Genomic DNA, 144,179 nt, shown 5'->3' with positions numbered 1-144,179 from the left:
TGAATCAAACATAGTCAGTAAGAAGAGTCAGTCCTCTTGTACTTAAGTCGGCATTGTGTCTTTTCTATTTAATTCCGAAGCAATTTCTGTGTTTCATCGTCAATAAGAAGTTCCAAGAGATATAGTAAACCTGGAGTGAAGCATCGGAATATATAACTAGTGTCACAGGAATGGTTCAAAACATAGACAGAAAGGAGAGTCTTTCTTCTTGTACGTAAGTCGGCATTGTGCATTTTTTATTTAATTACCATGCAAATTCTGTGTTACATCGTCAATAGGAAGGTCCAAGGGATACAGTAAACCTGAAGTGAAGCATCGGAATCTATAACTAGTGTCACAGGAATGGTTAAAACATAGTCAGTAAGAACAGTCAGTCTTCTTGTACTTAAGTCGGCATTGTGCCTTTTGTATTTAATTCCGATGCAATTACTGTGTTTCATCGTCAATAAGAATGTCCAAGGGATACAGTAAACATGAAGTGAAGCATCAGAATCTATAACTAGTGTCACAGGAATGTTTCGAAACATAGACAGTAAGAAGAGTCAGTCTTCTTGTACTTAAGTCGGCATTGTGCCTTATGTATTTAATTCCGATGCAATTTCTGTGTTTCATCGTCAATAAAAAGGTCTAACGGATACAGTAAACCGGAAGTGAAGCACCGGAATCTATAACTAGTGTCAAAGGAATGGCTCAAAACATAGACAGTAGGAAGAGTCAGTCTTCTTGTACTTAAGTCGGCATTGTGCCTTATGTATTTAATTCCGATGCAATTTCTGTGTTTCATCGTCAATAAGAAGGTCTAACGGATACAGTAAACCGGAAGTGAAGCTCCGGAATCTATAACTAGTGTCACATGAATGGTTCAAAACATAGTCTGTAAGAAGAGTCAGTCTTCTTGTACTTAAGTCGCCAATGTGCCTTTTGTATTTAATTGCAATGCAATTTCTGTGATTCATCGTCAATAAGAATGTCAAGGGGATACAGTAAACATGAAGTGAAGCATCAGAATCCTTAACTAGTGTCACAGGAATGTTTCAAAACATAGTCAGTAAGAAGAGTCAGCCTTCTTGTACTTAAGTCTTCATTGTGCTTTTTGTAATTAATTCCGATGCAATTTCTGTGTTTCATCGTCAATAAGAAGGTCTAACAGATACATTAAACCGGAAGTGAAGCACCGGAATCTATAACTAGTGTCACATGAATGGTTCAAAACATAGTCAGTAAGAAGAGTCAGTCTTCTTGTACTTAAGTCGCCAATGTGCATTTTGTATTTAATTGCGATGCAATTTCTGTGTTTCATCGTCAATAAGAAGGTCCAAGGGATACAGTAATACTGGAGTGAAGCATCGGAATCTATAACTAGTGTCACATGAATGTTTCAAAACATAGACAGTAAGAAGAGTCAGTCTTCTTGTACTTAATTCGGCATTGTGCCCTTTGTATTTAATTCCGATGCAATTTCTGTGTTTCATCGTCAATAAGAAGGTTAGAGGGATACAGTAAACCTGAAGTGAAGCACCGGAATCTATAACTAGTGTGACAGGAATGGTTCAAAACATAGTCAGTAAGAAGAGTCAGTCTTCTTGTACTTAAATCGACATTGTTCCTTAAGTATTTAATTCCGATGCAATTTCTGTGTTTCATCGGCAATAAGAAGGTCCAAGGGATACAGTAAACCTGAAGTGGAGCATCGGAATCTATAAGTAGTGTCACAGGAATGGTTCAAAATATACACAGTAGGAAGAGTCAGTATTGTTGTACTTAAGTTGGCATTGTGCCTTTTTATTTAATTCCAATGCAATTTCTGTGTTTCATCGTCAATAAGAAGGGCAGAGGGATACTGTAAACCTGTAGTGATGCATCGGAATCTATAACTAGTGTCACAGGAATGGTTCAAAACATAGACAGTAGGAAGAGTCAGTCTTCTAGTTCTTAAGTCGGCATTGTGCCTTTTCTATTTAATTCCGATGAAATTTCTGTGCTTCATCGTCAATAAGAATGTCCAAGGGATACAGTAAACCTGAAGTGAAGCATCGGAATCTATAACTAGTGTCACAGGAATGGTTGAAAACATAGTCAGTAAGAAGAGTCAGTCTTCTTGTACTTAAGTCGTCATTATGCCTTTTCCATTTAATTCCGATGCAATTTCTGTGTTTCATCATCAATAAGAAAGTCCAAGGGATACAGTAAACCTGGAGTGAAGCATCGGAATCTATAACTAGTGTCACAGGAATGGTTCAAAGCATAGACAGTAAGAAGAGTCAGTCTTCTTCTGCTTAAGTCGGTATTGTGCCTTTTGTATTTAATTCCGATGTAATTTCTGTGTTTGATCGTCAATAAGGAGGTCCAAGGGATACAGTAAACCTGGAGTGAAGCATCGGAATCTATAACTAGTGTCACAGGAATGGTGCAATACATAGTCAGTAAGAAGAGTCAATCTTCTTGTACTTAAGTCGGCATTTTGCCTTTTGTATATGATTCCGATGCAATTTCTGTGTTTCATCGTCAAAACGAAGGTCCAAGGGAAAGAGTAAACCTGGAGTGAAGCATCGGAATCTATAACTAGTGTCACAGGAATGAATCAAACATAGTCAGTAAGAAGAGTCAGTCTTCTTGTACTTAAGTCGGCATTGTGCCTTTTGTATTTAATTCCGATGCAATATCTGTGTTTTATTGTCAACAAGAAGGTCCAAGGGATACAGTAAACCTTAAGTGAAGCCTCGGAATCTATAACTAGTGTCACAGGAATGGTTCAAAACATAGACAGTAAGAAGAGTCAGTCTTCTTGTACTTAAGTCGGCATTGTGCCTTTTTTATTTAATTCCGATGCAATTTCTGTGTTTCATCGTCTATAGGAAGGTCCAAGGGATACAGTAAACTTGGAGTGATGCATCGTAATCTATAACTAGTGTCACAGGAATGAATCAAACATAGTCAGTAAGAAGAGTCAGACCTCTTGCACTTAAGTCGGCATTGTGCCTTTTCTATTTAATTCCGATGCAATTTCTGTGGTTCATCGTCAATAAGAAGGTCAAAGAGATATAGTAAACCTGGAGTGAAGCATCGGAATCTATAACTAGTGTCACAGGAATGGTTCAAAACATAGACAGTTAGAAGAGTCTGTCTTCTTGTACTTAAGTCGGCATTGTGCCTTTTTTATTTAATTACGATGCAAATTCTGTATTACATCGTCTATAGGAAGGTCCAAGGGATACAGTAAACCTGAAGTGAAGCATCGGAATCTATAACTAGTGTCACAGGAATGGTTGAAAACATAGTCAGTAAGAAGAGTCAGTCTTCTTGTACATAAGTCGGCATTGTGCCTTTTGTATTTAATTCCGATGCAATTACTGTGTTTCATCGTCTATAAGAATGTCCAAGGGATACAGTAAACCTGAAGTGAAGCATCATAATCTATAACTAGTGTCACAGGAATGTTTCAAAACATAGTCAGTAAGAAGAGTCAGTCTTCTTGTACTTACGTCGGCATTGTGCCTTTTGTATTTAATTCCGATGCAATTTCTGTGTTTCATCGTCAATAAGAAGGTCCAACGGATACAGTAAACCTGAAGTGAAGCACCGGAATCTATAACTAGTGTCACATGAATGGTTCAAAACATAGTCAGTAAGAAGAGTCAGTCTTCTTGTACTTTAGTCGGCATTGTGCCTTTTGTATTTAATTCCGATGCAATTTCTGTGTTTCATCGTCAATAAGAAGGTCCAAGGGATACAGTAAACCTGGAGTGAAGCATCGGAACCTATAACTTGTGTCACATGACTGTTTCAAGACATAGACAGTAAAAAGAGTCAGTCTTCTTGTACTTAATTCTACATTGTGCCTTTTGTATTTAATTCCGATGCAATTTCTGTGTTTCATCGTCAATAAGAAGGTCAGAGGGATACAGTAAACCTGAAGTAAAGCATCGGAATCTATAACTAGTGTCACAGGAATGGTTCAAAACATAGTCAGTAAGAAGCGTCAGTCTTCTTGTACTTAAGTCGGCATTGTGCATTTTGTGTGTAAATGCGATGCAAATTCTGTGTTTCATCGTCAATAAGAAGGTCCAAGGGTTACAGTAAACCTGGAGTGAAGCATCGGAATCTATAACTAGTGTCACAGGAATGAATCAAACATAGTCAGTAAGAAGAGTCAGTCTTCTTGTACTTAAGTCGGCATTGTGCCTTTTGTATTTAGTTCCGATGCAGTTTCTGTGTTTCATCGTCAACAAGAAGGTCCAAGGGATACAGTAAACCTGAAATGAAGCATTGGAATGTGTAACTAGTGTCACAGGAATGGTTCAAAACATAGACTGTAAGAACTGTCAGATATCTTGTAATTAAGTCTGCATTGTGCCTTTTCTATTTAATTCCGATGCAATTTCTGTGTTTCATCGTCAATAAGAAGGTCCAAAGGATACAGTAAACCTGGAGTGAAGCACCGGATCTATAACTAGGATCAAAGGAATGGTTCAAATCATAGACAGTAGGAAGAGTCACTCTTCTTGTACTTAAGTCGGCATTGTGCCTTTTGTATTTAATTCCGATGCAATTTCTGTGTTTCATCGTCAATAAGAAGGTCAGAGGGATACAGTAAACCTGAAGTGAAGCATCGGATTCTATAACTAGTGTCACAGGAATGGTTCAAAACATAGTCAGTAAGAAGAGTCAGTCTTCTTGTACTTAACTCGGCATTGTGCCTTTTATATTTAATTCCGATGCAATTTCTGTGTTTCATCGTCAATAAGAAGGTCAAAGGGATACAGTAAACCTGAAGTGAAGCATCGGAATCTAAAACTAGTGTCACAGGAATGGTTCAAATCATAGACAGTAGGAAGAGTCAGTCCCCTTGTACTTAAGTCGGCATTGTGCCTTTTGTATTTAATTCCGATGCAATTTCTGTGATCCATCTTCAATAAGTATGTCCAAGGGATCAAGTAAACCTAAAGTGAAGCACCGGAATCTGTAACTAGTGTCACAGGAATGGTTCAAATCATAGTCAGTAAGAAGAGTCAGTCTTCTTGTACTTAAGTCGCCATTGTGCCTTTTGTAATAAATTCCGATGCAATTTCTGGTTTTCATCGTCAATAAGCAGGTCCAAGGGATGCAGTGAACCTGGAGTGAAGCATCGGAATTGTAACTAGTGTCACAGGAATGTTTCAAAACATAGACCGTGAGAAGAGTCAGTCTAGTTGTACTTCATTCGGCACTGTGCTTTTGGATTTAATTCCGATGAAATTTCTGTGTTTCATCGACAATAAAAAGGTCAGAGTTATACAGTAAACCTGAAGTGAATCATCGGAATCTATAACTATTGTGTTAGGATTGGTTCATAACATAGTAAGAAGAGTCAGTGTTCTTGTACTTAAGTCGGCACTGTGCCTTTTGTATTTAATTCCGACGCAATTTCTGTGTTTCATCGTCAATAACAACGTCCAACGGATACAGTAAATCTGAAGTGAAGCATCGGAATCTATAACTAGTGTCACAGGAATGGTTCAAAACATAGTCAGTAAGAAGAGTCAGTCATCTTGTACTAAAGCCGGCATTGTGCCTTTTGTATTTAATTCCGATGGAATTTCAGTGTTTCATCGTCAATAAGAATGTCAAAGGGATACAGTAAACATGGAGTGAAGCTTAGGAATCTATAACAAGTGTCTTAGGAATGGTTCAAAACATAGACAGCAGGAAGAGTCAGTCTTCTAGTACTTAAGTCGGCATTGTGCCTTTTGTATTTAATTCCGATGCAATTTCTGTGTTTCATCCTCAATACGAAGGTCCAGGGTATACAGTAAACCTGAAGTGAAGCATCGGAATCCATAACTAGTGTCACAGGAATGGTTCAAAACATAGACAGTAGAAAGAGGCAGTCTTCTTGTACTTAATTCGGCATTGTGCCTTTTCTATTCAATTCCGATGCAATTTCTGTATTTCATCGTCAATAAGAAGGTCCAAGGGATACATTAAACATGGAGTGAAGCATCGGAATCTATAACTAGTGTCACAGGAGTGGTTCAAAAAATCGGCAGTAAGAAGAGTCAGTCTTCTTGTACTTAATTCGGCATTGTGCCTTTAGTATTTAATTCCGATGCAATTTCTGTGTTTCATCGGCAATATGAAGGTCAGAGGGAAACAGCAAATCTGAAGTAATGCATCGGAATCTATAACTAATGTCAGAGGAATGGTTCAAAACATAGTCAGTAAGAAGAGTCAGTCTTCTTGTACTTAAGTTGGCATTGTGCCTTTTCAATTAAATTCCGATGCAATTGCTGAGTTTCATCGTCCATAAGAAGGTCCAAGGGATACAGTAAACCTGAAGTGAAGCATCGGAATCTATAACTAGTGTCACAGGAATGGTTCAAAACATAGTCAGTAAGAAGAGTCAGTCTTCTTGTACTTAAGTCGGCATTGTGCCTTTTGTATTTAATTCGGATGCAATTTCTGTGTTTCATCGTCAATAAGAAGGTCCAAGGGATACAGTAAACGTGGAGTGAAGCATCGGAATCTATAACTAATGTCACAGGATTGGTTCAAAACATAGTCAGTAAGAAGAGTCGATCTTCTTGTACTAAAGTCGGCATTGTGCCTTTTGTATTTAATTCCGATGCAATTTCTGTGTTTCATCGTCAATAAGAATGTCCAAGGGATACAGTAAACCTGGAGTGTAGCATCGGAATCTATAACAAGTGTCACAGGGATGGTTCAAAACATAGACAGTAAGAAGAGCCAGTATTCTTGTACATAAGTCGGCATTGTGCCTTTTCAATTTACTTCCGATGCAATTTCTGTGTTTCGTCGTCAATAAGAAGGTCAGAGGGATACAGTAAACCTGAAGTGAAGCATCGGAATCTATAACTAGTGTCACAGGAATGGTTCAAAACATACACAGCAAGAAGAGTCAGTCTTCTTGTACTTAAGTCGGCATTGTGCCTTTTGTATTTAATTCTGATGCAATTTCTGTTTTTCATAGTCAATAGGAAGGTCCAAGGGATACAGTAAACCAGAAGTGATGCATCGGAATTTATAACTAGTGTCTCAGGAATGGTTCAAAACATAGACAGTAGGAAGAGTCAGTCTTCTTATACTTAAGTCGGCATTGTGCCTTTTGTATTTAATTACGATGCAATTTCTGTGTTTCATCGTATATAACAGGGTCCAAGGGATACAGTAAACCTGAAGTGAATCATCGGAATCTATTACTAGTGTCACAGGAATGGTTCAGAACATAGACAGTAAGAAGGGTCACTCATCTTGTACTTAAGTCGGAATTGTGCATTTGCATTTAATTCCGATGCAATTTCTGTGTTTCGTCGTCAATAAGAAGGTCCAAGGGATACAGTAAACCTGAAGTGAAGCATCGGAATCTATATCTAGTGTCACAGGAATGGTTCAAAACAATGACACGGAAGAGTCAGTTTTCTTGTACTTAAGTCGGCATTGTGCCTTTTCTATTTAATTCCGATGCAATTTCTGTGTTTCGTCGTCAACAAGAAGGTCCAAGCGATACAGTAAACCTGAAGTGAAGCATCGGAATCTATATCTAGTGTCAGAGGTATGGTTCAAAACATAGACACGGAAGAGTCAGTCTTCTTGTACTTAAGTCGGCATTGTGCCTATTCTATTTAATTCCGATACAATTTCTGTGTTTCGTCGTCAATAACAAGGCCCAAGCGATACCGTATACCTGAAGTGAAGCATCAGAATCTATAACTAGTGTCACAGAAAAGGTTCAAAACATAGACAGTAGGAAGAGTCAGTCTTCTTGTACTTATGTCGGCATTGTGCATTTTGTATTTAATTGCGATGCAATTTCTGTGTTTCGTCGTCAATAAGAAGGTCCAGGCGATACAGTAAACCTGAAGTGAAGCAACAGAATCTATAACTAGTGTCACAGATAAGGTTCAAAACATAGACAGTAAGAAGAGTCAGTCTTCTTGTACTAAAGTCGGCATTGTGCCTTTTGCATTTAATTTCGGTGCAATTTCTGTGTTTTATCGACAATAAGAAGGTCAGAGGGATACAGTTAACCTGAAGTGAAGCATCGGAATCTATAACTAGAGACACAGGAATGGTTCAAAACATAGGCAGTACTAAGAGTCAGTCTTCTTGTACTTAAGTCGGCATTGTGCCTTTTGTATTTAATTCCGATGCAATTTCTGTTTTTCATAGTCAATAGGAAGGTCCAAGGGATACAGTAAATCAGAAGTGATGCATCGGAATTTATAACTAGTGTCTCAGGAATGGTTCAAAACATAGACAGTAGGAAGAGTCAGTCTTCTTATACTTAAGTCGGCATTGTGCCTTTTGTATTTAATTACGATGCAATTTCTGTGTTTCATCGTATATAACAGGGTCCAAGGGATACAGTAAACCTGAAGTGAATCATCGGAATCTATTACTAGTGTCACAGGAATGGTTCAGAACATAGACAGTAAGAAGGGTCACTCATCTTGTACTTAAGTCGGAATTGTGCATTTGCATTTAATTCCGATGATATTTCTGTGTTTCGTCGTCAATAAGAAGGTCCAAGCGATACAGTAAACCTGAAGTGAAGCATCGGAATCTAAAACTAGTGTCACAGGAATGGTTCAAATCATAGACAGTAGGAGGATTCAGTCTTCTTGTACTTAAGTCGGCATTGTGCCTTTTGTATTTAATTCCGATGCAATTTCTGTGTTTCATCGTCAATAACAAAGTCCAAGGGATTCAGTAAACCTGAAGTGAAGCATCGGAATCTATATCTAGTGTCACAGGATTGGTTCAAAACATAGTCAGTAAGAAGAGTCAGTCTTCTTGTACTTAAGTCGGCATGGTGCCTTTTGTACTTAATTCCGATGCAATTTCTGTGTTTCATCGTCAATAAGAAGGTCCAAACGAAGCATCAGAATCTATAACTAGTGTCACAGGAATGGTTCAAAAGTTAGACAGTAAGTAGAGTCAGTCTTCTAGTACTTAAGTCGTCATTGTGCCTTTTCAATTTACCTCCGATGCAATTTCTGTGTTTCGTCGACAATAAGAAGGTCAGAGGGATACAGTAAACCTGAAGTGATGCATCGGAATCTATAACTAGTGTCACAGGAATGGTTCAAAACATACACAGCAAGAAGAGTCAGTCTTCTTACACTTAAGTCGGCATTGTGCCTTTTGTATTTAATGCCGATGCAATTTCTTTGTTTCATCATCAATAAGAAGGTCCAAGGGATACAGTAAACCTGAAGTGATGCATCGGAATCTATAACTAGTGTCACAGGAATGGTTCAAACAATAGACAGTAGGAAGAGTCAGTCTTCTTGTACTTAAGACGGAATGTGCCTTTTTTATTTAATTACGATGCAATTTCTGTGTTTCATCTTCAATAACAAGGTCCAAGGGATACAGTAAACCTGAAGTGAATCATCGGAATCTATAACTAGTGTCACAGGAATGGTTCAGAACATATACAGTAAGAAGAGTCACTCATCTTGTACTTAAGTCGGAATTGTGTATTTGTATTTAATTCCGATGCAATTTCTGTGTTTCGTCGTCAATAAGAAGGCCCAAGCGATACCGTATACCTGAAGTGAAGCATCAGAATCTATTACTAGTGTCACAGAAAAGGTTCAAAACATAGACAGTAGGAAGAGTCAGTCTTCTTGTACTTAAGTCGGCATCGTGCCTTTTGTATTTAATTCCGATGCAATTTCTGTGGTTCGTCGTCAATAAGAAGGTCCTAGCGATACAGTAAACCTGAAGTGAAGCATCAGAATCTATAACTAGTGTCACAGATAAGGTTCAAAACATAGACAGTAAGAAGAGTCAGTCTTCTTGTACTTAAGTCGGCATTGTGCCTTTTGCATTTAATTTCGATGCAATTTCTGTGTTTTATCGTCAATAAGATGGTCAGAGGGATACAGTTAACCTGAAGTGAAGCATCGGAATATATAACTAGAGTCACAGGAATGGTTCAAAGCATAGGCAGTAGTAAGAGTCAGTCTTCTTGTACTTAAGTCGGCATTGTGCCTTTTCTATTTAATTCCGATGCAATTTCTGTGTTTCATCGTCAATAAGAAGGTCTGAGAAATACAGCAAACCTGAAGTGAAGCATCGAAATTTATAACTAGTGTCACAGGAATGGTTCAAACATAGACAGTAAGAAGAGTCAGTCTTCTTGTACTTAAGTCGGCATTGTGCCTTTTGTATTCAATTCCAATGCAATTTCTGTTTTTCATCGTCAATAAGAAGGTCCAAGGGATACAGTAAACCTGAAGTGAAGCATCGGAATCTATAACTAGTGTCACAGGAATGTTTCAAAACATAGTCAGTAAGAAGAGTCAGTCTTCTTGTACTTAAGTCGGCATTGTGCCTTTTATATTTAATTCCGATGCAATTTCTGTGTTTCATCGTCAATAAGAAGGTCAGAGTGATACAGTAAACCTGAAGAGAAGCATCGGAATCTAAAACTAGTGTCACAGGAATGGTTAAAATCATACACAGTTGGAAGATTCAGTCTTCTTGTACTTAAGTCGGCATTGTGCCTTTTGTATTTAATTCCGATGCAATTTCTGTGTTTCATCGTCAACAACAAGGTCCAAGGGATACAGTAAACCCTAAGTGAAGCATCGGAATCCATATTTAGTGTGACAGGATTGCCTCAAAACATAGTCAGTAAGAAGAGTCAGTCTTCTTCTACTTAAGTCGGCACTGTGCCTTTTGTATTTAATTCCAATGCAATTTCAGTGTTTCATCGTCAATAAGAATGTCCAAGGGATACAGTGAACCTGGAGTGAAGCATCGGAATCTATAACAAGTGTCACAGGGATGGTTCAAAACATAGACAGTAAGAAGAGTCAGTATTCTTGACTTAATTCGGCATTGTGCCTTTTGTATTTAATTCCGATGCAATTTCTGTGTTTCATCTTCAATACGAACGTCCAAGGGATACAGTAAACCTGAAGTGAAGCATCAGAATCTATAACTAGTGTCACAGGAATGTTTCAAATCAGAGTCAGTAAGAATAGTCAGTCTTCTTGTACTTAGGTCGGCATTGTGCCTTTTGTATTCAATTCCGATGCAATTTCTGTGTTTGGTCGTCAATAAGAAGGTCCAAGCGATACAGTAAACCTGAAGTGAAGCATCAGAATCTATAACTAGTGTCACAGATAAGGTTCAAAACATAGACAGTAAGAAGAGTCAGTCTTCTTGTACTTAAGTCGGCATTGTGCCTTTTGCATTTAATTTCGATGCAATTTCTGTGTTTTATCGTCAATAAGAAGGTCAGAGGGATACAGTTAACCTGAAGTGAAGCATCGGAATCTATAACTAGAGTCACAGGAATGGTTCAAAACATAGGCAGTAGTAAGAGTCAGACTTCTTGTACTTAAGTCGGCATTGTGCCTTTTGTATTTAATTCCGATGCAATTTCTGTGTTTCATCGACAATAAGAAGGTCTGAGGGATTCAGCAAACCTGAAGTGAAGCATCGAAATCTATAACTAGTGTCACAGGAATGGTTCAAACATAGACAGTAAGAAGAGGCTGTCTTCTTGTACTTAAGTCGGCATTGTGCCTTTTGTATTTAATTCCAAAGCAATTTCTGTATTTCATCGTCAATAAGAAGGTCCAAGGGATACAGTAAACCTGAAGTGAAGCATCGGAATCTATAACTAGTGTCACAGGAATGGTTCAAATCATACACAGTAGGAAGATTCAGTCTTCTTGTACTTAAGTCGGCATTGTGCCTTTTGTATTTAATTCCGATGCAATTTCTGTGTTTCAACGTCAATAACAAAGTCCAAGGAATACAGTAAACCTGAAGTGAATCATCGGAATCTATAACTAGTGTCACAGGAATGGTTCAAAACATACACAGCAAGAAGAGTCAGTCTTCTTGTACTTAAGTCGGCATTGTGCCTTTTGTATTTAATGCCGATGCAATTTCTTTGTTTCATCATCAATAAGAAGGTCCAAGGGATACAGTAAACCTGAAGTGATGCATCGGAATCTATAACTAGTGTCACAGGAATGGTTCAAATCATAGACAGTAGGAAGAGTCAGTCTTCTTGTACTTAAGTCGGAATGTGCCTTTTGTATTTAATTACGATGCAATTTCTGTGTTTCATCTTCAATAACAAGGTCCAAGGGATACAGTAAACCTGAAGTGAATCATCGGAATCTATAACTAGTGTCACAGGAATGGTTCAGAACATATACAGTAAGAAGAGTCACTCATCTTGTACTTAAGTCGGAATTGTGTATTTGTATTTAATTCCGATGCAATTTCTGTGTTTCGTCGTCAATAAGAAGGCCCAAGCGATACCGTATACCTGAAGTGAAGCATCAGAATCTATTACTAGTGTCACAGAAAAGGTTCAAAACATAGACAGTAGGAAGAGTCAGTCTTCTTGTACTTAAGTCGGCATCGTGCCTTTTGTATTTAATTCCGATGCAATTTCTGTGTTTCGTCGTCAATAAGAAGGTCCTAGCGATACAGTAAACCTGAAGTGAAGCATCAGAATCTATAACTAGTGTCACAGATAAGGTTCAAAACATAGACAGTAAGAAGAGTCAGTCTTCTTGTACTTAAGTCGGCATTGTGCCTTTTGCATTTAATTTCGATGCAATTTCTGTGTTTTATCGTCAATAAGATGGTCAGAGGGATACAGTTAACCTGAAGTGAAGCATCGGAATATATAACTAGAGTCACAGGAATGGTTCAAAACATAGGCAGTAGTAAGAGTCAGTCTTCTTGTACTTAAGTCGGCATTGTGCCTTTTCTATTTAATTCCGATGCAATTTCTGTCTTTCATCGTCAATAAGAAGGTCTGAGAAATACAGCAAACCTGAAGTGAAGCATCGAAATTTATAACTAGTGTCACAGGAATGGTTCAAACATAGACAGTAAGAAGAGTCAGTCTTCTTGCACTTAAGTCGGCATTGTGCCTTTTGTATTCAATTCCAATGCAATTTCTGTTTTTCATCGTCAATAAGAAGGTCCAAGGGATACAGTAAACCTGAAGTGAAGCATCGGAATCTATAGCTAGTGTCACAGGAATGGTTCAAAACATAGTCAGTAAGAAGAGTCAGTCTTCTTGTACTTAAGTCGGCATTGTGCCTTTTATATTTAATTCCGATGCATTTCCTGTGTTTCATCGTCAATAAGAAGGTCAGAGTGATTCAGTAAACCTGAAGAGAAGCATCGGAATCTAAAACTAGTGTCACAGGAATGGTTCAAATCATACACAGTAGGAAGATTCAGTCTTCTTGTACTTAAGTCGGCATTGTGCCTTTTGTATTTAATTCCGATGCAATATCTGTGTTTCATCGTCAACAACAAGGTCCAAGGGATACAGTAAACCTGAAGTGAAGCATCGGAATCTATATTTAGTGTGACAGGATTGGTTCAAAACATAGTCAGTAAGAAGAGTCAGTCTTCTTCTACTTAAGTCGGCACTGTGCCTTTTGTATTTAATTCCAATGCAATTTCAGTGTTTCATCGTCAATAAGAATGTCCAAGGGATACAGTGAACCTGGAGTGAAGCATCGGAATCCATAACAAGTGTCACAGGGATGGTTCAAAACATAGACAGTAAGAAGAGTCAGTATTCTTGTACTTAATTCGGCATTGTGCCTTTTGTATTTAATTCCGATGCAATTTCTGTGTTTCATCCTCAATACGAAGGTCCAAGGGATACAGTAAACCTGAAGTGTAGCATCAGAATCTATAACTAGTGTCACAGGAATGTTTCAAAACAGAGTCAGTAAGAATAGTCAGTCTTCTTGTACTTAGGTCGGCATTGTGCCTTTTGTATTCAATTCCGATGCAATTTCTGTGTTTGGTCGTCAATAAGAAGGTCCAAGCGATACAGTAAACCTGAAGTGAAGCATCAGAATCTATAACTAGTGTCACAGATAAGGTTCAAAACATAGACAGTAAGAAGAGTCAGTCTCCTTGTACTTAAGTCGGCATTGTGCCTTTTGCATTTAATTTCGATGCAATTTCTGTGTTTTATCGTCAATAAGAAGGTCAGAGGGATACAGTTAACCTGAAGTGAAGCATCGGAATCTATAACTAGAGTCACAGGAATGGGCCAAAACATAGGTAGTAGTAAGAGTCAGACTTCTTGTACTTAAGTCGGCATTGTGCCTTTTGTATTTAATTCCGATGCAATTTCTGTGTTTCATCGACAATAAGAAGGTCTGAGGGATTCAGCAAACCTGAAGTGAAGCATCGTAATCTATAACTAGTGTCACAGGAATGGTTCAAACATAGACAGTAAGAAGAGGCTGTCTTCTTGTACTTAAGTCGGCATTGTGCCTTTTGTATTTAATTCCAATGCAATTTCTGTTTTTCATCGTCAATAAGAAGGTCCAAGGGATACAGTAAACCTCAAGTGAAGCATCGGAATCTATAACTAGTGTCACAGGAATGGTTCAAAACATAGTCAGTAAGAAGAGTCAGTCTTCTTGTACTTAAGACGGCATTGTGCCTTTTATATTTAATTCCGATGCAATTTCTGTCTTTCATCGTCAACAAGAAGGTCAGAGTGATACAGTAAACCTGAAGTGAAGCATCGGAATCTAAAACTTGTGTCACAGGAATGGTTCAAATCATACACAGTAGGAAGATTCAGTCTTCTTGTACTTAAGTCGGCATTGTGCCTTTTGTATTTAATTCCGATGCAATTTCTGTGTTTCAACGTCAATAACAAAGTCCAAGGAATACAGTAAACCTGAAGTGAATCATCCGAATCTATAACTAGTGTCACAGGAATGGTTCAAAACATAGAAATTAAGAAGAGTCAGTCATCTTGTACTTAAGTCGGCATTGTGCTTTCTGTATTTAATTTCGATGCAATTTCTGTGTTTTATCGTCAATAAGACGGTCAGAGGGATACAGTAATCCTGATTTGAAGCATCGGAATCTATAACTAGTGTCACAGAAATGGTTCAAAACATACACAGCAAGAAGAGTCAGTCTTCTTGTACTTAAGTCGGCATTGTGCCTTTTGTATTTAATTCCGATGCAATTTCTGCGTTTCATCCTCAATAAGAAGGGCAGAGGTATGCAGTAAACCTGAAGTGAAGCATCGGAATCTGTACCTAGTGTCGCAGGAATGGTTCAAAACATAGACAGTAAGAAGAGTCAGTATTCTTGTACATAAGTCGGCATTGTGCCTTTTCTATTTAATTCCGATGCAATTTCTGTGTTTCGTCGTCAATAAGAAGGTCCAAGCGATACAGTAAACCTGTAGTGAAGCATCAGAATCTATAACTAGAGACACAGATAGGGTTCAATACATAGACAGTAAGAAGAGTCAGTCTTCTTGTACTTAAGTCGGCATTGTGCCTTTTCTATTTAATTCCGATGCAATTTCTGTGTTTCGTCGTCAATAAGAAGGTCCAAGCGACACAGTAAACCTGAAGTGATGCATCAGAATGTATTACTAGAGTCACAGGAATGGTTCAAAACATAGACAGTAAGAAGAGTCAGTCTTCTTGTACTTAAGTCGGCATTGTGCCTTTTGTATTTAATTTCGATGCAATTTCTGTGTTTTATCGTCAATAAGACGGTCAGAGGGATACAGTAATCCTGATTTGAAGCATCGGAATCTATAACTAGTGTCACAGAAATGGTTCAAAACATACACAGCAAGAAGAGTCAGTCTTCTTGTACTTAAGTCGGCATTGTGCCTTTTGTATTTAATTCCGATGCAATTTCTGTGTTTCATCGTCAATAAGAAGGTACAAGGGATACAGTAAACCTGAAGTGATGCATCGGAATCTATAAGTAGTGTCACAGGAATGGTTGAAAACATAGACAGTAGGAAGAGTCGGTCTTCTTGTACTTAAGTCGGCATTGTGCATTTTGTATTTAATTCCGATGCAATTTCTGTGTTTCATCGTCAATAACAAGGTCCAAGGGATACAGTAAACCTGAAGTGAATCATCGGAATCTATATCTAGTGTCACAGGAATGGTTCAAAACATAGACAGTAAGAAGAGTCAGTCTTCTTGTACTTAAGTCGGCATTGTGCCTTTTCTATTTAATTCCGATGCAATTACTGTGTTTCATCGTCAATAAGAAGGTCAGAGGGATACAGTAAATTTGAAGTGAAGAAACGGAATCTATAACTAGTCTTACAGGAATGGTTCAAAGCATAGACTGTAAGAAGGTTCAGTCTTCTTGTACTTAAGTCGGCATTGTGCCTTTTCTATTTAATTCCGATGCAATTTCTGCGTTTCGTCGTCAACACGAAGGTCCAAGGGATACAGTAAATCTGAAGTGAAGCATCGGAATCTATAACTAGTGTCACAGAAAAGGTTCAAAACATAGACAGGAAGAAGAGTCTGTCTTCTTGTACTTGAGTCGACATTGTGCCTTTTGTATTTAATTCCGATGCAATTTCTGTGTTTCATCGCCAATAAGAAGGTCAGAGGGATACAGTAAACCTGAAGTGAAGCATTGGAAATTATAACTAGTGTCACAGGAATGGTTCAAAACATAGACAGTAAGAAGAGTCAGTTTTCTTGTACTTGATTCCGCCTTGTGCCTTTTGTATTTCATTCCGATACAATTTCTGTGTTTCATCGTCAACAAGAAAGTCAGAGGAATACAGTAAACCTGAAGTGAAGCATCGGAATCTATATTTAGTGTGACAGGATTGGTTCAAAACATAGTCAGTAAGAAGAGTCAGTCTTCTTCTACTTAAGTCGGCACTGTGCCTTTTGTATTTAATTCCAATGCAATTTCAATGTTTCATCGTCAATAAGAATGTCCAAGGGATACAGTGAGCCTGGAGTGAAGCATCGGAATCTATAACAAGTGTCACAGGGATGGTTCAAAACATAGACAGTAAGAAGAGTCAGTATTCTTGTACTTAATTCGGCATTGTGCCTTTTGTATTTAATTCCGATGCAATTTCTGTGTTTCATCCTCAATACGAAGGTACATGGGATACAGTAAACCTGAAGTGAAGCATCAGAATCTATAACTAGTGTCACAGGAATGTTTCAAAAGAGAGTCAGTAAGAATAGTCAGTCTTCTTGTACTTATGTCGGCATTGTGCCTTTTGTATTCAATTCCGATGCAATTTCTGTGTTTGGTCGTCAATAAGAAGGTCCAAGCGATACAGTAAACCTGAAGTGAAGCATCAGAATCTATAACTAGTGTCACAGATAAGGTTCAAAACATAGACAGTAATAAGAGTCAGTCTTCTTGTACTTAAGTCGGCATTGTGCCTTTTGCATTTAATTTCGATGCAATTTCTGTGTTTTATCGTCAATAAGAAGGTCAGAGGGATACAGTTAAACTGAAGTGAAGCATCGGAATCTATAACTAGAGTCACAGGAATGGTTCAAAACATAGGCAGTAGTAAGAGTCAGACTTCTTGTACTTAAGTCGGCATTGTGCCTTTTGTATTTAATTCCGATGCAATATCTGTGTTTCATCGACAATAAGAGGGTCTGAGGGATTCAGCAAACCTGAAGTGAAGCATCGAAATCTATAACTAGTGTCACAGGAATGGTTCAAACATAGACAGTAAGAAGAGGCTGTCTTCTTGTACTTAAGTCGGCATTGTGCCTTTTGTATCTAATTCCAATGCAATTTCTGTTTTTCATCGTCAATAAGAAGGTCCAAGGGATACAGTAAACCTGAAGTGAAGCATCGGAATCTATAACTAGTGTCACAGGAATGGTTCAAAACATAGTCAGTAAGAAGAGTCAGTCTTCTTGTACTTAAGACGGCATTGTGCCTTTTATATTTAATTCCGATGCAATTTCTGTCTTTCATCGTCAACAAGAAGGTCAGAGTGATACAGTAAACCTGAAGTGAAGCATCGGAATCTAAAACTAGTGTCACAGGAATGGTTCAAATCATACACAGTACTAAGATTCAGTCTTCTTGTACGTGATTCGGCATTGTGCCTTTTGTATTTAATTCCGATGCAATTTCTGTCTTTCGTAGTCAATAAGAAGGTCCAAGGGATACAGTAAGCCTGAAGTGAAGCCCCGGAATCTAAAACCGGTCTCTCAGGAAAGGTTCGAAACATAGAGAGTAAGAAGAGCCAGTCATCTTGTATTTGAGTCGGCATTGTGCATTTTGTATTTAATTCCGATGCAGTTTCTGTGTTTCATCGTCAATAAGTAGGTCAGAGGGAATCAGTAAACCCGAAGTGAACCATCGGAATCTATAACTAGTGTCACAGGAATGGTTAAAACATAGACAGTGGGAAGAGTCAGTCATTTTGTACTTGAGTCGGCATTGCGCCTATGCATTTAATTCCGATGCAATATCTGTGTTTCATCGTCAATAAGAAGGTAAGAGGGATACAGTAATCCTGAAGTGAAGCATCGGAATCTATAACTAGTGTCACAGGAATGGTTCAAAGCATAGACAGTAAGAAGAACCAGTCTTCTTGTACGTGATTCGGCATTGTGCCTTTTGTATTTAACTCCGATGCAATTTCTGTGTTTCATCGCAAATAAGAAGGTCAGTGGGATACAGTAAACCCGAAGTGAAGCATGGGAATCTATTACTAGTGTTACTGGAATGGTTAAAAACATAGACAGTAAGAAGAGCCAGTCTTCTTGTACTTGAGTCGGCATTGTGCTTTTGTATTTAATTCCAATGCAATTTCTGTGTTTCATCGTCAATGAGAAGGTCAGAGGGATACAGTAAACCAGAAGTGAAGCATCGGAATCTATAACTAGTGTGACAGGAATGGTTGAAAACTTAGGCAGTAGGAAGAGCCAGTCTTCTTGTACTTGATTCGGCATTGTGCCTTTTGTATTTTGTTCCGATGCAATTTCTGTGTTTCATCGTCAACAAGAAGGTCAGAGGGATACAGTAAACCTGAAGTGAAGCATCGGAATCTATAACTAGTGTCACAGGAATAGTTCAAAGCATAGACAGTAAGACGAGTCAGTCTTGTTGTACTTAAGTCGGCATTGTGCCTTTTGTATTTAATTCCGAAGCAATTTCTGTGTTTCATCGCGAATAAGAAGGTCAGAAGGATTCCGTAAACCTGAAGTGAAGCATTGGAAATTATAACTAGTGTCACATTAATGGTTCAAAACATAGACTGTAAGAAGAGTCAGTTTTTTTGTACTTGATTCGGCATGTGCCTTTTGTATTTAATTCCGATGCAATTTCTGTGTTTCATCGTCAACAAGAAGGTCAGAGGGATACAGTAAACCTGAAGTGAAGCATCGGAATCTATAACTAGTGTCACAGGAATGGTTCAAATCAAAGACAGTAAGAAGTGTCAGTTTTCTTGTACTTAAGTCGTCATTTTGCTTTTTGTAGTTAATTCCACTGCAATTTCTGTGTTTCATCGTCAATACGAAGGTCAGAGGGATACAGTAAACGTGAAGTGAAGCATCGGAATGTGTAACTAGTGTCACAGGAATGGTTCAAAATCATAGACAGTAAGAAGAGTCAGTTATCTTGTACTGAAGTCAGCATTGTGGCTCTACTATTTAATTCCGATGCAATTTCTGTGTTTCGTCGTCAATAAGAAGATCAATGGGATACAGTGAACCGGAAGTGAAGCATCGGAATCTAAAACCAGTCTCACAGGAAAGTTTCAAAACATAGACAGTAAGAAGAGCCAGTCGACTTTTACTTGAGTCGGCATTGTGCCTTTTGTATTTAAGTCCGTTGCAATTTCTGTGTTTCATCGTCAATAAGAAAGTCAGAGAGATACAGTGTACCTGAAGTGAAGCATCGGACTCTATAACTAGTGTCACAGGAATGGTTGAAAGCATACACAGTAAGAAGAGTCAGTTTTCTTGTACTTAAGTCGGCATTGTGCCTTTTGTATTTAATTCCAATTCAATATCTGTGTTTCATCGTCAATAAGAAAGTCCATGGGATACAGTAAACATATAGTGAAGCATCGGAATCTAAAACTGGTCTCACAGGAAATGTTGAAATCATAGTCAGTAGGAAGAGTCAGTCTTCTTGTACTTAAGTCAGCATTGTGCCTTTTGTATTTAATTCTGATGCAATTTCTGTGTTTCATCGTCAATAAGAAGGTCCAAGGGATACAGTAAAACATATAGTCAAGCATCGGAATGTAAAACTGGTCTCACAGGAAATGTTCAAAACATAGTCAGTAAGAAGAGTCAGTCTTCTTGTACTTAAGTCGGCGTTGTGCCTTTTGTATTTAATTCCGATGCAATTTCTGTGTTTCATCGTCAATAAGAAGGTCCAAAGGATACAGTAAACCTGAAGTGAAGCATCGGAATCTAAAACTGGTCGCACAGGTAAGGTTCAGAACATAGACTGTAAGAAGAGTAGTTTTTTAGTACTTAAATCAGCATTGTGCCTTTTCTATATAATTCTGTTTCAATTGCTGTGTCTCGTCGTCAGTAAGAAGGCCCAAGGGATACAGTAAACCTGAAGTGAAGCATCTGAATCTAAAACCGGTCTCACAGGAAAGCTTCAAAACATAGACAGTAAGAAGAGCCAGTCTTCTAGTACTTAAGTCGTCATTGTGCCTTTTCTATTTAATTCCGATGCTATTTGTGTGTTTCATCGTTAATAAGAAGGTCAGAGGCATACAGTTAACCTGAAGTGAAGCTTCGGAATCTATAACTAGTGTCACAGGAATGGTTCAAAGCATAGACAGTAAGAAGAGCCAGTCTTCATGTACATGAGTCGGCATTGTGCCTTGTGTTTTTAATTCCGATGCAATTTCTGTGTTTCATCGTCAATAAGAAGGTCAGTGGGATACAGTAAACCCGAAGTGAAGCATCGGAATCTACAACTAGTGTCACAGGAATTGTTCAAAACATAGACAGTAGGAAGAGTAGATCTCTTGTACTTAATTCGGCATAGTGCTTTTGTATTTAAGTCCGATGCAAATTCTGTGTTTCATCGTCAATAAGAAGGTCAGAGGGATGCAGTAAACCTGAAGTGAAGCATCTGAATCTATAACTAGTGTCACAGGAATGGTTCAAAACATAGACGGTAGGAAGAGTCAGCCTTCATGTACTTAAGTCGGAATTGTGCCTTTTGTATTTAATTCCGATGCCATTTCTGTGTTTCATCGTCAATAAGAAGGTCCAAGGGATACAGTATACCTGAAGTGAAGCATCGGAATCTAAAACTGGTCGCACAGGTAAGGTTCAGAACATAGACTGTAAAAAGAGTTAGTTTTTTTGTACTTAAATCTGCATTGTGCCTTTTCTATATTATTCAGATTCAATTTCTGTGTTTCGTCGTCAATAAGAAGGCCCAAGGGATACAGTAAACCTGAAGTGAAGCATCTGAATCTAAAACCGGTCTCACAGGAAAGCTTCAAAACATAGACAGTATGAAGAGCCAGTCTTCTAGTACTTAAGTCGGCATTGTGCCTTTTCTATTTATATCCGATGCTATTTCTGTGTTTCATCGTCAATAAGAAGGTCAGAGGCCATCAGTTAACCTGAAGTGAAGCTTCGGAATCTATAACTAGTGTCACAGGAATGGTTCAAAGCATAGACAGTAAGAAGAGCCAGTCTTCTTGTACTTGAGTTGGAATTGTGCCTATGTATTTAATTCCGATGCAATTTCTGTGTTTCATCGTCAATAAGAAGGTCAGTGGGATACAGTAAACCCGAAGTGAAGCATCGGAATCTACAACTAGTGTCACAGGAATTGTTCAAAACATAGACGGTAGGAAGAGTCAGCCTTCTTGTACTTAAGTCGGAATTGTGCCTTTTCTATCTAATTCTGATGCAATTTCTGTGTTTCATCGTCAATAAGAAGGTCAGAGGGATACAGTAAACCTGAAGTGAAACATCGGAATCTATGACTAGTGTCACAGGAATGGTTCAAAGCATAGACAGTAAGAAGAGCCAGTCTTCTTGTACTTGAGTCGGCATTGTGCCTATGTATTTAATTCCGATGCAATTTCTGTGTTTCATCGTCAATAAGAAGGGCAGTGGGATACAGTAAACCTGAAGTGAAGCATATGAATCTATAACTAGTGTCACAGGAATGGTTCAAAACATAGACGGTAGGAAGAGTCAGTCTTCTTGCACTTAAGTCGGAATTGTGCCTTTTGTATTTAATTCCGATGCCATTTCTGTGTTTCATCGTCAATAAGAAGGTCCAAGGGATACAGTAAACCTCAGGTGAAGCATCGGAATCTAAAACTAGTGTCACAGGAATGGTTCAATACATAGACAGTAAAAAGACCCAGTCTTCTTGTACTTGAGTCGGCATTATGCCTAAGTATTTAATTCCGATGCAATTTCTGTGTTTCATCGTCAATAAGACGGTCAGAGGGATACAGTAAACCTGAACTGAAGCATCGGAATCTATAACTAGTGTCACAGGAATGGTTCAAAACATAGACAGTAGGAAGAGCCAGTCTTCTTGTACTTGATTCGGCATTGTGCCTTTTGTATTTAATTCCGATGCAATTTCTGTGTTTCATCGTCAACAAGATGGTCAGAGGGATACAGTAAACCTGAAGTGAAGCATCGGAATCTATAACTAGTGTCACAGGAATAGTTCAAAGCATAGACAGTAAGACGAGTCAGTCTTCTTGTACTTAAGTCGGCATTGTGCCTTTTGTATTTAATTCTGATGCAATTTTTGTGTTTCATCGTCAATAAGAAGGTCCAAGGGATACAGTAAACATATAGTCAAGCATCGGATTCTAGAACTGATCTCACAGGAAATGTTCAAAACATAGTCAGTAAGAAGAGTCAGTCTTCTTGTACTTAAGTCGGCATTGTGCCTTTTGTATTTAATTCTGATGCAATTTCTGTGTTTCATCGTCAATAAGTAGGTCAGAGGGAATCAGTAAACCTGAAGTGAACCATCGGAATCTATAACTAGTGTCACAGGAATGGTTAAAACATAGACAGTGGGAAGAGTCAGTCTTTTTGTACTTGAGTCGGCATTGTGCCTATGCATTTAATTCCGATGCAATTTCTGTGTTTCATCGTCAATAAGAAGGTAAGAGGGATACAGTAATCCTGAAGTGAAGCATCGGAATCTATAACTAGTGTCACAGGAATGGTTAAAAACATAGACAGTAAGAAGAGCCATTCTTCTTGTACTTGAGTCGGCATTGTGCTTTTGTATTTAATTCCAATGCAATTTCTGTGTTTCATCGTCAATGAGAAGGTCAGAGGGATACAGTAAACCAGAAGTGAAGCATCGGAATCTATAACTAGTGTCACAGGAATGGTTGAAAACTTAGGCAGTAGGAAGAGCCAGTCTTCTTGTACTTGATTCGGCATTGTGCCTTTTGTATTTAGTTCCGATGCAATTTCTGTGTTTCATCGTCAACAAGAAGGTCAGAGGGATACAGTAAACCTGAAGTGAAGCATCGGAATCTACAACTAGTGTCACAGGAATTGTTCAAAACATAGACGGTAGGAAGAGTCAGCCTTCTTGTACCTAAGTCGGAATTGTGCCTTTTCTATCTAATTCTGATGCAATTTCTGTGTTTCATCGTCAATAAGAAGGTCAGAGAGATACAGTAAACCTGAAGTAAAACATCGGAATCTATAACTAGTGTCACGGGAATGCTTCAAAACATAGACAGTAAGAAGAGTCAGTTTTCTTGTACTTAAGTCGGCATTGTGCCTTTTCTATTTAATTCTGATGCAATTTCTGTGTTTCATCGTCAATAAGAAGGTCAGAGGGATACAGTAAACCTGAAGTGAAACATCGGAATCTATGACTAGTGTCACAGGAATGGTTCAAAGCATAGACAGTAAGAAGAGCCAGTCTTCTTGTACTTGAGTCGGCATTGTGCCTATGTATTTAATTCCGATGCAATTTCTGTGTTTCATCGTCAATAAGAAGGTCAGTAGGATACAGTAAACCTGAAGTGAAGCATCTGAATCTATAACTAGTGTCACAGGAATGGTTCAAAACATAAACGGTAGGAAGAGTCAGTCTTCTTGCACTTAAGTCGGAATTGTGCCTTTTGTATTTAATTCCGATGCCATTTCTGTGTTTCATCTTCAATAAGAAGGTCCAAGGGATACAGTAAACCTCAGGTGAAGCATCGGAATCTAAAACTAGTGTCACAGGAGTAGTTCAATACATAGACAGTAAAAAGAGCCAGTCTTCTTGTACTTGAGTCGGCATTGTGCCTAAGTATTTAATTCCGATGCAATTTCTGTGTTTCATCGTCAATAAGACGGTCAGAGGGATACAGTAAAACTGAACTGAAGCATCGGAATCTATAACTAGTGTCACAGGAATAGTTCAAAGCATAGACAGTAAGACGAGTAAGTCTTCTTGTACTTAAATCGGCATTGTGCCTTTTGTATTTAATTCCGATGCAATTTCTGTGTTTCATCGCCAATAAGAAGGTCAGAGGGATACAGTAAACCTGAAGTGAAGCATTGGAAATTATAACTAGTGTCACAGGAATGGTTCAAAACATAGACAGTAAGAAGAGTCAGTTTTCTTGTAGTTGATTCGGCCTTGTGCCTTTTGAATTTAATTCCGATGCAATTTCTGTGTTTCATCGTCAACAAGAAGGTCAGAGGGATACAGTAAACCTGAAGTGAAGCATCGGAATCTATAACTCGTGTCACAGGAATGGTTCAAATCAAAGACAGTAAGAAGAGTCAGTTTTCTTGTACTTACGTCGGCATTTTGCCTTTTGTATTTAATTCCGCTGCAATTTCTGTGTTTCATCGTCAATACGCAGGTCAGAGGGATACAGTAAACGTGAAGTGAAGCATCGGAATGTGTAACTAGTGTCACAGGAATGGTTCAAAACATAGACAGTAAGAAGAGTCAATTATCTTGTACTTAAGTCGGCATTGTGCCTCTTCTATTTAATTCCGATGCAATTTCTGTGTTTCGTCGTCAATAAGAAGATCAAAGGGACACAGTAAACCCGAAGTGCAGCATCGGAATCTAAAACCAGTCTCACAGGAAAGTTTCAAAACATAGACAGTAAGAAGCGCCAGTCTACTTGTACTTGAGTCGGCATTGTGCATTTTGTATTTAATTCCGATGCAATTTCTGTGTTACATTGCAAATAAGAAGGTCAGAGAGATACAGTGTACCTGAAGTGAAGCATCGGAATCTATAACTAGTGTCACAGGAATGGTTCAAAGCATACACAGTAAGAAGAGTCAGTTTTCTTGTACTTAAGTTGGCATTGTGCCTTTTGTATTTATTTCCAATTCAATTTCTGTGTTTCATCGTCAATAAGAAAGTCCATGGGATACAGTAAACATATAGTGAAGCATCGGAATCTAAAGCTGGTCGCACAGGAAATGTTGAAATCATAGTCAGTAGGAAGGGTCAGTCTTCCTGTACTTAAGTCAGCATTATGCGTTTTGTATTTAATTCTGATGCAATTTCTGTGTATCATCGTCAATAAGAAGGTCCAAGGGATACAGTAAACATATAGTCAAGCATCGGAATCTAAAACTGGTCTCACAGGAAATGTTCAAAACATAGTCAGTAAGAAGAGTCAGTCTTCTAGTACTTAAGTCGGCGTTGTGCCTTTTGTATTAAATTCCTATGCAATTTCTGTGTTTCATCGTCAATAAGAAGGTCCAAAGGATACAGTAAACCTGAAGTGAAGCATCGGAATCTAAAACTGGTCGCACAGGTAAGGTTCAGAACATAGACTGTAAGAAGAGTTAGTTTTCTTGTACTTGAGTCGCAATTGTGCCTTTTCTATTTAATTCCGATGCTATTTCTGTGTTTCATCGTCATTAAGAAGGTCAGAGGCATACAGTTAACCTGAAGTGATGCTTCGGAATCTATAACTAGTGTCACAGGAATGGTTCAAAGCATAGACAGTAAGAAGAATCAGTCTTCTTGTACTTGAGTCGGAATTGTGCCTATGTATTTAATTCCGATGCAATTTCTGTGTTTCTTCGTCAATAAGAAGGTCAGTGGGATACAGTAAACCTGAAGTGAAGCTTCGGAATCTATAACAAGTGTCACAGGAATGGTTCAAAGCATAGACAGTAAGAAGAGCCAGTCTTCATGTACATGAGTCGGCATTGTGCCTTTTGTTTTTAATTCCGATGCAATTTCTGTGTTTCATCGTTAATAAGAAGGTCAGTGGGATACAGTAAACCCGAAGTGAAGCATCGGAATCTACAACTAGTGTCACAGGAATTGTTCAAAACATAGACAGTAGGAAGAGTAGATCCCTTGTACTTAATTCGGCATTCTGCTTTTGTATTTAAGTCCGATGCAAATTCTGTGTTTCATCGTCAATAAGAAGGTCAGAGGGATGCAGTAAACCTGAAGTGAAGCATCTGAATCTATAACTAGTGTCACAGGAATGGTTCAAAACATAGACGGTAGGAAGAGTCAGCCTTCTTGTACTTAAGTCGGAATTGTGCCTTTTGTATTTAATTCCGATGCCATTTCTGTGTTTCATCGTCAATAAGAAGGTCCAAGGGATACAGTATTCCTGAAGTGAAGCATCGGAATCTAAAACTGGTCGCACAGGTAAGGTTCAGAACATAGACTGTAAAAAGAGTTAGTTTTTTGTACTTAAATCTGCATTGTGCCTTTTCTATATAATTCAGTTTCAATTTCTGTGTTTCGTCGTCAATAAGAAGGCCCAAGGGATACAGTAAACCTGAAGTGAAGCATCTGAATCTAAAACCGGTCTCACAGGAAAGCTTCAAAACATAGACAGTAAGAAGAGCCAGTCTTCTAGTACTTAAGTCGGCATTGTTCCTTTTCTATTTAATTCCGATGCTATTTCTGTGTTTCATCGTCAATAAGAAGGTCAGAGGCATTCAGTTAACCTGAAGTGAAGCTTCGGAATCTATAACTAGTGTCACAGGAATGGTTCAAAGCATAGACAGTAAGAAGACCCAGTCTTCCTGTACTTGAGTTGGAATTGCGCCTATGTATTTAATTCCGATGCAATTTCTGTGTTTCATCGTCAATAAGAAGGTCAGAGGGTTACAGTAAACCTGAAGTGAAGCATCGGAATCTATAACTAGTGTCACAGGAATGGTTCAAAGCATAGACAGTAAGAAGAGCCAGTCTTCATGTACATGAGTCGGCATTGTGCCTTTTGTTTTTAATTCCGATGCAATTTCTGTGTTTCATCGTCAATAAGAAGGTCAGTGGGATACAGTAAACCCGAAGTGAAGCATCGGAATCTATATCTAGTGTCACAGGAATTGTTCAAAACATAGACGGTAGGAAGAGTCAGCCTTCTTGTACTTAAGTCGGAATTGTGCCTTTTCTATCTAATTCTGATGCAATTTCTGTGTTTCATCGTCAATAAGAAGGTCAGAGAGATACAGTAAACCTGAAGTGAAGCATCGGAATCTATAACTAGTGTCACGGGAATGCTTCAAAACATAGACAGTAAGAAGAGTCAGTTTTCTTGTACTTAAGTCGGCATTGTGCCTTTTCTATTTAATTCTGATGCAATTTCTGTGTTTCATCGTCAATAAGAAGGTCAGAGGGATACAGTAAACCTGAAGTGAAACATCGGAATCTATGACTAGTGTCACAGGAATGGTTCAAAGCATAGACAGTAAGAAGAGCCAGTCATCTTGTACTTGAGTCGGCATTGTGCCTATGTATTTAATTCCGATGCAATTTCTGTGTTTCATCGTCAATAAGAAGGTCAGTGGGATACAGTAAACCTGAAGTGAAGCATCTGAATCTATAACTAGTGTCACAGGAATGGTTCAAAACATAGACGGTAGGAAGAGTCAGTCTTCTTGCACTTAAGTCGGAATTGTGCCTTTTGTATTTAATTCCGATGCCATTTCTGTGTTTCATCTTCAATAAGAAGGTCCAAGGGATACAGTAAACCTCAGGTGAAGCATCGGAATCTAAAACTAGTGTCACAGGAATGGTTCAATACATAGACAGTAAAAAGAGCCAGTCTTCTTGTACTTGAGTCGGCATTGTGCCTAAGTATTTAATTCCGATGCAATTTCTGTGTTTCATCGTCAATAAGACGGTCAGAGGGATACAGTAAACCTGAACTCAAGCATCGGAATCTATAACTAGTGTCACAGGAATAGTTCAAAGCATAGACAGTAAGACGAGTCAGTCTTCTTGTACTTAAGTCGGCATTGTGCCTTTTGTATTTAATTCCGATGCAATTTCTGTGTTTCATCGCCAATAAGAAGGTCAGAGGGATACAGTAAACCTGAAGTGAAGCATTGGAAATTATAACTAGTGTCACAGGAATGGTTCAAAACATAGACAGTAAGAAGAGTCAGTTTTCTTGTAGTTGATTCGGCCTTGTGCCTTTTGAATTTAATTCCGATGCAATTTCTGTGTTTCATCGTCAACAAGAAGGTCAGAGGGATACAGTAAACCTGAAGTGAAGCATCGGAATCTATAACTAGTGTCACAGGAATGGTTCAAATCAAAGACAGTAAGAAGAGTCAGTTTTCTTGTACTTAAGTCGGCATTCTGCCTTTTGTATTTAATTCCGCTGCAATTTCTGTGTTTCATCGTCAATACGAAGGTCAGAGGGATACAGTAAACATGAAGTAAAGCATCGGAATGTGTAACTAGTGTCACAGGAATGGTTCAAAACATAGACAGTAAGAAGAGTCAATTATCTTGTACTTAAGTCGGCATTGTGCCTCTTCTATTTAATTCCGATGCAATTTCTGTGTTTCGTCGTCAATAAGAAGATCAAAGGGATACAGTAAACCCGAAGTGCAGCATCGGAATCTAAAACCAGTCTCACAGGAAAGTTTCAAAACATAGACAGTAAGAAGCGCCAGTCTACTTGTACTTGAGTCGGCATTGTGCATTTTGTATTTAATTCCGATGCAATTTCTGTGTTTCATCGCAAATAAGAAGGTCAGAGACATACAGTTAACCTGAAGTGAAGCTTTGGAATCTTTAACTAGTGTCACAGGAATGGTTCAAAGCATAGACAGTAAGAAGAATCAGTCTTCTTGTACTTGAGTCGGAATTGTGCCTATGTATTTAATTCCGATGCAATTTCTGTGTTTCATCGTCAATAAGAAGGTCAGAGAGATACAGTAAACCTGAAGTGAAGCCACGGAATCTATAACTAGTGTCACAGGAATGGTTCAATACATAGACAGTAAAAAGACCCAGTCTTCTTGTACTTGAGTCGGCATTATGCCTAAGTATTTAATTCCGATGCAATTTCTGTGTTTCATCGTCAATAAGACGGTCAGAGGGATACAGTAAACCTGAACTGAAGCATCGGAATCTATAACTAGTGTCACAGGAATGGTTCAAAACATAGACAGTAGGAAGAGCCAGTCTTCTTGTACTTGATTCGGCATTGTGCCTTTTGTATTTAATTCCGATGCAATTTCTGTGTTTCATCGTCAACAAGATGGTCAGAGGGATACAGTAAACCTGAAGTGAAGCATCGGAATCTATAACTAGTGTCACAGGAATAGTTCAAAGCATAGACAGTAAGACGAGTCAGTCTTCTTGTACTTAAGTCGGCATTGTGCCTTTTGTATTTAATTCTGATGCAATTTTTGTGTTTCATCGTCAATAAGAAGGTCCAAGGGATACAGTAAACATATAGTCAAGCATCGGATTCTAGAACTGATCTCACAGGAAATGTTCAAAACATAGTCATTAAGAAGAGTCAGTCTTCTTGTACTTAAGTCGCCATTGTGCCTTTTGTATTTAATTCTGATGCAATTTCTGTGTTTCATCGTCAATACGTAGGTCAGAGGGAATCAGTAAACCTGAAGTGAACCATCGGAATCTATAACTAGTGTCACAGGAATGGTTAAAACATAGACAGTGGGAAGAGTCAGTCTTTTTGTACTTGAGTCGGCATTGTGCCTATGCATTTAATTCCGATGCAATTTCTGTGTTTCATCGTCAATAAGAAGGTAAGAGGGATACAGTAATCCTGAAGTGAAGCATCGGAATCTATAACTAGTGTCACAGGAATGGTTAAAAACATAGACAGTAAGAAGAGCCATTCTTCTTGTACTTGAGTCGGCATTGTGCTTTTGTATTTAATTCCAATGCAATTTCTGTGTTTCATCGTCAATGAGAAGGTCAGAGGGATACAGTAAACCAGAAGTGAAGCATCGGAATCTATAACTAGTGTCACAGGAATGGTTGAAAACTTAGGCAGTAGGAAGAGCCAGTCTTCTTGTACTTGATTCGGCATTGTGCCTTTTGTATTTAGTTCCGATGCAATTTCTGTGTTTCATCGTCAACAAGAAGGTCAGAGGGATACAGTAAACCTGAAGTGAAGCATCGGAATCTACAACTAGTGTCACAGGAATTGTTCAAAACATAGACGGTAGGAAGAGTCAGCCTTCTTGTACCTAAGTCGGAATTGTGCCTTTTCTATCTAATTCTGATGCAATTTCTGTGTTTCATCGTCAATAAGAAGGTCAGAGAGATACAGTAAACCTGAAGTGAAACATCGGAATCTATAACTAGTGTCACGGGAATGCTTCAAAACATAGACAGTAAGAAGAGTCAGTTTTCTTGTACTTAAGTCGGCATTGTGCCTTTTCTATTTAATTCTGATGCAATTTCTGTGTTTCATCGTCAATAAGAAGGTCAGAGGGATACAGTAAACCTGAAGTGAAACATCGGAATCTATGACTAGTGTCACAGGAATGGTTCAAAGCATAGACAGTAAGAAGAGCCAGTCTTCTTGTACTTGAGTCGGCATTGTGCCTATGTATTTAATTCCGATGCAATTTCTGTGTTTCATCGTCAATAAGAAGGTCAGTAGGATACAGTAAACCTGAAGTGAAGCATCTGAATCTATAACTAGTGTCACAGGAATGGTTCAAAACATAAACGGTAGGAAGAGTCAGTCTTCTTGCACTTAAGTCGGAATTGTGCCTTTTGTATTTAATTCCGATGCCATTTCTGTGTTTCATCTTCAATAAGAAGGTCCAAGGGATACAGTAAACCTCAGGTGAAGCATCGGAATCTAAAACTAGTGTCACAGGAGTAGTTCAATACATAGACAGTAAAAAGAGCCAGTCTTCTTGTACTTGAGTCGGCATTGTGCCTAAGTATTTAATTCCGATGCAATTTCTGTGTTTCATCGTCAATAAGACGGTCAGAGGGATACAGTAAAACTGAACTGAAGCATCGGAATCTATAACTAGTGTCACAGGAATAGTTCAAAGCATAGACAGTAAGACGAGTAAGTCTTCTTGTACTTAAATCGGCATTGTGCCTTTTGTATTTAATTCCGATGCAATTTCTGTGTTTCATCGCCAATAAGAAGGTCAGAGGGATACAGTAAACCTGAAGTGAAGCATTGGAAATTATAACTAGTGTCACAGGAATGGTTCAAAACATAGACAGTAAGAAGAGTCAGTTTTCTTGTAGTTGATTCGGCCTTGTGCCTTTTGAATTTAATTCCGATGCAATTTCTGTGTTTCATCGTCAACAAGAAGGTCAGAGGGATACAGTAAACCTGAAGTGAAGCATCGGAATCTATAACTCGTGTCACAGGAATGGTTCAAATCAAAGACAGTAAGAAGAGTCAGTTTTCTTGTACTTACGTCGGCATTTTGCCTTTTGTATTTAATTCCGCTGCAATTTCTGTGTTTCATCGTCAATACGCAGGTCAGAGGGATACAGTAAACGTGAAGTGAAGCATCGGAATGTGTAACTAGTGTCACAGGAATGGTTCAAAACATAGACAGTAAGAAGAGTCAATTATCTTGTACTTAAGTCGGCATTGTGCCTCTTCTATTTAATTCCGATGCAATTTCTGTGTTTCGTCGTCAATAAGAAGATCAAAGGGACACAGTAAACCCGAAGTGCAGCATCGGAATCTAAAACCAGTCTCACAGGAAAGTTTCAAAACATAGACAGTAAGAAGCGCCAGTCTACTTGTACTTGAGTCGGCATTGTGCATTTTGTATTTAATTCCGATGCAATTTCTGTGTTACATTGCAAATAAGAAGGTCAGAGAGATACAGTGTACCTGAAGTGAAGCATCGGAATCTATAACTAGTGTCACAGGAATGGTTCAAAGCATACACAGTAAGAAGAGTCAGTTTTCTTGTACTTAAGTCGGCATTGTGCCTTTTGTATTTATTTCCAATTCAATTTCTGTGTTTCATCGTCAATAAGAAAGTCCATGGGATACAGTAAACATATAGTGAAGCATCGGAATCTAAAGCTGGTCGCACAGGAAATGTTGAAATCATAGTCAGTAGGAAGGGTCAGTCTTCCTGTACTTAAGTCAGCATTATGCGTTTTGTATTTAATTCTGATGCAATTTCTGTGTATCATCGTCAATAAGAAGGTCCAAGGGATACAGTAAACATATAGTCAAGCATCGGAATCTAAAACTGGTCTCACAGGAAATGTTCAAAACATAGTCAGTAAGAAGAGTCAGTCTTCTTGTACTTAAGTCGGCGTTGTGCCTTTTGTATTAAATTCCTATGCAATTTCTGTGTTTCATCGTCAATAAGAAGGTCCAAAGGATACAGTAAACCTGAAGTGAAGCATCGGAATCTAAAACTGGTCGCACAGGTAAGGTTCAGAACATAGACTGTAAGAAGAGTTAGTTTTCTTGTACTTGAGTCGCAATTGTGCCTTTTCTATTTAATTCCGATGCTATTTCTGTGTTTCATCGTCATTAAGAAGGTCAGAGGCATACAGTTAACCTGAAGTGATGCTTCGGAATCTATAACTAGTGTCACAGGAATGGTTCAAAGCATAGACAGTAAGAAGAATCAGTCTTCTTGTACTTGAGTCGGAATTGTGCCTATGTATTTAATTCCGATGCAATTTCTGTGTTTCTTCGTCAATAAGAAGGTCAGTGGGATACAGTAAACCTGAAGTGAAGCTTCGGAATCTATAACAAGTGTCACAGGAATGGTTCAAAGCATAGACAGTAAGAAGAGCCAGTCTTCATGTACATGAGTCGGCATTGTGCCTTTTGTTTTTAATTCCGATGCAATTTCTGTGTTTCATCGTTAATAAGAAGGTCAGTGGGATACAGTAAACCCGAAGTGAAGCATCGGAATCTACAACTAGTGTCACAGGAATTGTTCAAAACATAGACAGTAGGAAGAGTAGATCCCTTGTACTTAATTCGGCATTCTGCTTTTGTATTTAAGTCCGATGCAAATTCTGTGTTTCATCGTCAATAAGAAGGTCAGAGGGATGCAGTAAACCTGAAGTGAAGCATCTGAATCTATAACTAGTGTCACAGGAATGGTTCAAAACATAGACGGTAGGAAGAGTCAGCCTTCTTGTACTTAAGTCGGAATTGTGCCTTTTGTATTTAATTCCGATGCCATTTCTGTGTTTCATCGTCAATAAGAAGGTCCAAGGGATACAGTATTCCTGAAGTGAAGCATCGGAATCTAAAACTGGTCGCACAGGTAAGGTTCAGAACATAGACTGAAAAAAGAGTTAGTTTTTTGTACTTAAATCTGCATTGTGCTTTTTCTATATAATTCAGTTTCAATTTCTGTGTTTCGTCGTCAATAAGAAGGCCCAAGGGATACAGTAAACCTGAAGTGAAGCATCTGAATCTAAAACCGGTCTCACAGGAAAGCTTCAAAACATAGACAGTAAGAAGAGCCAGTCTTCTAGTACTTAAGTCGGCATTGTTCCTTTTCTATTTAATTCCGATGCTATTTCTGTGTTTCATCGTCAATAAGAAGGTCAGAGGCATTCAGTTAACCTGAAGTGAAGCTTCGGAATCTATAACTAGTGTCACAGGAATGGTTCAAAGCATAGACAGTAAGAAGACCCAGTCTTCCTGTACTTGAGTTGGAATTGCGCCTATGTATTTAATTCCGATGCAATTTCTGTGTTTCATCGTCAATAAGAAGGTCAGAGGGTTACAGTAAACCTGAAGTGAAGCATCGGAATCTATAACTAGTGTCACAGGAATGGTTCAAAGCATAGACAGTAAGAAGAGCCAGTCTTCATGTACATGAGTCGGCATTGTGCCTTTTGTTTTTAATTCCGATGCAATTTCTGTGTTTCATCGTCAATAAGAAGGTCAGTGGGATACAGTAAACCCGAAGTGAAGCATCGGAATCTATATCTAGTGTCACAGGAATTGTTCAAAACATAGACGGTAGGAAGAGTCAGCCTTCTTGTACTTAAGTCGGAATTGTGCCTTTTCTATCTAATTCTGATGCAATTTCTGTGTTTCATCGTCAATAAGAAGGTCAGAGAGATACAGTAAACCTGAAGTGAAGCATCGGAATCTATAACTAGTGTCACGGGAATGCTTCAAAACATAGACAGTAAGAAGAGTCAGTTTTCTTGTACTTAAGTCGGCATTGTGCCTTTTCTATTTAATTCTGATGCAATTTCTGTGTTTCATCGTCAATAAGAAGGTCAGAGGGATACAGTAAACCTGAAGTGAAACATCGGAATCTATGACTAGTGTCACAGGAATGGTTCAAAGCATAGACAGTAAGAAGAGCCAGTCATCTTGTACTTGAGTCGGCATTGTGCCTATGTATTTAATTCCGACGCAATTTCTGTGTTTCATCGTCAATAAGAAGGTCAGTGGGATACAGTAAACCTGAAGTGAAGCATCTGAATCTATAACTAGTGTCACAGGAATGGTTCAAAACATAGACGGTAGGAAGAGTCAGTCTTCTTGCACTTAAGTCGGAATTGTGCCTTTTGTATTTAATTCCGATGCCATTTCTGTGTTTCATCTTCAATAAGAAGGTCCAAGGGATACAGTAAACCTCAGGTGAAGCATCGGAATCTAAAACTAGTGTCACAGGAATGGTTCAATACATAGACAGTAAAAAGAGCCAGTCTTCTTGTACTTGAGTCGGCATTGTGCCTAAGTATTTAATTCCGATGCAATTTCTGTGTTTCATCGTCAATAAGACGGTCAGAGGGATACAGTAAACCTGAACTCAAGCATCGGAATCTATAACTAGTGTCACAGGAATAGTTCAAAGCATAGACAGTAAGACGAGTCAGTCTTCTTGTACTTAAGTCGGCATTGTGCCTTTTGTATTTAATTCCGATGCAATTTCTGTGTTTCATCGCCAATAAGAAGGTCAGAGGGATACAGTAAACCTGAAGTGAAGCATTGGAAATTATAACTAGTGTCACAGGAATGGTTCAAAACATAGACAGTAAGAAGAGTCAGTTTTCTTGTAGTTGATTCGGCCTTGTGCCTTTTGAATTTAATTCCGATGCAATTTCTGTGTTTCATCGTCAACAAGAAGGTCAGAGGGATACAGTAAACCTGAAGTGAAGCATCGGAATCTATAACTAGTGTCACAGGAATGGTTCAAATCAAAGACAGTAAGAAGAGTCAGTTTTCTTGTACTTAAGTCGGCATTCTGCCTTTTGTATTTAATTCCGCTGCAATTTCTGTGTTTCATCGTCAATACGAAGGTCAGAGGGATACAGTAAACGTGAAGTAAAGCATCGGAATGTGTAACTAGTGTCACAGTAATGGTTCAAAACATAGACAGTAAGAAGAGTCAATTATCTTGTACTTAAGTCGGCATTGTGCCTCTTCTATTTAATTCCGATGCAATTTCTGTGTTTCGTCGTCAATAAGAAGATCAAAGGGATACAGTAAACCCGAAGTGCAGCATCGGAATCTAAAACCAGTCTCACAGGAAAGTTTCAAAACATAGACAGTAAGAAGCGCCAGTCTACTTGTACTTGAGTCGGCATTGTGCATTTTGTATTTAATTCCGATGCAATTTCTGTGTTTCATCGCAAATAAGAAGGTCAGAGACATACAGTTAACCTGAAGTGAAGCTTTGGAATCTTTAACTAGTGTCACAGGAATGGTTCAAAGCATAGACAGTAAGAAGAATCAGTCTTCTTGTACTTGAGTCGGAATTGTGCCTATGTATTTAATTCCGATGCAATTTCTGTGTTTCTTCGTCAATAAGAAGGTCAGTGGGATACAGTAAACCTGAAGTGAAGCATCTGAATCTATAACTAGTGTCACAGGAATGGTTCAAAACACAGACGGTAGGAAGAGCCAGTCTTCTTGCACTTAAGTCGGAATTGTGCCATTTGTATTTAATTCCGATGCCATTTCTGTGTTTCGTCGTCAATAAGAAGGTCCAAGGGATACAGTAAACCTCAGGTGAAGCATCGGAATCTAAAACTAGTGTCACAGGAATGGTTCAATACATAGACAGTAAAAAGAGCCAGTCTTCTTGTACTTGAGTCGGCATTGTGCCTAAGTATTTAATTCCGATGCAATTTCTGTGTTTCATCGTCAATAAGAAGGTCCAAAGGATACAGTAAACCTGAAGTGAAGCATCGGAATCTAAAACTGGTCGCACAGGTAAGGTTCAGAACATAGACTGTAAGAAGAGTTAGTTTTCTTGTACTTGTGTCGGCATTGTGCCTTTTCTATTTAATTCCGATGCTATTTCTGTGTTTCATCGTCAATAAGAAGGTCAGAGACATACAGTTAACCTGAAGTGAAGCTTCGGAATCTTTAACTAGTGTCACAGGAATGGTTCAAAGCATAGACAGTAAGAAGAATCAGTCTTCTTGTACTTGAGTCGGAATTGTGCCTATGTATTTAATTCCGATGCAATTTCTGTGTTTCTTCGTCAATAAGAAGGTCAGTGGGATACAGTAAACCTGAAGTGAAGCATCTGAATCTATAACTAGTGTCACAGGAATGGTTCAAAACATAGACGGTAGGAAGAGCCAGTCTTCTTGCACTTAAGTCGGAATTGTGCCTATGTATTTAATTCCGAAGCCATTTCTGTGTTTCGTCGTCAATAAGAAGGTCCAAGGGATAGAGTAAACCTCAGGTGAAGCATCGGAATCTAAAACTAGTGTCACAGGAATGGTTCAATACATAGACAGTAAAAAGAGCCAGTCTTCTTGTACTTGAGTCGGCATTGTGCCTAAGTATTTAATTCCGATGCAATTTCTGTGTTTCATCGTCAATAAGACGGTCAGAGGGATACAGTAAACCTGAAGTGAAGCATCGGAATCTATAACTAGTGTCACAGGAATAGTTCAAAGCATAGAGAGTAAGACGAGTCAGTCTTCTTGTACTTAAGTCGGCATTGTGCCTTTTGTATTTAATTCCGATGCAATTTCTGTGTTTCATCGCCAATAAGAAGGTCAGAGGGACACAGTAAAACTGAAGTGAAGCATTGGAAATTATAAGTAGTGTCATAGGAATGGTTCAAAACATTGACAGTAAGAAGAGTCAGTTTTCTTGTAGTTGATTCGGCCTTGTGCCTTTTGTATTTTATTCCGATGCAATTGCTGTGTTTCATCGTCAACAAGAAGGTCAGAGGGATACAGTAAACCTGAAGTGAAGCATCGGAATCTATAACTAGTGTCACAGGAATGGTTCAAATCAAAGACAGTAAGAAGAGTCAGTTTTCTTGTACTTAAGTCGGCATTTTGCCTTTTGAATTTAATTCCGCTGCAATTTCTGTGTTTCATCGTCAATACGAAGGTCAGAGGGATACAGTAAACGTGAAGTGAAGCATCGGAATGTGTAACTAGTGTCACAGGAATGGTTCAAAACATAGACAGTAAGCAGGGTCAGTTATCTTGTACTTAAGTCGGCATTGTGCTTCTTCTATTTAATTCCGATGCAATTTCTGTGTTTCGTCGTCAATAAGAAGATCAAAGGGAATATAGTAAACCGGAAGTGAAGCATCGGAATCTAAAACCAGGCCCACAGGAAAGTTTCAAACATAGACAGTAAGAAGAGCCAGTCTACTTGTACTTGAGTCGGCATTGTACCTTTTGTATTTAATTCCGATGCAATTTCTGTGTTTCATCGTCAATAAGAAGGTCAGAGAGATACAGTGTACCTGAAGTGAAGCATCGGAATCTATAACTAGTGTCACAGGAATGGTTCAAAGCCTACACAGTAAGAAGAGTCAGTTTTGTTGTACTTAAGTCGGCATTGTGCCTTTTGTATTTAATTCCAATTCACTTTCTGTGTTTCATCGTCAATAAGAAAGTCCATGGGATACAGTAGACATATAGTGAAGCATCGGAATCTTAAACTGGTCTCACAGGAAATGTTGAAATCATAGTCAGTAGGAAGAGTCAGTCTTCTTGTCCTTAAGTCAGCATTGTGCCTTTTGTATTTAATTCTGATGCAATTTCTGTGTTTCATCGTCAATAAGAAGGTCCAAGGGATACAGGAAACATATAGTCATCCATCGGATTCGCAAAACTGGTCTCACAGGAAATGTTCAAAACATAGTCAGTAAGAAGAGTCAGTCTTCTTGTACTTAAGTCGGCGTTGTGCCTTTTGTATTTAATTCCGATGCAATTTCTGTCTTTCGTAGTCAATAAGAAGGTCCAAGGGATACAGTAAGCCTGAAATGAAGCCCCGGAATCTAAAACCGGTCTCTCAGGAAAGGTTTGAAACATAGAGAGTAAGAAGAGCCTGTCATCTTGTATTTGAGTCGGCATTGTGCATTTTGTATTTAATTCCGATGCAGTTTCAGTGTTTCATCGTCAATAAGTAGGTCAGAGGGAATCAGTAAACCTGAAGTGAACCATCGGAATCTATAACTAGTGTCACAGGAATGGTTAAAACATAGACAGTAGGAAGAGTCAGTCTTTTTGTACTTGAGTCGGCATTGTGCCTATGCATTTAATTCCGATGCAATTTCTGAGTTTCATCGTCAATAAGAAGGTCAGAGGCATACAGTTAACCTGAAGTGAAGCTTCGGAATCTATAACTAGTGTCACAGGAATGGTTCAAAGCATAGACAGTAAGAAGAATCAGTCTTCTTGTACTTGAGTCGGAATTGTGCCTATGTATTTAATTCCGATGCAATTTCTGTTTTTCTTCGTCAATAAGAAGGTCAGTGGGATACAGTAAACCTGAAGTGAAGCTTCTGAATCTATAACTAGTGTGACAGGAATGGTTCAAAACATAGACGGTAGGAAGAGTCAGTCTTCTTGCACTTAAGTCGGAATTGTGCCTTTTGTATTTAATTCCGATGCCATTTCTGTGTTTCGTCGTCAATAAGAAGGTCCAAGGGATATAGTAAACCTCAGGTGAAGCATCGGAATCTAAAACTAGTGTCACAGGAATGGTTCAATACATAGACAGTAAAAAGAGCCAGTCTTCTTGTACTTGAGTCGGCATTGTGCCTAAGTATTTAATTTCGATGCAATTTCTGTGTTTCATCGTCAATAAGACGGTCAGAGGGATACAGTAAACCTGAACTGAAGCATCGGAATCTATAACTAGTGTCACAGGAATAGTTCAAAGCATAGAGAGTAAGACGAGTCAGTCTTCTTGTACTTAAGTCGGCATAGTGCCTTTTGTATTTAATTCCGATGCAATTTCTGTGTTTCATCGCCAATAAGACGGTCAGAGGGACACAGTAAAACTGAATTGAAGCATTGGAAATTATAAGTAGTGTCATAGGAATGGTTCAAAACATAGACAGTAAGAAGAGTCAGTTTTCTTGTAGTTGATTCGGCCTTGTGCCTTTTGTATTTTATTCCGATGCAATTTCTGTGTTTCATCGTCAACAAGAAGGTCAAGGGATACAGTAAACCAGAGGTGAAGCATCGGAATCTATAACTAGTGTCACAGGAATGGTTGATAACTTAGGCAGTAGGAAGAGCCTGTCTTCTTGTACTTGATTCGGCATTGTGCCTTTTGTATTTAGTTCCGATGCAATTTCTGTGTTTCATCGTCAACAAGAAGGTCAGAGGGATACAGTAAACCTGAAGTGAAGCATCGGAATCTATAACTAGTGTCACAGGAATAGTTCAAAACATAGACAGTAAGACGAGTCAGTCTTCTTGTACTTAAGTCGGCATTGTGCCTTTTGGGTTTAATTCCGAAGCAATTTCTGTGTTTCATCGCGAATAAGAAGGTCAGAGGGATTCAGTAAACCTGAAGTGAAGCATTGGAAATTATAACAAGTGTCACAGGAATGGTTCAAAACATAGACAGTAAGAAGAGTCAGTTTTTTTGTACTTGAGTCGGCATTGTGCCTTTTGTATTTAATTCCGATGCAATTTCTGTGTTCCATCGTCAATAAGAAGGTCAGAGAGATACAGTGTACCTGAAGTGAAGCATCGGAATCTATAACTAGTGTCACAGGAATGGTTCAAAGCTTACACAGTAAGAAGAGTCAGTTTTGTTGTACTTAAGTCGGCATTGTGCCTTTTGTATTTAATTCCAATTCACTTTCTGTGTTTCATCGTCAATAAGAAAGTCCATGGGATACAGTTAACATATAGTGAAGCATCGGAATCTTAAACTGGTCTCACAGGAAATGTTGAAATCATAGTCAGAAGGAAGAGTCAGTCTTCTTGTACTTAAGTAATCATTGTGCCTTTTGTATTTAATTCTGATGCAATTTCTGTGTTTCATCGTCAATAAGAAGGTCCAAGGGATACAGTAAACATATAGTCATGCATCGGATTCTAAAACTGGTCTCACAGGAAATGTTCAAAACATAGTCAGTAAGAAGAGTCAGTCTTCTTGTACTTAAGTCGGCGTTGTGCCTTTTGTATTTAATTCCGATGCAATTTCTGTCTTTCGTAGTCAATAAGAAGGTCCAAGGGATACAGTAAGCCTGAAGTGAAGCCCCGGAATCTAAAACCGGTCTCTCAGGAAAGGTTCGAAACATAGAGAGTAAGAGGAGCCAGTCATCTTGTATTTGAGTCGGCATTGTGCATTTTGTATTTAATTCCGATGCAGTTTCTGTGTTTCATCGTCAATACGTAGGTCAGAGGGAATCAGTAAACCTGAAGTGAAACATCGGAATCTATAACTAGTGTCACAGGAATGGTTACAACATAGACAGTAAGAAGAGCCAGTCTTCTTGTACTTGAGTCGGCATTGTGCTTTTGTATTTAATTCCAATGCAATTTCTGTGTTTCATCGTCAATGAGAAGGTCAGAGGGATACAGTAAACCAGAAGTGAAGCATCGGAATCTATAACTAGTGTCACAGGAATGGTTGAAAACTTAGGCAGTAGGAAGAGCCAGTCTTCTTGTACTTGATTCGGCATGTGCCTTTTGTATTTAATTCCGATGCAATTTCTGTGTTTCATCGTCAACAAGAAGGTCAGAGGGATACAGTAAACCTGAAGTGAAGCATCGGAATCTATAACTAGTGTCACAGGAATGGTTCAAATCAAAGACAGTAAGAAGAGTCAGTCTTCTTGTACTTAAGTCGGCATTGTGCCTTTTGTATTTAATTCCGCTGCAATTTCTGTGTTTCATCGTCAATACGAAGGTCAGAGGGATACAGTGAACGTGAAGTGAAGCATCGGAATGTGTAACTAGTGTCACAGGAATAATTCAAAAACATAGACAGTAAGAAGAGTCAGTTATCTTGTACTTAAGTCAGCATTGTTGCTCTTCTATTTAATTCCGATGCAATTTCTGTGTTTCGTCGTCAATAAGAAGATCAAAGGTATACAGTAAACCGGAAGTGAAGCATCGGAATCTAAAACCAGACTCACAGGAAAGTTTCAAAACATAGACAGTAAGAAGAGCCAGTCGACTTTTACTTGAGTCGGCATTGTGCCTTTTGTATTTAATTCCGATGCAATTTCTGTGTTTCATCGTCAATAAGAAGGTCAGAGAGATACAGTGTTCCTGAAATGAAGCATCGGAATCTATAACTAGTGTCACAGGAATGGTTGAAAGCATACACAGTAAGAAGAGTCAGTTTTCTTGTACTTAAGTCGGCATTGTGCCTTTTGTATTTAATTCCAATTCAATTTCTGTGTTTCATCGTCAATAAGAAAGTCCATGGGATACAGTAAACATATAGTGAAGCATCGGAATCTAAAACTGGTCTCACAGGAAATGTTGAAATCATAGTCAGTAGGAAGAGTCAGTCTTCTTGTACTTAAGTCAGCATTGTGCCTTTTGAATTTAATTCTGATGCAATTTCTGTGTTTCATCGTCAATAAGAAGGTCCAAGGGATACAGTAAAACATATAGTCAAGCATCGGAATCTAAAACTGGTCTCACAGGAAATGTTCAAAACATAGTCAGTAAGAAGAGTCAGTCTTCTTGTACTTAAGTCGGCGTTGTGCCTTTTGTATTTAATTCCGATGCAATTTCTGTCTTTCATCGTCAATAAGAAGGTCCAAAGGATACAGTAAACCTGAAGTGAAGCATCGGAATCTAAAACTGGTCGCACAGGTAAGGTTCAGAACATAGACTGTAAGAAGAGTAGTTTTTTTGTACTTAAATCAGCATTGTGCCTTTTCTATATAATTCTGTTTCAATTTCTGTGTCTCGTCGTCAGTAAGAAGGCCCAAGGGATACAGTAAACCTGAAGTGAAGCATCTGAATCTAAAACCGGTCTCACAGGAAAGCTTCAAAACATAGACAGTAAGAAGAGCCAGTCTTCTAGTACTTAAGTCGGCACTGTGCCTTTTCTATTTAATTCCGATGCTATTTCTGTGTTTCATCGTCAATAAGAAGGTCAGAGGCATACAGTTAACCTGAAGTGAAGCTTCGGAATCTATAACTAATGTCACAGGAATGGTTCAAAGCATAGACAGTAAGAAGAGCCAGTCTTCTTGTACTTGAGTTGGAATTGTGCCTATGTATTTAATTCCGATGCAATTTCTGTGTTTCATCGTCTATAAGAAGGTCAGAGTTATACAGTAAACCTGAAGTGAAGCATCGGAATCTATAACTAGTGTCACAGGAATGGTTCAAACATATACAGTAAGAAGAGCCAGTCTTCATGTACATGAGTCGGCATTGTGCCTTTTGTTTATAATTCCGATACAATTTCTGTGTTTCATCGTCAATAAGAAGGTCAGTGGAATACAGTAAACCCGAAGTGAAGCATCGGAATCTACAACTAGTGTCACAGGAATTGTTCAAAACATAGACGGTAGGAAGAGTCAGCCTTCTTGTACTTAAGTCGGAATTGTGCCTTTTCTATCTAATTCTGATGCAATTTCTGTGTTTCATCGTCAATAAGAAGGTCAGAGAGATACAGTAAACCTGAAGTGAAGCATCGGAATCTATAACTAGTGTCACGGGAATGCTTCAAAACATAGACAGTAAGAAGAGTCAGTTTTCTTGTACTTAAGTCGGCATTGTGCCTTTTCTATTTAATTCTGATGCAATTTCTGTGTTTCATTGTCAATAAGAAGGTCAGAGGGATACAGTAAACCTGAAGTGAAACATCGGAATCTATGACTAGTGTCACAGGAATGGTTCAAAGCATAGACAGTAAGAAGAGCCAGTCTTCTTGTACTTGAGTCGGCATTGTGCCTATGTATTTTATTCCGATGCAATTTCTGTGTTTCATCGTCAATAAGAAGGTCAGTGGGATACAGTAAACCTGAAGTGAAGCATCTGAATCTATAACTAGTGTCACAGGAATGGTTCCAAACATAGACGGTAGGAAGAGTCAGTCTTCTTGCACTTAAGTCGGAATTGTGCCTTTTGTATTTAATTCCGATGCCATTTCTGTGTTTCATCGTCAATAAGAAGGTCCAAGGGATACAGTAAACCTCAAGTGAAGCATCGGAATCTAAAACTAGTTTCACAGGAATGGTGCAATACATACACAGTAAAAAGAGCCAGTCTTCTTGTACGTGAATCGGCATTGTGCCTAACTATTTAATTCCGATGCAATTTCTGTGTTTCATCGTCAATAAGACGGTCAGAGGGATACAGTAAACCTGAACTGAAGCATCGGAATCTATAACTAGTGTCACAGGAATGGTTCAAAACATAGACAGCAGGAAGAGCCAGTCTTCTTGTACTTGATTCGGCATTGTGCCTTTTGTATTTAATTCCGATGCAATTTGTGTGTTTCATCGTCAACAAGAAGGTCAGAGGGATACAGTAAACCTGAAGTGAAGCATCGGAATCTATAACTAGTGTCACAGGAATGGTTCAAAGCATAGACAGTAAGAAGAGCCAGTCTTCTTGTACTTGAGTTGGAATTGTGCCGATGTATTTAATTCCGATGCAATTTCTGTGTTTCATCGTCAATAAGAAGGTCAGAGGGATACAGTAAACCTGAAGTGAAGCATCGGAATCTATAACTAGTGTCACAGGAATGGTTCAAAGCATAGACAGTAAGAAGAGCCAGTCTTCATGTACATGAGTCGGCATTGTGCCTTTTGTTTTTAATTCCGATGCAATTTCTGTGTTTCATCGTCAATAAGAAGGTCAGTGGGATACAGTAAACCCGAAGTGAAGCATCGGAATCTACAACTAGTGTCACAGGAATTGTTCAAAACATAGACAGCAGGACGAGTAGATCTCTTGTACTTAATTCGGCATTGTGCTTTTGTATTTAAGTCCGATGCAAATTCTGTGTTTCATCGTCAATAAGAAGCTCAGAGGGATGCAGTAAACCTGAAGTGAAGCATCTGAATCTATAACTAGTGTCACAGGAATGGTTCAAAACATAGACGGTAGGAAGAGTCAGCCTTCTTGTACTTAAGTCGGAATTGTGCCTTTTGTATTTAATTCCGACCCCATTTCTGTGTTTCATCGTCAATAAGAAGGTCCAAGGGATACAGTATAAATGAAGTGAAGCATCGGAATCTAAAACTGGTCGCACAGGTAGGGTTCAGAACATAGACTGTAAAAAGAGTTAGTTTTTTTGTACTTAAATCTGCATTGTGCCTTTTCTATATAATTCAGGTTCAATTTCTGTGTTTCGTCGTCAAAAAAAAGGCCCAAGGCATACAGTAAACCTGAAGTGAAGCATCTGAATCTAAAACCGGTCTCACAGGAAAGCTTCAAAACATAGACAGTAAGAAGAGCCAGTCTTCTAGTACTTAAGTCGGCATTGTGCATTTTCTATTTAATTCCGATGCTATTTCTGTGTTTCATCGTCAATAAGAAGGTCAGAGGCATTCAGTTAACCTGAAGTGAAGCTTCGGAATCTATAACTAGTGTCACAGGAATGGTTCAAAGCATAGACAGTAAGAAGAGCCAGTCTTCTTGTACTTGAGTTGGAATTGTGCCTATGTATTTAATTCCGATGCAATTTCTGTGTTTCATCGTCAATTAGAAGGTCAGAGGCATTCAGTTAACCTGAAGTGAAGCTTCGGAATCTATAACTAGTGTCACAGGAATGGTTCAAAGCATAGACAGTAAGAAGAGCCAGTCTTCTTGTACTTGAGTTGTAATTGTGCCTATGTATTTAATTCCGATGCAATTTCTGTGTTTCATCGTCAATAAGAAGGTCAGTGGGATACAGTAAACCCGAAGTGAAGCATCGGAATCTAAAACTAGTGTCACAGGAATTGTTCAAAGCATAGACAGTAGGAAGAGTAGATCTCTTGTACTTAATTCGGCATTGTGCCTTTTGTTTTTAATTCCGATGCAATTTCTGTGTTTCATCGTCAATAAGAAGGTCAGTGGGATACAGTAAACCCGAAGTGAAGTATCTGAATCTATGACTAGTGTCACAGGAATGGTTCAAAACATAGACGGTAGGAAGAGTCAGCCTTCTTGTACTTAAGTCGGAATTGTGCCTTTTCTATCTAATTCTGATGCAATTTCTGTGTTTCATCGTCAATAAGAAGGTCAGAGAGATACAGTAAACCTGAAGTGAAACATCGGAATCTATGACTAGTGTCACAGGAATGGTTCAAAGCATAGACAGTAAGAAGAGCCAGTCTTCTTGTACTTGAGTCAGCATTGTGCCTATGTATTTAATTCCGATGCAATTTCTGTGTTTCATCGTCAATAAGAAGGTCAGTGGGATACAGTAAACCTGAAGTGAAGTATCTGAATCTATGACTAGTGTCACAGGAATGGTTCAAAACATGGACGGTAGGAAGAGTCAGTCTTCTTGCACTTAAGTCGGAATTGTGCCTTTTGTATTTAATTCCGGAGCCATTTCTGTGTTTCATCGTCAATAAGAAGGTCCAAGGGATACAGTAAACCTCAGGTGAAGCATCGGAATCTAAAACTAGTGTCACAGGAATGGTTCAATACATAGACAGTAAAAAGAGCCAGTCTTCTTGTACTTGAGTCGGCATTGTGCCTAAGTATTTAATTCCGATGCAATTTCTGTGTTTCATCGTCAATACGACGGTCAGAGGGATACAGTAAACCTGAACTGAAGCATCGGAATCTATAACTAGTGTCACAGGAATAGTTCAAAGCGTAGAGAGTAAGACGAGTCAGTCTTCTTGTACTTAAGTCGGCATTGTGCCTTTTGTATTTAATTCCGATGCAATTTCTGTGTTTCATCGCCAACAAGAAGGTCAGAGGGATACAGTAAACCTGAAGTGAAGCATCGGAATCTATAACTAGTGTCACAGGAATGGTTCAAATCAAAGACAGTAAGAAGAGTCAGTTTTCTTGTACTTAAGTCGGCATTTTGCCTTTTGTATTTAATTCCGCTGCAATTTCTGTGTTTCATCGTCAATACGAAGGTCAGAGGGATACAGTAAACGTGAAGTGAAGCATCGGAATGTGTAACTAGTGTCACAGGAATAATTCAAAACATAGACAGTAAGCAGGGTCAGTTATCTTGTACTTAAGTCGGCATTGTGCTTCTTCTATTTAATTCCGATGCAATTTCTGTGTTTCGTCGTCAATAAGAAGATCAAAGGGATACAGTAAACCGGAAGTGAAGCATCGGAATCTAAAACCAGTCTCACAGGAAAGTTTCAAAACATAGACAGTAAGAAGAGCCAGTCTACTTGTACTTGAGTCGGCATTGTGCCTTTTGTATTTAATTCCGATGCAATTTCTGTGTTTCATCGTCAATAAGAATGTCAGAGAGATACAGTGTACCTGAAGTGAAGCATCGGAATCTATAACTAGTGTCACAGGAATGGTTCAAAGCATACACAGTAAGAAGAGTCAGTTTTGTTGTACATAAGTCGGAATTGTGCCTTTTGTATTTAATTCCAATTCACTTTCTGTGTTTCATCGTCAATAAGAAAGTCCATGGGATACAGTTAACATATAGTGAAGCATCGGAATCTTAAACTGGTCTCACAGGAAATGTTGAAATCATAGTCAGTAGGAAGAGTCAGTCTTCTTGTACTTAAGTCAGCATTGTGCCTTTTGTATTTAATTCCGATGCAATTTATGAGTTTAATCGTCAATAAGAAGGTCCAAGGGATACAGTAAACATATAGTCAAGCATCGGATTCTAAAACTGTTCTCACAGGAAATGTTCAAAACATAGTCAGTAAGAAGAGTCAGTCTTCTTGTACTTAAGTCGGCGTTGTGCCTTTTGTATTTAATTCCGATCTAATTTCTGTCTTTCGTAGTCAATAAGAAGGTCCAAGGGATACAGTAAGTCTGAAGTGAAGCCCCAGAATCTAAAACCGGTCTCTCAGGAAAGGTTCGAAACATAGAGAGTAAGAAGAGCCAGTCATCTTGTATTTGAGTCGGCATTGTGAATTTTGTATTTAATTCCGATGCAGTTTCTGTGTTTCATCGTCAATAAGGAGGTCAGAGGGAATCAGTAAACCTGAAGTGAACCATCGGAATCTATAACTAGTGTCACAGGAATGGTTAAAACATAGACAGTAGGAAGAGTCAGTCTTTTTGTACTTGAGTCGGCATTGTGCCTATGCATTTAATTCCGATGCAATTTCTGTGTTTCTTCGTCAATAAGAAGGTAAGAGGGATACAGTAATCCTGAAGTGAAGCATCGGAATCTATAACTAGTGTCACAGGAATGGTTGAAAACTTAGGCAGTAGGAAGAGCCAGTCTTCTTGTACTTGATTCGGCATTGTGCCTTTTGTATTTAGTTCCGATGCAATTTCTGTGTTTCATCGTCAACAAGAAGGTCAGAGGGATACAGTAAACCTGAAGTGAAGCATCGGAATCTATAACTAGTGTCACAGGAATAGTTCAAAGCATAGACAGTAAGACGAGTCAGTCTTCATGTACTTAAGTCGGCATTGTGCCTTTTGTATTTAATTCCGAAGCAATTTCTGTGTTTCATCGCGAATAAGAAGGTCAGAGGGACTCAGTAAACCTGAAGTGAAGCATCGGAATCTATAACTAGTGTCACAGGAATGGTTCAAATCAAAGACAGTAAGAAGAGTCAGTTTCTTGTACTTAAGTCGTGTTTTTGCCTTTTGTATTTAATTCCGCTGCAATTTCTGTGTTTCATCGTCAATACGAAGGTCAGAGGGATACAGTAAACGTGAAGTGAAGCATCGGAATGTCTAACTAGAGTCACAGGAATGGTTCAAAAACATAGACAGTAAGAAGAGTCAGTTATCTTGTACTTAAGTCAGCATTGTGGCTCTTCTATTTAATTCCGATGCAATTTCTGTGTTTCGTCGTCAATAAGAAGATCAAAGGGATACAGTAAACCGGAAGTGAAGCATCGGAATCTAAAACCAGTCTCGCAGGAAAGTTTCAAAACATAGACAGTAAGAAGAGCCAGTCGACTTGTACTTGAGTCGGCATTGTGCCTTTTGTATTTAATTCCGATGCAATTTCTGTGTTTCATCGTCAACAAGAAGGTCAGAGGGATACAGTGTACCTGAAGTGAAGCATCGGAATCTATAACTAGTGTCACAGGAATGGTTCAAAGCATACACAGTAAGAAGAGTCAGTTTTCTTGTACTTAAGTCGGCATTGTGCCTTTTGTATTTAATTCCAATTCACTTTCTGTGTTTCATCGTCAATAAGAAAGTCCATGGGATACAGTAAACATATAGTGAAGCATCGGAATCTTAAACTGGTCTCACAGGAAATGTTGAAATCATAGTCAGTACGAAGAGTCAGTCTTCTTGTACTTAAGTCAGCATTGTGCCTTTTGTATTTAATTCTGATGCAATTTCTGTGTTTCATCGTCAATAAGAAGGTCCAAGGGATACAGTAAACATATAGTCATGCATCGGATTCCAAAACTGGTCTCACAGGAAATGTTCAAATCATAGTCAGTAAGAAGAGTCAGTCTTCTTGTACTTAAGTCGGCGTTGTGCGTTTTGTATTTAATTCCGATGCAATTTCTGTCTTTCGTAGTCAATAAGAAGGTCCAAGGGATACAGTAAGCCTGAAGTGAAGCCCCGGAATCTAAAACCGGTCTCTCAGGAAAGGTTCGAAACATAGAGAGTAAGAAGAGCCAGTCATCTTGTATTTGAGTCGGCATTGTGCATTTTGTATTTAATTCCGATGCAGTTTCTGTGTTTCATCGTCAATACGTAGGTCAGAGGGAATCTGTAAACCTGAAGAGAACCATCGGAATCTATAACTAGTGTCACAGGAATGGTTCAAACATAGACAGTAAGAAGAGCCAGTCTTCATGTACATGAGTCGGCATTGTGCCTTTTGTTTTTAATTCCGATGCAATTTCTGTGTTTCATCGTCAATAAGAAGGTCAGTGGGATACAGTAAACCCGAAGTGAAGCATCGGAATCTGCAACTAGTGTCACAGGAATTGTTCAAAACATAGACGGTAGGAAGAGTCAGCCTTCTTGTACTTAAGTCGGAATTGTGCCTTTTCTATCTAATTCTGATGCAATTTCTGTGTTTCATCGTCAATAAGAAGGTCAGAGAGATACAGTAAACCTGAAGTGAAGCATCGGAATCTATAACTAGTGTCACGGGAATGCTTCAAAACATAGACAGTAAGAAGAGTCAGTTTTCTTGTACTTAAGTCGGCATTGTGCCTTTTCTATTTAATTCTGAAGCAATTTCTGTGTTTCGTTGTCAATAAGAAGGTCAGAGGGATACAGTAAACCTGAAGTGAAACATCGGAATCTATGACTAGTGTGACAGGAATGGTTCAAAGCATAGACAGTAAGAAGAGCCAGTCTTCTTGGACTTGAGTCGGCATTGTGCCTATGTATTTAATTCCGATGCAATTTCTGTGTTTCATCGTCAATAAGAAGGTCAGTGGGATACAGTAAACCTGAAGTGAAGCATCTGAATCTATAACTAGTGTCACAGGAATGGTTCCAAACATAGACGGTAGGAAGAGTCAGTCTTCTTGCACTTAAGTCGGAATTGTGTCTTTTGTATTTAATTCCGATGCCATTTCTGTGTTTCATCGTCAATAAGAAGGTCCAAGGGATACAGTAAACCTCAAGTGAAGCATCGGAATCTAAAACTAGTTTCACAGGAATGGTTCAATACATAGACAGTAAAAAGAGCCAGTCTTCTTGTACTTGAGTCGGCATTGTGCCTAACTATTTAATTCCGATGCAATTTCTGTGTTTCATCGTCAATAAGACGGTCAGAGGGATACAGTAAACCTGAACTGAAGCATCGGAATCTATAACTAGTGTCACAGGAATGGTTCAAATCATAGACAGTAGGAAGAGACAGTCTTCTTGTACTTGATTCGGCATTGTGCCTTTTGTATTTAATTCCGATGCAATATCTGTGTTTCATCGTCAACAAGAAGGTCAGAGGGATACAGTAAACCTGAAGTGAAGCATCGGAATCTATAACTAGTGTCACAGGAATGGTTCAAAGCATAGACAGTAAGAAGAGCCAGTCTTCTTGTACTTGAGTTGGAATTGTGCCTATGTATTTAATTCCGATGCAATTTCTGTGTTTCATCGTCAATAAGAAGGTCAGAGGGATACAGTAAACCTGAAGTGAAGCATCGGAATCTATAACTAGTGTCACCGGAATGGTTCAAAGCATAGACAGTAAGAAGAGCCAGTCTTCATGTACATGAGTCGGCATTGTGCCTTTTGTTTTTAATTCCGATGCAATTTCTGTGTTTCATCGTCAATAAGAAGGTCAGTGGGATACAGTAAACCCGAAGTGAAGCATCGGAATCTACAACTAGTGTCACAGGAATTGTTCAAAACATGGACAGTGGGATGAGTAGATCTCTTGTACTTAATTCGGCATTGTGCTTTTGTATTTAAGTCCGATGCAAATTCTGTGTTTCATCGTCAATAAGAAGGTCAGAGGGATGCAGTAAACCTGAAGTGAAGCATCTGAATCTATAACTAGTGTCACAGGAATGGTTCAAAACATAGACGGGAGGAAGAGTCAGCCTTCTTGTACTTAAGTCGGAATTGTGCCTTTTGTATTTAATTCCGACCCCATTTCTGTGTTTCATCGTCAGTAAGAAGGTCCAAGGGATACAGTATAAATTAAGTGAAGCATCGGAATCTAAAACTTGTCGCACAGGTAAGGTTCAGAACATAGACTGTAAAAAGAGTAATTTTTTTTGTAGTTAAATCTGCATTGTGCCTTTTCTATATAATTCAGGTTCAATTTCTGTGTTTCGTCGTCAAAAAGAAGGCCCAAGGCATACAGTAAACCTGAAGTGAAGCATCTGAATCTAAATCCGGTCTCACAGGAAAGCTTCAAAACATAGACAGTAAGAAGAGCCAGTCTTCTAGTACTTAAGTCGGCATTGTGCATTTTCTATATAATTCCGATGCTATTTCTGTGTTTCATCGTCAATAAGAAGGTCAGAGGCATTCAGTTAACCTGAAGTGAAGCTTCGGAATCTAAAACTAGTGTCACAGGAATGGTTCAAAGCATAGACAGTAAGAAGAGCCAGTCTTCTTGTACTTGAGTTGGAATTGTGCCTATGTATTTAATTCCGATGCAATTTCTGTGTTTCATCGTCAATAAGAAGGTCAGAGGCATTCAGTTAACCTGAAGTGAAGCTTCAGAATCTATAACTAGTGTCACAGGAATGGTTCAAAGCATAGACAGTAAGAAGAGCCAGTCTTCTTGTACTTGAGTTGGAATTGTGCCTATGTATTTAATTCCGATGCAATTTCTGTGTTTCATCGTCAATAAGAAGGTCAGTGGGATACAGTAAGCCCGAAGTGAAGCATCGGAATCTACAACTAGTGTCACAGGAATTGTTCAAAACATAGACAGTAGGAAGAGTAGAGCTCTTGTACTTAATTCGGCATTGTGCCTTTTGTTTTTAATTCCGATGCAATTTCTGTGTTTCATCGTCAATAAGATGGTCAGTGGGATACAGTAAACCCGAAGTGAAGCATCGGAATCTACAATTAGTGTCACAGGAATTGTTCAAAACATAGACGGTAGGAAGAGTCAGCCTTCTTGTACTTAAGTCGGAATTGTGCCTTTTCTATCTAATTCTGATGCAATTTCTGTGTTTCATCGTCAATAAGAAGGTCAGAGGGATACAGTAAACCTGAAGTGAAACATCGGAATCTATGACTAGTGTCACAGGAATGGTTCAAAGCATAGACAGTAAGAAGAGCCAGTCTTCTTGTACTTGAGTCAGCATTGTGCCTATGTATTTAATTCCGATGCAATTTCTGTGTTTTATCGTCAATAAGAAGGTCAGTGGGATACAGTAAACCTGAAGTGAAGCATCTGAATCTATGACTAGTGTCACAGGAATGGTTCAAAACATAGACGGTAGGAAGAGTCAGTCTTCTTGCACTTAAGTCGGAATTGTGCGTTTTGTATTTAATTCCGAAGCCATTTCTGTGTTTCATCGTCAATAAGAAGGTCCAAGGGACACAGTAAACCTCAGGTGAAGCATCGGAATCTAAAACTAGTGTCACAGGAATGGTTCAATACATAGACAGTAAAAAGAGCCAGTCTTCTTGTACTTGAGTCGGCATTGTGCCTAAGTGTTTAATTCCGATGCAATTTCTGTGTTTCATCGTCAATAAGACGGTCAGAGGGATACAGTAAACCTGAACTGAAGCATCGGAATCTATAACTAGTGTCACAGGAATGGTTCAAAACATAGACAGTAGGAAGAACCAGTCTTCTTGTACTTGATTCGGCATTGTGCCTTTTGTATATAATTCCGATGCAATTTCTGTGTTTCATCGTCAACAAGAAGGTCAGAGAGATACAGTAAACCTGAAGTGAAGCATCGGAATCTATAACTAGTGTCACAGGAATGGTTCAAATCAAAGACAGTAAGAAGAGTCAGTTTTCTTGTACTTAAGTCGGCATTTTGCCTTTTGTATTTAATTCCGCTGCAATTTCTGTGTTTCATCGTCAATAAGAAATTCCATGGGATACAGTAAACATATAGTGAAGCATCGGAATCTTAAACTGGTCTCACAGGAAATGTTGAAATCATAGTCAGTAGGAAGAGTCAGTCTTCTTGTACTTAAGTCGGCATTGTGCCTTTTGTATTTAATTCCGATGCAATTTCTGAGTTTAATCGTCAATAAGAAGGTCCAAGGGATACAGTAAACATATAGTCAAGCATCGGATTCTAAAACTGGTCTCACAGGAAATGTTCAAAACATAGTCAGTAAGAAGAGTCAGTCTGTTTTCCTGTACTTAAGTCGGCGTTGTGCCTTTCGTATTTAATTCCGATCTAATTTCTGTCTTTCGTAGTCAATAAGAAGGTCCAAGGGATACAGTAAGCCTGAAGTGAAGCCCCAGAATCTAAAACCGGTCTCTCAGGAAAGGTTCGAAACATAGAGAGTAAGAAGAGCCAGTCATCTTATATTTGAGTCGGCATTGTGCATTTTGTATTTAATTCCGATGCAGTTTCTGTGTTTCATCGTCAATAAGTAGGTCAGAGGGAATCAGTAAACCTGAAGTGAACCATCGGAATCTATAACTAGTGTCACAGGAATGGTTAAAACATAGACAGTAGGAAGAGTCAGTCTTTTTGTACTTGAGTCGGCATTGTGCCTATGCATTTAATTCCGATGCAATTTCTGTGTTTCATCGTCAATAAGAAGGTAAGAGGGATACAGTAATCCTGAAGTGAAGCATCGGAATCTATAACTAGTGTCACAGGAATGGTTCAAAGCATAGACAGTAAGAAGAACCAGTCTTCTTGTACTTGATTCGGCATTGTGCCTTTTGTATTTAACTCCGATGCAATTTCTGTGTTTCATCGCAAATAAGAAGGTCAGTGGGATACAGTAAACCTGAAGTGAAGCATCGGAATCTATAACTAGTGTCACAGGAATGGTTAAAAACATAGACAGTAAGAAGAGCCAGTCTTCTTGTACTTGAGTCGGCATTGTGCTTTTGTATTTAATTCCAATGCAATTTCTGTGTTTCATCGTCAATGAGAAGGTCAGAGGGATACTGTAAACCAGAAGTGAAGCATCGGAATCTATAACTAGTGTCACAGGAATGGTTGAAAACTTAGGCAGTAGGAAGAGCCAGTCTTCTTGTACTTGATTCGGCATTGTGCCTTTTGTATTTAGTTCCGATGCAATTTCTGTGTTTCATCGTCAACAAGAAGGTCAGAGGGATACAGTAAACCTGAAGTGAAGCATCGGAATCTATAACTAGTGTCACAGGAATAGTTCAAAGCATAGACAGTAAGACGAGTCAGTCTTCTTGTACTTAAGTCGGCATTGTGCCTTTTGTATTTAATTCCGAAGCAATTTCTGTGTTTCATCGCGAATAAGAAGGTCAGAGGGACTCAGTAAACCTGAAGTGAAGCATTGGAAATTATAACTAGTGTGACAGGAATGGTTCAAAACATAGACAGTAAGAAGAGTCAGTTTTTTTGTACTTGATTCGGCATGTGCCTTTTGTATTTAATTCCGATGCAATTTCTGTGTTTCATCGTCAACAAGAAGGTCAGAGGGATACAGTAAACCTGAAGTGAAGCATCGGAATCTATAACTAGTGTCACAGGAATGGTTCAAATAAAAGACAGTAAGAAGAGTCAGTTTTCTTGTACTTAAGTCGTGTTTTTGCCTTTTGTATTTAATTCCGCTGCAATTTCTGTGTTTCATCGTCAATACGAAGGTCAGAGGGATACAGTAAACGTGAAGTGTAGCATCGGAATGAGTAACTAGTGTCACAGGAATGGTTCAAAAACATAGACAGTAAGAAGAGTCAGTTATCTTGTACTTAAGTCAGCATTTTGCCTTTTGTATTTAATTCCATTTCAATTTCTGTGTTTCATCCTCAATAAGAAGGTCCAAGGGATACAGTAAAACATATAGTCAAGCATCGGAATCTAAAACTGGTCTCACAGGAAATGTTCAAAACATAGTCAGTAAGAAGAGTCAGTCTTCTTGTACTTAAGTCGGCGGTGTGCCTTTTGTATTTAATTCCGATGCAATTTCTGTGTTTCATCGTCAATAAGAAGGTCCAAAGGATACAGTAAACCTGAAGTGGAGCATCGGAATCTAAAACTGGTCGCACAGGTAAGGTTCAGAACATAGACTGTAAGAAGAGTAGTTTTTTTGTACTTAAATCAGCATTGTGCCTTTTCTATATAATTCTGTTTCAATTTCTGTGTCTCGTCGTCAGTAAGAAGGCCCAAGGGATACAGTAAACCTGAAGTGAAGCATCTGAATCTAAAACCGGTCTCACAAGAAAGCTTCAAAACATAGACAGTAAGAAGAGCCAGTCTTCTAGTACTTAAGTCGGTATTGTGCCTTTTCTATTTAATTCCGATGCTATTTCTGTGTTTCATCGTCAATAAGAAGGTCAGAGGCATACAGTTAACCTGAAGTGAAGCTTCGGAATCTATAACTAGTGTCACAGGAATGGTTCAAAGCATAGACAGTAAGAAGAGCCAGTCTTCTTGTACTTGAGTTGGAATTGTGCCTATGTATTTAATTCCGATGCAATTTCTGTGTTTCATCGTCAATGAGAAGGTCAGAGGGATACAGTAAACCTGAAGTGAAGCATTGGAATCTATAACTAGTGTCACAGGAATGGTTCAAAGCATAGACAGTAAGAAGAGCCAGTCTTCATGTACATGAGTCGGCATTGTGCCTTTTGTTTTTAATTCCGATGCAATTTCTGTGTTTCATCGTCAATAAGAAGGTCAGTGGGATACAGTAAACCCGAAGTGAAGCATCGGAATCTACAACTAGTGTCACAGGAATTGTTCAAAACATAGACAGTAGGAAGAGTAGATCTCTTGTACTTAATTCGGCATTGTGCTTTTGTATTTAAGTCCGATGCAAATTCTGTGTTTCATCGTCAATAAGAAGGTCAGAATGATTCAGTAAACCTGAACTGAAGCATCTGAATCTATAACTAGTGTCACAGGAATGGTTCAAAACACAGACGGTAGGAAGAGTCAGCCTTCTTGTACTTAAGTCGGAATTGTGCCTTTTGTATCTAATTCCGATGCCATTTCTGTGTTTCATCGTCAATACGAAGGTCCAAGGGATACAGTATACCTGAACTGAAGCATCGGAATCTAAAACTGGTCGCACAGTTAAGGTTCAGAACATAGACTGTGAAAAGAGTTAGTTTTTTTGTACTTAAATCTCCATTGTGCCTATTCTATATAATTCAGTTTCAATTTCTGTGTTTCGTCGTCAATAAGAAGGCCCAAGGGATACAAAAAACCTGAAGTGAAGCATCTGAATCTAAAACCGGTCTCACAGGAAAGCTTCAAAACATAGACAGTAAGAAGAGCCAGTCTTCTAGTACTTTAGTCGGCATTGTGCCTTTTCTATTTAATTCCGATGCTATTTCTGTGTTTCATCGTCAATAAGAAGGTCAGAGGCATTCAGTTAACCTGAAGTGAAGCTTCGGAATCTATAACTAGTGTCACAGGAATGGTTCAAAGCATAGATAGTAAGAAGAGCCAGTCTTCTTGTACTTGAGTTGGAATTGTGCCTATGTATTTAATTCCGATGCAAATTCTGTGTTTCATCGTCAATAAGAAGGTCAGAGGGTTACAGTAAACCTGAAGTGAAGCATCGGAATCTATAACTAGTGTCACAGGAATGGTTCAAAGCATAGACAGTAAGAAGAGCCAGTCTTCATGTACATGAGTCGGCATTGTGCCTTTTGTTTTTAATTCCGATGCAATTTCTGTGTTTCATCGTCAATAAGAAGGTCAGTGGGATACAGTAAACCCGAAGTGAAGCATCGGAATCTACAACTAGTGTCACAGGAATTGTTCAAAACATAGACGGTAGGAAGAGTCAGCCTTCTTGTACTTAAGTCGGAATTGTGCCTTTTCTATCTAATTCTGATGCAATTTCTGTGTTTCATCGTCAATAAGAAGGTCAGAGAGATACAGTAAACCTGAAGTGAAGCATCGGAATCTATAACTAGTGTCACGGGAATGCTTCAAAACATAGACAGTAAGAAGAGTCAGTTTTCTTGTACTTAAGTCGGCATTGTGCCTTTTCTATATGATTCTGATGAAATTTCTGTGTTTCATCGTCAATAAGAAGGTCAGAGGGATACAGTAAACCTGAAGTGAAACATCGGAATCTATGACTAGTGTCACAGGAATGGTTCAAAGCATAGACAGTAAGAAGAGCCAGTCTCCTTGTACTTGAGTCGGCATTGTGCCTATGTATTTAATTCCGATGCAATTTCTGTGTTTCATCGTCAATAAGACGGTCAGAGGGGTACAGTATACAAGAAGTGAAGCATCGGAATCTATAACTAGTGTCACAGGAAAGGTTCAAAACATAGACAGTAGGAAGAGCCAGTTTTCTTGTACTTGATTCGGCATTGTGCCTTTTGTATTTAATTCCTCTGCAATTTCTGTGTTTCATCGTCAATACGAAGGTCAGAAGGATACAGTAAACGTGAAGTGAAGCATCGGAATGTGTAACTAGTGTCACAGGAATGGTTCAAAACATAGACAGTAAGAAGAGTCAGTTATCTTGTACTTAAGTCGGCATTGTGCTTCTTCTATTTAATTCCGATGCGATTTCTGTGTTTCATCGTCAATAAGAAGGTCAGAGAGATACAGTAAACCTGAAGTGAAGCCACGGAATCTATAACTAGTGTCACGGGAATGCTTCAAAACATAGACAGTAAAAAGAGTCAGTTTTCATGTACTTCAGTCGGCATTGTGCCTTTTCTATTTAATTTCGATGCAATTTGTGTGTTTCGTCGTCAATAAGAAGGTCAGAGGGATACAGTAGACCTAAAGTGAAGCATCGGAATCTATAACTAGTGTCACAGGAATGGTTCAAAACATAGACAGTAAGAAGAGTCAGTCTTCATGTACTTAAGTCTGCATTGTGCCTTTTGTATTTAATTCCGATGCAATTTTTGTGTTTCATCGTCAATAAGAAGGTCAGAGGGATACAGTAAACCTGATGTGAAGCATCGGAATCAATAACTTGTGTCACAGGAATGGTTCAAAACATAGACAGTAAGAAGAGTCAGTTTTCTTGTACTTAAATCGGCATTGTGCCTTTTGTATTTGATTCCGATGCAATTTCTGTGTTTCATCGTCAATAAGAATGTCAGAGCGATACAGTAAACCTGAAGTGAAGTATCGGAATCGATAACTGGAGTCACAGGAATGGTTCAAAACACAGACAGTAAGAAAAGGCAGATGTCTTGTACTTAAGTCGGCATTTTGCCTTTTGTATTTAATTCCGATGCAATTTCTGAATTTAATCGTCAATAAGAAGGTCAGAGGCATTCAGTAATCATATAGTAAAGCACCGGAATCTAAAACTTGTATCACAGGAAATGTCAAAACGTAGTCAGAAAGAAGAGTCAGTCTTCTTGTACTTAAGTCGGCATTCTCCCTTTTCTATTTCATTCCGATGCAATTTCTGTGTTTCATCGTCAATAAGAAGGTCAGAGGGATACAGTAAACCCGAAGTGAAGCATCGGAATCTATAACTAGTGTCACAGGAATGGTTCAAATCATAGACAGTAGGAAGAGTCAGTTTTCTTGTACTTAAGTCGGCATTGTGTCTTTTGTATTTAATTCCGATGCAATTTCTGTGTTTCATCGTCAATAAGAAGGTCCAAGGGATACATTAAACCTAAAGTGAAGCATCGGAATCTGAAACCGGTCTCACAAGAAAGGTTCAAAACACAGGCAGTAAGAAGAGCCAGTCTTCTTATACTTGAGTCGGCATTGTGCCTTTTTTATTTAATTCCGTTATAATTTCTGAGTTTAATCGTCAATAAGAAGATCAGAGGCATTCAGTAATCATATAGTGAAGCACCGGAATCTAAAACTGGTCTCACAGGAAATGTCAAAACGTAGTCAGTAAGAAGTCAGTCTTCTTGTACTTAAGTCGGCATTCTCTCTTTTCTATTTCATTCCGATGCAATTTCTGTGTTTTGTCGTCAACAAGAAGGTCCAAGGGATACAGTAAACCTGAAGTGAAGCATCGGAATCTAAAACCGGTCTCACAGGAAAGGTTCAAAACATTGACAGTAAGAAGAGCCAGTCTTCTGGAACTTGAGTCGCCATTGTGCCTCTTGTAATTAATTCCGATGCAATTTCTGTGTTTCATCGTCAATAAGGAGGTCAGAGGGATACAATAAACCTGAGGTGAAACATCGGAATCTATAACTAGTGTCACAGGAATGGTTCAGAACATTGACAGTAAGAAGAGTCAGTCTTCTTGTACTTAAGTCGGCAATGTGACATTTACATTTAATACCGATGCAATTTCCGTGTTTCATCGGCAATAAGAAGGTCCAAGGGATACAGTAAATCTGAAGTGAAGCATCGGAATCTATAACTAGTGTCACAGGAATGGTTCAAAACATAGACAGTAGGAAGAGCCAGTGTTCTTGTACTTATGTCGGCATTGTGACTATTGTGTTTAATTCCGATGTAATTTCTGGGATTCATCGTCAATAAGAAGGCCAGAGAGATACAGTAAACCTGAAGTGAAGCATCGGAATCTATAACTAGTGTCACGGGAATGCTTCAAAACATAGACAGTAAGAAGAGTCAGTTTTCTTGTACTTAAGTCGGCATTGTGCCTTTTCTATTTAATTCTGATGCAATTTCTGTGTTTCATCGTCAATAAGAAGGTCAGAGGGATACAGTAAACCTGAAGTGAAACATCGTAATCTATGACTAGTGTCACAGGAATGGTTCAAAGCATAGACAGTAAGAAGAGCCAGTCTTCTTGTACTTGAGTCGGCATTGTGCTTATGTATTTAATTCCGATGCAATTTCTGTGTTTCATCGTCAATAAGACGGTCAGAGGGGTACAGTAAACAAGAAGTGAAGCATCGGAATCTATAACTAGTGTCACAGGAATGGTTCAAAACATAGACAGTAAGAAGAGCCAGTCTTCATGTACATGAGTCGGCATTGTGCCTTTTGTTATTAATTCCGATGCAATTTCTGTGTTTCATCGTCAATAAGAAGGTCAGTGGGATACAGTAAACCCGAAGTGAAGCATCGGAATCTATAACTAGTGTCACAGGAATGGTTCAAAGCATAGACAGTAAGAAGAGCCAGTCTTCATGTACATGAGTCGGCATTGTGCTTATGTATTTAATTCCGATGCAATTTCTGTGTTTCATCGTCAATAAGACGGTCAGAGGGGTACAGTAAACAAGAAGTGAAGCATCGGAATCTATAACTAGTGTCACAGGAATGGTTCAAAACATAGACAGTAAGAAGAGCCAGTCTTCTTGTACTTGAGTCGGCATTGTGCTTATGTATTTAATTCCGATGCAATTTCTGTGTTTCATCGTCAATAAGACGGTCAGAGGGGTACAGTAAACAAGAAGTGAAGCATCGGAATCTACAACTAGTGTCACAGGAATTGTTCAAACCATAGACAGTAGGAAGAGTAGATCTCTTGTACTTAATTCGGCATTGTGCTTTTGTATTTAAGTCCGATGCAAATTCTGTGTTTCATCGCCAATAAGAAGGTCAGAGGGATGTAGTAAACCTAAAGTGAAGCATCTGAATCTATAACTAGTGTCACAGGAATGGTTCAAAACATAGACGGTAGGAAGAGTCAGCCTTCTTGTACTTAAGTCGGAATTGTGCCTTTTGTATCTAATTCCGATGCCATTTCTGTGTTTCATCGTCAATAAGAAGGTCCAAGGGATACAGTATACCTGAACTGAAGCATCGGAATCTAAAACTGGTCGCACTGGTAAGGTTCAGAACATAGACTGTAAAAAGAGTTAGTTTTTTTGTACTTAAATCTCCATTGTGCCTTTTCTATATAATTCAGTTTCAATTTCTGTGTTTCGTCGTCAATAAGAAGGCCCAAGGGATACAGTAAACCTGAAGTGAAGCATCTGAATCTAAAACCGGTCTCACAGGAAAGCTTCAAAACATAGACAGTAAGAAGAGCCAGTCTTCTAGTACTTAAGTCGGCATTGTGCCTTTTCTATTTAATTCCGATGGTATTTCTGTGTTTCATCGTCAATAAGAAGGTCAGAGGCATTCAGTTAACCTGAAGTGAAGCTTCGGAATCTATAACTAGTGTCACAGGAATGGTTCAAAGCATAGATAGTAAGAAGAGCCAGTCTTCTTGTAATGGAGTTGGAATTGTGCCTATGTATTTAATTCCGATGCAATTTCTGTGTTTCATCGTCAATAAGAAGGTCAGAGGGTTACAGTAAACCTGAAGTGAAGCATCGGAATCTATAACTAGTGTCACAGGAATGGTTCAAAGCATAGACAGTAAGAAGAGCCAGTCTTCATGTACATGAGTCGGCATTGTGCCTTTTGTTTTTAATTCCGATGCAATTTCTTCGTTTCATCGTCAATAAGAAGGTCAGTGGGATACAGTAAACCCGAAGTGAGGCATCGGAATCTACAACTAGTGTCACAGGAATTGTTCAAAACATAGACGGTAGGAAGAGTCAGCCTTCTTGTACTTAAGTCGGAATTGTGCCTTTTCTATCTAATTCTGATGCAATTTCTGTGTTTCATCGTCAATAAGAAGGTCAGAGAGATACAGTAAACCTGAAGTGAAGCATCGGAATCTATAACTAGTGTCACGGGAATGCTTCAAAACATAGACAGTAAGGAGAGTCAGTTTTCTTGTACTTAAATCGGCATTGTGCCTTTTCTATTTGATTCTGATGAAATTTCTGTGTTTCATCGTCAATAAGAAGGTCAGAGGGATACAGTAAACCTGAAGTGAAACATCGGAATCTATGACTAGTGTCACAGGAATGGATCAAAGCATAGACAGTAAGAAGAGCCAGTCTCCTTGTACTTGAGTCGGCATTGTGCCTATGTATTTAATTCCGATGCAATTTCTGTGTTTCATCGTCAATAAGACGGTCAGAGGGGTACAGTAAACAAGAAGTGAAGCATCGGAATCTATAACTAGTGTCACAGGAATGGTTCAAAACCTAGACAGTAGGAAGAGCCAGTTTTCTTGTACTTGATTCGGCATTGTGCCTTTTGTATTTAATTCCGCTGCAATTTCTGTGTTTCATCGTCAATACGAAGGTCAGAGGGATACAGTAAACGTGAAGTGAAGCATCGGAATGTGTAACTAGTGTCACAGGAATGGTTCAAAACATAGACAGTAAGAAGAGTCAGTTATCTTGTACTTAAGTCGGCATTGTGCTTCTTCCATTTAATTCCGATGCGATTTCTGTGTTTCATCGTCAATAAGAAGGTCAGAGAGATACAGTAAACCTGAAGTGAAGCCACGGAATCTATAACTAGTGTCACGGGAATGCTTCAAAACATAGACAGTAAGAAGAGTCAGTTTTCTTGTACTTAAGTCGGCATTGTGCCTTTTCTATCTAATTCTGATGCAATTTCTGTGTTTCATCGTCAATAAGAATGTCAGAGGGATACAGTAAACCTGAAGTGAAGCATCGGAATCTATGACTAGTGTCACAGGAATGGTTCAAAGCATAGACAGTAAGAAGAGCCAGTCTTCTTGTACTTGAGTCGGCATTGTGCCTATGTATTTAATTCCGATGCAATTTCTGTGTTTCATCGTCAATAAGACGGTCAGAGGGGTACAGTAAACCAGAAGTGAAGCATCGGAATCTATAACTAGTGTCACAGGAATGGTTCAAAACATAGACAGTAGGAAGAGCCAGTCTTCTTGTACTTGATTCGGCATTGTGCCTTTTGTATTTAATTCCGATGCAATTTCTGTGTTTCATCGCCAATAAGAAGGTCAGAGGGATACAGTAAACCTGAAGTGAAGCATTGGAAATTATAACTAGTGTCACAGGAATGGTTCAAAACATAGACAGTAAGAAGAGTCAGTTTTCTTGTACTTGATTAGGCATTGGGCCTTTTGTATTTAATTCCGATGCAATTTCTGTGTTTCATCGTCAACAAGAAGGTCAGGGGGATACAGTAAACCTGAAGTGAAGCATCGGAATCTATAACTAGTGTCAAAGGAATGGTTCAAATCAAAGACAGAAAGAAGAGTCAGTTTTCTTGTACTTAAGTCGGCATTTTGCCTTTTGTATTTAATTCCGCTGCAATATCTGTGTTTCATCGTCAATACGAAGGTCAGAGGGATACAGTAAACGTGAAGTGAAGCATCGGAATGTGTAACTAGTGTCACAGGAATGGTTCAAAACATAGACGGTAAGAAGAGTAAGTTATCTTGTACTTAAGTCGGCATTGTGCCTCTTCTAGTTAATTCCGATGCAATTTCTGTGTTTCGTCGTCAATAAGAGGATCAAAGGGATACAGTAAACCTTAAGTGAGGCATCGGAATCTATAACTAGTGTCACAGGAATGGTTCAAAACATAGACAGTAAGAAGAGTAAGTCTTCTTGTACTCAAGTCGTCATTCTGCCTTTTGTATTTAATTCCGATGCCATTTCTGTGTTTCATCGTCAATAAGAAGGTCAGAGGGATACAGTAAACCTGAAGTGAAGCATCGGAATCTATAACTAGTGTCACAGGAATGGTTCAAAACATAGCCAGTAAGAAGAGTCAGTCTTCATGTACTTAAGTCTGCATTGTGCCTTTTGTATTTAATTCCGATGCAATTTTTGTGTTTCATCGTCAATAAGAAGGTCAGAGGGATACAGTAAACCTGATGTGAAGCATCGGAATCTATAACTAGTGTCACAGGTATGGTTCAAAACATAGACGGTAGGAAGAGTCAGCCTTCTTGTACTTAAGTCGGAATTGTGCCTTTTGTATTTAATTCCTATGTCATTTCTGTGTTTCATCGTCAATACGAAGGTCAGAGGGATACAGTAAACGTGAAGTGAAGCATCGGAATGTGTAACTAGTGTCACAGGATTGGTTCAAAACATAGACGGTAAGAAGAGTCAGTTATCTTGTACTTAAGTCGGCATTGTGCCTCTTCTAGTTAATTCCGATGCAATTTCTGTGTTTCGTCGTCAATAAGAAGATCAAAGGGATACAGTAAACCTTAAGTGAGGCATCGGAATCTATAACTAGTGTCGCAGGAATGGTTCAAAACATAGACAGTAAGAAGAGTAAGTCTTCTTGTACTCAAGTCGTCATTCTGCCTTTTGTATTTAATTCCGATGCAATTTCTGTGTTCCATCGTCAATAAGAAGGTCAGAGGGATACAGTAAACCTGAAGTGAAGCATCGGAATCTATAACTAGTGTCACAGGAATGGTTCAAAACATAGACAGTAAGAAGAGTCAGTCTTCATGTTCTTAAGTCTGCATTGTGCCTTTTGTATTTAATTCCGATGCAATTTTTGTGTTTCATCGTCAATAAGAAGGTCAGAGGGATACAGTAAACCTGATGTGAAGCATCGGAATCTATAACTAGTGTCACAGGAATGGTTCAAAACATAGACAGTAAGAAGAGTCAGTTTTCTTGTACTTAAATCGGCATTGTGCCTTTTGTATTTGATTCCGATGCAATTTCTGTGTTTCATCGTCAATAAGAATGTCAGAGCGATACAGTAAACCTGAAGTGAAGTATCGGAATCGATAACTGGAGTCACAGGAATGGTTCAAAACACAGACAGTAAGAAAAGGCAGATGTCTTGTACTTAGGTCGGCATTTTGCCTTTTGTATTTAATTCCGATGCAATTTCTGAATTTAATCGTCAATAAGAAGGTCAGAGGCATTCAGTAATCATATAGTGAAGCACCGGAATCTAAAACTTGTATCACAGGAAATGTCAAAAAGTAGTCAGTAAGAAGAGTCAGTCTTCTTGTACTTAAGTCGGCATTCTCCCTTTTCTATTTCATTCCGATGCAATTACTGTGTTTCATCGTCAATAAGAAGGTCAGAGGGATACAGTAAACCCGAAGTGAAGCATCGGAATCTATAACTAGTGTCACAGGAATGGTTCAGAACATTGACAGTAAGAAGAGTCAGTCTTCTTGTACTTAAGTCGGCAATGTGACATTTACATTTAATACCGATGCAATTTCCCTGTTTCATCGGCAATAAGAAGGTCCAAGGGATACAGTAAATCTGAAGTGAAGCATCGGAATCTATAACTAGTGTCACAGGAATGGTTCAAAACATAGACAGTAGGAAGAGCCAGTGTTCTTGTACTTATGTCGGCATTGTGACTATTGTGTTTAATTCCGATGTAATTTCTGGGATTCATCGTCAATAAGAAGGTCAGAGAGATACAGTAAACCTGAAGTGAAGCATCGGAATCTATAACTAGTGTCACGGGAATGCTTCAAAACATAGACAGTAAGAAGAGTCAGTTTTCTTGTACTTAAGTCGGCATTGTGCCTTTTCTATTTAATTCTGATGCAATTTCTGTGTTTCATCGTCAATAAGAAGGTCAGAGGGATACAGTAAACCTGAAGTGAAACATCGGAATCTATGACTAGTGTCACAGGAATGGTTCAAAGCATAGACAGTAAGAAGAGCCAGTCTTCTTGTACTTGAGTCGGCATTGTGCTTATGTATTTAATTCCGATGCAATTTCTGTGTTTCATCGTCAATAAGACGGTCAGAGGGGTACAGTAAACAAGAAGTGAAGCATCGGAATCTATAACTAGTGTCACAGGAATGGTTCAAAACATAGACAGTAAGAAGAGCCAGTCTTCATGTACATGAGTCGGCATTGTGCCTTTTGTTTTTAATTCCGATGCAATTTCTGTGTTTCATCGTCAATAAGAAGGTCAGTGGGATACAGTAAACCCGAAGTGAAGCATCGGAATCTACAACAAGTGTCACAGGAATTGTTCAAAGCATAGCCGGTAGGAAGAGTCAGCCTTCTTGTACTTAAGTCGGAATTGTGCCTTTTCTATCTAATTCTGATGCAATTTCTGTGTATCATCGTCAATAAGAAGGTCAGAGAGATACAGTAAACCCGAAGTGAAGCATCGGAATCTACAACTAGTGTCACAGGAATGGTTCAAAGCATAGACAGTAAGAAGAGCCAGTCTTCTTGTACTTGAGTAGGCATTGTGCTTATGTATTTAATTCCGATGCAATTTCTGTGTTTCATCGTCAATAAGACGGTCAGAGGGGTACAGTAAACCAGAAGTGAAGCATCGGAATCTATAACTAGTGTCACAGGAATGGTTCAAAACATAGACAGTAGGAAGAGCCAGTTTTCTTGTACTTGATTCGGCATTGTGCCTTTTGTATTTAATTCCGCTGCAATATCTGTGTTTCATCGTCAATACGAAGGTCAGAGGGATACAGTAAACGTGAAGTGAAGCATCGGAATGTGTAACTAGTGTCACAGGAATGGTTCAAAACATAGACGGTAAGAAGAGTCAGTTATCTTGTACTTAAGTCGGCATTGTGCCTCTTCTAGTTAATTCCGATGCAATTTCTGTGTTTCGTCGTCAATAAGAAGATCAAAGGGATACAGTAAACCTTAAGTGAGGCATCGGAATCTATAACTAGTGTCACAGGAATGGTTCAAAACATAGACAGTAAGAAGAGTCAGTTTTCTTGTACTTGATTAGGCATTGGGCCTTTTGTATTTAATTCCGATGCAATTTCTGTGTTTCATCGTCAACAAGAAGGTCAGGGGGATACAGTAAACCTGAAGTGAAGCATCGGAATCTATAACTAGTGTCAAAGGAATGGTTCAAATCAAAGACAGAAAGAAGAGTCAGTTTTCTTGTACTTAAGTCGGCATTTTGCCTTTTGTATTTAATTCCGCTGCAATATCTGTGTTTCATCGTCAATACGAAGGTCAGAGGGATACAGTAAACGTGAAGTGAAGCATCGGAATGTGTAACTAGTGTCACAGGAATGGTTCAAAACATAGACGGTAAGAAGAGTAAGTTATCTTGTACTTAAGTCGGCATTGTGCCTCTTCTAGTTAATTCCGATGCAATTTCTGTGTTTCGTCGTCAATAAGAGGATCAAAGGGATACAGTAAACCTTAAGTGAGGCATCGGAATCTATAACTAGTGTCACAGGAATGGTTCAAAACATAGACAGTAAGAAGAGTAAGTCTTCTTGTACTCAAGTCGTCATTCTGCCTTTTGTATTTAATTCCGATGCCATTTCTGTGTTTCATCGTCAATAAGAAGGTCAGAGGGATACAGTAAACCTGAAGTGAAGCATCGGAATCTATAACTAGTGTCACAGGAATGGTTCAAAACATAGCCAGTAAGAAGAGTCAGTCTTCATGTACTTAAGTCTGCATTGTGCCTTTTGTATTTAATTCCGATGCAATTTTTGTGTTTCATCGTCAATAAGAAGGTCAGAGGGATACAGTAAACCTGATGTGAAGCATCGGAATCTATAACTAGTGTCACAGGTATGGTTCAAAACATAGACGGTAGGAAGAGTCAGCCTTCTTGTACTTAAGTCGGAATTGTGCCTTTTGTATTTAATTCCTATGTCATTTCTGTGTTTCATCGTCAATACGAAGGTCAGAGGGATACAGTAAACGTGAAGTGAAGCATCGGAATGTGTAACTAGTGTCACAGGATTGGTTCAAAACATAGACGGTAAGAAGAGTCAGTTATCTTGTACTTAAGTCGGCATTGTGCCTCTTCTAGTTAATTCCGATGCAATTTCTGTGTTTCGTCGTCAATAAGAAGATCAAAGGGATACAGTAAACCTTAAGTGAGGCATCGGAATCTATAACTAGTGTCGCAGGAATGGTTCAAAACATAGACAGTAAGAAGAGTAAGTCTTCTTGTACTCAAGTCGTCATTCTGCCTTTTGTATTTAATTCCGATGCAATTTCTGTGTTCCATCGTCAATAAGAAGGTCAGAGGGATACAGTAAACCTGAAGTGAAGCATCGGAATCTATAACTAGTGTCACAGGAATGGTTCAAAACATAGACAGTAAGAAGAGTCAGTCTTCATGTTCTTAAGTCTGCATTGTGCCTTTTGTATTTAATTCCGATGCAATTTTTGTGTTTCATCGTCAATAAGAAGGTCAGAGGGATACAGTAAACCTGATGTGAAGCATCGGAATCTATAACTAGTGTCACAGGAATGGTTCAAAACATAGACAGTAAGAAGAGTCAGTTTTCTTGTACTTAAATCGGCATTGTGCCTTTTGTATTTGATTCCGATGCAATTTCTGTGTTTCATCGTCAATAAGAATGTCAGAGCGATACAGTAAACCTGAAGTGAAGTATCGGAATCGATAACTGGAGTCACAGGAATGGTTCAAAACACAGACAGTAAGAAAAGGCAGATGTCTTGTACTTAGGTCGGCATTTTGCCTTTTGTATTTAATTCCGATGCAATTTCTGAATTTAATCGTCAATAAGAAGGTCAGAGGCATTCAGTAATCATATAGTGAAGCACCGGAATCTAAAACTTGTATCACAGGAAATGTCAAAAAGTAGTCAGTAAGAAGAGTCAGTCTTCTTGTACTTAAGTCGGCATTCTCCCTTTTCTATTTCATTCCGATGCAATTACTGTGTTTCATCGTCAATAAGAAGGTCAGAGGGATACAGTAAACCCGAAGTGAAGCATCGGAATCTATAACTAGTGTCACAGGAATGGTTCAGAACATTGACAGTTAGAAGAGTCAGTCTTCTTGTACTTAAGTCGGCAATGTGACATTTACATTTAATACCGATGCAATTTCCCTGTTTCATCGGCAATAAGAAGGTCCAAGGGATACAGTAAATCTGAAGTGAAGCATCGGAATCTATAACTAGTGTCACAGGAATGGTTCAAAACATAGACAGTAGGAAGAGCCAGTGTTCTTGTACTTATGTCGGCATTGTGACTATTGTGTTTAATTCCGATGTAATTTCTGGGATTCATCGTCAATAAGAAGGTCAGAGAGATACAGTAAACCTGAAGTGAAGCATCGGAATCTATAACTAGTGTCACGGGAATGCTTCAAAACATAGACAGTAAGAAGAGTCAGTTTTCTTGTACTTAAGTCGGCATTGTGCCTTTTCTATTTAATTCTGATGCAATTTCTGTGTTTCATCGTCAATAAGAAGGTCAGAGGGATACAGTAAACCTGAAGTGAAACATCGGAATCTATGACTAGTGTCACAGGAATGGTTCAAAGCATAGACAGTAAGAAGAGCCAGTCTTCTTGTACTTGAGTCGGCATTGTGCTTATGTATTTAATTCCGATGCAATTTCTGTGTTTCATCGTCAATAAGACGGTCAGAGGGGTACAGTAAACAAGAAGTGAAGCATCGGAATCTATAACTAGTGTCACAGGAATGGTTCAAAACATAGACAGTAAGAAGAGCCAGTCTTCATGTACATGAGTCGGCATTGTGCCTTTTGTTTTTAATTCCGATGCAATTTCTGTGTTTCATCGTCAATAAGAAGGTCAGTGGGATACAGTAAACCCGAAGTGAAGCATCGGAATCTACAACAAGTGTCACAGGAATTGTTCAAAGCATAGCCGGTAGGAAGAGTCAGCCTTCTTGTACTTAAGTCGGAATTGTGCCTTTTCTATCTAATTCTGATGCAATTTCTGTGTATCATCGTCAATAAGAAGGTCAGAGAGATACAGTAAACCCGAAGTGAAGCATCGGAATCTACAACTAGTGTCACAGGAATGGTTCAAAGCATAGACAGTAAGAAGAGCCAGTCTTCTTGTACTTGAGTAGGCATTGTGCTTATGTATTTAATTCCGATGCAATTTCTGTGTTTCATCGTCAATAAGACGGTCAGAGGGGTACAGTAAACCAGAAGTGAAGCATCGGAATCTATAACTAGTGTCACAGGAATGGTTCAAAACATAGACAGTAGGAAGAGCCAGTTTTCTTGTACTTGATTCGGCATTGTGCCTTTTGTATTTAATTCCGCTGCAATATCTGTGTTTCATCGTCAATACGAAGGTCAGAGGGATACAGTAAACGTGAAGTGAAGCATCGGAATGTGTAACTAGTGTCACAGGAATGGTTCAAAACATAGACGGTAAGAAGAGTCAGTTATCTTGTACTTAAGTCGGCATTGTGCCTCTTCTAGTTAATTCCGATGCAATTTCTGTGTTTCGTCGTCAATAAGAAGATCAAAGGGATACAGTAAACCTTAAGTGAGGCATCGGAATCTATAACTAGTGTCACAGGAATGGTTCAAAACATAGACAGTAAGAAGAGTAAGTCTTCTTGTACTCAAGTCGTCATTCTGCCTTTTGTATTTAATTCCGATGCAATCTCTGTGTTTCATCGTCAATAAGAAGGTCAGAGGGATACAGTAAACCTGAAGTGAAGCATCGGAATCTATAACTAGTGTCACAGGAATGGTTCAAAACATAGACAGAAAGAAGAGTCAGTCTTCGTGTACTTAAGTCTGCATTGTGCCCTTTGTATTTAATTCCGATGCAATTTTTGTGTTTCATCGTCAATAAGATGGTCAGAGGGATACAGTAAACCTGATGTGAAGCATCGGAATCTATAACTAGTGTCACAGGTATGGTTCAAAACATAGACGGTAGGAAGAGTCCGCCTTCTTGTACTTAAGTCGAAATTGTGCCTTTTGTATTTAATTCCTATGTCATTTCTGTGTTTCATCGTCAATACGAAGGTCAGAGGGATACAGTAAACGTGAAGTGAAGCATCGGAATGTGTAACGAGTGTCACAGGAATGGTTCAAAACATAGACGGTAAGAAGAGTCAGTTATCTTGTACTTAAGTCGGCATTGTGCCTCTTCTATTTAATTCCGATGCAATTTCTGTGTTTCGTCGTCAATAATAAGGTCCAAGGGATACAGTAAACCTGAAGTGAAGCATCGGAATCTATATCTAGTGTCACAGGAAAGATTCAAATCATACACAGTAAGAAGAGTCAGTCTTCTTGTACATGAGTCGGCATTGTGCCTTTTGTATTTAATTCCGATGCAATTACTGTGGTTCATTGACAATAAGAAGGTCAGAGGGATGCAGTAAACCTGAAGAGAACCATCGGAATCTATAACTAGTGTCACAGGAATGGTTCAAAACATACACAGCAAGAAGATTCAGTCCTCTTGTACTTATGTCGGCATTGTGCCTTTTGTATTTAATTCCGATGCAATCTCTGTGTTTCGTCGACAATAAGAAGGTCGAAGGGATACAGTAAACCTGAATTGAAGGATCGGAATCTATAACTAGTGTCATAGGAATGGTTAAAACATAGACAGTGGGAAGGGTCAGTCTTCTTGTACTTAAGTCGGCATTGTGCCTTTTGTATTTAATTCCGATGCAATTTCTGTGTTTCATCATCAATAAGAAGGTCCAAAGGATACAGTAAACCTGAAGTGAAGCTTCGGAATCTATAACTAGTGGCACAGGAATGGTGCAGAACATAGAAAGTAAGAAGAATCAGTCATCTTGTTCTTAAGTCAGCATTGTGACTTTTGTATTTAATTCCGATTCTATTTCTGTGTTTCACGTCAATAAGAGTGTTAGAGGGATACAGTAAACCAGAAGTGAAGCATCGGAATCTATAACTAGTGTCACAGGAATGGTTCAAATCATAGACAGTTGGAAGAGTCAGTCTTCTTGTACTTAAGTCGGCATTGCTCCTTTTCTACTTAATTCCGATGCAATTTCTGTGTTTCATCGTCAATAAGAACGTCCAAGGGATGCAGTAAACCTGAAGTGAAGCATCGGAATCTATAACTAGTGTGACAGGAATGGTTCAAAACATAGGCAGTAATAAGAGTCAGTCTTCTTGTACTTAAGTCGGCATTGTGCCTTTTGTATTTAATTCCGATGCAATTTCTGTGTTTCATCGTCAATAAGAAGGTCCAAGGGATACATTAAACCTGAAGTGATGCATCGGAATCTATAACTAGTGTCACAGGAATGGTTCAAAACATAGACAGTAAGACGAGTCAGTCTTCTTGTACTTAAGTCGGCATTGTGCCTTTTGTATTTAATTCCGATGCAATTTCTGTGTTTCATCGTCAATATGAACGTCAGAGGGATACAGTAAACCTGAAGTGAAGCATCGTAATCTATAACTAGAGTCACAGGAATGGTACAAAGCATAGACAGTAGGAAGAGTCAGTCTTCTTGTACATAATTCGACATTAAGCCATTTCTAGTTAATTCCGATGCAATTTCTGTGTTTCGTCGTCAATAAGAAGGTCCAAGGGATACAGTAAACCTGAAGTGAAGCATCGGAATCTATAACTGGTGTCACAGAAAAGGTTCAAAACATAGACGGTTAGAAGAGTCAGTCTTCTTGTACTTAAGTCGACATTGTGCCTTTTGTATTTAATTCCGATGCATTTTCTGTGTGTCATCGTGAATATGAACGTCAGAGGGATACAGTAAACCTGAAGTGAAGCATCGTAATCTATAACTAGAGTCACAGGAATGGTTCAAAGCATAGACAGTAGGAAGAGTCAGTCTTCTTGAACATAATTCGACGTTGTGCCTTTTCTATTTAATTCCGATGCAATTTCTGTGTTTCGTCGTCAATAAGAGGGTCAGAGGGATACAGTAAACCTAAAGTGAAGCATCAGAATCTATAACTAGTGTCACAGGAATGGTTGAAAACATACACAGCAAGAAGAGTCAGTCTTCTTGTACTTAAGTCAGCATTGTGCCTTTTGTATTTAATTCCAATGCAATTTCTGTGTTTCATCGTCAATAAGAAGATCCAAGGGATACAGTAAACCTGAAGTGGAAGTGATGCATCGGAATCTATAACTAGTGTCACAGGATTGGTTCAAAACATAGACAGTAGGAAGGGTCAGTCTTCTTGTACTTAAGTCGGCATTGTGCCTTTTGTATTTAATTCCGATGCAATTTCTGTGTTTCATCGTCATTAAGAAGGTCCAAGGGATACAGTAAACCTGAAGTGAAGCATCGGAATCTATAACTAGTGTCACAGGAATGGTTCAAAACGTAGACACTAAGAAGAGTCAGTCTTCTTGTACTTAAGTCGGCATTGTGCCTTTTGTATTTACTTCCGATGCAATTTCTGTGTTTCATCGTCAATAAGAATGTCCAAGGAATACAGTAAACATATAGTGAAGCATCGGAAGCTAAAACTGGTCTCACAGGAAATGTTCAAATCACAGTCAGTAACAAGAGTCAGTCTCCTTATACTTAAGTCGGCTTTGTGCCTTTTGTGTTTAATTCCGATGCAATTTCTGTGTTTCATCTTCAATTAGCAGGTCCAAAGGATACAGTAAACATATAGTGAAGCATCGGAATCTTAAACTGGTCTCACAGGAAATGTTCACAACATAGTCAGTAAGAAGGGTCATTCTTCTTGTACTTAAGTCGGCACTGTGCCGTTTGTATTTAATTCCGATGCAATTTCTGTGTTTCATCGTCAATAAGAATGTGAGAGGGATACAGTGAACCTGAAGTGAAGCATCGGAATCTAGAACTAGTGTCACAGGAATGGTTCAAAACATAGACAGTAGCAAGAGTCACTCTTCTTGTACTTAAGTCGGCATTGTGCATTTCTATTTAATTCCGATGCAATTTCTGTGTTTCGTCGTCAATAATAAGGTCCAAGGGATACAGTAAACCTGAAGTGAAGCATCGGAATCTATATCTAGTGTCACAGGAAAGGTTCAAATCATAGACAGTAAGAAGAGTCAGTCTTCTTGTACATGAGTCGGCATTGTGCCATTTTAGTTTAATTCCGATGCAATTACTGTGGTTCATTGACAATAAGAAGGTCAGAGGGATACAGTAAACCGGAAGAGAACCATCGGAATCTATAACTAGTGTCACAGGAATGGTTCAAAACATACACAGCAAGAAGAGTCAGTCTTCTTGTACTTATGTCGGCATTGTGCCTTTTGTATTTAATTCCGATGCAATTTCTGTGTTTCGTCGTCAATAAGAAGGTCGAAGGGATACAGTAAACCTGAGGTGAAGCATCGGAATCTAAAACCGGTCTCACAGGAAAGGTTCAAAACATCGAGAGTGAGAAGAGCCAGTCATCTAGTATTTGAGTCGGCGTGTGCCTTTTGTATTTAATTCCGATGCAATTTCTGTGTTTCATCGTCAATAAGAAGGTCAGAGGGATACAGTAAACCTGAAGTGAAGCATCGGAATCTATAACTAGTGTCACAGGAATGGTTAAAACATAGACAGTGGGAAGGGTCAGTCTTCTTGTACTTAAGTCGGCATTGTGCATTTTGTATTTAATTCTGATGCAAATTCTGTGTTTCATCATCAATAAGAGGGTCCAAAGGATACAGTAAACCTGAAGTGAAGCTTCGGAATCTATAACTTGTGGCACCGGAATGGTTCAAATCATAGACAGTAAGAAGAATCAGTCTTCTTGTTCTTAAGTCAGCATTGTGCCTATTGTATTTAATTCCGATGCTATTTCTGTGTTTCATCGTCAATAAGAGTGTCAGAGGGATACAGTAAACCAGAAGTGAAGCATCGGAATCTATAACTAGTGTCACAGGAATGGATCAAATCATAGACAGTTGGAAGAGTCAGTCTTCTTGTACTTAAGTCGGCATTGTGCCTTTTCTACTTAATTCCGATGCTATTTATGTGTTTCGTCGTCAACAAGAAGGTCCAAGGGATACAGTAAACCTGAAGTGAAGCGTCGGAATCCAAAACCGGTCTCACAGGAAAGGTTCAAAACATAGAGAGTAAGATGAGCCAGTCATCTTGTATTTGAGTCGGCATTGTGCATTTTGAATTTAATTCCGATGCAATTTCTGCGTTTCATCGTCAATAAGAAGGTCAGAGGGATACAGTAAACCTGAAGTGAAGCATCGGAATCTATAACTAGTGTCACAGGAATGTTTAAAACATAGACAGTAGGAAGAATCAGTCTTCTTGTACTTAAGTCGGCATTGTGCCTTTTCTATTTAATCCCGATTCAATTTCTGTGTTTCGTCGGCAATAAGAAGGTCCAAGGGATACAGTAAACGTGAAGTGAAGCATCGGAATCTATAACTAGTGTCACAGGAATGGTGAAAACATAGACAGTAGGAAGGGTCAGTCTTCTTGTACTTAAGTCGGCATTGTGCCTTTTGTCTTTAATCCTGATTCAATTTCTGTGTTTCGTCGTCAATAAGAAAGTCCAAGGGATACAGTAAACCTGAAGTGAAGCATCGGAATCTATAACTAGTGTCACAGGAATGGTTCAAAACACAGACAATAAGATGAGTCAGTCTTCTTGTACTTAAGTCGGCATTGCACCTTTTGTATTTAATTCCGATGCAATTTCTGTGTTTCATCGTCAACAAGAATGTCCCAGGGATACAGTAAACATTTAGTGAAGCATCGGAATGTAAAACTGGTCTCACAGGAAATGTTCAAATCATAGTCAGTAAGAAGAGTCAGTCTTCTTATACTTATGTCGGCATTGTGCCTTTTCTACTTAATTCCGATGCAATTCCTGTGTTTCGTCGGCAATAAGAAGGTCCAAGGGATTCAGTAAACCTGATGTGAATCATCGGAATCTAAAACCGGTCTCACAGGAAAGGTTCAAAGCATAGAGAGTAAGAAGAGCCAGTCATCTTGTATTTGTGTCGGCATTGTGCCTCTTGTAATTAATTCCGATGCAATTTCTGTGTTTCATCGTCAATATGAACGTCAGAGGGATACGGTAAACCTGAAGTGAAGTATCGGAATCTATAACTAGAGTCTCAGGAATGGATCAAAGCATAGACAGTAGGAAGAGTCAGTCTTCCTGTACTTAAGACGGCATTGTGCCTTTTGTATTTAATTCCGATGCAATTTCTGTGTTTCATCGTCAATATGAACGTCAGAGGGATACGGTAAACATGAAGTGAAGCATCGGAATCTATATCTAGTGTCACAGGAATGGTTCAAAGCATAGACATGGAAGAGGCTATCTTCTTGTACTTAAGTCGGCATTGTGCCTTTTCTATTTAATTCCGATGCAATTTCTGTGTTTCGTCGTCAATAAGAAGGTCCAAGGGAAACAGTAAACCTGAAGTGAAGCATCGGAATCTATAATTAGTGTCACAGAAAAGGTTCAAAACATAGACAGTAAGAAGAGTCAGTCTTCTTGTACTTAAGTCGGCATTGTGTCTTTTGTATTTAATTCCGATGCAATTTCTGTGTTTCATCGTCAATATGAACGTCAGAGGGATACGGTAAACCTGAAGTGAAGTATCGGAATCTATAACTAGAGTCTCAGGAATGGTACAAAGCATAGACAGTAGGAAGAGTCAGTCTTCTTGTACTTAATTCGGCATTGTGCCTTTTCTATTTAACTCCGATGCAATTTCTGTGTTTCGTCGTCAATAAGAGGGTCAGAGGGATACAGTAAACCTGAAGTGTAGCATCGGAATCTATAACTAGTGTCACAGGAATGGTTCAAAACATAGACAGTAAGAAGAGTCAGTCTTCTTGTACTTAATTCGGCATTGTGTCTTTTCTATTTAATTCCGATGCAATTTCTGTGTTTCGTCGTCAATAAGAGGGTCCGAGGGATACAGTAAACCTGAAGTGAAACATCGGAATCTATAACTAGTGTCACAGGAATGGTTCAAAACATACACAGCAAGAAGAGTAAGTCTTCTTGTACTTATGTCGGCATTGTGCTTTTGTATTTAATTCCGATGCAATTTCTGTGTTTCGTCGTCAATAAGAAGGTCGAAGGGATACAGTAAACCTGAAGTGAAGCACCGGAATCTAAAACCGGTCTCACAGGAAAGGTTCAAAGCATCGAGAGTGAAAAGAGCCAGTCATCTTGTATTTGAGTCGGCAGTGTGCCTTTTGTATTTAATTCCGATGCAATTTCTGTGTTTCATCGTCAATAAGAAGGTCAGAGGGATACAGTAAACCTGAAGTGAAGCATCGGAATCTATAACTAGTGTCACAGGAATGGTTAAAACATAGACAGTGGGAAGGGTCAGTCTTCTTGTACTTAAGTCGGCATTGTGCCTTTTGTATTTAATTCCGATGCAAATCCTGTGTTTCATCATCAATAAGAAGGTCCAAAGGATACAGTAAACCTGAAGTGAAGGCTCGGAATCTATAACTAGTGGCACAGGAGTGGTTCAAAACATAGACAGTAAGAAGAATCAGTCTTCATGTTCTTAATTCAGCATTGTGCCTTTTGTATTTAATTCCGATGCTATTTCTGTGTTTCATCGTCAATAAGAGTGTCAGAGGGATACAGTAAACCTGACGTGAAGCATCGGAATCTATAACTAGTGTCACAGGAATGGTTCAAATCATAGAGAGTTGGAAGATCAGTCTTTTTGTACTGAAGTCGGCATTGTGCCTTTTCTACTTAATTCCGATGCAAATTCTGTGTTTCGTCGTCAACAAGAAGGTCCAAGGGATACAGTGAACCTGAAGTGAACCATCCGAATCTAAAACCGGTCTCACAGGAAAGGTTCAAAATATAGAGAGTAAGATGAGCCAGTCATTTTGTATTTGAGTCGGCATTGTGCATTTTGTATTTAAATCCGATGCAATTTTTGTGTTTGATCGTCAATAAGAAGGTCAGAGGGATACAGTAAACCTGAAGTGAAGCATCGGAATCTATAACTAGAGTCACAGGAATGGTTAAAACATAGATAGTAGGAAGAATCAGTCTTCTTGTACTTAAGTCGGCATTATGCCTTTTCTATTTAATTCCGATTCAATTTCTGTGTTTCGTCGGCAATAAGAAGGTCCAAGGGATACAGTAAACGTGAAGTGAAGCATCGGAATCTATAACTAGTGTCACAGGAATGGTGAAAACATAGACAGTAGGAAGGGTCAGTCTTCTTGTACTTAAGTCGGCATTGTGCCTTTTCTATTTAATCCCGATTCAATTTCTGTGTTTCGTCGGCAATAAGAAGGTCCAAGGGATACAGTAAACGTGTAGTGAAGCATCGGAAACTATAACTAGTGTCACAGGTATCGTGAAAACATAGATAGTAGGAAGGGTCAGCCTTCTTGTACTTAAGTCGGCATTGCGCCTTTTCTATTTAATCCCGATTCAATTCCTGTGTTTCGTCGGCAATAAGAAGGTCTAAGGGATACAGTAAACCTGGAGTGAAGCATCGGAATCTAAAACCGGTCTCACAGGAAAGGTTCAAAGCATAGAGAGTAAGAAGAGCCAGTCATTTTGTATTTGAGTCGGCATTGTGCATTTTGTATTTAAATCCGATGCAATTTCTGTGTTTCATCGTCAATAAGAAGGTCCAAGGGATACAGTAAACGTGAAGTGAAGCATCGGAATCTATAACTAGTGTCACAGGAATGGTGAAAACATAGACAGTAGGAAGGGTCAGTCTTCTTGTACTTAAGTCGGCATTGTGCCTTTTCTATTTAATCCCGATTCAATTTCTGTGTTTCATCGTCAATATGAAGGTCAGAGGGATACAGTAAACCTGAAGTGAAGCAACTGAATCTATAACTAGTGTCACAGGAATGGTTCAAAGCATAGACACGGAAGAGTCAGTCTTGTTGTACTTAATTCGGCATTGTGCCTTTTCTATTTAACTCCGATGCAATTTCTGTGTTTCGTCGTCAATAAGAGGGTCAGAGGGATACAGTAAACCTGAAGTGAAGCATCGGAATCTATAACCATTGTCACAAGATTGGTTCAAAACATAGACAGTAGGAAGAGTCAGTCTTCTTGTACTTAAGTCGGCTTTGTGCATTTTGTATTTAATTCCGATGCAATTTCTGCTTTTCATCGTCAATAAGAAGGTCCAAGGGATACAGTAAACATATAGTGAAGCATCAGAATCTTAAACTGGTCTCACAGGAAATGTTCTCAACATAGTCAGTGAGAAGAGTCAGTCTTCTTGTACTTAAGTCGGCACTGTGCCGTTTGTATTTAATTCCGATGCAATTTCTGTGTTTCATCGTCAATAAGAATGTGAGAGGGATACAGTGAACCTTGAAGTGACGCATCGGAATCTAGAACTAGTGTCACAGGAATGGTACAAAACATAGACAGTAGCAAGAGTCATTCTTCTTGTACTTAAGTCGGCATTGTGCATTTCTATTTAATTCCGATGCAATTTGTGTGTTTCGTCGTCAATAATAAGGTCCAAGGGATACAGTAAACCTGAAGTGAAGCATCGGAATCTATATCTAGTGCCACAGGAAAGCTTCAAATCATAGACAGTAAGAAGAGTCAGTCTTCTTGTACATGAGTCGGCATTGTGCCTTTTGTATTTCATTCCGATGCAATTACTGTGGTTGATTGACAATAAAAAGGTCAGAGGGATACAGTAAACCTGAAGAGAACCATCGGAATCTATAACTAGTGTCACAGGAATGGTTCAAAGCATACACAGCAAGAAGAGTCAGTCTTCTTGTTCTTATGTCGGCATTGTGCCTTTTGTATTTAATTCCGATGCAATTTCTGTGTTTCGTCGTCAATAAGAAGGTCGAAGGGATACAGTAAACCTGAAGTGAAGCATCGGAATCTAAAACCGGTCTCACAGGAAAGGTTCAAATCATCGAGAGTGAGAAGAGCCAGTCATCTTGTATTTGAGTCGGCAGTGTGCCTTTTGTATTTAATGCCGATGCAATTTCTGTGTTTCATCGTCAATAAGAAGGTCAGAGGGATACAGTAAACCTGAAATGAAGCATCGGAATCTATAACTAGTGTCAGAGGAACGGTTAAAACATAGACAGTGGGAAGGGTTAGTCTTCTTGTACTTAAGTCGGCATTGTGCCTTTTGTATATAACTCCGATGCAAATTCTGTGTTTCATCATCAATAAGAAGGTCCAAAGGATACAGTAAACCAGAAGTGAAGCTTCGGAATCTATAACTAGTCTCACAGGAATGGTTCAAAACATAGACAGTAAGAAGAATCAGTATTCTTGTTCTTAAGTCAGCATTGTGCCTTTTGTATTTAATTCCGATGCTATTTCTGTGTTTCATCGTCAATAAGAGTGTCAGAGGGATACAGTAAACCAGAAGTGAAGCATCGGAATCTATTACTAGTGTAACAGGAATGGTTCAAATCATAGACAGTTGGAAGAGTCAGTCTTCTTGTACTTAAGTCGGCATTGTGCCTTTTCTACTTAATTCCGATGCAATTTCTGTGTTTCATCGTCAACAAGAAAGTCCAAGGGATACAGTAAACCTGAAGTGAATCATCGGAATCTAAAACCGGTCTCACAGGAAAGGTTCAAAACATAGATAGTAAGAAGAGCCAGTCATCTTGTATTTGAGTCGACAGTGTGCATTTTGTATTTAATTCCGATGCAATTTCTGCGTTTCATCGTCAATAAGAAGGTCAGAGGGATACAGTAAACCTGAAGTGAAGCATCGGAATCTATAACTAGTGTCACAGGAATGGTTAAAACATAGACAGTAGGAAGAATCAGTCTTCTTGTACTTAAGTCGGCATTGTGCCTTTTCTATTTAATCCCGATTCAATTTCTGTGTTTCGTCGGCAATAAGAAGGTCCAAGGGATACAGTAAACGTGAAGTGAGGCATCGGAATCTATAACTAGTGTCATAGGAATGGTGAAAACATAGACAGTAGGAAGGGTCAGTCTTCTTGTACTTAAGTCGACATTGTCCCTTTTGTATTTAATCCTGATTCAATTTCTGTGTTTCGTCGTCAATAAGAAGATCCAAGGTGTACAGTAAACCTGAAGTGAAGCATCGGAATCTATAACTAGTGTCACAGGAATGGTTCAAATCTTAGACAGTAAGAAGAGTCAGTCTTCTTGTACTTAAGTCGGCATTGTGCCTTTTGTATTTAATTCCGATGCTATTTCTGTGTTTCATCGTCGATAAGATGGTCCAAGGGATACAGTAAACCTGAAGTGAAGCGTCGGAATCTATTACTAGTGTCACAGAAATTGCTCAAAACATAGACAGTAAGAAGAGTCAGTCTTTTTGAACTTAAGTCGGCATTGTGTATTTTGTATTGAATTCCGATGCAAATCCTGTGTTTCATCGTCAATAAGAAGGTCCAAAAGATACAGTAAACCTGAATTGAAGCTTGGGAATCTATAACTAGTGTCACAGGAATGGTTCAAAACATAGACAATAAGAAGAATCATTCTTCTTGTACTTAAGTCGGCGTTGTGCCTTTTGTATTTAATTCCGATGCAATTTCTGTGTTTCGTCGTCAATAAGAAGGTCCAAGGGATACCGTAAACCTATAATGAAGTATCGGAATCTATAACAGGTGTCACAGGAATGGTTCAAAACGTAGACAGTAAGAAGAGTCAGTCTTCTTGTACATATGTCGGCATTGTGCCTTTTGTATTTAAATCCGATGCAATTTCTGTGTTTCATCGTCCATAAGAAGGTCAGAGGGATTCAGTAAACCTGAAGTGAAGCATCGGAATCTATAACTAGTGTCACAGGAATGGTTGAAAACATACACAGCAAGAAGAGTCAGTTTTCTTGTACTTCAGTCGGCATTGTGCCTTTTGTATTTAATTCCGATGCAATTTCTGTGTTTCATCGTAAATAAGTAGGTCCGAGGGATACAGTAAACATATAGTGAAGCATCGGAATCTTAAACTGGTCTCACAGGATATGTTCACAACATAGTCAGTAAGAAGAGTCAGTCTTCTTGTACTTAAGTCGGCACAGTGCCGTTTGTATTTGATTCCGATGCATTTTCTGTGTTTCATCGTCAATAAGAATGTGAGAGGGATACAGTGAACCTGAAGTGAAGCATCGGAATCTAGAACTTGTGTCACAGGAATGGTTCAAATCATAGACAGTAAGAAGAATCAGTCTTCTTGTACATGAGTCGGCATTGTGCCTTTTGTATTTAATTCCGATGCAATTACTGTGGTTCATTGACAATAAGAAGGTCAGAGGGATACAGTAAACCTGAAGAGAACCATCGGAATCTATAACTAGTGTCACAGGAATGGTTCAAAACTTACACAGCAAGAAGAGTCAGTCTTCTTGTACTTATGTCGGCATTGTGCCTTTTGTATTTAGTTCCGATGCAATTTCTGTGTTTCGTCGTCAATAAGAAGGTCGAAGGGATACAGTAAACCTGAAGTGAAGCATCGGAATCTAAAACCGGTCTCACAGGAAAGGTTCAAAACATCGAGAGTGAGAATAGCCAGTCATCTTGTATTTGAGCCGGCAATGTGCCTTTTGAATTTAATTCCGATGCAATTTCTGTGTTTGATCGTCAATAAGAAGGTCAGAGGGATACAGTAAACCTGAAGTGAAGCATCTGAATCTATAACTAGTGTCACAGGAATGGTTAAAACATAGACAGTGGGAAGGGTCAGTCTTCTTGTACTTAAGTCAGCATTGTGCCTTTTGTATTTAATTCCGATGCAAATCCTGTGTTTCATCATCAATAAGAAGGTCCAAAGGATACAGTAAACCTGAAGTGAAGCTTCGGAATCTATAACTAGTGGCACAGGAATGGTTCAAATCATAGACAGTAAGAAGAATCAGTCTTCTTGTTCTTAAGTCAGCATTGTGCCTTTTGTATTTAATTCCGATGCTATTTCTGTGTTTCATCGTCAATAAGAGTGTCAGAGGGATACAGTAAACCTGAAGTGAAGCATCGGAATCTAAAACCGGTCTCACAGGAAAGGTTCAAAACATAGAGAGTAAGAAGAGCCAGCCATCTTGTATTTGAGTCGGCATTGTGCATTTTGAATTTAATTCCGATGCAATTTCTGCGTTTCATCGTCAATAAGAACCTCAGAGGGATACAGTAACCTGAAGTGAAGCATCGGAATCTATAACTAGTGTCACAGGAATGGTTAAAACATAGACAGTAGGAAGAATCAGTCTCCTCGTACTTAAGTCGGCATTGTGCCTTTTCTATTTAATCCCGATTCAATTTCTGTGTTTCGTCGGCAATAAGAAGGTCCAAGGGATACAGTAAACGTGAAGTGAAGCATCCGAATCTATAACTAGTGTCTCAGGAATGGTGAAAACATAGACTGTAGGAAGGGTCAGTCTTCTTGTACTTAAGTCGGCATTGTGCCTTTTGTATTTAATCCTGATTCATATTCTGTGTTTCGTCGTCAACAAGAAGGTCCAAGGGATACAGTAAACCTGAAGTGAAGCATCGGAATCTATATCTAGTGTCACGGGAATGGTTCAAAACATAGACACGGAAGAGACAGTCTTCTTGTACTTAAGTCGGCATTGTGCCTTTCCTATTTAATTCCGATGCAATTTCTGTGTTTCGTCGTCAATAAGAAGGTCGAAGGGATACAGTAAACCTGAAGTGAAGCATCGGAATCTATAACTAGTGTCACAGAATAGGTTCAAAACATAGACAGTAAGAAGAGTCAGTCTTTTGGTACTTGAGTCGGCTTTGTGCCTCTTGTATTCAATTCCGATGCAATTTCTGTGTTTCATCGTCAATAAGAAGGTCAGAGGGATACAGTAAACCTGAAGTGAAGCATCGGAATCTATAACTAGAGTCGCAGGAATGGTTCAAAACATAGAACGTAGGAAGAGTCAGTCTTCTTGTAATTATGTCGGCATTGTGCCTTTTCTATTTAATTTCGATGCAATTTGTGTGTTTCGTCGTCAATAAGAAGGTCAGAGGGATACAGTAGACCTAAAGTGAAGCATCGGAATATATAACTAGTGTCACAGGAATGGTTCAAAACATACACAACAAGAAGGGTCAGTCTTCTTGAACTTAAGTCGGCATTGTGCCTTTCGTATTAAATTCCGATGTAATTTTTGTGTTTCATCGTCAATATGAAGGTCCAAGGGATACTTTAAACCTGAAGTGATGCATCGGAATCTATAACTAGTGTCACAGGAATGGTTCAAAACATAGACAGTAAGACGAGTCAGTCTTCTTGTACTTAAGTCGGCATTGTGCCTTTTGTATTTAATTCCGATGCAATTTCTGTGTTTCATCGTCAATATGAACGTCAGAGGGATACAGTAAACCTGAAGTGAAGCATCGTAATCTATAACTAGAGTCACAGGAATGGTTCAAAGCATAGACAGTAGGAAGAGTCAGTCTTCTTGTACATAATTCGACATTAAGCCTTTTCTAGTTAATTCCGATGCAATTTCTGTGTTTCGTCGTCAATAAGAAGGTCCAAGGGATACAGTAAACCTGAAGTGAAGCATCGGAATCTATAACTGGTGTCACAGAAAAGGTTCAAAACATAGACGGTAAGAAGAGTCAGTCTTCATGTACTTAAGTCGACATTGTGCCTTTTGTATTTAATTCCGATGCATTTTCTGTGTGTCATCGTCAATATGAACGTCAGAGGGATACAGTAAACCTGAAGTGAAGCATCGTAATCTATAACTAGAGTCACAGGAATGGTTCAAAGCATAGACAGTAGGAAGAGTCAGTCTTCTTGTACATAATTCGACGTTGTGCCTTTTCTATTTAATTCCGATGCAATTTCTGTGTTTCGTCGTCAATAAGAGGGTCAGAGGGATACTGTAAACCTAAAGTGAAGCATCGGAATCTATAACTAGTGTCACAGGAATGGTTGAAAACATACACAGCAAGAAGAGTCAGTCTTCTTGTACTTAAGTCAGCATTGTGCCCTTTGTATTTAATTCCAATGCAATTTCTGTGTTTCATCGTCAATAAGAAGATCCAAGGGATACAGTAAACCTGAAGTGATGCATCGGAATCTATAACTAGTGTCACAGGATTGGTTCAAAACATAGACAGTAGGAAGGGACAGTCTTCTTGTACTTAAGTCGGCATTGTGCCTTTTGTATTTAATTCCGATGCAATTTCTGTGTTTCATCGTCATTAAGAAGGTCCAAGGGATACAGTAAACCTGAAGTGAAGCATCGGAATCTATAACTAGTGTCACAGGAATGGTTCAAAACGTAGACACTAAGAAGAGTCAGTCTTCTTGTACTTAAGTCGGCATTGTGCCTTTTGTATTTAATTCCGATGCAATTTCTGTGTTTCATCGTCAATAAGAATGTCCAAGGAATACAGTAAACATATAGTGAAGCATCGGAATCTAAAACTGGTCTCACAGGAAATGTTCAAATCATAGGCAGTAACAAGAGTCAGTCTCCTTATACTTAAGTCGGCTTTGTGCCTTTTGTGTTTAATTCCGATGCAATTTCTGTGTTTCATCTTCAATTAGCAGGTCCAAAGGATACAGTAAACATATAGTGAAGCATCGGAATCTTAAACTGGTCTCACAGGAAATGTTCACAACATAGTCAGTAAGAAGAGTCATTCTTCTTGTACTTAAGTCGGCACTGTGCCGTTTGTATTTAATTCCGATGCAATTTCTGTGTTTCATCGTCAATAAGAATGTGAGAGGGATACAGTGAACCTGAAGTGAAGCATCGGAATCTAGAACTAGTGTCACAGGAATGGTTCAAAACATAGACAGTAGCAAGAGTCACTCTTCTTGTACTTAAGTCGGCATTGTGCATTTCTATTTAATTCCGATGCAATTTCTGTGTTTCGTCGTCAATAATAAGGTCCAAGGGATACAGTAAACCTGAAGTGAAGCATCGGAATCTATATCTAGTGTCACAGGAAAGGTTCAAATCATAGACAGTAAGAAGAGTCAGTCTTCTTGTACATGAGTCGGCATTGTGCCATTTTAGTTTAATTCCGATGCAATTACTGTGGTTCATTGACAATAAGAAGGTCAGAGGGATACAGTAAACCGGAAGAGAACCATCGGAATCTATAACTAGTGTCACAGGAATGGTTCAAAACATACACAGCAAGAAGAGTCAGTCTTCTTGTACTTATGTCGGCATTGTGCCTTTTGTATTTAATTCCGATGCAATTTCTGTGTTTCGTCGTCAATAAGAAGGTCGAAGGGATACAGTAAACCTGAGGTGAAGCATCGGAATCTAAAACCGGTCTCACAGGAAAGGTTCAAAACATCGAGAGTGAGAAGAGCCAGTCATCTAGTATTTGAGTAGGCAGTGTGCCTTTTGTATTTAATTCCGATGCAATTTCTGTGTTTCATCGTCAATAAGAAGGTCAGAGGGATACAGTAAACCTGAAGTGAAGCATCGGAATCTATAACTAGTGTCACAGGAATGGTTAAAACATAGACAGTGGGAAGGGTCAGTCTTCTTGTACTTAACTCGGCATTGTGCATTTTGTATTTAATTCTGATGCAAATTCTGTGTTTCATCATCAATAAGAGGGTCCAAAGGATACAGTAAACCTGAAGTGAAGCTTCGGAATCTATAACTTGTGGCACAGGAATGGTTCAAATCATAGACAGTAAGAAGAATCAGTCTTCTTGTTCTTAAGTCAGCATTGTGCCTATTGTATTTAATTCCGATGCTATTTCTGTGTTTCATCGTCAATAAGAGTGTCAGAGGGATACAGTAAACCAGAAGTGAAGCATCGGAATCTATAACTAGTGTCACAGGAATGGATCAAATCATAGACAGTTGGAAGAGTCAGTCTTCTTGTACTTAAGTCGGCATTGTGCCTTTTCTACTTAATTCCGATGCTATTTATGTGTTTCGTCGTCAACAAGAAGGTCCAAGGGATACAGTAAACCTGAAGTGAAGCGTCGGAATCCAAAACCGGTCTCACAGGAAAGGTTCAAAACATAGAGAGTAAGAAGAGCTAGTCATCTTGTATTTGAGTCGGCATTGTGCATTTTGAATTTAATTCCGATGCAATTTCGGCGTTTCATCGTCAATAAGAAGGTCAGAGGGATACAGTAAACCTGAAGTGAAGCATCGGAATCTATAACTAGTGTCACAGGAATGTTTAAAACATAGACAGTAGGAAGAATCAGTCTTCTTGTACTTAAGTCGGCATTGTGCCTTTTCTATTTAATCCCGATTCAATTTCTGTGTTTCGTCGGCAATAAGAAGGTCCAAGGGATACAGTAAACGTGAAGTGAAGCATCGGAATCTATAACTAGTGTCACAGGAATGGTGAAAACATAGACAGTAGGAAGGGTCAGTATTGTTGTACTTAAGTCGGCATTGTGCCTTTTGTATTTAATCCTGATTCAATTTCTGTGTTTCGTCGTCAATAAGAAAGTCCAAGGGATACAGTAAACCTGAAGTGAAGCATCGGAATCTATAACTAGTGTCACAGGAATGGTTCAAAACACAGACAGTAAGATGAGTCAGTCTTCTTGTACTTAAGTCGGCATTGCGCCTTTTGTATTTAATTCCGATGCAATTTCTGTGTTTCATCGTCAACAAGAATGTCCCAGGGATACAGTAAACATTTAGTGAAGCATCGGAATGTAAAACTGGTCTCACAGGAAATGTTCAAATCATAGTCAGTAAGAAGAGTCAGTCTTCTTATACTTATGTCGGCATTGTGCCTTTTCTATTTAATTCCGATGCAATTTCTGTGTTTCGTCGTCAATAAGAAGGTCCAAGGGAAACAGTAAACCTGAAGTGAAGCATCGGAATCTATAATTAGTGTCACAGAAAAGGTTCAAAACATAGACAGTAAGAAGAGTCAGTCTTCTTGTACTTAAGTCGGCATTGTGCCTTTTGTATTTAATTCCGATGCAATTTCTGTGTTTCATCGTCAATATGAACGTCAGAGGGATACGGTAAACCTGAAGTGAAGTATCGGAATCTATAACTAGAGTCTCAGGAATGGTTCAAAGCATAGACAGTAGGAAGAGTCAGTCTTCTTGTACTTAATTCGGCATTGTGCCTTTTCTATTTAACTCCGATGCAATTTCTGTGTTTCGTCGTCAATAAGAGGGTCAGAGGGATACAGTAAACCTGAAGTGTAGCATCGGAATCTATAACTAGTGTCACAGGAATGGTTCAAAACATAGACAGTAAGAAGAGTCAGTCTTCTTGTACTTGAGTCGACATTGTGCCCTTTGTATTTCATTCCGATGCAATTTCTGTGTTTCATCGTCAATATGAACGTCAGAGGGATACAGTAAACCTGAAGTGAAGCATCGGAATCTATAACTAGAGTCACAGGAATGGTTCAAAGCATAGACAGTGGGAAGGGTCAGTCTTCTTGTACTTAAGTCGGCATTGTGCCTTTTGTATTTAATTCCGATGCAAATCCGGTGTTTCATCATCAATAAGAAGGTCCAAAGGATACAGTAAACCTGAAGTGAAGGCTCGGAATCTATAACTAGTGGCACAGGAGTGGTTCAAAACATAGACAGTAAGAAGAATCAGTCTTCATGTTCTTAATTCAGCATTGTGCCTTTTGTATTTAATTCCGATGCTATTTCTGTGTTTCATCGTCAATAAGAGTGTCAGAGGGATACAGTAAACCTGACGTGAAGCATCGGAATCTATAACTAGTGTCACAGGAATGGTTCAAATCATAGAGAGTTGGAAGATCAGTCTTTTTGTACTTAAGTCGGCATTGTGCCTTTTCTACTTAATTCCCATGCAAATTCTGTGTTTCGTCGTCAACAAGAAGGTCCAAGGGATACAGTGAACCTGAAGTGAACCATCCGAATCTAAAACCGGTCTCACAGGAAAGGTTCAAAACATAGAGAGTAAGATGAGCCAGTCATTTTGTATTTGAGTCGGCATTGTGCATTTTGTATTTAAATCCGATGCAATTTTTGTGTTTCATCGTCAATAAGAAGGTCAGAGGGATACAGTAAACCTGAAGTGAAGCATCGGAATCTATAACTAGAGTCACAGGAATGGTTAAAACATAGACAGTAGGAAGAATCAGTCTTCTTGTACTTAAGTCGGCATTATGCCTTTTCTATTTAATTCCGATTCAATTTCTGTGTTTCGTCGGCAATAAGAAGGTCCAAGGGATACAGTAAACGTGAAGTGAAGCATCGGAATCTATAACTAGTGTCACAGGAATGGTGAAAACATTGACAGTAGGAAGGGTCAGTCTTCTTGTACTTAAGTCGGCATTGTGCCTTTTCTATTTAATCCCGATTCAATTTCTGTGTTTCGTCGGCAATAAGAAGGTCCAAGGGATACAGTAAACGTGTAGTGTAGCATCGGAAACTATAACTAGTGTCACAGGTATCGTGAAAACATAGATAGTAGGAAGGGTCAGCCTTCTTGTACTTAAGTCGGCATTGCGCCTTTTCTATTTTATCCCGATTCAATTCCTGTGTTTCGTCGGCAATAAGAAGGTCTAAGGGATACAGTAAACCTGGAGTGAAGCATCGGAATCTAAAACCGGTCTCACAGGAAAGGTTCAAAGCATAGAGAGTAAGAAGAGCCAGTCATTTTGTATTTGAGTCGGCATTGTGCATTTTGTATTTAAATCCCATGCAATTTCTGTGTTTCATCGTCAATAAGAAGGTCCAAGGGATACAGTAAACGTGAAGTGAAGCATCGGAATCTATAACTAGTGTCACAGGAATGGTGAAAACATAGACAGTAGGAAGGGTCAGTCTTCTTGTACTTAAGTCGGCATTGTGCCTTTTCTATTTAATCCCGATTCAATTTCTGTGTTTCATCGTCAATATGAAGGTCAGAGGGATACAGTAAACCTGAAGTGAAGCAACTGAATCTATAACTAGAGTCACAGGAATGGTTCAAAGCATAGACACGGAAGAGTCAGTCTTGTTGTACTTAATTCGGCATTGTGCCTTCTCTATTTAACTCCGATGCAATTTCTGTGTTTCGTCGTCAATAAGAGGGTCAGAGGGATACAGTAAACCTGAAGTGAAGCATCGGAATCTATAACCATTGTCACAGGATTGGTTCAAAACATAGACAGTAGGAAGAGTCAGTCTTCTTGTACTTAAGTCGGCTTTGTGCATTTTGTATTTAATTCCGATGCAATTTCTGCTTTTCATCGTCAATAAGAAGGTCCAAGGGATACAGTAAACATATAGTGAAGCATCAGAATCTTAAACTGGTCTCACAGGAAATGTTCTCAACATAGTCAGTGAGAAGAGGCAGTCTTCTTGTACTTAAGTCGGCACTGTGCCGTTTGTATTTAATTCCGATGCAATTTCTGTGTTTCATCGTCAATAAGAATGTGAGAGGGATACAGTGAACCTTGAAGTGACGCATCGGAATCTAGAACTAGTGTCACAGGAATGGTACAAAACATAGACAGTAGCAAGAGTCATTCTTCTTGTACTTAAGTCGGCATTGTGCATTTCTATTTAATTCCGATGCAATTTGTGTGTTTCGTCGTCAATAATAAGGTCCAAGGGATACAGTAAACCTGAAGTGAAGCATCGGAATCTATATCTAGTGCCGCAGGAAAGCTTCAAATCATAGACAGTAAGAAGAGTCAGTCTTCTTGTACATGAGTCGGCATTGTGCCTTTTGTATTTCATTCCGATGCAATTACTGTGGTTGATTGACAATAAGAAGGTCAGAGGGATACAGTAAACCTGAAGAGAACCATCGGAATCTATAACTAGTGTCACAGGAATGGTTCAAAGCATACACAGCAAGAAGAGTCAGTCTTCCTGTTCTTATGTCGGCATTGTGCCTTTTGTATTTAATTCCGATGCAATTTCTGTGTTTCGTCGTCAATAAGAAGGTCGAAGGGATACAGTAAACCTGAAGTGAAGCATCGGAATCTAAAACCGGTCTCACAGGAAAGGTTCAAATCATCGAGAGTGAGAAGAGCCAGTCATCTTGTATTTGAGTCGGCAGTGTGCCTTTTGTATTTAATGCCGATGCAATTTCTGTGTTTCATCGTCAATAAGAAGGTCAGAGGGATACAGTAAACCTGAAATGAAGCATCGGAATCTATAACTAGTGTCAGAGGAACGGTTAAAACATAGACAGTGGGAAGGGTTAGTCTTCTTGTACTTAAGTCGGCATTGTGCCTTTTGTATACAACTCCGATGCAAATTCTGTGTTTCATCATCAATAAGAAGGTCCAAAGGATACAGTAAACCAGAAGTGAAGCTTCGGAATCTATAACTAGTCTCACAGGAATGGTTCAAAACATAGACAGTAAGAAGAATCAGTCTTCTTGTTCATAAGTCAGCATTGTGCCTTTTGTATTTAATTCCGATGCTATTTCTGTGTTTCATCGTCAATAAGAGTGTCAGAGGGATACAGTAAACCAGAAGTGAAGCATCGGAATCTATTACTAGTGTAACAGGAATGGTTCAAATCATAGACAGTTGGAAGAGTCAGTCTTCTTGTACTTAAGTCGGCATTGTGCCTTTTCTACTTAATTCCGATGCAATTTCTGTGTTTCATCGTCAACAAGAAGGTCCAAGGGATACAGTAAACCTGAAGTGAATCATCGGAATCTAAAACCGGTCTCACAGGAAAGGTTCAAAACATAGATAGTAAGAAGAGCCAGTCATCTTGTATTTGAGTCGACAGTGTGCATTTTGTATTTAATTCCGATGCAATTTCTGCGTTTCATCGTCAATAAGAAGGTCAGAGGGATACAGTAAACCTGAAGTGAAGCATCGGAATCTATAACTAGTGTCACAGGAATGGTTAAAACATAGACAGTAGGAAGAATCAGTCTTCTTGTACTTAAGTCGGCATTGTGCCTTTTCTATTTAATCCCGATTGAATTTCTGTGTTTCGTCGGCAATAAGAAGGTCCAAGGGATACAGTAAACGTGAAGTGAGGCATCGGAATCTATAACTAGTGTCATAGGAATGGTGAAAACATAGACAGTAGGAAGGGTCAGTCTTCTTGTACTTAAGTCGACATTGTGCCTTTTGTATTTAATCCTGATTCAATTTCTGTGTTTCGTCGTCAATAAGAAGGTCCAAGGTGTACAGTAAACCTGAAGTGAAGCATCGGAATCTATAACTAGTGTCACAGGAATGGTTCAAAACTTAGACAGTAAGAAGAGTCAGTCTTCTTGTACTTAAGTCGGCATTGTGCCTTTTGTATTTAATTCCGATGCTATTTCTGTGTTTCATCGTCGATAAGATGGTCCAAGGGATACAGTAAACCTGAAGTGAAGCGTCGGAATCTATTACTAGTGTCACAGAAATTGCTCAAAACATAGACAGTAAGAAGAGTCAGTCTTTTTGAACTTAAGTCGGCATTGTGAATTTTGTATTGAATTCCGATGCAAATCCTGTGTTTCATCGTCAATAAGAAGGTCCAAAAGATACAGTAAACCGGAATTGAAGCTTGGGAATCTATAACTAGTGTCACAGGAATGGTTCAAAACATAGACAATAAGAAGAATCATTGTTCTTGTACCTAAGTCGGCGTTGTGCCTTTTGTATTTAATTCCGATGCAATTTCTGTGTTTCGTCGTCAATAAGAAGGTCCAAGGGATACCGTAAACCTATAATGAAGTATCGGAATCTATAACAGGTGTCACAGGAATGGTTCAAAACGTAGACAGTAAGAAGAGTCAGTCTTCTTGTACATATGTCGGCATTGTGCCTTTTGCATTTAATTCCGATGCAATTTCTGTGTTTCATCGTCCATAAGAAGGTCAGAGGGATTCAGTAAACCTGAAGTGAAGCATCGGAATCTATAACTAGTGTCACAGGAATGGTTGAAAACATACACAGCAAGAAGAGTCAGTTTTCTTGTACCTCAGTCGGCATTGTGCCTTTTGTATTTAATTCCAATGCAATTTCTGTGTTTCATCGTCAATAAGATGGTCCAAGGTATACAGTAAACATATAGTGAGGCATCGGAATCTAAAACTGGTCTCACAGGCAATGTTCAAATCATAGTCAGTAAGAAGAGTCAGTCTGCTTATACTTAAGTCGTCTTTGTGCCTTTTGTATTTAATTCCGATGCAATTTCTGTGTTTCATCGTAAATAAGAAGGTCCAAGGGATACAGTAAACATATAGTGAAGCATCGGAATCTTAAACTGGTCTCACAGGAAATGTTCACAACATAGTCAGTAAGAAGAGTCAGTCTTCTTGTACTTAAGTCGGCACAGTGCCGTTTGTATTTGATTCCGATGCATTTTCTGTGTTTCATCGTCAATAAGTATGTGAGAGGGATACAGTGAACCTGAAGTGAAGCATCGGAATCTAGAACTTGTGTCACAGGAATGGTTCAAATCATAGACAGTAAGAAGAATCAGTCTTCTTGTACATGAGTCGGCATTGTGCCTTTTGTATTTAATTCCGATGCAATTACTGTGGTTCATTGACAATAAGAAGGTCAGAGGGATACAGTAAACCTGAAGAGAACCATCGGAATCTATAACTAGTGTCACAGGAATGGTTCAAAACTTACACAGCAAGAAGAGTCAGTCTTCTTGTACTTATGTCGGCCTTGTGCCTTTTGTATTTAGTTCCGATGCAATTTCTGTGTTTCGTCGTCAATAAGAAGGTCGAAGGGATACAGTAAACCTGAAGTGAAGCATCGGAATCTAAAACCGGTCTCACAGGAAAGGTTCAAAACATCGAGAGTGAGAATAGCCAGTCATCTTGTATTTGAGCCGGCAATGTGCCTTTTGAATTTAATTCCGATGCAATTTCTGTGTTTCATCGTCAATAAGAAGGTCAGAGGGATACAGTAAACCTGAAGTGAAGCATCTGAATCTATAACTAGTGTCACAGGAATGGTTAAAACATAGACAGTGGGAAGGGTCAGTCTTCTTGTACTTAAGCCAGCATTGTGCCTTTTGTATTTAATTCCGATGCAAATCCTGTGTTTCATCATCAATAAGAAGGTCCAAAGGATACAGTAAACCTGAAGTGAAGCTTCGGAATCTATAACTAGTGGCACAGGAATGGTTCAAATCATAGACAGTAAGAAGAATCAGTCTTCTTGTTCTTAAGTCAGCATTGTGCCTTTTGTATTTAATTCCGATGCTATTTCTGTGTTTCATCGTCAATAAGAGTGTCAGAGGGATACAGTAAACCTTAAGTGAAGCATCGGAATCTAAAACCGGTCTCACAGGAAAGGTTCAAAACATAGAGAGTAAGAAGAGCCAGCCATCTTGTATTTGAGTCGGCATTGTGCATTTTGAATTTAATTCCGATGCAATTTCTGCGTTTCATCGTCAATAAGAACCTCAGAGGGATACAGTAACCTGAAGTGAAGCATCGGAATCTATAACTAGTGTCACAGGAATGGTTAAAACATAGACAGTAGGAAGAATCAGTCTCCTCGTACTTAAGTCGGCATTGTGCCTTTTCTATTTAATCCCGATTCAATTTCTGTGTTTCGTCGGCAATAAGTAGGTCCAAGGGATACAGTAAACGTGAAGTGAAGCATCCGAATCTATAACTAGTGTCTCAGGAATGGTGAAAACATAGACTGTAGGAAGGGTCAGTCTTCTTGTACTTAAGTCGGCATTGTGCCTTTTGTATTTAATCCTGATTCATATTCTGTGTTTCGTCGTCAATAAGAAGGTCAAAGGGATACAGTAAACCTGAAGTGAAGCATCGGAATCTATAACTAGTGTCACAGGAATGGTTCAAAACATAGACAGAGGGAAGAGTCAGTCTTCTTGTACTTAAGTCGGCATTGTGCCTTTTGTATTTAATTCCGATGCTATTTCTGTGTTTCATCGTCGATATGAAGGTCCAAGGGATACAGTAAACCTGAAGTGAAGCGTCGGAATCTATAACTAGTGTCACAGAAATTGCTCAAAACATAGACAGTAAGAAGAGTCAGTCTTTTTGTACTTAAGTCGGCATTGTGCCATTTGTATTGAATTCCGATGCAAATTCTTTGTTTCATCGTCAATAAGAAGGTCCAAAAGATACAGTAAACCTGAAGTGAAGCTTCGGAATCTATAACTAGTGTCACAGGAATGGTTCAAAACATAGAGAGTAGGAAGAATCATTCTTCTTGTACTTAAGTCGGCGTTGTGCCTTTTGTATTTAATTCCGATGCAATTTCTGTGTTTCATCGTCAAAAAGAGTGTCAGGGGGATACATGAAACCTGAAGTGAAGCATCGGAATGTATAACTAGTGTCACAGGAATCTTTCAAAACATAGAGAGTTGGAAGAGTCAGTCTTCTTGTACTTAAGTCGGCATTGTGCCTTTTCTATTTAATTCCGATGCAATTTCTGTGTTTCGTCGTCAATAAGAACGTCCCAGGGATACAGTAAACCTGAACTGAAGCATCGGAATCTATAACTAGTGTCACAGGAATGGTTCAAAACATAGAGAGTTAGAAGAGTCAGTCTTCTTGTACTTAAGTCGTCATTGTGCCATTTGCATTTAATTGCGATGCTATTTCTGTTTTTCATCGTCGATAAGAAGGTCCAAGGGATACAGTAATCCTGAAGTGAAGTATCGGAATCTATAACTCTCGTTACAGGAATTGCTCAAACATAGACAGTAAGAAGAGTCAGTCTTCTTGTACTTAAGTCGGCATTGTGCATTTTGTATTTAATTCCGATGCAATATTTGTGTTTCATCATCAATAAGAATGTCAGAGGGATACAGTAAACCTGAAGTGAAGCATCGGAATCTATAACTAGTGTCACAGGAATGGTTCAAAACACAGACAGTAGGAAGAGTCAGTCTTCATGTACTTAAGTCGGCATTGTGCCTTTTCTATTTAATTCCGATTCAATTTCTGTGTTTCGTCGTCAATAAGAAGAAGAATGGGTAGCTTTGAGGGATGAAGTAGTGAAGGCAGCAGAGGATCCATTAGGTAAAAAGACGAGGTCTAGTAGAAATCCTTGGGTAACAGAAGAAATATTGAATTTAATTGATGAAAGGAGAAAATATAAAAATGCAGTAAGTGAAACAGGCAAAAGGGAATACAAACGTCTCAAAAATAAGATCGACAGGAAGTGCAAAATGGCTAAGCAGGGATGGCTAGAGGACAAATGTAAGGACGTAGAGGCCTATCTCACTAGCGGTAAGATAGATACTGCCTACAGGAAAATTAAAGAGACCTTTGAAGATAAGAGAACGACTTGTATGAATATTAAGAGCTCAGATGGAAACCCAGTTCTAAGCAAAGAAGGGAAAGCAGAAAGGTGGATGGAGTATATAGAGGGTCTATACAAGGGCGATGTACTTGAGGACAATATTATGGAAATGGAAGAGGATGTAGATGAAGATGAAATGGGAGATACGATACTGCGTGAAGAGTTTGACAGAGCACTGAAAGACCTGAGTCGAAACAAGGCCCCCGGAGTAGACAATATTCCATTGGAACTACTGACGGCCTTGGGAGAGCCAGTCCTGACAAAACTCTACCATCTGGTGAGCAAGGTGTATGAAACAGGTGAAATACCCGCAGACTTCAAGAAGAATATAATAATTCCAATCCCGAAGAAAGCAGGTGTTGACAGATGTGAAAATTACTGAACTATCAGCTTAATAAGTCACAGCTGCAAAATACTAACACGAATTCTTTACAGACGAATGGAAAAACTAGTAGAAGCCCACCTCGGGGAAGATCAGGTTGGATTCCGTAGAAACACTGGAACACGTGAGGCAATACAGACCTTACGACTTGTCTTAGAAGAAAGGTTAAGGAAAGGCAAACCTACGTTTCTAGCATTTGTAGACTTAGAGAAAGCTTTTGACAATGTTGACTGGAATACTCTCTTTCAAATTCTAAAGGTGGCAGGGGTAAAATACAGGGAGCGAAAGGCTATTTACAATTTGTACAGAAACCAGATGGCAGTTATAAGAGTCGAGGGACATGAAAGGGAAGCAGTGGTTGGGAAGGGAGTAAGACAGGTTTGTAGCCTGTCCCCGATGTTGTTCAATCTGTATATTGAGCAAGCAGTAGAGGAAACAAAAGAAAAATTCGGAGTAGGTATTAAAATTCATGGAGAAGAAATAAAAACTTTGAGGTTCGCGGATGACATTGTAATTCTGTCAGAGACAGCAAAGGACTTGGAAGAGCAGTTGAATGGAATGGACAGTGTCTTGAAAGGAGGATATAAGATGAACATCAACAAAAGCAATACAAGGATAATGGAATGTAGTCTAATTAAGTCGGGTGATGCTGAGGGAATTAGATTAGGAAATAAGGCACTTAAAGTAGTAAAGGAGGTTTGCTATTTGGGGAGAAAAATAACTGATGATGGTAGAAGTAGAGAGGATATAAAATGTAGACTGGCAATGGCAAGGAAAGCGTTTCTGAAGAAGAGAAATTTGTTAACATCCAGTATTGATTTAAGTGTCAGGAAGTCATTTCTGAAAGTATTCGTATGGAGTGTAGCCATGTATGGAAGTGAAACATGGACGATAAATAGTTTGGACAAGAAGAGAATAGAAGCTTTCGAAATGTGGTGCTACAGAAGAATGCTGAAGATAAGATGGGTAGATCACATAACTAATGAGGAAGTATTGAATAGGATTGGGGAGAAGAGAAGTTTGTGGCACAACTTGACCAGAAGAAGGGATCGGTTGGTAGGACATGTTCTGAGGCATCAAGAGATCACCAATTTAGTATTGGAGGGCAGCGTGGAGGGTAAAAATCGTAGGGGTAGACCAAGAGATGAATACACTAAGCAGATTGAGAAGGATGTAAGTTGCAGTAGGTACTGGGAGATAAAAAAGCTTGCACAGGATAGAGTAGCATGGAGAGCTGCATCAAACCAGTCTCAGGACTGACGACCTCAACAACAACAACAAGAGGTCAAAGGGATACAGTAAACCTAAAATGAAGTATCGGAATCTATAACAGGTGTCACAGGAATGGTTCAAAACGTAGACAGTAAGAAGAGTCAGTCTTCTTGTACTAAAGTCGGCATTGAGCCTCTTGTATTTAATTCCGATGCAATTTCTGTGTTTCATCGTCGATAAGAAGGTCCAAGGTATACAGTAAACCTGAAGTGAAGCATCGGAATCTATAACTAGTGTCACAGGAATGGTTCACAACATAGACAACAGGAAGAGTCAGCCTTCTTGTACTTAAGTCGGCATTGTGCCTTTCCTATTTAATTCCGATGCAATTTCTGTGTTTCGTCGTCAATAAGAATGTCCAAGGGATACAGTAAACCTGAAGTGAAGCATCGGAATCTATAACTAGTGTCATAGGAATGGTTGAAACATAGTCAGTAAGAAGAGTGAGTCTTCTTGTACTTAAGACGGCATTGTGCCTTTTCTATTTAATTCCGATGCAATTTCTGTGTTTCATCGTCAATAAGAAGGTCAGAGCGATACAGTAAACCTGAAGTGAAGCATCGGAATGTATAACTAGTGTCACAGGAATGGTTCAAAACATAGACAGTAGGAATAGTCAGTCTTCTTGTATTTGAGTCGGCATTGTGCCTTTTGTATTTATTTCCGATGCAATTTCTGAGTTTCATCGTCAATAAGAAGGTCAGATGGATACAGTAAACCTAAAGTGAAGCATCGGAATCTATAACTAGTGTCACAGGAACGGTTCAAAACATAGACACTAGGAAGAGTCAGTCTTCTCGTACTTAATTCGGCATTGTGCCTTTTGTATTTAATTCCGATGCAATTTCTGTGTTTCATCATCAATAAGAAGGTCCAAGGGATACAGTAAACCTGAAGTGAAGCATCGGAATCTAAAACTGGTCTCACAGGAAATGTTCAAATCATAGTCAGTAAGAAGAGTCAGTCTTCTTGTACTTAAGTCGGCATTGTGCCTTTTGTGTTTAATTCCGATGCAATTTCTGTGTTTCGTCGTCAATAAGAAGGTCCAAGATATACAGTAAACCTGAAGTGAAGCATCGGAATCTATAACTAGTGTCTCAGGAATGGATCAAAGCATAGACAGTAAGAAGAGTCAGTTTTCTTGTACTTAAGTCGGCATTGTGCCTTTTCTATTTAATTCCGATGCAATTTCTGTGTTTCGTCGTCAGTAAGAAGGTCCAAGGGATACCGTAAGCCTGAAGTGAAGCATCTGAATCTATAACTAGTGTCAGAGGAATGGTTCAAACATAGACAGCAGGAAGAGTCATTCATCTTGTGCTTAAGTCGGCATTGTGCCTTTTCTATTTAATTCCGATGCAATTTCTGTGTTTCATCGTCATTAAGAAGGGCAAAGGGATACAGTAAACGTGAAGTGAATCATCGGAATCTATAACTAGTGACACAGGAATGGTTCAAAACATAGACAGTAAGAAGAGTCAGTCTTCTAGTACTTCAGTCGGCATTGTGGCTTATGTATTTAATTCCGATGCAATTTCTGTGTTTCATCGTCAATAAGAAGGTCCAAGGGATACAGTAAACCTGAAGTAAAGCATCGGAATCTCTAACTAGTGTCACAAGGATGGTTCAAAAATTAGACAGTAGGAAGAGTCAGTCTTCTTATACTTAAGTCGGCATTGTGCCTTTTCTGTTTAATTCCGATGCAATTTCTGTGTTTCATCGTCAATAAGAAGGTCAGAGGGAAACAGTAAAACTGAAGTGAAGCATCAGAATCTATAACTAGTGTCACAGGAATGGTTCAAAACATAGACGGTAAGAAGAGTCAGTCTACTTGTACTTAAGTCGGCATTGTGCCTTTTGTATTTTATCCCGATGCAATTTCTGTGTTTCATCGTCAATAAGAAGGTCCAAGGAGTACACTACACCTGAAGTGAAGCATCGGATTATTACTAGTGTCACAGGAATGGTTCAAATCATAGACAGTAAGAAGAGTCAGTCTTCTTGTACTTAAGTCGATATTGTGGCCTTTCTATTTAATTCCGATGCAATTTCTGTGTTTCATCATCAAGATGAAGGTCAAAGGAATGAAGTAAACCTGAAGTGAAGCATCGGAATCAATAAATAGTGTCACAGACAAGGTTCAAAACATAGACCGTAAGGAGAGTCTCTCTTCTTGTACTTAAGTCGACATTGTGCCTTTTGTATTTAATTCCGATGCAATTTCTGTGTTTCATCGTCATTAAGAAGGTCTGAGGGATACAGTAAACCTGAAGTGAAGCATCGGAATCCATAACTGGTGTCACAGGAATGGTTCAAAGCATATACAGTAGGAAGATTCAGTCTTCTTGTACTTAAGTCGGCATTGTGCCTTTTCTATTTAATTCCGATGCAATTTATGTGTTTCGTCGTCAATAAGAAGGTCGGAGAGATACAGTCAACCTGAAGTGAAGCATCGGAATCTATAACTAGTGTCACAGGAATGGTTCAAAACATACACAGCAAGAAGGGTCAGCCTTCTTGTACTTAAGTCGGCATTGTGCCTTTTGTATTTAATTCCGATGCAATTTCTGGGTTTCATCGTCAATAAGAAGGTCCAAGGGATACTGTAAACATATAGTGAAGCATCGGAATCTAAAACAGGTCTCACAGGAAATGTTCACATCATAGTCAGTAAGAAGAATCAGTCTTCTTGTACTTTAGTCGGCATTGTGCATGTTGTATTTAATTCCGATGCAATTTCTGTGTTTCATCATCAATAAGATGGTCAGAGGGATACAGTAAACCTGAAGTGAAGCATCGGAATCTATAACTAGTGTCACAGGAATGGTTCAAAACATAGACAGTAGGAAGAGTCAGTCTTCTTGTACTTAAGTCGGCATTGTGCTTTTTCTATTTAATTCCGATGCAATTTCTGTTTTTCATCATGAAGAAGAAGGTCAGAGGGATGCTGTAAACCTGAATTGAAACATCGGAATCTATAACTAGTGTCACAGAAAAGGTTCAAAACATAGACAGTAAGAAGAGTCTGTCTTCTTGTACTGAAGTCGACATTGTGCCTTTTGTATTTAATTCCGATGCAATTTCTGTGTTTCATCGTCAATAAGAAGTTCAGAGGTATACAGTAAACCTGAAGTGAAGCATCGGAATCTATAACTAGTGTCACAGGAATGGTTCAAAGCATAGATAGTAGGAAGTGTCAGTCTTCTTGTACTAAAGTCGGCATTGTGCCTTTTCTGTTTAATTCCGATGCAATTTCTGTGTTTCGTCGTCAATAAGAAGGTCAGAGGGATACAGTAAACCTGAAGTGAAGCATCGGAATCTATAACTAGTGTAACAGGAATGGTTCAAAACATACACAGCAAGAAGAGTCAGTCTTCTTGTACTTAAGTCGGCATTGTGCCCTTTGTATTTAATTCCGATGCAATTTCTGTGTTTCATCGTCAATAAGAAGGTCCAAGGGATACAGTAAACCCGAAGTGAAGCATTGGAATCTATAACTAGTGTCACCGGAATAGTTCAAATCATAGACAGTAAGATGAGTCAGTCTTCTTGTACTTAAGTCGGCATTGTGCATTTTGTATTTAATTTCGATGCAATTTCTGTGTTTCATCGTCAATAAGAAGGTCCAAGGGATACAGTAAACACATAGTGAAGCATCGGAATCTAAAACTGGTCTCACAGGAAATGTTCATAACATAGTCAGTAAGAAGAGTCAGTCTTCTTGTACTTAAGTCGGCATTGTGCCTTTTCTATTTAATTCCGATGCAATTTCTGTGTTTCGTTGTCAGTAAGAAGGTCCAACGGATACAGTAAACCTGAAGTGAAGCACCGGAATCTAAAACCGGTCTCTCAGGAAAGGTTCAAAACATAGAGAGTAAGAAGAGCCAGTCATTTTGTATTTGAGTCGGCATTGTGCCTTTTATATTTAATTCCGATGCAGTTTCTGTGTTTCATCGTCAATAAGAAGGTCAGAGGGAATCAGTAAACCTGAAGTGAAGCATCGGAATCTATAACTAGTGTCACAGGAATGGTTAAAACATAGACAGTCGGAAGAGTCAGTCTTCTTGTACTTAAGTCGGCATTGTGCCTTTTCTATTTAATTCCGATGCAATTTCTGTGTTTCGTCGTCAATAAGAGGGTCCAAGGGATACAGTAAACCTAAAATGAAGCATCCGAATCTATAACAAAGGACACAGGAATGGTTCAAAACGTAGACAGTAAGAAGAGTCTGTCATCTTGCACTTAAGTCAGCATTGTGCCTTTTGTATTTAATTCCGATGCAATTTCTGTGTTTCATCGTCAATAAGTAGGTAAGAGGGAATCAGTAAACCTGAAGTGAAGCATCGGAAACTATAACTAGTGTCACCAGAATGATTCAAAACATAGACAGTAAGAAGAGTCAGTCTTCTTGTACTTAAGTCGGCTATGTGCCTTTTGTATTTAATTCCGATGCAATTTCTGTGTTTCATCGTAAATAAGAAGGTCAGAGGGATACAGTAAACCGGAAGTGAAGCATCGGAATCTATAACTAGTGTCACAGGAATGGTTCTAAACATAGACAGTAAGAAGAGTCAGTCATCTTGCACTTAAGTCAGCATTGTGCCTTTTGTATTTAATTCCGATGCAATTTCTGTGTTTCATCATCAATAAGAAGGTCAGAGGGATACAGTAAACCTGAAGTGAAGCATCGGAATCTATAACTAGTGTCACAGGAATGGTTCAAAACTTAGACAGTAGGAAGAGTCAGTCTTCTTGTAATTAAGTCGGCATTGTGCCTTTCCTATTTAATTCCGATGCAATTTATGTGTTTCATCATGAAGAAGAAGGTCAGAGGGATGCAGTAAACCTGAAGTGAAGCATCTGAATCTATAACTAGTGTAGCAGAAAGGGGTCAAAACATAGACAGTAAGAAGAGTCTGTCTTCTTGTATTTAAGTCGACATTGTGGCTTTTGTATTTAATTCCGATGCAATTTCTGTGTTTCATCGTGAATAGGAAGGTCAGAGGGATACAGTAAACGTGAGGTGAAACATCAAAATCTATAACTAGTGTCACAGGAATGGTTCAAAGCATGGACAGTAGGAAGACTCAGTCTTCTTGTACTTAAGTCGACATTGTGCCTTTTCTGTTTATTTCCGATGCTATTTCTGTGTTTCGCCGTCAATAAGAAAGTCAGAGGGATACAGTAAACCTGAAGTGAAGCATCGGAATCTATAACTAGTGTAACAGGAATCGTTCAAAACATACACAGCAAGAAGAGTCAGTCTTCTTGTACTTAAGTCGGCATTGTGCCCTTTGTACTTAATTCCGATGCAATTTCTGAGTTTCATCGTCAATAAGAACGTCCAAGGGATACAGTATACCTGAAGTGATGCATCGGAATCTATAACTAGTGTCACAGGAATGGTACAAATCATAGACAGTAGGAGGAGTCAGTCTTCTTGTACTTAAGTCGGCATTGTGCCCTTTGTATTTAATTCCGATGCATTTTCTGTGTTTTATCGTCAATAAAAGGGTCCAAGGGATACAGTAAACCTCAAGTGAAGCACCGGAATCTAAAACGAGTCTCTCAGGAAAGGATCAAAACATAGAGAGTAAGAAGAGCCAGTCATCTTGTATTTGAGTTGGCATTGTGCCTTTTGTATTTAATTCCGATGCAGTGACTGTGTTTCATCGTCAATAAGAAGGTCAGAGGGAATCAGTAAACCTGAAGTGAAGCATCGGAATCTATAACTAGTGTCACAGGAATTGTTAAAACATAGACAGTAGGAAGAGTCAGTCTTCTTGTACTTAGGTCGGCATTGTGCCTTTTGTATTTAATTACATGCAATTTCTGTGTTTCATCGTCAATAACAATGTCCAAGTGATACAATAAATATATAGTGAAGCATCGGAATCTAAAACTGGTCTCACAGGAAATGTTCACAACATAGTCAGAAAGAAGAGTCAGTCTTCTTGTACTTAAGTCAGCATTGTGCCTTTTGTATTTAGTTCCGATGCAATTTCTGTGTTTCATCGTCAATAGGAAGGTCAGAGGGATACAGTAAACCTGAAGTGAAGCATCGGAATCTATAACTAGTGTCACAGGAATGGTTCAAAACAGAGACAGTAGGAAGAGTCAGTCTTCTTGTACTTAAGTCGGCATTGTGCCTTTTCTATTTAATTCCGTTGCAAATTCTGTGTTTCGTCGTCAATAAGAAGGTCCAAGGGATACAGTAAACCTGAAGTGAAGCATCGGAATCTACAACTAGTGTCACAGGAATGGTTCAAACATAGACAGTAAGAAGAGTCAGTCTTCTTGTACTTAAGTCGACATTGTGCCTTTTCTATTTAATTCCGATGCAATTTCTGTGTCTCATCGTCAATAAGAGGGTCAGAGGGATACAGTAAACCTGAAGTGAAGCATGGGAAGATATAACTAGTGTCACAGGAATGGTTCAAAACATAGGAAATAGGGATGGTCAGTCTTCTTTTACTTAAGTCCTCATTGTGCCTTTCCTATTTAATTCCGGTGCAATTTCTGTGTTTCGTCGTCAATAAGATGGTCCAAGGGATGCAGTAAACCTGAAGTGTGGCATCGGAATGTATAACTAGTGTCACAGGATTGGATCAAACATAGACAGTAGGAAGAGTCAGTCTTCTTGTACTTAAGTCGGCATTGTGCATTTTCTATTTAATTCCGATGCAATTTCTGTGTTTCGTCGTCAATGAGAAGGTCCAAAGGATACAGTAAAAGGATACAGTAAACCTGAAGTGAAGCATCGGAATCTATAACTAGTGTCACAGGAATGGTTCAAAACATAGACAGTAAGAAGAGTCAGTCTACTTGTACTCAAGTCGGCATTGTGCCTATTGTATTTAATCCCGATGGAATTTCCGTGTTTCATCGTCAATAAGAAGGTTCAAGGGATACAGTACACCTGAAGTGAAGTATCGGAATCTATAACTAGTGTCACAGGAATGGTTCAAATCATAGACAGTAAGAAACTCAGTCTTCTAGTACTTAAGCCGGCATTGTGCTTTTTCTATTTAATTCCGATGCAATTTCTGTGTTTCATCATCAAGATGAAGGTCAGAGGGATACAGTAAACCAGAAGCGAAGCATCGGAATGTGTAACTAGTGTTACAGGAATGGTTCAAAACATAGACAGTAGGAAGAGTCAGTCTTCCTGTACTTGAGTCGGCATTGTGCCTTTTGTATTTAATTCAGATGCAATTTATGTGTTTCATCGTCAATAAGGAGGTCAGAGGAATACAGTAAACCTGAAGTGAAGCATCGGAATCTACAACTAGTTTCACAGGAATGGTTCAAAACATACACAGTAAGAAAAGTCAGTCTTCTTGTACTTAAGTCGGCATTGTGCCTTTTGTATTTAATTCCGATGCAATTTCTGTGTTTCATCGTCAATAAGAAGGTCCAAGAGATACAGTAAACCTGAAGTGAAGCATCGGAATCTATAACTAGTGTCACAGGAATGGTTCAAAACATAGACAGTAAGAAGAGTCAGTCTTCTTGTACTTAAGTCGGCATTGTGCCTTTTGTATTTACTTTCGATGCAATTTCTGTGTTTCATCGTCAATAAGAAGGTCAGAGGGAATCAGTAAACCTGAAGTGAAGCATCGGAATTTATAACTAGTGTCACAGGAATGGTTTAAACATAGACAGTAGGAAGAGTCAGTCTTCTTGTACTTAAGTCGGCATTGTGCCTTTTCTATTTAATTCCGATGCAAATTCTGTGTTTCGTCGTCAATAAGAAGGTCCAAGGGATACAGTGAACATGAAGTGAAGCATCGGAATCTATAACTAGTGTCACAGGAATGGTTCAAAACATAGACAGTAAGAACAGTCAGTCTTCTTGTACTTAAGTCGGCATTGTGCCTTTTCTATTTAATTCCGATGCAATTTCTGTGTTTCATCGTCAATAAGAGGGTCAGAGGGATACAGTAAACCTGAAGTGAAGCATCGGAAGATATAACTAGTGTCACAGGAATGGTTCAAAACGTAGGAAATAGGGAGGGTCAGCCTTCTTTTACTTACGTCGGCTTTGTGCCTTTTCTATTTAATTCCGGTGCAATTTCTGTGTTTCGTCGTCAATAAGATGGTCCAAGGGATGCAGTAACCTGAAGTGAAGCATCGGAATGTATAACTAGTGTCACAGGAATGGTTCAAAACATAGACCGTAAGAAGAGTCAGTCTACTTGTACTCAAGTCGGCATTGTGCCTTTTGTATTTAATCCCGATGCAATTTCTGTATTTCATCGTCAATAAGAAGGTCCAAGGGATACAGTACACCTGAAGTGAAGCATCGTAATCTGTAACTAGTGTCACAGGAATGGTTCAAATCATAGACAGTAAGAAACTCAGTCTTCTAGTACTTAAGCCGGCATTGTGCCTTTTCTATTTAATTCCGAAGCAATTTCTGTGTTTCATCATCAAGAATAAGGTCAGAGGGATACAGTAAACCAAAAGCGAAGCATCGGAATGTGCAACTAGTGTCACAGGAATCGTTCAAAACATAGACAGTAGGAAGAGTCAGTCTTCCTGTACTTGAGTCGGCATTGTGCCTTTTGTATTTAATTCCGATGCAATTTATGTGTTTCATCGTCAATAAGAAGGTCAGAGGGATACAGTAAACCTGAAGTGAAGCATCGGAATCTATAACTAGTTTCACGGGAATGGTTCAAATCATACACAGCAAGAAAAGTCAGTCTTATTGTACTTAAGTCGGCATTGTGCCTTTTGTATTTAATTCCGATGCAATTTCTGTGTTTCATCGTCAATAAGAAGGTCCAAGGGATACAGTAAACCTGAAGTGAAGCATCGGAATCTATAACTAGTGTCACAGGAATGGTTAAAAACATAGACAGTAAGAAGAGTCAGTCTTCTTGCACTTAAGTCGGCATTGTGCTTTTTGTAGTTACTTTCGTTGCAATTTCTGTGTTTCATCGTCAATAAGAAGGTCCAAGGGATATAGTAAACACATAGTGGAGCATCGGAAACTAAAACTGGTCTCACAAGAAATAACCAAATCATAGTCAGTAAGATGAGTCAGTCTTCTTGTACTTAAGTCGGCATTGTGCCTTTTCTATTTAATTCCGATGCAATATCTGTGTTTCGTCGTCAATAAGAAGGTCCAAGGGATACAGTAAACCAGAGGTGAAGCATCGGAATGTGTAAGTAGTGTCACAGGAATGGTTCAAAACATAGACAGTAGTACTTGTACTTGAGTCGGCATTGTGCATTTTGTATTTAATTCCGATGCAATTTATGTGTTTCATCGTCAATAAGAAGGTCAGAGGGATACAGTAAACCTGAAGTGAAGCACCGGAATCTATAACTAGTGTCACAGAAATGGTTCAAAACATAGACAGCAAGAAGAGTCGGTCTTCTTGTACTTAAGTCGGCATTGTGGGTATTGTATTTAATTCCGAAGCAATTTCTATGTTTCATCGTCAATAAGAAGGTCCAAGGGATACAGTAAACCTGAAGTCAAGCATCGGAATCTATAACTAGTGTCACAGGAATGGTTCAAAACATAGACAGTAAGAAAAGTCAGTCTTCTCGTACTTAAGTCGGCATTGTGCCTTTTCTATTTAATTCCGATGCAATTTCTGTGTTTCATCGTCAATAAGAGGGTCAGAGGGATACCGTCAACCTGAAGTGAAGCATCGGAATCTATAGCTAGTGTCACAGGAATGGTACAAAACATAGACAATAGGAAGGGTAAGTCTTCTTGTACTTAAGTCCTCATTGTGCCTTTCCTATTTAATTCCGGTGCAATTTCTGTGTTTCGTCGTCAATAAGATGGTCCAAGGGATGCAGTAAACCTGAAGTGTAGCATCGGATTGTATAACTAGTGTCACAGGATTGGATCAAACATAGACAGTAGGAAGAGTCAGTCTTCTTGTACTTAAGTCGGCATTGTGCATTTTCTATTTAATTCCGATGCAATTTCTGTGTTTCGTCGTCAATGAGAAGGTCCAAAGGATACAGTAAAAGGATACAGTAAACCTGTAGTGAAGCATCGGAATCTATAACTAGTGTCACAGGAATGGTTCAAAACATAGACAGTAAGAAGAGTCAGTCTACTTGTACTCAAGTCGGCAATGTGCCTTTTGTATTTAATCCCGATGGAATTACTGTGTTTCGTCGTCAATAAGAAGGTCCAAGGGATACAGTACACCTGAAGTGAAGTATCGGAATCTATAACTAGTGTCACAGGAATGGTTCAAATCATAGATAGTAAGAAACTCTGTCTTCTAGTACTTAAGCCGGCATTGTGCCTTTTCTATTTAATTCCGATGCAATTTCTGTGTTTCATCATCAAGAAGAAGGTCAGAGGGATACAGTAAACCAGAAGCGAAGAATCGGAATGTGTTACTAGTGTTACAGGAATGGTTGAAAACATAGACAGTAGGAAGAGTCAGTCTTCCTGTACTTGAGTCGGCATTGTGCCTTTTGTATTTAATTCAGATGCAATTTATGTGTTTCATCGTCAATAAGGAGGTCAGAGGGATACAGTAAACCCGAAGTGAAGCATCGGAATCTACACCTAGTCTCACAGGAATGGTTCAAAACATACACAGCAAGAAAAGTCAGTCTTCTTGTACTTAAGTCGGCATTGTGCCTTTTGTATTTAATTCCGATGCAATTTCTGTGTTTCATCGTCAATAAGAAGGTCCAAGAGATACAGTAAACCTGAAGTGAAGCATCGGAATCTGTAACTAGTGTCACAGGAATGGTTCAAAACATAGACAGTAAGAAGAGTCAGTCTTCTTGTACTTAAGTCGGCATTGTGCCTTTTCAATTTAATTCCGATGCAATATCTGTGTTTCGTCGTCAATAAGAAGGTCCAAGGGATACGGTAAACCAGAGGTGAAGCATCGGAATCTATAACTAGTGTCACAGGAATGGTTCAAAACATAGACAGCAAGAAGAGTCGGTCTTCTTGTACTTAAGTCGGCATTGTGGGTATTGTATTTAATTCCGATGCAATTTCTGTGTTTCATCGTCAATTAGAGGGTCAGAGGGATACCGTCAACCTGAAGTGAAGCATCGGAATCTATAACTAGTGTCACAGGAATGGTTCAAAACATAGACAATAGGAAGGGTAAGTCTCTTTGTACATAAGTCGGCATTGTGCCTTTCCTATTTAATTCCGATGCAACTTCTATGTTTCATCGTCAATAAGAAGGTCAGAGGGATATAGTAAATCTGAAGTGAAGCATCGGAAGATATAACTAGTGTCACAGGAATTGTTCAAAACAGAGCCAGTAGGAAGAGTCAGTCTTCTTGTACTTAAGGCGGCATTGTGCCTTTTCTATTTAATTCACATGCAATTTCTGTGTTTCATCGTCAATAAGAGGGTCAGAGGGATACAGTAAACCTGAAGTGAAGCATCGGAAGATATAACTAGTGTCACAGGAATGGTTCAAAACGTAGGAAATAGGGAGGGTCAGCCTTCTTTTACTTAAGTCGGCATTGTGCCTTTCCTATTTAATTCCGGTGCAATTTCTGTGTTTCGTCGTCAATAAGATGGTCCAAGGGATGCAGTAAACCTGAAGTGAAGCATCGGAATGTATAACTAGTGTCACAGGAATGGTTCAAAACATAGACAGTAGGAAGGGTCAGTATTCTTGTACTTAAGTCGGCATTGTGCATTTTCTATTTAATTCCGATGCCATTTTTTGTGTTTCGTCGTCAATGAGAAGGCCCAAAGGATACAGTAAAAGGATACAGTAAACCTGAAGTGAAGCATCGGAATCTATAACTAGTGTCACAGGAATGGTTCAAAACATAGACATTAAGAAGATTTAGTCTACTTGTACTCATGTCGGCATTGTGCCTTTTGTATTTAATCCCGATGCAATTTCTGTGTTTCATCGTCAATAAGAAAGTCCAAGGGATACAGTCAACCTGAAGTGAAGCATCGGAATCTATAACTAGTGTCACAGGAATGGTTCAAAGCATAGACAGTAGGAAGAGTCATCTTCTTGTACCTAAGTTTGCATTGTGCCTTTTATATTTAATTCCGAATCTATTTCTGTGTTTCATCATCAAGAAGAAGATCAGAGGGATGCAGTAAACCTGAAGTGAAGCATCGGAATCTGTAACTAGTGTCACAGAAAAGGTTCAAAACATATACAGTAAGAAGAGTCTGTCTTCTTGTACTTAAGTCTACATTGTGCCATTTGTATTTAATTCCGATGCAATTTCTGTGTTTCATCGTCAATAAGAAGGTCAGAGGGATACAGAAAACCTGAAGTGAAGCATCAGAATCTATAACTAGTGTCACAGGAATGGTTCAAATCATAGACAGTAGGAGGAGTCAGGCTTCTTGTACTTAAGTCGCCATTGTGACTTTTGTATTTAATTACGATGCAATTTCTGTGTTTCATCGTCAATAAGAGGGTCAGAGGGATACAGTAAACCTGAAGTAAAGCATGGGAAGATATAACTAGTGTCACAGGAATGGTTCAAAACATAGGAAATAGGGATGGTCAGTCTTCTTTTACTTAAGTCCTCATTGTGCCTTTCCTATTTAATTCCGGTGCAATTTCTGTGTTTCGTCGTCAATACGATGGTCCAAGGGATGCAGTAAACCTGAAGTGTAGCATCGCAATGTATAACTAGTGTCACAGGATTGGATCAAACATAGACAGTAGGAAGAGTCAGTCTTCTTGTACTTAAGTCGGCATTGTGCATTTTCTATTTAATTCCGATGCAATTTCTGTGTTTCGTCGTCAATGAGAAGGTCCAAAGGATACAGTAAAAGGATACAGTAAACCTGAAGTGAAGCATCGGAATCTATAACTAGTGTCACAGGAATGGTTCAAAACATAGACAGTAAGAAGAGTCAGTCTACTTGTACTCAAGTCGGCAATGTGCCTTTTGTATTTAATCCCGATGGAATTACTGTGTTTCATCGTCAATAAGAAGGTCCAAGGGATACAGTACACCTGAAGTGAAGTATCGGAATCTATAACTAGTGTCACAGGAATGGTTCAAATCATAGATAGTAAGAAACTCTGTCTACTAGTACTTAAGCCGGCATTGTGCCTTTTCTCTTTAATTCCGATGCAATTTCTGTGTTTCATCGTCAAGAAGAAGGTCAGAGGGATACAGTAAACCAGAAGCGAAGAATCGGAATGTGTAACTAGTGTTACAGGAATGGTTGAAAACATAGACAGTAGGAAGAGTCAGTCTTCCTGTACTTGAGTCGGCATTGTGCCTTTTGTATTTAATTCCGATGCAATTTCTGTGTTTCATCGTCAATAAGAAGGTCCAAGAGATACAGTAAACCTGAAGTGAAGCATCGGAATCTGTAACTAGTGTCACAGGAATGGTTCAAAACATAGACAGTAAGAAGAGTCAGTCTTCTTGTACTTAAGTCGGCATTGTGCCTTTTGTATTTAATTCCGATGCAATTTCTGTGTTTCATCGTCAATAAGAAGGTCCAAGAGATACAGTAAACCTGAAGTGAAGCATCGGAATCTGTAACTAGTGTCACAGGAATGGTTCAAAACATAGACAGTAAGAAGAGTCAGTCTTCTTGTACTTAAGTCGGCATTGTGCCTTTTCTATTTAATTCCGATGCAATATCTGTGTTTCGTCGTCAATAAGAAGGTCCAAGGGATACAGTAAACCAGAGGTGAAGCATCGGAATCTATAACTAGTGTCACAGGAATGGTTCAAAACATAGACAGCAAGAAGAGTCGGTCTTCTTGTACTTAAGTCGGCATTGTGGGTATTGTATTTAATTCCGATGCAATTTCTGTGTTTCATCATCAATTAGAGGGTCAGAGGGATACCGTCAACCTAAAGTGTAGCATCGGAATCTATAACTAGTGTCACAGGAATGGTTCAAAACATAGACAATAGGAAGGGTAAGTCTCTTTGTACATAAGTCGGCATTGTGCCTTTCCTATTTAATTCCGATGCAATTTCTGTGTTTCATCGTCAAGAAGAAGGTCAGAGGGATACAGTAAACCAGAAGCGAAGAATCGGAATGTGTAACTAGTGTTACAGGAATGGTTGAAAACATAGACAGTAGGAAGAGTCAGTCTTCCTGTACTTAAGTCGGCATTGTGCCATTTGTATTTAATTCCGATGCAATTTCTGTGTTTCATCGTCAATAAGTAGGTCAGACGGATACAGTATACCTGAAGTGATGCATCGGAATCTATAACTAGTGTCACAGGAATGGTTCAAAACATAGACAGTAGGGGGAGTCAGTCTTCTTGTACTTAAGTAGGCATTGTGCCTTTTATATTTAATTCCGATGCAGTTTCTGTGTTTCATCGTCAATAAGAAGGTCCAAGGGATACAGTAAACCTGAAGTGAAGCATCGAAATCTATAACTAGTGTCAAAGGAATGGTTCAAAGCATAGACAGTAGGAAGAGTCAGTCTTCTTGTACTTAAGTCGGCATTGTGCCTTTTCTGTTTAGTTCCGATAGAATTTCTGTGTTTCGTCGTCAATAAGAGGGTCCAAGGGATACAGTAAACCTGAAGTGAAGCACCGGAATCTAAAACCAGTCTCTCAGGAAAGGTTCAAAACATAGAGAGTGAGAAGAGCCAGTCATCTTGTATTTGAGTCGGCATTGTGCCTTTTGTATTTAATTTCGATGCAGTGTCTGTGTTTCATCGTCAATAAGAAGGTCAGAGGGAATCAGTAAACCTGAAGTGAAGCATCGGAATTTATAACTAGTGTCACAGGAATGGTTTAAACATAGACAGTAGGAAGAGTCAGTCTTCTTGTACTTAAGTTGGCATTGTGCCTTTTGTATCTAATTGCGATGCAATTTCTGTGTTTCATCGTCAATAACAAGGTGCAAGTGATACAATAAACATATAGTGAAGCATCGGAACCTAAAACTGGTCTCACAGGAAATGTTCACAACATAGTCAGAAAGAAGAGTCAGTCTTCTTGTACTTAAGTCACCATTGTGCCTTTTGTATTTAATTCCGATGCAACTTCTATGTTTCATCGTCAATAAGAAGGTCAGAGGGATACAGTAAACCTGAAGTGAAGCATCGGAATCTATAACTAGTGTCACAGGAATTGTTCAAAACAGAGACAGTAGGAAGAGTCAGTCTTCTTGTACTTAAGGCGGCATTGTGCCTTTTCTATTTAATTCACATGCAATTTCTGTGTTTCATCGTCAATAACAGGGTCAGAGGGATACAGTAAACCTGAAGTGAAGCATCGGAAGATATAACTATTGTCACAGGAATGGTTCAAAACGTAGGAAATAGGGAGGGTCAGCCTTCTTTTACTTAAGTCGGCATTGTGCCTTTCCTATTTAATTCCGGTGCAATTTCTGTGTTTCGTCATCAATAAGATGGTCCAAGGGATGCAGTAAACCTGAAGTGAAGCATCGGAATGTATAACTAGTGTCACAGGAATGGTTCAAAACATAGACAGTAGGAAGAGTCAGTCTTCTTGTACTTAAGTCGGAATTGTGCATTTTCTATTTAATTCCGATGCCATTTTTTGTGTTTCGTCGTCAATGAGAAGGCCCAAAGGATACAGTAAAAGGATACAGTAAACCTGAAGTGAAGCATCGGAATCTATAACTAGTGTCACAGGAATGGTTCAAAACATAGACAGTAAGAAGAGTCAGTCTACTTGTACTCATGTCGGCATTGTGCCTTTTGTATTTAATCCCGATGCAATTTCTGTGTTTCATCGTCAATAAAAAGGTCCAAGGGATACAGTACACCTGAAGTGAAGCATCGTAATCTGTAACTAGTGTCACAGGAATGGTTCAAATCATAGACAGTAAGAAACTCAGTCTTCTAGTACTTAAGCCGGCATTGTGCCTTTTCTATTTAATTCCGATGCAATTTCTGTGTTTCATCATCAAGAATAAGGTCAGAGGGATACAGTAAACCAGAAGCGAAGCATCGGAATGTGCAACTAGTGTCACAGGAATCGTTCAAAACATAGACAGTAGGAAGAGTCAGTCTTCCTGTACTTGAGTCGGCATTGTGCCTTTTGTATTTAATTCCGATGCAATTTATGTGTTTCATAGTCAATAAGAAGGTCAGAGGGATACAGTAAACCTGAAGTGAAGCATCGGAATCTATAACTAGTTTCACGGGAATGGTTCAAATCATACACAGCAAGAAAAGTCAGTCTTCTTGTACTTAAGTCGGCATTGTGCCTTTTGTATTTAATTCCGATGCAATTTCTGTGTTTCATCGTCAATAAGAAGGTCCAAGGGATACAGTCAACCTGAAGTGAAGCATCGGAATCTATAACTAGTGTCACAGGAATGGTTCAAAGCATAGACAGTAGGAAGAGTCATCTTCTTGTACCTAAGTTTGCATTGTGCCTTTTATATTTAATTCCGAATCTATTTCTGTGTTTCATCATCAAGAAGAAGATCAGAGGGATGCAGTAAACCTGAAGTGAAGCATCGGAATCTGTAACTAGTGTCACAGAAAAGGTTCAAAACATATACAGTAAGAAGAGTCTGTCTTCTTGTACTTAAGTCTACATTGTGCCATTTGTATTTAATTCCGATGCAATTTCTGTGTTTCATCGTCAATAAGAAGGTCAGAGGGATACAGAAAACCTGAAGTGAAGCATCAGAATCTATAACTAGTGTCACAGGAATGGTTCAAATCATAGACAGTAGGAGGAGTCAGGCTTCTTGTACTTAAGTCGCCATTGTGACTTTTGTATTTAATTCCGATGCAATTTCTGTGTTTCATCGTCAATAAGAAGGTCCAAGGGATACAGTAACCCTGAAGTGAAGCATCGGAATCTGTAACTAGCGTCACAGGAATGGTTCAAAACATAGACAGTAAGAAGAGTCAGTCTCTTGTACTTAAGTCGGCATTGTGCCTTTTCTATTTAATTCCGATGCAATATCTGTATTTCATCGTCAATAAGAGGGTCAGAGGGATACCGTAAACCTGAAATGAAGCATCGGAATCTATAACTAGTGTCACAGGAATGGTTCAAAATATACACAGTAGGAAGAGTCAGTATTGTGGTACCTAAGTTGGCATTGTGCCTTTTTATTTAATTCCAATGCAATTTCTGTGTTTCATCGTCAATAAGAAGGTTAGAGGGATACAGTAAACCTGAAGTGAAGCACCGGAATCTATAACTAGTGTGACAGGAATGGTTCAAAACATAGTCAGTAAGAAGAGTCAGTCTTCTTGTACTTAAATCGACATTGTTCCTTAAGTATTTAATTCCGATGCAATTTCTGTGTTTCATCGGCAAAAAGAAGGTCCAAGGGATACAGTAAACCTGAAGTGGAGCATCGGAATCTATAACTAGTGTCACAGGAATGGTTCAAAACATAGACAGTAAGAAGAGTCAGTGTTCTTCTGCTTAAGTCGGTATTGTGCCTTTTGTATTTAATTCCGATGTAATTTCTGTGTTTGATCGTCAATAAGGAGGTCCAAGGGATACAGTAAACCTGGAGTGAAGCATCGGAATCTATAACTAGTGTCACAGGAATGGTTCAAAACATAGTCAGTAAGAAGAGTCAGTCTTCTTGTACTTAAGTCGGCATTTTGCCTTTTGTATATAATTCCGATGCAATTTCTGTGTTTCATCGTCAAAACGAAGGTCCAAGGGAAAGAGTAAACCTGGAGTGAAGCATCGGAATCTATAACTAGAGTCACAGGAATGAATCAAACATAGTCAGTAAGAAGAGTAAGTCTTCTTGTTCTTAAGTCGGCATTGTGCCTTTTGTATTTAATTCCGATGCAATATCTGTGTTTTATTGTCAACAAGAAAGTCCAAGGGATACAGTAAACCTTAAGTGAAGCCTCGGAATCTATAACTAGTGTCACAGGAATGGTTCAAAACATAGACAGTAAGAAGAGTCAGTCTTCTTGTACTTAAGTCGGCATTGTGCCTTTTTTATTTAATTCCGATGCATTTTCTGTGTTTCATCGTCTATAGGAAGGTCCAAGGGATACAGTAAACTTGGAGTGATGCATCGGAATCTATAACTAGTGTCACAGGAATGAATCAAACATAGTCAGTACGAAGAGTCAGACCTCTTGTACTTAAGTCGGCATTGTGCCTTTTCTATTTAATTCCGATGCAATTTCTGTGTGTCATCGTCAATAAGAAGGTCCAAGAGATATAGTAAACCTGGAGTGAAGCATCGGAATCTATAACTAGTGTCACAGGAATGGTTCAAAACATAGACAGTTAGAAGAGTCTGTCTTCTTGTACTTAAGTCGGCATTGTGCCTTTTTTATTTAATTACGATGCAAATTCTGTATTACATCGTCTATAGGAAGGTCCAAGGGATACAGTAAACCTGAAGTGAAGCATCGGAATCTATAACTAGTGTCACAGGAATGTTTCAAAACATAGTCAGTAAGAAGAGTCAGTCTTCTTGTACTTACGTCGGCATTGTGCCTTTTGTATTTAATTCCGATGCAATTTCTGTGTTTCATCGTCAATAAGAAGGTCCAACGGATACAGTAAACCTGAAGTGAAGCACCGGAATCTATAACTAGTGTCACATGAATGGTTCAAAACATAGTCAGTAAGAAGAGTCAGTCTTCTTGTACTTTAGTCGCCATTGTGACTTTTGTATTTAATTCCAATGCAATTTCTGTGTTTCATCGTCAATAAGAAGGTCCAAGGGATACAGTAAACCTGGAGTGAAGCATCGGAATCTATAACTAGTGTCACATGAATGTTTCAAGACATAGACAGTAAAAAGAGTCAGTCTTCTTGTACTTAATTCTACATTGTGCCTTTTGTATTTAATTCCGATGCAATTTCTGTGTTTCATCGTCAATAAGAAGGTCCAAGGGATACAGTAAACCTGAAGTAAAGCATCGGAATCTATAACTAGTGTCACAGGAATGGTTCAAATCATAGTCAGTAAGAAGCGTCAGTCTTCTTGTACTTAAGTCGGCATTGTGCCTTTTGTGTGTAAATGCGATGCAATTTCTGTGTTTCATCGTCAATATGAAGGTCCAAGGGTTACAGTAAACCTGGAGTGAAGCATCGGAATCTATAACTAGTGTCACAGGAATGAATCAAACATAGTCAGTAAGAAGAGTCAGTCTTCTTGTACTTAAGTCGGCATTGTGCCTTTTGTATTTAGTTCCGATGCAGTTTCTGTGTTTCATCGTCAACAAGAAGGTCCAAGGGATACAGTAAACCTGAAATGAAGCATCGGAATGTGTAACTAGTGTCACAGGAATGGTTCAAAACATAGACAGTAAGAACTGTCAGATATCTTGTAATTAAGTCGGCATTGTGCCTTTTCTATTTAATTCCGATGCAATTTCTGTGTTTCATCGTCAATAAGAAGGTCCAAAGGATACAGTAAACCTGGAGTGAAGCACCGGATCTATAACTAGTGTCAAAGGAATGGTTCAAAACATAGACAGTAGGAAGAGTCACTCTTCTTGTACTTAAGTCGGCATTGTGCCTTTTGTATTTAATTCCGATGCAATTTCTGTGTTTCATCGTCAATAAGAAGGTCAGAGGGATACTGTAAACCTGAAGTGAAGCATCGGATTCTATAACTAGTGTCACAGGAATGGTTCAAAACATAGTCAGTAAGAAGAGTCAGTCTTCTTGTACTTAACTCGGCATTGTGCCTTTTATATTTAATTCCGATGCAATTTCTGTGTTTCATCGTCAATAAGAAGGTCAAAGGGATACAGTAAACCTGAAGTGAAGCATCGGAATCTAAAACTAGTGTCACAGGAATGGTTCAAATCATAGACAGTAGGAAGAGTCAGTCCCCTTGTACTTAAGTCGGCATTGTGCCTTTTGTATTTAATTCCGATGCAATTTCTGTGATCCATCTTCAATAAGTATGTCCAAGGGATCAAGTAAACCTAAAGTGAAGCACCGGAATCTGTAACTAGTGTCACAGGAATGGTTCAAATCATAGTCAGTAAGAAGAGTCAGTCTTCTTGTACTTAAGTCGCCATTGTGCCTTTTGTAATAAATTCCGATGCAATTTCTGTTTTTCATCGTCAATAAGCAGGTCCAAGGGATGCAGTGAACCTGGAGTGAAGCATCGGAATCTGTAACTAGTGTCACAGGAATGGTTCAAAACATAGACCGTGAGAAGAGTCAGTCTAGTTGTACTTCATTCGGCACTGTGCTTTTGGATTTAATTCCGATGAAATTTCTGTGTTTCATCGACAATAAAAAGGTCAGAGTTATACAGTAAACCTGAAGTGAATCATCGGAATCTATAAATATTGTGTTAGGATTGGTTCATAACATAGACAGTAAGAAGAGTCAGTGTTCTTGTACTTAAGTCGGCACTGTGCCTTTTGTATTTAATTCCGACGCAATTTCTGTGTTTCATCGTCAATAACAACGTCCAACGGATACAGTAAATCTGAAGTGAAGCATCGGAATCTATAACTAGTGTCACAGGAATGGTTCAAAACATAGTCAGTAAGAAGAGTCAGTCATCTTGTACTAAAGCCGGCATTGTGCCTTTTGTATTTAATTCCGATGCAATTTCAGTGTTTCATCGTCAATAAGAATGTCAAAGGGATACAGTAAACATGGAGTGAAGCTTATTAATCTATAACAAGTGTCACATTGATGGTTGAAAACATAGACAGTAAGAAGAGTCAGTATTCTTGTACTTAAGTCGGCATTGTGCCTTTTGTATTTAATTCCGATGCAATTTCTGTGTTTCATCCTCAATACGAAGGTCCAGGGGATACAGTAAACCTGAAGTGAAGCATCGGAATCCATAACTAGTGTCACAGGAATGGTTCAAAACATAGACAGTAGAAAGAGGCAGTCTTCTTGTACTTAATTCGGCATTGTGCCTTTTCTATTCAATTCCGATGCAATTTCTGTATTTCATCGTCAATAAGAAGGTCCAAGGGATACATTAAACATGGAGTGAAGCATCGGAATCTATAACTAGTGTCACAGGAGTGGTTCAAAAAATCGGCAGTAAGAAGAGTCAGTCTTCTTGTACTTAATTCGGCATTGTGCCTTTAGTATTTAATTCCGATGCAATTTCTCTGTTTCATCGGCAATATGAAGGTCAGAGGGAAACAGCAAATCTGAAGTAATGCATCGGAATCTATAACTAATGTCAGAGGAATGGTTCAAAACATAGTCAGTAAGAAGAGTCAGTCTTCTTGTACTTAAGTTGGCATTGTGCCTTTTCAATTAAATTCCGATGCAATTGCTGAGTTTCATCGTCCATAAGAAGGTCCAAGGGATACAGTAAACCTGAAGTGAAGCATCGGAATCTATAACTAGTGTCACAGGAATGGTTCAAAACATAGTCAGTCAGGAGAGTCAGTCTTCTTGTACTTAAGTCGGCATTGTGCCTTTTGTATTTAATTCGGATGCAATTTCTGTGTTTCATCGTCAATAAGAAGGTCCAAGGGATACAGTAAACGTGGAGTGAAGCATCGGAATCTATAACTAATGTCACAGGATTGGTTCAAAACATAGTCAGTAAGAAGAGTCGATCTTCTTGTACTAAAGTCGGCATTGTGCCTTTTGTATTTAATTCCGATGCAATTTCTGTGTTTCATCGTCAATAAGAATGTCCAAGGGATACAGTAAACCTGGAGTGTAGCATCGGAATCTATAACAAGTGTCACAGGGATGGTTCAAAACATAGACAGTAAGAAGAGCCAGTATTCTTGTACATATGTCGGCATTGTGCCTTTTCTATTTAATTCCGATGCAATATCTGTGTTTCGTCGTCAATAAGAAGGTCCAAGCGATGCAGTAAACCTGAAGTGAAGCATCAGAATCTATAACTAGTGTCACAGATAAGGTTCAAAAAATAGATAGTAAGAAGAGTCAGTCTTCTAGTACTTAAGTCGTCATTGTGCCTTTTCAATTTACTTCCGATGCAATTTCTGTGTTTCGTCGTCAATAAGAAGGTCAGAGGGATACAGTAAACCTGAAGTGAAGCATCGGAATCTATAACTAGTGTCACAGAAAAGGTTCAAAACATAGACAGTAGGAAGAGTCAGTCTTCTTGTACTTATGTCGGCATTGTGCATTTTGTATTTAATTGCGATGCAATTTCTGTGTTTCGTCGTCAATAAGAAGGTCCAGGCGATACAGTAAACCTGAAGTGAAGCAACAGAATCTATAACTAGTGTCACAGATAAGGTTCAAAACATAGACAGTAAGAAGAGTCAGTCTTCTTGTACTTAAGTCGGCATTGTGCCTTTTGCATTTAATTTCGGTGCAATTTCTGTGTTTTATCGTCAATAAGAAGGTCAGAGGGATACAGTTAACCTGAAGTGAAGCATCGGAATCTATAACTAGAGACACAGGAATGGTTCAAAACATAGGCAGTACTAAGAGTCAGTCTTCTTGTACTTAAGTCGGCATTGTGCCTTTTGTATTTAATTCCGATGCAATTTCTGTTTTTCATAGTCAATAGGAAGGTCCAAGGGATACAGTAAACCAGAAGTGATGCATCGGAATTTATAACTAGTGTCTCAGGAATGGTTCAAAACATAGACAGTAGGAAGAGTCAGTCTTCTTATACTTAAGTCGGCATTGTGCCTTTTGTATTTAATTACGATGCAATTTCTGTGTTTCATCGTATATAACAGGGTCCAAGGGATACAGTAAACCTGAAGTGAATCATCGGAATCTATTACTAGTGTCACAGGAATGGTTCAGAACATAGACAGTAAGAAGGGTCACTCATCTTGTACTTAAGTCGGAATTGTGCATTTGCATTTAATTCCGATGATATTTCTGTGTTTCGTCGTCAATAAGAAGGTCCAAGCGATACAGTAAACCTGAAGTGAAGCATCGGAATCTAAAACTAGTGTCACAGGAATGGTTCAAATCATAGACAGTAGGAGGATTCAGTCTTCTTGTACTTAAGTCGGCATTGTGCCTTTTGTATTTAATTCCGATGCAATTTCTGTGTTTCATCGTCAATAACAAAGTCCAAGGGATACAGTAAACCTGAAGTGAAGCATCGGAATCTATATCTAGTGTCACAGGATTGGTTCAAAACATAGTCAGTAAGAAGAGTCAGTCTTCTTGTACTTAAGTCGGCATGGTGCCTTTTGTACTTAATTCCGATGCAATTTCAGTGTTTCATCGTCAATAAGAAAGTCCAAACGAAGCATCAGAATCTATAACTAGTGTCACAGGAATGGTTCAAAAGTTAGACAGTAAGTAGAGTCAGTCTTCTAGTACTTAAGTCGTCATTGTGCCTTTTCAATTTACCTCCGATGCAATTTCTGTGTTTCGTCGACATTAAGAAGGTCAGAGGGATACAGTAAACCTGAAGTGATGCATCGGAATCTATAACTAGTGTCACAGGAATGGTTCAAAACATACACAGCAAGAAGAGTCAGACTTCTTACACTTAAGTCGGCATTGTGCCTTTTGTATTTAATGCCGATGCAATTTCTTTGTTTCATCATCAATTAGAAGGTCCAAGGGATACAGTAAACCGGAAGTGATGCATCGGAATCTATAACTAGTGTCACAGGAATGGTTCAAACCATAGACAGTAGGAAGAGTCAGTCTTCTTGTACTTAAGACGGAATGTGCCTTTTGTATTTAATTACGATGCAATTTCTGTGTTTCGTCGTCAATAAGAAGGTCCTAGCGATACAGTAAACCTGAAGTGAAGCATCAGAATCTATAACTAGTGTCACAGATAAGGTTCAAAACATAGACAGTAAGAAGAGTCAGTCTTCTTGTACTTAAGTCGGCATTGTGCCTTTTGCATTTAATTTCGATGCAATTTCTGTGTTTCATCGTCAATAAGAAGGTCTGAGAAATACAGCAAACCTGAAGTGAAGGATCGAAATTTATAACTAGTGTCACAGGAATGGTTCAAACATAGACAGTAAGAAGCGTCAGTCTTCTTGTACTTAAGTCGGCATTGTGCCTTTTGTATTCAATTCCAATGCAATTTCTGTTTTTCATCGTCAATAAGAAGGCCCAAGGGATACAGTAAACCTGAAGTGAAGCATCGGAATCTATAACTAGTGTCACAGGAATGGTTCAAAACATAGTCAGTAAGAAGAGTCAGTCATCTTGTACTTAAGTCGGCATTGTGCCTTTTATATTTAATTCCGATGCAATTTCTGTGTTTCATCGTCAATAAGAAGGTCAGAGTGATACAGTAAACCTGAAGAGAAGCATCGGAATCTAAAACTAGTGTCACAGGTATGGTTCAAATCATACACAGTAGGAAGATTCAGTCTTCTTGTACTTAAGTCGGCATTGTGCCTTTTGTATTTAATTCCGATGCAATTTCTGTGTTTCATCGTCAATAACAAGGTCCAAGGGATACAGTAAACCCTAAGTGAAGCATCGGAATCCATATTTAGTGTGACAGGATTGCTTCAAAACATAGTCAGTAAGAAGAGTCAGTCTTCTTCTACTTAAGTCGGCACTGTGCCTTTTGTATTTAATTCCAATGCAATTTCAGTGTTTCATCGTCAATAAGAATGTCCAAGGGATACAGTGAACCTGGAGTGAAGCATCGGAATCTATAACAAGTGTCACAGGGATGGTTCAAAACATAGACAGTAAGAAGAGTCAGTATTCTTGTACTTAATTCGGCATTGTGCCTTTTGTATTTAATTCCGATGCAATTTCTGTGTTTCATCTTCAATACGAAGGTCCAAGGGATACAGTAAACCTGAAGTGAAGCATCAGCATCTATAACTAGTGTCACAGGAATGTTTCAAAACAGAGTCAGTAAGAATAGTCAGTCTACTTGTACTTAGGTCGGCATTGTGCCTTTTGTATTCAATTCCGATGCAATTTCTGTGTTTGGTCGTCAATAAGAAGGTCCAAGCGATACAGTAAACCTGAAGTGAAGCATCAGAATCTATAACTAGTGTCACAGATAAGGTTCAAAACATAGACAGTAAGAAGAGTCAGTCTTCTTGTACATAAGTCGGCATTGTGCCTTTTGCATTTAATTTCGATGCAATTTCTGTGTTTTATCGTCAATAAGAAGGTCAGAGGGATACAGTTAACCTGAAGTGAAGCATCGGAATCTATAACTAGAGTCACAGGAATGGTTCAAAACATAGGCAGTAGTAAGAGTCAGACTTCTTGTACTTAAGTCGGCATTGTGCCTTTTGTATTTAATTCCGATGCAATTTCTGTGTTTCATCGACAATAAGAAGGTCTGAGGGATTCAGCAAACCTGAAGTGAAGCATCGAAATCTATAACTAGTGTCACAGGAATGGTTCAAACATAGACAGTAAGAAGAGGCTGTCTTCTTGTACTTAAGTCGGCATTGTGCCTTTTGTATTTAATTCCAATGCAATTTCTGTTTTTCATCGTCAATAAGAAGGTCCAAGGGATTCAGTAAACCTGAAGTGAAGCATCGGAATCTATAACTAGTGTCACAGGAATGGTTCAAAACATAGTCAGTAAGAAGAGTCAGTCTTCTTGTACTTAAGACGGCATTGTGCCTATTATATTTAATTCCGATGCAATTTCTGTCTTTCATCGTCAACAAGAAGGTCAGAGTGATACAGTAAACCTGAAGTGAAGCATCGGAATCTAAAACTAGTGTCACAGGAATGGTTCAAATCATACACAGTAGGAAGATTCAGTCTTCTTGTACTTAAGTCGGCATTGTGCCTTTTGTATTTAATTCCGATGCAATTTCTGTGTTTCAACGTCAATAACAAAGTCCAAGGAATACAGTAAACCTGAAGTGAATCATCGGAATCTATAACTAGTGTCACAGGAATGGTTCAAAACATACACAGCAAGAAGAGTCAGTCTTCTTGTACTTAAGTCGGCATTGTGCCTTTTGTATTTAATGCCGATGCAATTTCTTTGTTTCATCATCAATAAGAAGGTCCAAGGGATACAGTAAACCTGAAGTGATGCATCGGAATCTATAACTAGTGTCACAGGAATGGTTCAAATCATAGACAGTAGGAAGAGTCAGTCTTCTTGTACTTAAGTCGGAATGTGCCTTTTGTATTTAATTACGATGCAATATCTGTGTTTCATCTTCAATAACAAGGTCCAAGGGATACAGTAAACCTGAAGTGAATCATCGGAATCTATAACTAGTGTCACAGGAATGGTTCAGAACATATACAGTAAGAAGAGTCACTCATCTTGTACTTAAGTCGGAATTGTGTATTTGTATTTAATTCCGATGCAATTTCTGTGTTTCGTCGTCAATAAGAAGGCCCAAGCGATACCGTATACCTGAAGTGAAGCATCAGAATCTATTACTAGTGTCACAGAAAAGGTTCAAAACATAGACAGTAGGAAGAGTCAGTCTTCTTGTACTTAAGTCGGCATCGTGCCTTTTGTATTTAATTCCGATGCAATTTCTGTGTTTCGTCGTCAATAAGAAGGTCCTAGCGATCCAGTAAACCTGAAGTGAAGCATCAGAATCTATAACTAGTGTCACAGATAAGGTTCAAAACATAGACAGTAAGAAGAGTCAGTCTTCTTGTACTTAAGTCGGCATTGTGCCTTTTGCATTTAATTTCGATGCAATTTCTGTGTTTTATCGTCAATAAGATGGTCAGAGGGATACAGTTAACCTGAAGTGAAGCATCGGAATATATAACTAAAGTCACAGGAATGGTTCAAAACATAGGCAGTAGTAAGAGTCAGTCTTCTTGTACTTAAGTCGGCATTGTGCCTTTTCTATTTAATTCCGATGCAATTTATGTCTTTCATCGTCAATAAGAAGGTCTGAGAAATACAGCAAACCTGAAGTGAAGCATCGAAATTTATAACTAGTGTCACAGGAATGGTTCAAACATAGACAGTAAGAAGAGTCAGTCTTCTTGTACTTAAGTCGGCATTGTGCCTTTTGTATTCAATTCCAATGCAATTTCTGTTTTTCATCGTCAATATGAAGGTCCAAGGGATACAGTAAACCTGAAGTGAAGCATCGGAATCTATAGCTAGTGTCACAGGAATGGTTCAAAACATAGTCAGTAAGAAGAGTCAGTCTTCTTGTACTTAAGTCGGCATTGTGCCTTTTATATTTAATTCCGATGCAATTTCTGTGTTTCATCGTCAATAAGAAGGTCAGAGTGATACAGTAAACCTGAAGAGAAGCATCGGAATCTAAAACTAGTGTCACAGGAATGGTTCAAATCATACACAGTAGGAAGATTCAGTCTTCTTGTACTTAAGTCGGCATTGTGCCTTTTGTATTTAATTCCGATGCAATTTCTGTGTTTCATCGACAATAAGAAGGTCTGAGGGATTCAGCAAACCTGAAGTGAAGCATCGAAATCTATAACTAGTGTCACAGGAATGGTTCAAACATAGACAGTAAGAAGAGGCTGTCTTCTTGTACTTAAGTCGGCATTGTGCCTTTTGTATTTAATTCCAATGCAATTTCTGTTTTTCATCGTCAATAAGAAGGACCAAGGGATACAGTAAACCTCAAGTGAAGCATCGGAATCTATAACTAGTGTCACAGGAATGGTTCAAAACATAGTCAGTAAGAAGAGTCAGTCTTCTTGTACTTAAGACGGCATTGTGCCTTTTATATTTAATTCCGATGCAATTTCTGTCTTTCATCGTCAACAAGAAGGTCAGAGTGATACAGTAAACCTGAAGTGAAGCATCGGAATCTAAAACTTGTGTCACAGGAATGGTTCAAATCATACACAGTAGGAAGATTCAGTCTTCTTGCACTTAAGTCGGCATTGTGCCTTTTGTATTTAATTCCGATGCAATTTCTGTGTTTCAACGTCAATAACAAAGTCCAAGGAATACAGTAAACCTGAAGTGAATCATCGGAATCTATAACTAGTGTCACAGGAATGGTTCAAAACATAGAAATTAAGAAGAGTCAGTCATCTTGTACTTAAGTCGGCATTGTGCTTTCTGTATTTAATTCCGATGCAATTTCTGTGTTTCGTCGTCAATAAAAGGTCCAAGGGATATAGTAAACCTGAAGTGAAGCATCGGAATCTATATCTAGTGTCACACGATTGGTTCAAAACATAGTCAGTAAGAAGAATCAGTGTTATTGTACTTAAGTCGGCACTGTGCCTTTTGTATTTAATTCCGACACAATTTCTGTGTTTCATGGTCAATAAGAACGTCCAAGGGATACAGTAAATCTGAAGTGAAGCATCGGAATCTATAAATAGTGTCACAGGAATGGTTCAAAACATAGACAGAAGAAGAGTCAGTCTTCTTGTGCTAAAGTCGGCATTGTGAATTTTGTATTTAATTCCGCTGCAATTTCTGCGTTTCATCCTCAATAAGAAGGGCAGAGGGATGCAGTAAACCTGAAGTGAAGCATCGGAATCTGTACCTAGTGTCGCTGGAATGGTTCAAAACATAGACAGTAAGAAGAGTCAGTATTCTTGTACATAAGTCGGCATTGTGCCTTTTCTATTTAATTCCGATGCAATTTCTGTGTTTCGTCGTCAATAAGAAGGTCCAAGCGATACAGTAAACCTGTAGTGAAGCATCAGAATCCATAACTAGAGACACAGATAGGGTTCAATACATAGACAGTAAGAAGAGTCAGTCTTCTTGTACTTAAGCCGGCATTGTGCCTTTTCTATTTAATTCCGATGCAATCTCTGTGTTTCGTCGTCAATAAGAATGTCCAAGCGACACAGTAAACCTGAAGTGATGCATCAGAATCTATTACTAGAGTCACAGGAATGGTTTAAAACATAGACAGTAGGAAGAGTCGGTCTTCTTGTACTTAAGTCGGCATTGTGCATTTTGTATTTAATTCCGATGCAATTTCTGTGTTTCATCGTCAATAACAAGGTCCAAGGGATACAGTAAACCTGAAGTGAATCATCGGAATCTATATCTAGTGTCACAGGAATGGTTCAAAACATAGACAGTAAGAAGAGTCAGTCTTCTTGTACTTAAGTCGGCATTGTGCCTTTTCTATTTAATTCTGATGCAATTACTGTGTTTCATCGTCAATAAGAAGGTCAGAGGGATACAGTAAATTTGAAGTGAAGAAACGGAATCTATAACTAGTCTTACAGGAATGGTTCAAAGCATAGACTGTAAGAAGGTTCAGTCTTCTTGTACTTAAGTCGGCATTGTGCCTTTTCTATTTAATTCCGATGCAATTTCTGTGTTTCGTCGTCAACACGAAGGTCGAAGGGATACAGTAAATCTGAAGTGAAGCATCGGAATCTATAACTAGTGTCACAGAAAAGGTTCAAAACATAGACAGGAAGAAGAGTCTGTCTTCTTGTACTTGAGTCGACATTGTGCCTTTTGTATTTAATTCCGATGCAATTTCTGTGTTTCATCGCCAATAAGAAGGTCAGAGGGATACAGTAAACCTGAAGTGAAGCATTGGAAATTATAACTAGTGTCACAGGAATGGTTCAAAACATAGACAGTAAGAAGAGTCAGTTTTCTTGTACTTGATTCCGCCTTGTGCCTTTTGTATTTCATTCCGATACAATTTCTGTGTTTCATCGTCAACAAGAAAGTCAGAGGAATACAGTAAACCTGAAGTGAAGCATCGGAATCTATATTTAGTGTGACAGGATTGGTTCAAAACATAGTCAGTAAGAAGAGTCAGTCTTCTTCTACTTAAGTCGGCACTGTGCCTTTTGTATTTAATTCCAATGCAATTTCAATGTTTCATCGTCAATAAGAATGTCCAAGGGATACAGTGAACCTGGAGTGAAGCATCGGAATCTATAACAAGTGTCACAGGGATGGTTCAAAACATAGACAGTAAGAAGAGTCAGTATTCTTGTACTTAATTCGGCATTGTGCCTTTTGTATTTAATTCCGATGCAATTTCTGTGTTTCATCCTCAATACGAAGGTACATGGGATACAGTAAACCTGAAGTGAAGCATCAGAATCTATAACTAGTGTCACAGGAATGTTTCAAAACAGAGTCAGTAAGAATAGTCAGTCTTCTTGTACTTAAGTCGGCATTGTGCCTTTTGTATTTAATTCCGATGCAATTTCTGTGTTTCAACGTCAATAACAAAGTCCAAGGAATACAGTAAACCTGAAGTGAATCATCGGAATCTATAACTAGTGTCACAGGAATGGTTCAAAACATACACAGCAAGAAGAGTCAGTCTTCTTGTACTTAAGTCGGCATTGTGCCTTTTGTATTTAATGCCGATGCAATTTCTTTGTTTCATCATCAATAAGAAGGTCCAAGGGATACAGTAAACCTGAAGTGATGCATCGGAATCTATAACTAGTGTCACAGGAATGGTTCAAATCATAGACAGTAGGAAGAGTCAGTCTTCTTGTACTTAAGTCGGAATGTGCCTTTTGTATTTAATTACGATGCAATATCTGTGTTTCATCTTCAATAACAAGGTCCAAGGGATACAGTAAACCTGAAGTGAATCATCGGAATCTATAACTAGTGTCACAGGAATGGTTCAGAACATATACAGTAAGAAGAGTCACTCATCTTGTACTTAAGTCGGAATTGTGTATTTGTATTTAATTCCGATGCAATTTCTGTGTTTCGTCGTCAATAAGAAGGCCCAAGCGATACCGTATACCTGAAGTGAAGCATCAGAATCTATTACTAGTGTCACAGAAAAGGTTCAAAACATAGACAGTAGGAAGAGTCAGTCTTCTTGTACTTAAGTCGGCATCGTGCCTTTTGTATTTAATTCCGATGCAATTTCTGTGTTTCGTCGTCAATAAGAAGGTCCTAGCGATCCAGTAAACCTGAAGTGAAGCATCAGAATCTATAACTAGTGTCACAGATAAGGTTCAAAACATAGACAGTAAGAAGAGTCAGTCTTCTTGTACTTAAGTCGGCATTGTGCCTTTTGCATTTAATTTCGATGCAATTTCTGTGTTTTATCGTCAATAAGATGGTCAGAGGGATACAGTTAACCTGAAGTGAAGCATCGGAATATATAACTAAAGTCACAGGAATGGTTCAAAACATAGGCAGTAGTAAGAGTCAGTCTTCTTGTACTTAAGTCGGCATTGTGCCTTTTCTATTTAATTCCGATGCAATTTATGTCTTTCATCGTCAATAAGAAGGTCTGAGAAATACAGCAAACCTGAAGTGAAGCATCGAAATTTATAACTAGTGTCACAGGAATGGTTCAAACATAGACAGTAAGAAGAGTCAGTCTTCTTGTACTTAAGTCGGCATTGTGCCTTTTGTATTCAATTCCAATGCAATTTCTGTTTTTCATCGTCAATATGAAGGTCCAAGGGATACAGTAAACCTGAAGTGAAGCATCGGAATCTATAGCTAGTGTCACAGGAATGGTTCAAAACATAGTCAGTAAGAAGAGTCAGTCTTCTTGTACTTAAGTCGGCATTGTGCCTTTTATATTTAATTCCGATGCAATTTCTGTGTTTCATCGTCAATAAGAAGGTCAGAGTGATACAGTAAACCTGAAGAGAAGCATCGGAATCTAAAACTAGTGTCACAGGAATGGTTCAAATCATACACAGTAGGAAGATTCAGTCTTCTTGTACTTAAGTCGGCATTGTGCCTTTTGTATTTAATTCCGATGCAATTTCTGTGTTTCATCGACAATAAGAAGGTCTGAGGGATTCAGCAAACCTGAAGTGAAGCATCGAAATCTATAACTAGTGTCACAGGAATGGTTCAAACATAGACAGTAAGAAGAGGCTGTCTTCTTGTACTTAAGTCGGCATTGTGCCTTTTGTATTTAATTCCAATGCAATTTCTGTTTTTCATCGTCAATAAGAAGGACCAAGGGATACAGTAAACCTCAAGTGAAGCATCGGAATCTATAACTAGTGTCACAGGAATGGTTCAAAACATAGTCAGTAAGAAGAGTCAGTCTTCTTGTACTTAAGACGGCATTGTGCCTTTTATATTTAATTCCGATGCAATTTCTGTCTTTCATCGTCAACAAGAAGGTCAGAGTGATACAGTAAACCTGAAGTGAAGCATCGGAATCTAAAACTTGTGTCACAGGAATGGTTCAAATCATACACAGTAGGAAGATTCAGTCTTCTTGCACTTAAGTCGGCATTGTGCCTTTTGTATTTAATTCCGATGCAATTTCTGTGTTTCAACGTCAATAACAAAGTCCAAGGAATACAGTAAACCTGAAGTGAATCATCGGAATCTATAACTAGTGTCACAGGAATGGTTCAAAACATAGAAATTAAGAAGAGTCAGTCATCTTGTACTTAAGTCGGCATTGTGCTTTCTGTATTTAATTCCGATGCAATTTCTGTGTTTCGTCGTCAATAAAAGGTCCAAGGGATATAGTAAACCTGAAGTGAAGCATCGGAATCTATATCTAGTGTCACACGATTGGTTCAAAACATAGTCAGTAAGAAGAATCAGTGTTATTGTACTTAAGTCGGCACTGTGCCTTTTGTATTTAATTCCGACACAATTTCTGTGTTTCATGGTCAATAAGAACGTCCAAGGGATACAGTAAATCTGAAGTGAAGCATCGGAATCTATAAATAGTGTCACAGGAATGGTTCAAAACATAGACAGAAGAAGAGTCAGTCTTCTTGTGCTAAAGTCGGCATTGTGAATTTTGTATTTAATTCCGCTGCAATTTCTGCGTTTCATCCTCAATAAGAAGGGCAGAGGGATGCAGTAAACCTGAAGTGAAGCATCGGAATCTGTACCTAGTGTCGCTGGAATGGTTCAAAACATAGACAGTAAGAAGAGTCAGTATTCTTGTACATAAGTCGGCATTGTGCCTTTTCTATTTAATTCCGATGCAATTTCTGTGTTTCGTCGTCAATAAGAAGGTCCAAGCGATACAGTAAACCTGTAGTGAAGCATCAGAATCTATAACTAGAGACACAGATAGGGTTCAATACATAGACAGTAAGAAGAGTCAGTCTTCTTGTACTTAAGCCGGCATTGTGCCTTTTCTATTTAATTCCGATGCAATCTCTGTGTTTCGTCGTCAATAAGAATGTCCAAGCGACACAGTAAACCTGAAGTGATGCATCAGAATCTATTACTAGAGTCACAGGAATGGTTTAAAACATAGACAGTAGGAAGAGTCGGTCTTCTTGTACTTAAGTCGGCATTGTGCATTTTGTATTTAATTCCGATGCAATTTCTGTGTTTCATCGTCAATAACAAGGTCCAAGGGATACAGTAAACCTGAAGTGAATCATCGGAATCTATATCTAGTGTCACAGGAATGGTTCAAAACATAGACAGTAAGAAGAGTCAGTCTTCTTGTACTTAAGTCGGCATTGTGCCTTTTCTATTTAATTCTGATGCAATTACTGTGTTTCATCGTCAATAAGAAGGTCAGAGGGATACAGTAAATTTGAAGTGAAGAAACGGAATCTATAACTAGTCTTACAGGAATGGTTCAAAGCATAGACTGTAAGAAGGTTCAGTCTTCTTGTACTTAAGTCGGCATTGTGCCTTTTCTATTTAATTCCGATGCAATTTCTGTGTTTCGTCGTCAACACGAAGGTCCAAGGGATACAGTAAATCTGAAGTGAAGCATCGGAATCTATAACTAGTGTCACAGAAAAGGTTCAAAACATAGACAGGAAGAAGAGTCTGTCTTCTTGTACTTGAGTCGACATTGTGCCTTTTGTATTTAATTCCGATGCAATTTCTGTGTTTCATCGCCAATAAGAAGGTCAGAGGGATACAGTAAACCTGAAGTGAAGCATTGGAAATTATAACTAGTGTCACAGGAATGGTTCAAAACATAGACAGTAAGAAGAGTCAGTTTTCTTGTACTTGATTCCGCCTTGTGCCTTTTGTATTTCATTCCGATACAATTTCTGTGTTTCATCGTCAACAAGAAAGTCAGAGGAATACAGTAAACCTGAAGTGAAGCATCGGAATCTATATTTAGTGTGACAGGATTGGTTCAAAACATAGTCAGTAAGAAGAGTCAGTCTTCTTCTACTTAAGTCGGCACTGTGCCTTTTGTATATAATTCCAATGCAATTTCAATGTTTCATCGTCAATAAGAATGTCCAAGGGATACAGTGAACCTGGAGTGAAGCATCGGAATCTATAACAAGTGTCACAGGGATGGTTCAAAACATAGACAGTAAGAAGAGTCAGTATTCTTGTACTTAATTCGGCATTGTGCCTTTTGTATTTAATTCCGATGCAATTTCTGTGTTTCATCCTCAATACGAAGGTACATGGGATACAGTAAACCTGAAGTGAAGCATCAGAATCTATAACTAGTGTCACAGGAATGTTTCAAAACAGAGTCAGTAAGAATAGTCAGTCTTCTTGTACTTATGTCGGCATTGTGCCTATGTATTCAATTCCGATGCAATTTCTGTGTTTGGTCGTCAATAAGAAGGTCCAAGCGATACAGTAAACCTGAAGTGAAGCATCAGAATCTATAACTAGTGTCACAGATAAGGTTCAAAACATAGACAGTAATAAGAGTCAGTCTTCTTGTACTTAAGTCGGCATTGTGCCTTTTGCATTTAATTTCGATGCAATTTCTGTGTTTTATCGTCAATAAGAAGGTCAGAGGGATACAGTTAACCTGAAGTGAAGCATCGGAATCTATAACTAGAGTCACAGGAATGGTTCAAAACATAGGCAGTAGTAAGAGTCAGACTTCTTGTACTTAAGTCGGCATTGTGCCTTTTGTATTTAATTCCGATGAAATTTCTGTGTTTCATCGACAATAAGAGGGTCTGAGGGATTCAGCAAACCTGAAGTGAAGCATCGAAATCTATAACTAGTGTCACAGGAATGGTTCAAACATAGACAGTAAGAAGAGGCTGTCTTCTTGTACTTAAGTCGGCATTGTGCCTTTTGTATCTAATTCCAATGCAATTTCTGTTTTTCATCGTCAATAAGAAGGTCCAAGGGATACAGTAAGCCTGAAGTGAAGCATCGGAATCTATAACTAGTGTCACAGGAATGGTTCAAAACATAGTCAGTAAGAAGAGTCAGTCTTCTTGTACTTATGACGGCATTGTGCCTTTTATATTTAATTCCGATGCAATTTCTGTCTTTCATCGTCAACAAGAAGGTCAGAGTGATACAGTAAACCTGAAGTGAAGCATCGGAATCTAAAACTAGTGTCACAGGAATGGTTCAAATCATACACAGTAGGATGATTCAGTCTTCTTGTACTTAAGTCGGCATTGTGCCTTTTGTATTTAATTCCGATGCAATTTCTGTGTTTCATAGTCAATAACAAAGTCCAAGGAATACAGTAAACCTGAAGTGAATCATCGGAATCTATAACTAGTGTCACAGGAATGGTTCAAAACATAGACAGTAAGAAGAGTCAGTCATCTTGTACTTAAGTCGGCATTGTGCCTTCTGTATTTAATTCCGATGCAATTTCTGTGTTTCGTCGTCAATAAAAGGTCCAAGGGATACAGTAAACCTGAAGTGAAGCATCGGAATCTATATCTAGTGTCACAGGATTGGTTCAAAACATAGTCAGTAAGAAGAGTCAGTCTTATTGTACTTAAGTCGGCACTGTGCCTTTTGTATTTAATTCCGACACAATTACTGTGTTTCATGGTCAATAAGAACGTCCAAGGGATACAGTAAATCTGAAGTGAAGCATCGGAATCTATAACTAGTGTCACAGGAATGGTTCAAAACATAGTCAGTAAGAAGAGTCAGTCATCTTGTTCTAAAGTCGGCATTGGGCCTTTGGATATAATTCCGATGCAATTTTAGTGTTTCATCGTCAATAAGAATGTCCAAGGGATACAGTAAACCTGAAGTGAAGCATCGGAATCTATATCTAGTGTCACAGGATTGGTTCAAAACATAGTCAGTAAGAAGAGTCAGTCTTATTGTACTTAAGTCGGCACTGTGCCTTTTGTATTTAATTCCGACACAATTTCTGTGTTTCATGGTCAATAAGAACGTCAAAGGGATACAGTAAATCTGAAGTGAAGCATCGGAATCTATAAATAGTGTCACAGGAATGGTTCAAAACATAGACAGAAGAAGAGTCAGTCTTCTTGTGCTAAAGTCGGCATTGTGAATTTTGTATTTAATTCCGCTGCAATTTCTGCGTTTCATCCTCAATAAGAAGGGCAGAGGGATGCAGTAAACCTGAAGTGAAGCATCGGAATCTGTACCTAGTGTCGCAGGAATGGTTCAAAACATAGACAGTAAGAAGAGTCAGTATTCTTGTACATAAGTCGGCATTGTGCCTTTTCTATTTAATTACGATGCAATTTCTGTGTTTCGTCGTCAATAAGAAGGTCCAAGCGATACAGTAAACCTGTAGTGAAGCATCAGAATCTATAACTAGTGACACAGATAGTGTTCAATACATAGACAGTAAGAAGAGTCAGTCTTCTTGTACTTAAGTCGGCATTGTGCCTTTTCTATTTAATTCCGATGCAATTTCTGTGTTTCGTCGTCAATAAGAAGGTCCAAGCGACACAGTAAACCTGAAGTGATGCATCAGAATCTATTACTAGAGTCACAGGAATGGTTCAAAACATAGACAGTAAGAAGTGTCAGTCTTCTTGTACTTAAGTCGGCATTGTGCCTTTTGTATTTAATTTCGATGCAATTTCTGTGTTTTATCGTCAATAAGACGGTCAGAGGGATACAGTAAACCTGAATTGAAGCATCGGAATCTATAACTAGTGTCACAGAAATGGTTCAAAACATACACAGCAAGAAGAGTCAGTCTTCTTGTAATTAAGTCGGCATTGTGCCTTTTGTATTTAATTCCGATGCAATTTCTGTGTTTCATCGTCAATAAGAAGGTCCAAGGGATACAGTAAACCTGAAGTGATGCATCGGAATCTATAAGTAGTTTCACAGGAATGGTAGAAAACATAGACAGTAGGAAGAGTCGGTCTTCTTGTACTTAAGTCGGCATTGTGCATTTTGTATTTAATTCCGATGCAATTTCTGTGTTTCATCGTCAATAACAAGGTCCAAGGGATACAGTAAACCAGAAGTGAATCATCGGAATCTATAACTAGTGTCTCAGGAATGGTTCAAAACATAGACAGTAAGAAGAGTCAGTCTTCTTGTACTTAAGTCGGCATTGTGCCTTTTCTATTTAATTCCGATGCAATTACTGTGTTTCATCGTCAATAAGAAGGTCAGAGGGATACAGTAAATTTGAAGTGAAGAAACGGAATCTATAACTAGTCTTACAGGAATGGTTCAAAGCATAGACTGTAAGAAGGTTCAGTCTTCTTGTACTTAAGTCGGCATTGTGCCTTTTCTATTTAATTCCGATGCAATTTCTGTGTTTCGTCGTTAACACGAAGGTCCAAGGGATACAGTAAATCTGAAGTGAAGCATCGGAATCTATAACTAGTGTCACACAAAAGGTTCAAAACATAGACAGGAAGAAGAGTCTGTCTTCTTGTACTTGAGTCGACATTGTGCCTTTTGTATTTAATTCCGATGCAATTTCTGTGTTTCATCGCCAATAAGAAGGTCAGAGGGATACAGTAAATCTGAAGTGAATCATCGGAATCTATAACTAGTGTCACAGGAATGGTTCAAAACATAGACAGTAAGAAGAGTCAGTTTTCTTGTACTTAAGTCGGCGTTGTGCCTTTTGTATTTAATTCCGATGCAATTTCTGTGTTTCATCGTCAATAAGAAGGTCCAAAGGATACAGTAAACCTGAAGTGAAGCATCGGAATCTAAAACTGGTCGCACAGGTAAGGTTCAGAAAATAAATTGTAAGAAGAGTTAGTTTTCTTGTACTTGAGTCGGCATTGTGCCTTTTCTATTTAATTCCGATGCTATTTCTGTGTTTCATCGTCAATAAGATGGTCAGAGGCATACAGTTAACCTGAAGTGAAGCTTCGGAATCTATAACTAGTGTCACAGGAATGGTTCAAAGCATAGACAGTAAGAAGAGCCAGTCTTCTTGTACTTGAGTCGGAATTGTGCCGATGTATTTAATTCCGATGCAATTTCTGTGTTTCATCGTCAATAAGAAGGTCAGTGGGATACAGTTAACCTGAAGTGAAGCATCTGAATCTATAACTAGTGTCACAGGAATGGTTCAAAACATAGACAGTAGGAAGAGCCAGTCTTCTTGTACTTGATTCGGCATTGTGCCTTTTGTATTTAATTCCGATGCCATTTCTGTGTTTCGTCGTCAATAAGAAGGTCCAAGGGATACAGTAAACCTCAGGTGAAGCATCGGAATCTAAAACTAGTGTCACAGGAATGGTTCAATACATAGACAGTAAAAAGAGACAGTCTTCTTGTACTTGAGTCGGCATTGTGCCTAAGTATTTAATTCCGATTCAATTTCTGTGTTTCATCGTCAATAAGACGGTCAGAGGGATACAGTAAACCTGAACTGAAGCATCGGAATCTATAACTAGTGTCACAGGAATGGTTCAAAACATAGACAGTAGGCAGAGCCAGTCTTCTTGTACTTGATTCGGCATTGTGTCTTTTGTATTTAATTCCGATGCAATTTCTGTGTTTCATCGTCAACAAGACGGTCAGAGGGATACAGTAAACCTGAAGTGAAGCATCGGAATCTATGACTAGTTTCACAGGAATAGTTCAAAGCATAGAGAGTAAGACGAGTCAGTCTTCTTGTACTTAAGTCGGCATTGTGCCTTTTGTATTTAATTCCGATGCAATTTCTGTGTTTCATCGCCAATAAGAAGGTCAGAGGGATACTGTAAAACTGAAGTGAAGCATTGGAAATAATAACTAGTGTCACAGGAATGGTTCAAAACATAGACAGTAAGAAGAGTCAGTTTTCTTGTAGTTGATTCGGCCGTGTGCCTTTTGTATTTTATTCCGATGCAATTTCTGTGTTTCATCGTCAACAAGAAGGTCAGAGGGATACAGTAAACCTGAAGTGAAGCATCGGAATCTATAACTAGTGTCACAGGAATGGTTCAAATCAAAGACAGTAAGAAGAGTCAGTTTTCTTGTACTTAAGTCGGCATTTTGCCTTTTGAATTTAATTCCGCTGCAATTTCTGTGTTTCATCGTCAATACGAAGGTCAGAGGGATACAGTAAATGTGAAGTGAAGCATCGGAATGTGTAACTAGTGTCACAGGAATGGTTCAAAACATAGACAGTAAGCAGGGTCAGTTATCTAGTACCTCAGTCGGCATTGTGCTTCTTCTATTTAATTCCGATGCAATATCTGTGTTTCGTCGTCAATAAGAAGATCAAACGGATACAGTTAACCGGAAGTGAAGCATCGAAATCTAAACCCAGTCTCACAGGAAAGTTTCAAAACATAGACAGTAAGAAGAGCCAGTCTACTTGTACTTAAGTCGGCATTCTGCCTTTTGTATTTAATTCCGATGCAATTTCTGTGTTTCATCGCCAATAAGAAGGTCAGAGGGATACAGTAAAACTGAAGTGAAGCTTCGGAATCTATAATTAGTGTCACAGGAATGGTTCAAAGCATACACAGTAAGAAGAGTCAGTTTTGTTGTACTTAAGTCGGCATTGTGCTTTTTGTATTTAATTCCAATTCACTTTCTGTGTTTCATCGTCAATAAGAAAGTCCATGGGATACAGTAAACATATAGTGAAGCATCGGAATCTTAAACTGGTCTCACAGGAAATGTTGAAATCATAGTCAGTAGGAAGAGTCAGTCTTCTTGTACTTAAGTCAGCATTGTGCCTTTTGCATTTAATTCTGATGCAATTTCTGTGTTTCATCGTCAATAAGAAGGTCCAAGGGATACAGTAAACATATAGTCAAGCATCGGATTCTAAAACTGGTCTTACAGGAAATGTTAAAAACATAGTCAGTAAGAAGAGTCAGTCTTCTTGTACTTAAGTCGGCGTTGTGCCTTTTGTATTTAATTCCGATGCAATTTCTGTCTTTCGTAGTCAATAAGAAGGTCCAAGGGATACAGTAAGCCTGAAGTGAAGCCCCGGAATCTAAAACCGGTCTCTCAGGAATGGTTCGAAACATAGAGAGTAAGAAGAGCCAGTCATCTTGTATTTGAGTCGGCATTGTGCATTTTGTATTTAATTCCGATGCAGTTTCTGTGTTTCATCGTCAATAAGTAGGTCAGAGGGAATCAGTAAACCTGAAGTGAACCATCGGAATCTATAACTAGTGTCACAGGAATGGTTAAAACATAGACAGTGGGAAGAGTCAGTCTTTTTGTACTTGAGTCGGCATTGCGCCTATGCATTTAATTCCGATGCAATTTCTGTGTTTCATCGTCAATAAGAAGGTAAGAGGGATACAGTAATCCTGAAGTGAAGCATCGGAATCTATAACTAGTGTCACAGGAATGGTTCAAAGCATAGACAGTAAGAAGAACCAGTCTTCTTGTACGTGATTCGGCATTGTGCCTTTTGTATTTAACTCCGATGCAATTTCTGTGTTTCATCGCAAATAAGAAGGTCAGTGGGATACAGTAAACCCGAAGTGAAGCATGGGAATCTATTACTAGTGTTACAGGAATGGTTAAAAACATAGACAGTAAGAAGAGCCAGTCTTCTTGTACTTGAGTCGGCATTGTGCTTTTGTATTTAATTCCAATGCAATTTCTGTGTTTCATCGTCAATGAGAAGGTCAGAGGGATACAGTAAACCTGAAGTGAAGCATCGGAATCTATAACTAGTGTCACAGGAATGGTTGAAAACTTAGGCAGTAGGAAGAGCCAGTCTTCTTGTACTTGATTCGGCATTGTGCCTTTTGTATTTAGTTCCGATGCAATTTCTGTGTTTCATAGTCAACAAGAAGGTCAGAGGGATACAGTAAACCTGAAGTGAAGCATCGGAATCTATAACTAGTGTCACAGGAATAGTTCAAAGCATAGACAGTAAGACGAGTCAGTCTTGTTGTACTTAAGTCGGCATTGTGCCTTTTGTATTTAATTCCGAAGCAATTTCTGTGTTTCATCGCGAATAAGAAGGTCAGAAGGATTCCGTAAACCTGAAGTGAAGCATTGGAAATTATAACTAGTGTCACATTAATGGTTCAAAACATAGACAGTAAGAAGAGTCAGTTTTTTTGTACTTGATTCGGCATGTGCCTTTTGTATTTAATTCCAATGCAATTTCTGTGTTTCATCGTCAACAAGAAGGTCAGAGGGATACAGTAAACCTGAAGTGAAGCATCGGAATCTATAACTAGTGTCACAGGAATGGTTCAAATCAAAGACAGTAAGAAGTGTCAGTTTTCTTGTACTTAAGTCGTCATTTTGCCTTTTGTATTTAATTCCACTGCAATTTCTGTGTTTCATCGTCAATACGAAGGTCAGAGGGATACAGTAAACGTGAAGTGAAGCATCGGAATGTGTAACTAGTGTCACAGGAATGGTTCAAAATCATAGACAGTAAGAAGAGTCAGTTATCTTGTACTGAAGTCAGCATTGTGGCTCTTCTATTTAATTCCGATGCAATTTCTGTGTTTCGTTGTCAATAAGAAGATCAATGGGATACAGTGAACCGGAAGTGAAGCATCGGAATCTAAAACCAGTCTCACAGGAAAGTTTCAAAACATAGACAGTAAGAAGAGCCAGTCGACTTGTACTTGAGTCGGCATTGTGCCTTTTGTATTTAATTCCGTTGCAATTTCTGTGTTTCATCGTCAATAAGAAAGTCAGAGAGATACAGTGTACCTGAAGTGAAGCATCGGACTCTATAACTAGTGTCACAGGAATGGTTGAAAGCATACACAGTAAGAAGAGTCAGTTTTCTTGTACTTAAGTCGGCATTGTGCCTTTTGTATTTAATTCCAATTCAATATCTGTGTTTCATCGTCAATAAGAAAGTCCATGGGATACAGTAAACATATAGTGAAGCATCGGAATCTAAAACTGGTCTCACAGGAAATGTTGAAATCATAGTCAGTAGGAAGAGTCAGTCTTCTTGTACTTAAGTCAGCATTGTGCCTTTTGTATTTAATTCTGATGCAATTTCTGTGTTTCATCGTCAATAAGAAGGTCCAAGGGATACAGTAAAACATATAGTCAAGCATCGGAATCTAAAACTGGTCTCACAGGAAATGTTCAAAACATAGTCAGTAAGAAGAGTCAGTCTTCTTGTACTTAAGTCGGCATTGTGCCTTTTGTATTTAATTCCGATGCAATTTCTGTGTTTCATCGTCAATAAGAAGGTCCAAAGGATACAGTAAACCTGAAGTGAAGCATCAGAATCTAAAACTGGTCGCACAGGTAAGGTTCAGAACATAGACTGTAAGAAGAGTAGTTTTTTAGTACTTAAATTAGCATTGTGCCTTTTCTATATAATTCTGTTTCAATTTCTGTGTCTCGTCGTCAGTAAGAAGGCCCAAGGGATACAGTAAACCTGAAGTGAAGCATCTGAATCTAAAACCGGTCTCACAGGAAAGCTTCAAAACATAGACAGTAAGAAGAGCCAGTCTTCTAGTACTTAAGTCGGCATTGTGCCTTTTCTATTTAATTCCGATGCTATTTCTGTGTTTCATCGTCAATAAGAAGGTCAGAGGCATACAGTTAACCTGAAGTGAAGCCTCGGAATCTATAACTAGTGTCACGGGAATGGTTCAAAGCATAGACAGTAAGAAGAGCCAGTCTTCATGTACATGAGTCGGCATTGTGCCTTTTCTATTTAATTCCGATGCTATTTCTGTGTTTCATCGTCAATAAGAATGTCAGAGGCAATCAGTTAACCTGAAGTGTAGCTTCGGAATCTATAACTAGTGTCACAGGAATGGTTCAAAGCATAGACAGTAAGATGAGCCAGTCTTCTTGTACTTGAGTTGGAATTGTGCCTATGTATTTAATTCCGATGCAATTTCTGTGTTTCATCGTCAATAAGAAGGTCAGAGGGTTACAGTAAACCAGAAGTAAAGCATCGGAATCTATAAGTAGTGTCACAGGAATGGTTCAAAGCATAGACAGTAAGAAGAGCCAGTCTTCATGTACATGAGTCGGCATTGTGCCTTTTGTTTTTAATTCCGATGCAATTTCTGTGTTTCATCGTCAATAAGAAGGTCAGTGGGATACAGTAAACCCGAAGTGAAGCATCGGAATCTACAACTAGTGTCACAGGAATTGTTCAAAACATAGACGGTAGGAAGAGTCAGCCTTCTTTTACTTAAGTCGGAATTGTGCCTTTTCTATCTAATTCTGATGCAATTTCTGTGTTTCATCGTCAATAAGAAGGTCAGAGGGATACAGTAAACCTGAAGTGAAACATCGGAATCTATGACTAGTGTCACAGGAATGGTTCAAAGCATAGAAAGTAAGAAGAGCCAGTCTTCTTGTACTTGAGTCGGCATTGTGCCTATGTATTTAATTCCGATGCAATATCTGTGTTTCATCGTCAATAAGAAGGGCAGTGGGATACAGTAAACCTGAAGTGAAGCATCTGAATCTATAACTAGTGTCACAGGAATGGTTCAAAACATAGACGGTAGGAAGAGTCAGTCTTCTTGCACTTAAGTCGGAATTGTGCCTTTTGTATTTAATTCCGATGCCATTTCTGTGTTTCATCGACAATAAGAAGGTCCAAGGGATACAGTAAACCTCAGGTGAAGCATCGGAATCTAAAACTAGTGTCACAGGAATGGTTCAATACATAGACAGTAAAAAGACCCAGTCTTCTTGTACTTGAGTCGGCATTATGCCTAAGTATTTAATTCCGATGCAATTTCTGTGTTTCATTGTCAATAAGACGGTCAGAGGGAAACAGTAAACCTGAACTGAAGCATCGGAATCTATAACTAGTGTCACAGGAATGGTTCAAAACATAGACAGTAGGAAGAGCCAGTCTTCTTGTACTTGATTCGGCATTGTGCCTTTTGTATTTAATTCCGATGCAATTTCTGTGTTTCATCGTCAACAAGATGGTCAGAGGGATACAGTAAACCTGAAGTGAAGCATCGGAATCTATAACTAGTGTCACAGGAATAGTTCAAAGCATAGACAGTAAGACGAGTCAGTCTTCTTGTACTTAAGTCGGCATTGTGCCTTTTGTATTTAATTCTGATGCAATTTTTGTGTTTCATCGTCAATAAGAAGGTCCAAGGGATACAGTAAACATATAGTCAAGCATCGGATTCTAGAACTGGTCTCACAGGAAATGTTCAAAACATAGTCAGTAAGAAGAGTCAGTCTTCTTGTACTTAAGTCGGCATTGTGCCTTTTGTATTTAATTCTGATGCAATTTCTGTGTTTCATCGTCAATAAGTAGGTCAGAGGGAATCAGTAAACCTGTGGTGAACCATCGGAGTCTATAACTAGTGTCACAGGAATGGTTAAAACATAGACAGTGGGAAGAGTCAGTCTTTTTGTACTTGAGTCGGCATTGTGCCTATGCATTTAATTCCGATGGAATTTCTGTGTTTCATCGTCAATAAGAAGGTAAGAGGGATACAGTAATCCTGAAGTGAAGCATCGGAATCTATAACTAGTGTCACAGTAATGGTTAAAAACATAGACAGTAAGAAGAGCCAGTCTTCTTGTACTTGAGTCGGCATTGTGCTTTTGTATTTAATTCCAATGCAATTTCTGTGTTTCATCGTCAATGAGAAGGTCAGAGGGATACAGTAAACCAGAAGTGAAGCATCGGAATCTATAACTAGTGTCACAGGAATGGTTGAAAACTTAGGCAGTAGGAAGAGCCAGTCTTCTTGTACTTGATTCGGCATTGTGCCTTTTGTATTTAGTTCCGATGCAATTTCTGTGTTTCATCGTCAACAAGAAGATCAGAGGGATACAGTAAACCTGAAGTGAAGCATCGGAATCTACAACTAGTGTCACAGGAATGGTTCAATACATAGACAGTAAAAAGAGCCAGTCTTCTTGTACTTGAGTCGGCATTGTGCCTAAGTATTTAATTCCGATGCAATTTCTGTGTTTCATCGTCAATAAGACGGGCAGAGGGATACAGTAAACCTGAACTGAAGCATCGGAATCTATAACTAGTGTCACAGGAATAGTTCAAAGCATAGACAGTAAGACGAGTCAGTCTTCTTGTACTTAAGTCGGCATTGTGCCTTTTGTATTTAATTCCGATGCAATTTCTGTGTTTCATCGCCAATAAGAAGGTCAGAGGGCTACAGTAAACCTGAAGTGAAGCATTGGAAATTATAACTAGTGTCACAAGAATGGTTCAAAACATAGACAGTAAGAAGAGTCAGTTTTCTTGTAGTTGATTCGGCCTTGTGCCTTTTGAATTTAATTCCGATGCAATTTCTGTGTTTCATCGTCAACAAGAAGGTCAGAGGGATACAGTAAACCTGAAGTGAAGCATCGGAATCTATAACTAGTGTCACAGGAATGGTTCAAATCAAAGACAGTAAGAAGAGTCAGTTTTCTTGTACTTAAGTCGGCATTTTGCCTTTTGTATTTAATTCCGCTGCAATTTCTGTGTTTCATCGTCAATACGCAGGTCAGAGGGATACAGTAAACGTGAAGTGAAGCATCGGAATGTGTAACTAGTGTCACAGGAATGGGTCAAAACATAGACAGTAAGAAGAGTCAATTATCTTGTACTTAAGTCGGCATTGTGCCTCTTCTATTTAATTCCGATGCAATTTCTGTGTTTCGTCGTCAATAAGAAGATCAAAGGGATACAGTAAACCCGAAGTGCAGCATCGGAATCTAAAACCAGTCTCACAGGAAAGTTTCAAAACATAGACAGTAAGAAGCGCCAGTCTACTTGTACTTGAGTCGGCATTGTGCATTTTGTATTTAATTCCGATGCAATTTCTGTGTTTCATCGCAAATAAGAAGGTCAGAGAGATACAGTGTACCTGAAGTGAAGCATCGGAATCTATAACTAGTGTCACAGGAATGGTTCAAAGCATACACAGTAAGAAGAGTCAGTTTTCTTGTACTTAAGTCGGCATTGTGCCTTTTGTATTTATTTCCAATTCAATTTCTGTGTTTCTACGTCAATAAGAAAGTCCATGGGATACAGTAAACATATAGTGAAGCATCGGAATCTAAAACTGGTCGCACAGGAAATGTTGAAATCATAGTCAGTAGGAAGAGTCAGTCTTCTTGTACTTAAGTCAGCATTATGCGTTTTGTATTTAATTCTGATGCAATTTCTGTGTATCATCGTCAATAAGAAGGTCCAAGGGATACAGTAAACATATAGTCAAGCATCGGAATCTAAAACTGGTCTCACAGGAAATGTTCAAAACATAGTCAGTAAGAAGAGTCAGTCTTCTAGTACTTAAGTTGGCGTTGTGCCTTTTGTATTTAATTCCGATGCAATTTCTGTGTTTCATCATCAATAAGAAGGTCCAAAGGATACAGTAAACCTGAAGTGAAGCATCGGAATCTAAAACTGATCGCACAGGTAAGGTTCAGAACATAGACTGTAAGAAGAGTTAGTTTTCTTGTACTTGAGTCGGCATTGTGCCTATGTATTTAATTCCGATGCAATTTCTGTGTTTCTTCGTCAATAAGAAGGTCAGTGGGATACAGTAAACCTGAAGTGAAGCTTCGGAATCTATAACTAGTGTCACAGGAATGGTTCAAAGCATAGACAGTAAGAAGAGCCAGTCTTCATGTACATGAGTCGGCATTGTGCCTTTTGTTTTTAATTCCGATGCAATTTCTGTGTTTCATCGTTAATAAGAAGGTCAGTGGGATACAGTAAACCCGAAGTGAAGCATCGGAATCTACAACTAGTGTCACAGGAATTGTTCAAAACATAGACAGTAGGAAGAGTTGATCTCTTGTACTTAATTCGGCATTCTGCTTTTGTATTTAAGTCCGATGCAAATTCTGTGTTTCATCGTCAATAAGAAGGTCAGAGGGATGCAGTAAACCTGAAGTGAAGCATCTGAATCTATAACTAGTGTCACAGGAATGGTTCAAAACATAGACGGTAGGAAGAGTCAGCCTTCTTGTACTTAAGTCGGAATTGTGCCTTTTGTATTTAATTCCGATGCCATTTCTGTGTTTCATCGTCAATAAGAAGGTCCAAGGGATACAGTATACCTGAAGTGAAGCATCGGAATCTAAAACTGGTCGCACAGGTAAGGTTCAGAACATAGACTGTAAAAAGAGTTAGTTTTTTTGTACTTAAATCTGCATTGTGCCTTTTCTATATAATTCAGTTTCAATTTCTGTGTTTCGTCGTCAATCAGAAGGCCCAAGGGATACAGTAAACCTGAAGTGAAGCATCTGAATCTAAAACCGGTCTCACAGGAAAGCTTCAAAACATAGACAGTAAGAAGAGCCAGTCTTCTAGTACTTAAGTCGGCATTGTTCCTTTTCTATTTAATTCCGATGCTATTTCTGTGTTTCATCGTCAATAAGAAGGTCAGAGGCATTCAGTTAACCTGAAGTGA

This window comes from Schistocerca serialis, chromosome 3 (genome assembly GCF_023864345.2).
Source record: "Schistocerca serialis cubense isolate TAMUIC-IGC-003099 chromosome 3, iqSchSeri2.2, whole genome shotgun sequence".
NCBI classification, from domain to species: domain Eukaryota; kingdom Metazoa; phylum Arthropoda; class Insecta; order Orthoptera; family Acrididae; genus Schistocerca; species Schistocerca serialis.
Note: the sequence above shows the minus strand (reverse complement) of the source record.